Source organism: Ranitomeya imitator, chromosome 1 (assembly GCF_032444005.1).
Source record: "Ranitomeya imitator isolate aRanImi1 chromosome 1, aRanImi1.pri, whole genome shotgun sequence".
NCBI lineage: Eukaryota > Metazoa > Chordata > Amphibia > Anura > Dendrobatidae > Ranitomeya > Ranitomeya imitator.
The window spans coordinates 819,977,253-820,121,431 of record NC_091282.1 but is presented as its reverse complement, the minus strand read 5'-3'; the positions used below and the strand labels follow the sequence as shown (position 1 = coordinate 820,121,431).

The 144,179-nt window shown below is 46.2% G+C and overlaps 2 protein-coding genes across 3 annotated transcripts; one reads left to right on the top strand and one right to left on the bottom strand.

Moving 5' to 3' along the window:
- Positions 1-25,686: 25,686 nt before the first annotated feature.
- Positions 25,687-91,594, top strand: GNG7 (G protein subunit gamma 7). 2 transcript variants are annotated; one of them, XM_069740129.1, is made up of 3 exons: positions 25,687-25,797; positions 85,505-85,625; positions 89,605-91,594. In XM_069740129.1, the coding sequence occupies exons 2-3, from the start codon at positions 85,545-85,547 to the stop codon at positions 89,728-89,730; spliced, it is 207 nt and encodes a 68-aa protein (XP_069596230.1). In that variant the 5' UTR covers positions 25,687-25,797; positions 85,505-85,544; the 3' UTR covers positions 89,731-91,594. The 2 variants fall into 2 exon arrangements, with proteins under 2 accessions (XP_069596230.1, XP_069596239.1); XM_069740138.1 differs by having other exon boundaries at positions 25,713-25,870.
- A 14,309-nt stretch (positions 91,595-105,903) lies between these two features.
- GADD45B (growth arrest and DNA damage inducible beta) lies at positions 105,904-108,322 on the bottom strand. The gene is made up of 4 exons (XM_069740115.1): positions 108,191-108,322; positions 107,997-108,098; positions 107,510-107,726; positions 105,904-106,530 (listed from the first exon to the last, which is right to left on the bottom strand). The coding sequence occupies exons 1-4, from the start codon at positions 108,226-108,228 to the stop codon at positions 106,417-106,419; spliced, it is 471 nt and encodes a 156-aa protein (XP_069596216.1). The 5' UTR covers positions 108,229-108,322; the 3' UTR covers positions 105,904-106,416.
- Positions 108,323-144,179: the final 35,857 nt, after the last annotated feature.

Genomic DNA, 144,179 nt, shown 5'->3' with positions numbered 1-144,179 from the left:
ACGGGGTGGGATTTTGCGTGGAGCCCCAGATCGAGGGAGATTATCAGTGGTCTTGTATGTCTTCCATTTTCTAATTATTGCTCCCACTGTTGATTTCTTCACTCCAAGCTGGTTGGCTATTGCAGATTCAGTCTTCCCAGCCTGGTGCAGGGCTACAATTTTGTTTCTGGTGTCCTTTGACAGCTCTTTGGTCTTCACCATAGTGGAGTTTGGAGTCAGACTGTTTGAGGGTGTGCACAGGTGTCTTTTTATACTGATAACAAGTTTAAACAGGTGCCATTACTACAGGTAATGAGTGGAGGAAAGAGGAGACTCTTAAAGAAGAAGTTACAGGTCTGTGAGAGACAGAAATCTTGATTGTTTGTTTCTGACCAAATACTTATTTTCCACCATAATATGCAAATAAAATGTTAAAAAAACAGACAATGTGATTTTCTGGATTTTTTTTTCTCAGTTTGTCTCCCATAGTTGAGGTCTACCTATGAAGTAAATTACAGACGCCTCTCATCTTTTTAAGTGGTGGAACTTGCACTATTGCTGACTGACTAAATACTTTTTTGCCCCACTGTATATATATATACTAGCTGAAGAGCCCGGCGTTGCCCGGGCATAGTAAATATCCGTGCTTAGTTATAGCACCTCACTTCTCTTATTTTCCCATCACGCCTCTCATTTTCTCCCTTACACCTCTCATTTTCCCCCTCACTCCTCTCATTCCCCTCTCACTCCTCTCATTCCCCCCTAACACTTGTCATTTCGACCTCACATCTGTCATTTTCCGATCACTCCACTATTTTCCCTCACTCCTTTCATTTTGCACTCACTCCTTTTCATTTTCACCTCACACCCCTCATTTTCACCTCACACCCCTCATTTTCACATCACACCCCTCATTTTCATCTCACACGTCTCTTTTTCCCCTCAGTATATACATGTTTGTTATCTCCCTTATAGATAGTATACACCTGTATGTCATCTCCTGTGTATAGTATATACCTGAATGTCATCTCCCCTGTAAATAGTATATACCTGCTGTATGTCATCTCCTCCTGTATATTGTATATACCTATGTGTCATCTCCTCCTGTATATAGTATATATGTGTGTGTCATCTCCCCTGTATATAGTATATACCTGTGTGTCATCTCCTCCTGTATATAGTATATATCTGTGTGTCATCTCCTCCTGTATTAGACCTGTTCACACGTTATTTGCTCAGTATTTTTACCTCAGTATTTGTAAGCTAAATTGGCAGCCTGATAAATCCCCAGCCAACAGGAAGCCCTCCCCCTGGCAGTATATATTAGCTCACACATACACATAATAGACAGGTTATGTGACTGACAGCTGCCGTATTTCCTATATGGTACAGTTGTTGCTCTTGTAGTTTGTCTGCATATTAATCAGATTTTTATTTTTGAAGGATAATACCAGACTTGTGTGTGTTTTAGGGCGAGTTTCATGTGTCAAGTTGTGTGTGTTGAGTTGCGTGTGGCGACATACATGTAGCGACTTTTGTGAGATGAGTTTTGTGTGGCGACATGCGTGTAGCAACTTTTTGTGTGTCGAGTTGCATATGACAGGTTAGTGTAGCAAGTTGTGTGCAGCAAGTTTTGTACATGGCGAGATTTGCGTGTGGCGAGTTTTATGTGTGGTGTGTTTTGAGTATGTGCAAGTTTTGTGTGAGGCAACTTTTGCATGTGTTGCAACTTTTGTGCATGTTGCAATTTTTCCGCGTGTGCAAGTTTTGCGTTTGGCGAGTTTTCCATGAGGTGAGTTTTGCACGTGTGGCGAGTTTTGTGTGAGCCTAGTTTTGCATGTGGAGAGTTTTGCGCGTGGCGAGTTTTGAGCGGCGACTTTTGTGTTTCGACTTTTATGTGGCGAGGTTGGTGTATGTGTGGTGAAATGTGTGCTGAGGGTGATATGTGTTCAAGCACGTGGTAGTGTGTGGCGCATTTTGTGTGTGTGTTCATATCCCCTTATGTGGTGAGTATCCCATGTCCGGGCCCCACCTTAACAACTGTATGGTATATCCTCTTTGGCGCCATCACTCTCACTCTTTAAGTCCCCCTTGTTCACATCTGGCAGCTGTCAATTTGCCTCCAACACTTTTCCTTTCACTTTTTCCCCATTATGTAGATAGGGGCAAAATTGTTTGGTGAATTGGAACGCACGGGGTTAAAATTTTGCCTCACAACATAGCCTATGACGCTCTCAGGGTCCAGACGTGTGACTGTGCAAAATTTTGTGGCTGTAGCTGCGACGGTGCAGATGCCAATCCCGGACATAGACACACACATACACACACACATTCAGCTTTATATATTAGACTAGCTGAAGAGCCCGGCGTTGCCTGGGCATAGTAAATATCTGTGGTTAGTTATAGCACGTCACTTCTCTTATTTTCCCATCACTCCTCTCATTTTCCCAATCACATCTTTAATTTTCCCCCTCACATCTCTCATTTTCTCCCTCACTCCTCATTGCCGCCTAACACTTGTCATTTCGACCTCACATCTGTCGTTTTCCGATCACTACACTATTTTCCCTCACTCCTCTCATTTTGCACTCACACCTTTTCATTTTCACCTCACACCTCTCATTTTCACCTCAGTATATACATGTTTGTCATCTCCCTTATATATAGTATACACCTGTATGTCATCTCCTGTATATAGTATATACCTGTATGTCATCTCCCCTGTATATAGTATATACCTGCTGTGTGTCATCTCCCCTGTATATAGTATATACCTGTATGTCATCTCCTATATATAGTATATACCTGTATGTGATCTCCTCCTATATATAGTATATACCTGTATGTCATCTCCTTCTATATATAGTATATACCTGTATGTCATCTCCTCCTGTATATCGTATATACCTGTAGGTAATCTGCTCCTGTATATAGTATATACCTGTATGTCATCTCCTCCTGTATATAGTATGTACCTGTATGTCATCTCCTCCTTTATATAGTATATACCTGTGTGTCATCTCTCCTGTATATAGTATATATCTGTGTGTCATCTCCCCTGTATATAGTATATACCTGTGTGATCTCCTGTATTAGACCTCGTTAACACGTTATTTGCTCAGTATTTTTACCTCAGTATTTGTAAGATAAATTGGCAGCCTGATAAATCCCTAGCCAACAGGAAGCCCTCCCCCTGGCAGTATATATTAGCTCACACATACACATAATAGACAGGTCATGTGACTGACAGCTGCCGTATTTCCTATATGGTACATTTGTTGCTCTTGTAGTTTGTCTGCTTATTAATCAGATTTTTATTTTTGAAGGCTAATACCAGACTTGTGTGTGTTTTAGGGCGAGTTTCGTTTGTCAAGTTGTGTGTGTTGAGTTGTGTGTGGCGACATGCATGTAGCGACTTTTGTGAGATGAGTTTTTTGTGGCAACATGTGTGTAGCAACTTTTTGTGTGTCGAGTTGCATGTGACAGGTTAGTGTAGCAAGTTGTGTGCAGCAAGTTTTGCGCATTGCGAGTTTTGCGCGTGGTGAGTTTTATGTCTGGTGCCTTTTGAGTATGTGCAAGTTTTGTGTGAGGCAACTTTTGCATGTGTTGCAAATTTTGTGCATGTGGCAATTTTTCCGCATGTGCAAGTTTTGCGTGTGGCGAGTTTTCCATGAGGTGAGTTTTGCACTTGTGGCGAGTTTTGCGTGAGCCTATTTTTTGCATGTGGCGAGTTTTGCGCGTGGTGAGTTTTGAGCGGCAACTTTTGTGTTTCGACTTTTATGTGGCGAGGTTGGTGTATGTGTGGTGAAATGTGTGCTGAGGGTGGTATATGTGTTCAAGCATGTGGTAGTGTGTGGCGCATTTTGTGTGTGTGTTCATATCCCCGTGTGTGGTGAGTATCCCATGTCGGGGTCCCACCTTAGCAACTGTACGGTATATACTCTTTGGCGCCATCGCTCTCACTCTTTAAGTCCCCCTTGTTCACATCTGGCAGCTGTCAATTTGCCTCCAACACTTTTCCTTTCACTTTTCCCCAGTATGTAGATAGGGGAAAAATAGTTTGGTGAATTGGAAAGCGCGGAGTTAAAATTTCACCTCACAACATAGCCTATGACGCTCTCAGGGTCCAGACGTGTGACTGTGCAAAATTTTGTGGCTGTAGCTGCGACGCCTCCAACACTTTTCATTTCACTTTTTCCCCATTAAGTAGATAGGGGCAAAATTGTTTGGTGAATTGGAAAGCGCGGGGTTAAAATTTCACCTCACAACGTAGCCTATGACGCTCTCAGGGTCCAGTCATGTGACTGGACAAAATTTTGTTGCTGTAGCTGCGACGCTTCCAACACTTTTCCTTTTACTTTTTTCCCCATTATGTAGATAGGGGCAAAATTGTTTGGTGAATTGGAACGCGCGGGGTTAAAATTTCGCCTCACAACATAGCCTATGACGCTCTCGGGGTCCAGACGTGTGACTGTGCAAAATTTTGTGGCTGTAGCTGCGACGGTGCAGATGCCAATCCCGGACATATACACACACACACACACATACACACACACACACACATACACACATTCAGCTTTATATAGTAGATTATATATATATATATATATATATATATATATATATATATATATATATATACAGTGGGGCAAAAAAGTATTTAGTCAGTCAGCAATAGTGCAAGTTCCACCACTTAAAAAGATGAGAGGTGTCTGTAATTTACATCATAGGTAGACCTCAACTATGGGAGACAAACTGAGAAAACAAAATCCAGAAAATCACATTGTCTGTTTTTTTTAACAATTTATTTGCATATTATGGTGGAAAATAAGTATTTGGTCAGAAACAAAATTTCATCTCAATACTTTGTAATATATCCTTTGTTGGCAATGACAGAGGTCAAACGTTTTCTGTAAGTCTTCACAAGGTTGCCACACACTGTTGTTGGTATGTTGACCCATTCCTCCATGCAGATCTCCTCTAGAGCAGTGATGTTTTTGGCTTTTCGCTTGGCAACACGGACTTTCAACTCCCTCCAAAGGTTTTCTATAGGGTTGAGATCTGGAGACTGGCTAGGCCACTCCAGGACCTTGAAATGCTTCTTACGAAGCCACTCCTTCGTTGCCCTGGCGGTGTGCTTTGGATCATTGTCATGTTGAAAGACCCAGCCACGTTTCATCTTCAATGCCCTTGCTGATGGAAGGAGGTTTGCACTCAAAATCTCACGATACATGGCCCCATTCATTCTTTCATGTACCCGGATCAGTCGTCCTGGCCCCTTTGCAGAGAAACAGCCCCAAAGCATGATGTTTCCACCACCATGCTTTACAGTAGGTATGGTGTTTGATGGATGCAACTCAGTATTCTTTTTCCTCCAAACACGACAAGTTGTGTTTCTACCAAACAGTTCCAGTTTGGTTTCATCAGACCACAGGACATTCTCCCAAAACTCCTCTGGATCATCCAAATGCTCTCTAGCAAACTTCAGACGGGCCCGGACATGTACTGGCTTAAGCAGTGGGACACGTCTGGCACTGCAGGATCTGAGTCCATGGTGGCGTAGTGTGTTACTTATGGTAGGCCTTGTTACATTGGTCCCAGCTCTCTGCAGTTCATTCACTAGGTCCCCCCGCGTGGTTCTGGGATTTTTGCTCACCGTTCTTGTGATCATTCTGACCCCACGGGGTGGGATTTTGCGTGGAGCCCCAGATCGAGGGAGATTATCAGTGGTCTTGTATGTCTTCCATTTTCTAATTATTGCTCCCACTGTTGATTTCTTCACTCCAAGCTGGTTGGCTATTGCAGATTCAGTCTTCCCAGCCTGGTGCAGGGCTACAATTTTGTTTCTGGTGTCCTTTGACAGCTCTTTGGTCTTCACCATAGTGGAGTTTGGAGTCAGACTGTTTGAGGGTGTGCACAGGTGTCTTTTTATACTGATAACAAGTTTAAACAGGTGCCATTACTACAGGTAATGAGTGGAGGAAAGAGGAGACTCTTAAAGAAGAAGTTACAGGTCTGTGAGAGACAGAAATCTTGATTGTTTGTTTCTGACCAAATACTTATTTTCCACCATAATATGCAAATAAATTGTTAAAAAAAAACAGAATGTGATTTTCTGGATTTTTTTTTCTCAGTTTGTCTCCCATAGTTGAGGTCTACCTATGATGTAAATTACAGACGCCTCTCATCTTTTTAAGTGGTGGAACTTGCACTATTGCTGACTGACTAAATACTTTTTTGCCCCACTGTATATATATATATATATATATATATATATATATATATATACTCACCTAACACCAAATCCCGATGTGCTCGTCTCCTAGAAATAATGTAAATTAATAAAACAACATACTCACCTGTCAGCCTTAGTCCACGTAATCCTGAGTGTCCAACTGCAATCTCACGTGTAGAGCAGTCACATCAGAAGATGTGACTGCTCTATCCAGCCGATGACGATACACTGACAGGAAGTAATCGCTCCTGCAGTGTATCACTGAGCTGCCGTGAGAGTTCACTGGAGTTCATCAGCTGATCTGTTCCGATGCTCTCACAGCACCACTGCATGAAAACTTTCTCACAGCAGCTCAGTGCTATACCCTGCGGTAGCGATTACCACCTGTGTCACATCTGTGGACAGGTGTGGAATATTATGATTTAATATTTTATTTTTGTTCCAGGAGACGTTGGTGTCAGTGGATTAGGTGTTCGGTGAGTATAGTTTAATTAAGATTCATTAAAGGAGTCTATGTCATTATTTCAAATAAAGGACTTTATTCTGGGTGTGTGTGTTTTTATACAATATCACTATTTGGTTACTAATGGATAGGTGTCTTATAGATGCCTCTCCATTACTAACCTGTGGGCTTGATGTCACCTGACAAAAAAAGGTGACATCAACCCCACAAATATGAACCCCATTTGCCACCGCTGCAGGGCAATTGGGAAGAGCAAGGCTAAGCGCCAGATTTGGTGCATCTTATAGATGCGCTTTTTACTGGGGCGGATGAGAGCTGATGTTTTTAGTCTGGGAGGGGTCAATATCCATGGCTCCTTCCTAGGCTATTAATATCAGCCCGCAGCTGTCTGCCTAGCATTTGCTGGTTAGATTTTATAGTGGGACCTTATGTCAATTTTTCCCTGGGGTACCCCTGTAAACTAGCCAGTAAAGCCTAAACAAACAGCTGTGAGCTGATATTAATAGCCTGGGAACCTTTATGGCTATTGGATCCTTCCCAGAATATTAAGATCAGCCCTCAGCTGTAGGCTTTCCTATTGCTGGTTATTAAAATTACACAGGAACCCACGCAATTTTTTTTCCCATTTTTCTTTTTTAAAAATAACACTTGCTGTCTGGTTACAGCCTATGAACGTTCATTCTGTTAACGCTCCTACATAGGCTGATGACAATGTGTGTGTGTTTATGTTTACTTATCGGCTTAGTAATGAGGGTGTCGGGCTGACACCTTTTCATTACTAGGCCTAGGGCTAGGTGTCATTGACAATTGCTGACACCAAGCCTTAAGCTGGAGTCACACATAACGATATAGTTAACGATATCGTTGCAACGTCACGCTTTTGGTGACGTAGCAACGATCCCGCTAACAATCTCGTTATGTGTGACAGCGACCAACGATCAGGCCCCTGCTGGGAGATCGTTGGTCGCTGGGAATGATCAGGACCTTTTTTTGGTCGCTGATCACCCGCTGTCATCGCTGGATCGGCGTGTGTGACGCTGATCCAGCGATGTGTTCACTTGTAACCAGGGTAAATATCGAGTTACTAAGCACAGGGCCGCACTTAGTAGCCCGATATTTACCCTAGTTACCATTGTAAAAGTAAAAAAAAAAAAACAGTACATACTCACATTCTGATGTCTGTCGCGTCCCCTGGCGTCCACAGGGTTAAAACAGTTTTCGGCAGGAGCGCTGCTAATGCACGCGCTGCTGTCGAGATGCAATGACTGTGTCAGCGCCGGCCGTAAAGCAGAGCACAGCGGTGACGTCACTGCTGTTACTGCCGGCGCTGACACAGTCAGTGCATCTCGGCAGCAGCGCGTGCATTAGCAGCGCTCTTGCCGAAAGCAGTTTTAACCCTGTGGACGCCGGCGGGGGACGTGACAGACATCAGAATGTGAGTATGTAGTGTTTTGTTTTTTTTTTACTTTTACAATGCTAACCAGGGTAAATATCGGGTTACTAAACGCGGCCCTGCACTTAGTAACCCGATGCTTACCCTGGTTACCCGTGTGCTGCAGGGGGACTTTGGCATCGTTGAAGACAGTTTCAACGATGCCGAAGTCTTTCCCCTGATCGTTGGTCGCTGGAGAGAGCTGTCTGTGTGACAGCTCCCCAGCGACCACACAACGACTTACCAACGATCACGGCCAGGTCGTTTAGTGTAAAGGTACCTTTATTCCCATTACCCTGATGCCACTGCATCAGCATGAAAAAGGTGGTGTTGAACCGAGAAATTACATCACAAAACTTTTTTTTAAATATCTTTATTTAGTTCAAAAAAGCCTGCATTGCTGTACAAAATCGCATATAAAAAGGAGGCAAAAACGCAGCAAACGCACATTTTTTGCTGCAGCATTTTTCCTGCCAAGAGATGCAGAAACCTTGCAGAAATTTCTGCAAGCAAATACTCAACGTGTGCACATAGCCTTAGCCTTCTCTGCCCTAGATATTGATACAGCCCTGGTGGAGTGTGCTTTTAAACTTTCAGATCCCCCAATGTTTATGCCAGTGAAATCCCCGTTTTGACCCATCTGGCCAGAGACCTTTTGATGTAGCCTGGCTTCTCCTGAAGCCCTGAAAGAGAATAGAAAGGGAGGTAAATTTATGGAAACTCCTCATTGATTCTATGTATTGTATAAGGCACCTCCCAACATCTAGGGGGTGATATTCCCTTTCCTTCTGAATCAATACTATAGAGAAGAAGAATCCTGCACTGCTGCAACACCTGAGCCCAAATATCTACCGTGTGTCATTACCACGTCAAATACACCACCCTTTCGGATTCACGGGTGCCAAACCCTGTAAAGAATTGCATAAATCCATATACTGAAGAGAAAATAGGGTGGCACTCACCGTTTCTAAAATCCAATCTTTATTGTGACGATGTAAAACATCTTCAGCGGGGGGGTGTAGAACGGGAGTGCGAAACGGCTGTCGTCCAATTTTTTTCTTACCATTCTACACCCCCCACTGAAGATGTTTTAAATTGTCACAATAAAGATTGGATTTTAGAAACGGTGAGTGCCATCCTTTTTTCTCTTCAGTATATGGATTCCTTTTCCTTCTCATTCTTGGGGTTATTGCTGAATGACGTTAGTACTATTTCTTGGGACCTATGGAATACTGAGGCAACCTTTGGTAAAAAGGCTAGGTCAAGCCTAAGTATGACTATCTGCAAAGAACCTTATAAAAAGTTTGTTTACTGATAGAGCCTGCAATTCTCCTTTCCTGCCAGCTGATAATAGCTACTAAATGGGCAGTCTTAATGGTTAGTGTTCTAACTGAATATTCTGATAACTGTTCAAATGGGGTTTGTCGAGTAAGTATTTCAGGACTATGTTGAGATCCCTCGGGAGAAATTGTGGTTGAGGTAGTGCACTAGCCCGACTCACTCCTTTAACAAATCTGATTATGCTATTTTATGATTGAGGAGAACTCGCAGTGCAGAAATCTAGACTTTAACCCCTTCATGACCGGGGGATTTTTCGTTTTTCCGTGTTCGTTTTTTGCTCCCCTCCTTCCCAGAGCCATAACTTTTTTATTTTTCCGTCAATTTGGCCATGTGAGGGCTTATTTTTTGCGGGACGAGTTGTACTTTTGAACGACATCATTGGTTTTAGCATGTCGTGTACTAGAAAACGGGAAAAAAATTCCAAGTGCAATCCCACATTGGTTTTTTGTTTGGCTTTTTTGCTAGGTTCACTAAATGCTAAAAATGACCAGCCATTATGATTCTCCAGGTCATTACGAGTTCATAGACACCAAACATGACTAGGTTATTTTTTATCTAAGTGGTGAAAAAAAGTTCCAAACTTTGCTAAAAAAAAAAAAAAAAAAAAATTGCGCCATTTTCCGATACTCGTAGCGTCTCCATTTTTCATCATCTGGGGTCGGTTGAGGGCTTATTTTTTGCGTGCCGAGATGACGTTTTTAATGATAGCATTTCGGTGCAGATACGTTCTTTTGATCGCCCGTTATTGCATTTTAATGCAATGTCGCGGCGACCAAAAAAACGTAATTCTGGCGTTTCCAATTTTTTTCCCGCTACGCTGTTTAGCGATCAGGTTAATACTTTTTTTTTAATTGATAGATCGGGCGATTCTGAGCGCGGCGATACCAAATATGCGTAGATTTGATATTTTTTTTATTTATTTATTTTGATTGGGGCGAAAGGGGGGTGATTTAAACTTTTATGTTTTTTTTATTTTTTTCACATTTTTTTAAACTTTTTTTTTTTAACTTTTGCCATGCTTCAATAGCCTCCATGAGAGGCTAGAAGCAGGCACAACCCGATCGCCTCTGCTACATAGCAGCGATCTGCTGATCGCTGCTATGTAGCAGAATTGCACGTGTGCTGTGAGCGCCGACCACAGGGTGGCGCTCACAGCGACGGGCAATCAGTAACCATAGAGGTCTCAAGGACCTCTATGGTTACCATTCACAAGCATCGCCGACCCCCGATCATGTGACGGGGGTCGGCGATGACGTCATTTCCGGCCGCCCGGCCGGAAGCGGTAGTTAAATGCCGCTGTCTGCGTTTGACAGCGGCATTTAACTAGTTAATAGGTTGCGGGCAGATCGCGATTCTGCCCGCGCCTATTACGGGCACATGTCAGCTGTTCAAAACAGCTGACATGTCCCGGCTGTGGTGCGGGCTCACCGCGGAGCCCTGCATCAAAGCAGGGGAGCCGGCATCGGACGGTATAGTACGTCCGATGCCGGTAAGGGGTTAAGGGTATTTAACTTAAAACACATCTCTAGCCCCTTTTGTAGTAATTCCAGAATGACTGACCAAGAAACAGTGTTATTTTTTTAAAAGATCTTACTATGAGAAATATAGGAATTGCCTCCAATCTCTAGCATAAATATTAGTAGTGATCTTTTTCCTAGAGTTCATTAGAGTAGAAATTTGGTTTTCTGACAATCCCCTGGTCCTTAACAGTTGCCACTTAAACACTATGCCAGCCAGAGGTGTATCTAGGGTTTCTTGCACCCGGGGCAAGAATTCATTTCGGCGCCAGAATCCCCCCCCCCCCATCATTGCCCTCTCCTCCACCATCCCCATCATTGCTCTCTCCCTGTCAGCCCCATCATTGCCCTCTCCTCCTCCACCATCCGCATCATTGCTCTCTCCCCGTCAGCGCCATCATTGCCCTCTCCTCCTCCACCATCCCCATCATTGCTCTCTCCCCGTCAGCCACATCATTGCCCTCTCCTCCTCCACCATCCCCATCATTGCTCTCTCCCCATCATTGCCCTCTCCTCCCCCCCCCACACACACACACCATTCACTTCTCTGCACATTCCCCTGCAGCGTGATATACACACACACACACCCAATACTGAGCCACACACATACACATACACACATTCACATACACACACACATTCTCACACACACACACACACACACACATTCACATACACACACATTCACATACACACATTCACATACACACACATTCACACACATTCACACCTACCCACACACACATACACACATTCACACATTCACATTCACACACACATTCACATGAGGAACTCCTCATCTACAGAGCACAATCTGCGGAGACGTAGGAATTGCCCAGTGGGGACAGATTGGATCATATGTCCCGGATGGGACGAGGCCGCATGCAGCAGCATGTTCGTGGAGGTTGGTTTGGTTGGTTCCCTTTAAGGAACTTGTCTAGATGTGTGGTGAGCACTTTAAACCTCCAAGTGCTTCACAGAAGTTTATAACGTAGAGCCGTGAAAATAAAAAATCAAATTTTTTCTACAAAAATGATCTTTTTGCCCCCAAATTTTTATTTTCACAAGGGTAACAGGAGAAATTAAACCACGAAAGTTGTTGTGCAATTTGTCCTGAGTATGCCGATAATCCATATGTGGGAGTAAACCACTGTTTGGGCGCACGGCAGAGCTCGGAAGAGAAGGAGTTCCGTTTGACTTTTTCAATGCAGAATTGGCTGGAATTGAGATCGGATGCCATGTCGCATTTGGAGAGCCCCTGATGTGCCTAAACATTGGAAACCCCCCACAAGTGACACCATTTTGGAAACTAAACCCATTAAGGAACTTATCTAGATGTGTGGTGAGCACTTTGAACCTCCAAGTGCTTCACAGAAATTTATAACGTAGAGCCGTGAAAATAAAAAATCTTTAGTTTTTTATTTTCACAAGGGTAACAGGAGAAATTGGACACCAAAATTTGTTGTCCAGTTTGTCCTGAGTACACTAATACCCCAGATGTGGGGGGGGACCACTGTTTGGGTACACATCTGGGCTCAAAAGGGAAGTAGTGACATTTTAAAATGCAGACTTTGATGGGATGGTCTGAGGGCGTCATGTTGCATTTGCAGAGCCCCTGATGTACCCAAACAGTAGAAACCCCCCACAAGTGACCCAATTTTGGTAACTAGACCCTCCCAAAGAGCTTATTGAGATGTGTGGTGAGCACTAAGAACCCCCAAGTGCTTCACAGAAGTTTATAACTTAGAGCCATGAAAATAAAAAATAATTTTTTCCACAAAAATGATATTTTCACCCCCAAATTTTTACTTTCACAAGGGTAACAGAGAAATTGGACCCCAAAATGTATTGTGTAATTTATCCGGAGTACACTGATACCCCATATGTTGGGGAGGACCACTGTTTGGGCGCATGGCAGGGCGGAAGGGAAGGAGCGCCGTTTTGGAATGCAGACTTTGATAGAATGGTCTTTGGGTGTTATGTTGCATTTGCAGAGCCCCTGATGTGCCTAAACAGTAGAAACCCCCCACAAGTGACCCCATTTTGGAAACTAGACCCCCCCAAGGAACTTATCTAGATGTGTGGTGAGAACTTTGAATGCTGAAGTGTCCCTTTATGAGGTTATAACAACTGGAACGCTTCAACGGATCCAGGTGATTCTGACATTGTTTTCTCGAGACATATTGTACTTCATGATAGTGGTAAAATTTCTTTGATATTACCTTCATTTATACAAGTCCTTCTCAAAAAATTAGCATATAGTGTTAAATTTAATTATTTACCATAATGTAATGATTACAATTAAACTTTCATATATTATAGATTCATTATCCACCAACTGAAATTTGTCAGGTCTTTTATTGTTTTAATACTGATGATTTTGGCATACAACTCCTGATAACCCAAAAAACCTGTCTCAATAAATTAGCATATCAAGAAAAGGTTCTCTAAACGACCTATTACCCTAATCTTCTGAATCAACCAATTAACTCTAAACACATGCAAAAGATACCTCAGGCTTTTATAAACTCCCTGCCTGGTTCATTACTCAAAACCCCCATCATGGGTAAGACTAGCGACCTGACAGATGTCAAGAAGGCCATCATTGACACCCTCAAGCAAGAGGGTAAGACCCAGAAAGAAATTTCTCAACAAATAGGCTGTTCCCAGAGTGCTGTATCAAGGCACCTCAATGGTAAGTCTGTTGGAAGGAGACAATGTGGCAGAAAACGCTGTACAACGAGAAGAGGAGACCGGACCCTGAGGAAGATTGTGGAGAAGGACCGATTCCAGACCTTGGGGAACCTGAGGAAGCAGTGGACTGAGTCTGGTGTGGAAACATCCAGAGCCACCGTGCACAGGCGTGTGCCGGAAATGGGCTACAGGTGCCGCATTCCCCAGGTAAAGCCACTTTTGAACCATAAACAGCGGCAGAGGCGCCTGACCTGGGCTACAGAGAAGCAGCACTGGACTGTTGCTAAGTGGTCCCAAATACTTTTTTCTGATGAAAGCAAATTTTGCATGTCATTCGGAAATCAAGGTGCCAGAGTCTGGAGGAAGACTGGGGAGAAGGAAATGCCAAAATGCCTGAAGTCCAGTGTCAAGTACCCACAGTCAGTGATGGTGTGGGGTGCCATGTCAGCTGCTGGTGTTGGTCCACTGTGTTTCATCAAGGGCAGGGTCAATGCAGCTAGCTATCAGGAGATTTTGGAGCACTTCATGCTTCCATCGGCTGAAATGCTTTATGGAGATGAAGATTTCATTTTTCAGCACGACCTGGCACCTGCTCACAGTGCCAAAACCACTGGTAAATGGTTTACTGACCATGGTATTACTGTGCTCAATTGGCCTGCCAACTCTCCTGACCTGAACCCCATAGAGAATCTGTGGGATATTGTGAAGAGAAAGTTGAGAGACACAAGACCCAACACTCTGGATGAGCTTAAGGCCGCTATTGAAGCATCCTGGGCCTCCATAACATCTCAGCAGTGTCACAGGCTGATTGCCTCCATGCCACGCCGCATTGAAGCAGTCATTTCTGCCAAAGGATTCCCGACCAAGTATTGAGTGCATAACTGAACATTATTATTTGATGGTTTTTTTGTTTGTTATTAAAAAACACTTTTATTTGATTGGATGGGTGAAATATGCTAATTTATTGAGACAGGTTTTTTGGGTTATCAGGAGTTGTATGCCAAAATCATCAGTATTAAAACAATAAAAGACCTGACAAATTTCAGTTGGTGGATAATGAATCTATAATATATGAAAGTTTAATTGTAATCATTACATTATGGTAAATAATGAAATTTAACACTATATGCTAATTTTTTCAGAAGACCTGTATGTGAAAAAAATGGAAATTTGGAGAAAATTTTGAAAATTTCACAATTTTCCAAATTTGAATTTTTATGCCCTTAAATCACAGAAATGTGTCACACAAAATACTTAATAAGTAACATTTCCCACATGTCTACTTTACATCAGCACAATTTTGGAAACAAATTTTTTTTTGTTAGGGAGTTATAAGGGTTAAAAGTTGACCAGCAATTCCTCATTTTTACAACACCATTTTTTTTAGGGACCACATCACATTTGAAGTAATTTTGAGGGGTTTTTATGATAGAAAATAATCAAGTGTGACACTATTCTAAAAACTGCGTGCCTCAAGGTGCTCAAAACCACATTCAAAAAGTTTATTAACCCTTCTGGTGCTTCACAGGAATTTTTGGAATGTTTAAAAAAAATGAACATTTAATTTTTTTCACAAAAAATTTATTCAGCTCCAATTTGTTTTATTTTACCAAGGGTAACAGGAGAAAATGGACCCCAAAAGTTGTTGTACAATTTGTCCTGAGTACCGCGATACCCCATATGTGGAGGTAAACCACTGTTTGGGCGCATGGCAGAGCTCGGAAGGGAAGGAGCGCCATTTGACTTTTCAATGCAAAATTTGTTGGAATTGAGATGGGACGCCATGTTGATTTTGGAGAGCCACTAATGTGCCTAAACATTGAAACCCCCCACAAGTGACACTATTTTGGAAACTAGAACCCCAAGGAACTTATCTAGATGTGTGGTGAGCACTTTGACCCAAAAAATGCTTCACAGAAGTTTATAATGTAGAGGCGTAAAAATAAAAAATAATATTTTTTCACAAAAATGACATTTTCGCCCCCAAATTTTTTATTTCCCAAGGGTACTAGAAGAAATTGTACCCCAAAAGTTGTTGTGCAATTTGTCCTGAGTACGCTGATACCCAATATGTGGGGGTAAACCACTGTTTGGGCGCATGGCAGAGCTCGGAAGGGAAGGAGCGCCATTTGACTTTTCAATGCAAAATTGGTTGGAATTGAGATGGGACGCCATGTTGCTTTTGGGGAGCCACTAATGTGCCTAAAAATTGAAACCCCCACGAGTGGAAACTAGACCCCCAAGGAACTTATCTAGATGTGTAGTGAGCATTTTGAATGCCCAAGTGATTCACAGAAGTTTAATGCAGAGCTGTGAATATAAAAATGATTTTTTAGCCTCCATTTTTTTTACTTTCGCAAGAGTAACAGGAGAAACTGGACCCCAAAAGTTGTTGTCCAATTTGTCCTGAGTACGCTGATGCCCCATATGAGGGGGAAAAGCACTGTTTGGGCGCAAGGCAGAGCTCAGAAGGGAGGGAGCACCATTTGACTTTTTTAACGCAAAATTGGCTGGAATCAATGGTGGAGCCATGTCGCGTTTGGAGACCCCTTGATGTAGATAACCAGTGGAAACCCCCCAATTCTAACTCAAACCCTAACCCCAACACACCCCTAACCCTAATCCCAACCCGATCCATAATCCTAATCACAACCCTAACCACAACATACCCCTAATCCCAATCCTAACCATAGCCCTAATCACAACCCTAACCCCAACACACCCCTAACCCTAGTCTTAACCCTAACCTCAAACCTAACCCTATTCCCAACCCTAACCTCAAACCTAACCCTAATCCCAACCCTAACCTCAAACCTTACCCTAATCCCAAACCTAATCCCAATACACCCCAAACCCTAATCCCAGCCCTAACCATAACCCTAATCCCAAACTTAACCCTAATCCCAAACCTAATCCTAATGCCAGCCCTAACCCTAATCCCAACCCTAATCCCAACCCTAACCTCAACCCTAACCCTAATCTCAACCCTAACCCTAATCCAAACCCTAACCCTAATCCCAACTCTAACCCTACCTTTAGTCCCAACCCTAGCCCTAACCCTAACTTTAGCCCCAACCCTAACCCTAACTTTAGCCCCAACCCTAACCCTAGTCAAACTCACTTTAGCCCAACTGTAACCCTAATTGGAAAATCGAAATAATTTTTTTTTTTTAATTTTATTGTTTTTCCTAACTAAGGGGGTGATAAAGGGGGGATTATTTACTATTTTTTTTATTTTGATCACTGTGTTAGGGTCTATCACAGTGACCAAAATGAAACAAGAGGAAAAATCTCCCTCTAGCTGCCGGCCGGCAGAACACGGCGGGTGAGGCCTATGAGGGGAAGCAGGAGGACTCAGGGACACTGGGAGACACTGGCAAGTATCGAGGACCCTATTTCTCTGTCCTCTGATGTGCGATCACATCAAAGGACAGAGACATTGAATAGCACATTGCACTTTTTTTTTTGCAGTTGCCGGTAAACGGTTAATACCTGCGAACGCAAAACAGTGGTCGGTAAAAACCAACCTGGATCATGTTCTTAGGGGTCTCGGCTACCCCTGGCCTGCGGCCGCACTGCGCATGCACCTGCCATTTTCTTACCAGAAGATGGCGGCGCCCATGGGGGGAAATCACGAGGGTCCAGGAGCACTGGGAGGTACCAGGGGGATCGGGGACCCTATTTCTCTGTCCTCTGATGTGCGATCACATCGGAGGACAGAGAAATGAAATGGCAAATCGCGGGGTTTTTTTTGCAGTTGCCGGTAAATGGTTAATTGCCGACGATCGCAACTAATCATGTTCTCTGGGGTCTTGGCTACCCCTGGCAACCGAGACCACAGAGAAAATCCGATTCTGGGAGGCGCTATACACTTTTTCCACAGCACCGTTAATTAACGGCGCTGTGGTTTAAGCACCCTTAACTACCGCTGTATCGGCGGTCGTTAAGGTGTTAAGGTCTGAAACCTTGGACAAAGTTATCTGAGTGCGCAAGTCTTCAAGGGTGAAAATTTTGTTGCATTGGCCCATTTTCCATTTTGTAATTTTAAAATGTAAAAAATGACTATATAGACTACTCTATACACTACTATATACACTACTCAAAAAAATATAGGGAATACTCAAACAACACAATGTAACTCCAAGTCAAGTCAATCACACTTCTGTGATATCAACCTGTCCAGTTATGAAGCAACACTGATTGTGAATCAATTTCTCCTGCTGTTGTGCAAATAGAACAGACAACAGGTAGAAATTATAGGCAATTAGAAAGCCAACCCATTTAAAAGAGTAATTCTGCAGGGGGTGACCACAGACCATTTCTCTGTTTTCATCCTTTTTGCCTGTTGTTTTGGCCAATTTTGCATTTTGTACTTGCACTCACCCCTAGAGGAACTGTACAGTAGCATGAGGCGGTGTCCACAAACCACAGAAGTTGGTCAGGTAGTGCAGCTCATCCACGATGGCACATGAATGCGAGCTGTGGCAAGAAGGTTAGCTTTGTCAGGCTGCACAGTGTCCAGAGCATGGAGCAGATACCAGGAGACAGGGCAGTACACCAGGAGACATGGAGTTCAGTATAGAGAGTGGCAGGACTTTATGTCCCTCTATCTAGCACTTAGGCACTTTATCCCCCAATACAAGCAAGTCCCCTGATGATTTAGCTTGGAAGAAACGCGTTGGGACGATCCATAAGGGAGAGTGCAGGGCATGTTTAATGCAGGGGTAGATGTGGCCTGCCCTTGTAAGGGATAGTTTATCGTTAGCCTTATAGGGATTGACAGGGTATTGTCATCCCCACGCACTATCCTATGGAATATCCTCTGACCTAGGAGTATCCATTCCTCCCGCGCCTGCTTCTTGGAATTGGTGAGACTGTTACTTTTTCATGCTTTATATTAATTCTTATTGATTGCATATTTTGTGTCATGTGATTTTTTCTGACATTTATGTGATAATAATTATCTATTTATGCAACCAAGGGTACAGGAACTTTTCCTGCTACCTGTATGAGTGATCTGCATGTGCAGTTAATGCATCACATATCACACCCTGGTTTATAGTGATTTCGCTAGAGCCACTGCAAGGGAAATCTTTGAATCCTATAGGGATTTACAGTTAGGTCCATATATATTTGGACAGAGACAACATTTTTCTAATTTTGGTTATAGACATTACCACAATGAATTTTAAACAAAACAATTCAGATGCAGTTGAAGTTCAGACTTTCAGCTTTCATTTGAGGGTATCCACATTAAAATTGGATGAAGGGTTTAGGAGTTTCAGCTCCTCTCCAAAGGTGTTCAATGAGATATAGATTTAGACTCATTGCTGGCCACCTCAGAACTCATCAGTGCTTTGTTTCCATCCATTTCCGGGTGCTTCTTGAACAATGTTTGGGGTCATGACACTGGGCATTACATTGTGACCCAAAATCCTTTGGTAATCTTCAGATTTCATCATGCTTTGCACGCAGCAAGGCATCTGTCATGCTGTGACTGTTCATGATTCGAGAAAGGGGCCATGAACCATCCCTAGGACTGGGGCCCTAAATATCCCTGCTCCCAAAGGTGATTTTCATATTGCCCATACATGTAACTTGCATTCGTTTGCCACAGACAAGGATCTTGATGAAGAAAATCTTGGTTTATTTCCAGCACAACAAAAAGGTTTTTTGTGTTGGACAACATGAAGTGACGGCATGAAGTGATGAAGCTTCTTGTGTGACCCAAGGTCGTCAGCAAGCTTCACACGAGTTGAGCATACATGGTTGTCTTCTTTCTGCAGAGCCAGGATCATCTCAACCTTTTCTATGGCTGGAACCTCATTGTTAAAAAAAAAAGCCAGACCCACCATAATCTCACTGAGGTACCACAGGTGTCTGCTGAAAGTTTTTATTGCTGCCTCAACAACAGGCGCGTTGATTCCTTTGTATGCTAAGAGTTCTTGCAGTGTTGTCAAGTCATTTTGCAGAGTTTTAGCTGGGATCTGACAGAGGGATCAAGCCTTCAAGTATAAGCGGACAGTAAAAGTGAAAAATTGGCAAAGATTTTTTTTATCTCTGTCAAAGTTAAACAAAATTGGAGACAAAACATGAAAATCTTCATAGCGTATATCCCTTTGGCCATCCATCAGGCCTGACAGTAGGTGCATGGAGTATTGATGTGTACGTCTACACCATCAAACCAAGGAACAGGAGTGCCAATGTTAATGATTCCTTGTAATCAGCTCATGGATGGTATTGTGCAAGCTCATTGGTGTAAAATTCATCTAGACACTCCTTAAGTGGACTTACTGTAGCTCAGTTGAAACCAGCCCAAAATTTGGTTTTATCCAGTTGATTTCAGGCAGCTGAAAATCTCTTAAACAACTTTATATTTGGACCTGTTGGTGCCGGCCACAGTTTATCAAACACGCTTGTAATAATTAGCTTGTGAATGTGGTTCCTACACGGCAAACTGAGTAGTTTTTCTGCAGTTTCTGTTCCAAGAGGATTCACTCACCAGCCTTTGTACCAGTGTTAGGCCAGGTTCACACGGCGTTTTAGACGGACTATGTTACACCGCGGCATAACGCAGTCTGTTAACGCCGCCATTATGCCCTATGTCGGACGCATCGCTAGCGCACGCCCACAATGGGCGTGCGCTAATGATGTGCCGTCATTGAGTGACGGACCCTGGGACGCGGGCTGCAGCATTTCCGGGTCCGTCAATGCTAGCGCAGATAGAGCATCTGCTAGCTCTATCTGCGCTAGCGGTATGACAAGTCGGCACTTGCTTTAACAGCAGCCCGTTAACGCATGTGTTGAACGGGCTGCTATTAACGCATTGAGAACCTAGCTTTACTACTAGTTGTGCTGAATGACATAAACTTCACTTCAGCCAAGAGCTGGCAATCCTGTAGAAACCTCAAATACAGCCTTAGCTTGTGCTGCTTCTGTGCTGTTAGGTATCTCTGGGACCGACAACAACTTTTCAGTTCCTCCTCCTGACACTAAAGGTACCTTCACACATAACGATATTGTTAACGATATCGTTGCTTTTTGTGACGTAGCAACGATATCGTTAATGAAATCGTTATGTTTGACAGCGACCAACGATCAGGCCCCTGCTGGGAGATCGTTGGTCGCTGAATAAAGTCCAGAACTTTATTTCGTCGCTGGACTCCTGCTGACATCGCTGGATCGTCGTGTGTGACACCGATCCAGCGATGTCTTCACTGGTAACCAGGGTAAACATCGGGAAACTAAGCGCAGGGCCGCGCTTAGTAACCCGATGTTTACCCTGGTTACCATCCTAAAAGTAAAAAAAACAAACAGTACATACTTACCTACCGCTGTCTGTCCCCGGCGCTGTGCTCTGCACTCCTCCTGTACTGGCTGTGAGCGTCGGTCAGCCGGAAAGCAGAGCGGTGACGTCACCGCTCTGCTTTCCGGCCGCTGTGCTCACAGCTAGTACAGGAGGAGTGCAGAGCACAGCGCTGGAGGACAGACAGCGGTAGGTAAGTATGTACTGTTTGTTTTTTTTTACTTTTAGGATGGTAACCAGGGTAAACATCGGGTTACTAAGCGCGGCCCTGCGCTTAGTTACCCGATGTTTACCCTGGTTACCGGCATCGTTGGTCGCTGGAGAGCGGTCTGTGTGACAGCTCTCCAGCGACCAAACAGCGACGCTGCAGCGATCCGGATTGTTGTCGGTATCGCTGCAGCGTCGCTTAATGTGAAGCGTCGCTTAATGTGAAGGGGCCTTAAGGGTAAGTTCACACAGGGCATTTTTGCTGGGTTTTTATGCTAATTTTCAGCTGCTTTTTACAGTTCCAGCAAAGCCTATGAGATTTCAGAAATCTCATACACACACATTGTTTTTGTGTGATCAGTATTTGGTGCTTTGCCGTGTTTTGTGGACATAGAGCATGTCACTTCTTTCAGCGTTTTCCACCCACTGACTTGAATGAGTGGTGAAAAAATGCTGCAAATACGCAGGTTGACTTTTCTTGCAGCGTATTTGCTGCAGAAAAGTCCAGGAGAGCCGGATGTGACGTTACACTCGGCTCCGCTACATCTAGATGGCAGGCTGCATGATGGGTCCATGCAGCCTGTCATCCAGCAGAGCGGACCCAAACCAAGTGACTGGGGGGTCCGACATTACAGTGTTTGACATACTGTCATATGCATGACAGTGAAGCAAACACCACTTCTGATTGGCGGAGAAATCCTCCCCGCCAGTCAGAGTGCTGCGCTTCCCATGCTGTCTGAAGCGGGAGCGCTCAGCTGTGATCGGAGGTATAAACTTCACCTCCAATCATTGGTGTCAGCTGTTGGGACTACTAAACCCTTCATCCGACACCTGTTAACGCTAATTACAGTGAGAGCAGGAGCGGCGGATGGGAGTTTTCATCTGCCGCTCCTGCGCTATAAATAAATTGAATAAAAAAAAACGGCATGGGTTCCCCCCTATTTTTGTTAACCAGCCAGACAAAACTCACAGCTGGGGGCTGCAACCCACAGCTGTCAGCAAGGCTAGTTATCAAGAACAGAGGGGTCCTCACACTTTAAAAAAAAAATAGTTAAATAATTTAAAAAAACGGTGTGGAGTCCCCGCATTTTTGACAACCAGCCTTGCTAAAGCGCACAGCTGGGGGCTGGTATTCTCAGGCTGGTAAGGGGCCATTGACATAGGCCCCCCAGCCTAAAAATAGCAGCGCGCAGCTGCCCAGGAAAGGCGCATCAATTAGATGCACCTATTCTGGCACTTTGCCTGGCTCTTCCCACTTGCCCTGTAGCGGTGGCAAGCGGGGTAATGAGGGGTTAATGTCACCTTCCTATTGAAAGGTGACATTAAGTCGGCTTAGTAATGGAGAGGCATCAATAGGACACCTATCCATTACTAATCTTACAGTAATTAAAGGGTTAAATAAACACACACATGCAGAAAAAAGTCTTTTAATGAAATAAAACACCACACAGTTTTGCCATCTTTTTATTGTTCTGCCATTCCAAAGCAAAGACATCGATCATCTGTAATAAAAATAAAAAAGCAAAAGTATACTCCCTGATCATCGTAGTCCAATATATCGAGTGTCCCACGCAGTATCTGGGGCAGATAAAGCTTACAACCGGGAGTGCTGCTAATGCGACCGCTCCCAGCTGTAAGCGACTGGGGAATGAATGAGACGGAGCGGGCGCAGGCTAAGTAATGATCGGTGATGTCACCGAGCCTGCGCTCCCTCACAGTCTGACCAGAGGGAAAATGCCAGGTAAGAGGTTACCGCTAGTGATGAGTGAATATACTCGTTACTCGAGATTTCTCGAGCATGCTTGGGGGTCCTCTGAGTATTTATGTAGAAAAGCCACTGGGACACCATCACATGTTTCTCAACGCAAGCAATAAATAGCCAGGTCTTTCACCGGGAAGGAACAACCACGGGAAGGGCAGCATCCAAAAAGGAAAACCACCTATGCCAAAACATGGTATCCATCCACAGACAGCTGTTTCGGGGTATTTGCCTCTCATCAGTGTGGAGTAGGAGACTGGCTATTAGGAGCAGTGCCTAGTAAAAGGACTATAAACATAAGGATGAATGACCTCGGGGAGATCAAAACATCCAACACTGCGGAGACACCATCACGTGTTTCTCAACGCAGTGATCCAGAACACTGCTCCAATCCCTTATGGGAAATATGCAAATGCATGTAGAAAAGCCACGGAGACACCATCACATGTTTCTCAACCCAAGCAATAAATAGCCAGGTCTTTCACCAGGAAGGAACAACCACGGGAAGGGCAGCATCCAAAAAGGAAAACCACCTATGCCAAAACATGGTATCCATCCACAGACAGCTGTTTCGGGCTATTTGCCCCTCATCAGTGTGGAGTAAGAAACTGGCTATTAGGAGCAGTGCCTAGTAAAAGGACTATAAACTATATATAGTGTTCTGGATCACTGCGTTGAGAAACACGTGATGGTGTCTCCGCGGTGTTGGATCTTTTGATCTCCCCGAGGTCATTCATCCTTATGTTCATAGTCCTTTTACTAGGCACAGCTCCTAATAGCCAGTTTCCTACTCCACACTGATGAGGGGCAAATACCCCGAAACTGCTGTCTGTGGATGGATAGCATGTTTTGGCATAGGTGGTTTTCCTTTTTGGATGCTGCCCTTCCCGTGGTTGTTCCTTCCCGGTGAAAGACCTGGCTATTTATTGCTTGCGTTGAGAAACACGTGATGGTGTCTCCGCAGCTTTTCTACATGCAGTTGCATATTTCCCATAAGGGATGGGGGCAGTGTTCTTGATCACTGCGTTGAGAAACACGTGATGGTGTCTCTGCGGTGTTGGATGTTTTGATCTCCACGACGTCATTCATCATTATGTCTATACTCTGAATATTTATGACTGCTCTGAGATTTAGTTTTTTTTGCCGCAGCTGAATGATTTACATCTGTTAGCCAGGCTGAGTATATGTGGGGATTCCCTAGCAACCAGGCAACCCCCACATGTACTTATGCTGGCTAACAGATGTAAATCATTCAGCTGCGGCAAGAAAAATGAAATCTCCGAGCATTAAAAAATACTCGGAGGACCCCCGAGCATGCTCGGGAAATCTCGAGTAACAAGTATATTCGCTCATCACTAATTACTGCAGGTAATGTATCTATTCTATTCATTTTATCAATCTATCTATTCATTCTATCTATCCTATCAATCTATTTATCAATCTATTTCAAAATTTTCGAATTTTTTTTTTTTCACAAATAAACACAAGTCATATCAAAGCAATGTTATCACTATCATAAAGTACAATATGTCACGAGAAAATAATCTCAGAATCAGTGGGATCCGTTGAAGCGTTCCAGAGTTATGACCTCATAAAGTGACAGTGGTCAGAATTGTAAAAATTGGCTTGGTAAGGAAGGTGCAAACAGGCTTAGGCTTCGGGATGAAGGGGTTAAACAACAATCACAAGACGGATTTCATCAGCAAGGTATCATATTAATCAGTATAACAGCGCTGACCTCACACTGTGTGTAGATTACTGTGCACAATCCTGCGGACAGGTTCCCTTTAATAGCCTGTAAAGGCTGAGCTGATATTAATAGCCTGGGAAGCTCCATGGACATTACCCTTTCCCAGGCTATAAACACCAGCCCTCAGCTGTCAGCTTTCCCTCAGCTGGTTAAGAATACTATGGGGTTCTTTTATTCTATCTTTATTGTATGCTGACAGTTTGGGTGTGAAGTTACTGTACTCGGCTGATGAAATATCAGGTTTCCTATGAGATGGGCGAGTATAAATCCCTCAGCACTCGCATGTCCGTGTGATTTTTCTCGCACCCACTGACTTGCATTGGTGAGTCTCGGCTGTGTCACGCGCCCGTACCCAGAATGCTCCTCCCCCCAATCCCAGGTGAGGAAAAACTTGCGGATGAGCGCGGCCTCACTGACTGTGGCGAGTGCAGAGCGCGGTTTCCTCACATCGCACTTTAGACGCTGATGTGAGCGCAGTCTGATACAGATACTGTATTAGGCTAGGTTCACATTGCGTTAGGGCAATCCGTTAAGCGCATAGCGCTAGCGGATTGCGCTAACGCAATGCTTCTATAGGGTCGGCGTTCACCCTCCCCGCTAGCGCAGATCCCCGATCTGTGCTAGCGAGGAACGGGCCTCGGACGCTGAAAGCAGCGTCCGAAGTCCGTCACAAAAGAACGGCACATCACTAGCGCGTGCCGAAAATGGCATGCGCTAGCGATGCGCTTCAGCTAAAAATAACATTGCTGTCAATGGGTGTGCTAACGGACCCGTTGCACGGCGTTAATTGCGACATTTTCGCCGTGCAACGCAGTCCGTTAGCGTTAACCCATTAACGCAATGTGAACCTAGCCTTACACAGAGGATCAGTGCAGTCACCATGCAGGCCGAGCACTGGCAGAACCCTCTGTGCGCACACAGTGCATGCAGCTCTAACACCACAGCACTGTACTCTGCCACGTCCTCCTTAGGAACCCCCCTCGGTAGAACTGCCGCGCGCTCGCGCACGTATCCCCGGGCATGCGCAGTGCCCTCGCATCGCGCGTTCACGGCCCCGCCTCTTGCGCTCATCGCGGATAGAAGAGGCGGCTGATGCTGCGCCCGGAGCCCGCGGGTGAGAGGTCATGTGACTAGGAAGGAGGGTGGAGGGGACCCGGAATTGCTCACCCTGTGTCTAGCATTGCACGGTGAGCCCGGTGCCGCAGTTCGGTGTCCGTGTGCACGGGAGAGCTGTGGGGCCTTGCTGTGCCCGTGAGGTGCTGCTTCGCCCTCACCGGTGTGGCAGCAATATAGCCTTCTCGGTGTCTGTCAGAGCGGGGCCACCGTCAGGCCCCTGAGGGCTGTGTATGGCGCCACCCTACGGCAAGCAGGCACGTTACACAGCTGGCAGCGGGTCCTCCCCTGTATCTGCACCCTCGGCTCTGCTGAGCGTGCATGTGCCTAGAGGACCCGGGCCAGCAGGAGTGCTGGGCTCTGCCCAGAAATGCCACATGTGGATTAACCCCACTGAGGCTGGCTGATATTCACATCCATGGCTGACACCGCTGATCTATTCCCCCAGTTAGGTGTAATGTGGACTAGGAAGTGTGGAGATGATGTACCAAAATGACTGTCACACTCTTTAGCCCTCTAACAGGAGCACAGTGAATCCTGTGGCCTTTCCGTCAGATGTCCGTGTACTGTGATGCGGACTGGCTGCGGATCTCCTGACCTCTGTCACACATATGCTTAAATGAATATACAAGGCGGTCAGGAGACCCCCGGCCAAGTGAGTTTGTAAAATACATTACATATAGGGCTGTCATATCTGGGTCTGGAGACCTCTCCATCCATCACGGGCTGTATACACTTTAAACCCCAAACTGTTAATATGTGCATGTCGTTTTATGTAAATGAAGGAGTATATCGGAAGCCTCAGTCACTCCGGCTCTATTCCTTGCTCAGTGTTGCGCAGTAAGCTGGGTGTATGTGGCCTGGCGTCATTGGCGCACAGCTCGTACCCAGGGAAGCAGTACAGACATAAGACTCAGCCAGGCGTTACTGCTCCACAACCGAAGTGAAAAACTGCTTCAAATACGGAGTTTCCTGTTAAGTTTTCCTTGTATGAAGAACCTGAAAAAAAAAATGCATGTAGTTGTGTTTTCATGCACAATCTGTGCTGTTAGTGTTCTTTGCAGTGTGTGTATTATAGGCTACGTTCACACTAGCGTTCGGCTAGTGTGCGTCGCACTAGCGTCGGGCGACGCACGCGTCATGCGCCCCTATGTTTAACATGGGGGACGCATGCATTTTTGCTTGTTGCATTTTCCGACACGTGCGTCTTTTTTGACGCTAGCGTCGGACCAAGAAAACGCAACAAGTTGCATTTTTCTTGCGTCCGATTTTCGTCAAAAAACGACGCACGCGTCGAAAAACGCAGCGTTTTTGCGTGCGTTTGCATGCGTTTTTCGGTGCGTTGTGTGTCGCGTCGCCGACGCAGCGGCGCACAACGCTAGTGTGAACGTAGCCATACGTATAGCTTTATGGCATGTACACTTTCTGCAGCCCACATGTTAGTGCTGGCACAGTACATTCGCACTTCGTATGGTTTCACACTTACATTTGGCTGGTCTGCGTATGGCTGCGTACATCCTCCGTTAAGCAAAAAGTTGCGTTCCCGTGCGGTTGGCGGGCACGTCAAAACGCCGCATACGGACGCATCCGCATACAAGGCATGTCCGTGCGTGCCCAATGTTAAAGATAGGTACGCAGGGAAGCGCAGGACGTAGGCGGAGCTTAACAGAGGATGTACGCAGCCATACACAGACCAGCCAAACACAAGTGTGAAGCTAGCCAGTATATACATACACGGCCCTGCCCCACAACATTTCTTACATCTTGCTTCCAGCCTCAACTAGAAAATACATACATTAAAGGGAACCTGTCCCCCCCCCCCCCACCCAGGCGTTTGTAACTAAGGCTACTTTCACACTAGCGTCGTACGACGCAATGCGTCGTGGCGACGTACCGATGCATGCTGTGAAAGCGCAGCACAACGGGGGCAGCGGATGCAGTTTTACAACGCATCCGCTGCCCCATTGTGAGCTGCGGGGAGGAGGGGGCGGAGTTCCGGCCGCACATGCACGATCGGAAATGGCGGACACGACGCACAAAAAAACGTTACATGCAACGTTTTTTGGTGCCGATGGTCCGCCACAACACGACGCAACCGTCGCACAACGGTTTCGACGTGTGGCAATGCGTCGCTAATACAAGCCTATGGAGAAAAACGCATCCTGCAGACAACAGGATGCATTTTTTCTGCAAAGCTACGCATTGCGACATGCGTTGTACGACGCTAGTGTGAAAGTAGCCTAAAAGAGCCACCTTGTGCAGCACAAATGCTGCATTCTGACAAGGTGGCTCTTTTAGTTATGCTCCCTGCACACGCTGAAATAAACGCTTATAAAATGTGCCCCTCCAGCGACCACATAAGGACTTTCCAACGATCACGGCCAGGTCGTATCACTGGTCGTGATCGTTGGAAAGTTGCTGAGTGTGACGGTACCTTTACTCCTGGCTGTTCTATCATTCCATCCCCGGTAAAAAACGCAGCATGTTCATTACTTTTGTGGATTTCCCACTATATTATTGCATTGGGAACCTCCGGAGAAAAACGCATTCGGATTTCTTGCAGAAAATGTCTGGTTTTGTTCAGGAAATTTCTACAAGGAATCCTGACGTGTGCACATAGCCTTAGGGTATGTGCACATGTTGCGGATTCTCTGCGGATCCGCAGCGTTTTATGAGGTGCAGAAACGCTGCAGATTCGCAATTGATTTACAGTACAATGTAAATCAATGAGAAAAAAAAATGCTGTGCACATTTTGCGGAAAATCCGCTGCGGTTTAAAAGAAGTAGCATGTCACTTCTTTTTTGTGAATCTGCAGCGTTTTTGTACCCGTACCATTATAGAAAACCGCAGGGTTAAAAAACGCAGCAAATCCGCAAGAAAACTGCAGCAAAAACGCACAAAAAACGCTGCGGAACCGCCCAAAAAACACAACAAATCCGCAGGTGCGTTTTCTGCCAGGAGAGGCAGAATCCGCACCAGAAATTCCTAAGCCTAATCCGCAACGTGTGCACATAGCCTTAGGGTATGTGCACAGAAAATTCCACAGTCAAATCCGCAACGTGTGCATAGAGCCTTATGGAGAAACAGGAAGTCTCTTTTCCCTGCATGAGTCATGAGTTACTGCAAAAGTCAATTGCTGGGGGAGGGAGCAGCTGGGTCAGGAGTTGAAGAGAGGAATGATAAATACAGGGAAAATAAACTTCCTAATTCTACATAGAATAGAGAAGAATTAGCTGGGTAGAAAGGCAATATGCACAATTGTAAGCACACAGTGCTGTATAATATGATGGTTGCGATATATTAAAGGGAACCTGTCACCCCGTTTTTGAAAGATGAGATATAAATAGTGTGAAATAGGGGCAGAGCTGGGCTTTACATTAGTGTCCTTTTGGTGCCTTTATTCCCCCGGGATGCTGCTGAAATACCTTTGTGAAGTGTCCGTTTTGTCCTGTCAGTCAAGTTGGTCAGGTCGAATGGGCGTTGTAAAATAGCGGTTCCTCCCCCACCTCATGCAATTCCCTGCGAAGTTTAGTTCCGCCGTTGGCGTTATGTTTAGCGCTTGCGCAGTGAATTTGCCTCCGGCAATCTGTGGGCAAAGCATAATTGACATCATTGCGCATGCGCGGGCCTTCACTTTAGCCGGGGTGCCCCGGAAGTTGTCATATCGGCAAAGTGTTATTCTGGATGCCGTATCTCATCCCACACTGCGAGCGTAAGTTTTGTGCCAAGATCGCTCGCCTGCCTTACGCTCGCAGTGTGGGATGAGATACGGCATCCAGAATAACACTTTGCCGATATGACAACTTCCGGGGCACCCCGGCTAAAGTGAAGGCCCGCGCATGCGCAATGATGTCAATTATGCTTTGCCCACAGATGGGCAAAACATAATGCGCAGGCGCCGGAGGCAAATTCACTGCGCAGGCGCTAAGAAAAAGCGCGATCTGTGCTATTCACAGATCGCGTTTACGAAAGACAAGCCGAGAATCAGGGGGAGGAACCGCTATTTTACAACGCCCATTCGACCTGACCAACTTGACTGACAGGACAAAACGGACACTTCACAAAGGTATTTCAGCAGCATCCCGGGGGAATAAAGGCACCAAAAGGACACTAATGTAAAGCCCAGCTCTGCCCCTATTTCACACTATTTATATCTCATCTTTCAAAAACGGGGTGACAGGTTCCCTTTAAGATAAAAGCTTTGATTTGAGTCTTTCTTTCAGTGGTAAATAGTGGCATAAAAAATGTACTTGTGGAAACTTGCATTTTTACCCACATGCACATGTCTATATTCAGGGATCAGTACCAGTTCCCTGTGCAAATGTTAGATGTGCCATCTGTAAGTTCCTGGACAGGCCATGAAAATATGGCACATTTTTCCCACTATTTAACCCCTTTGTGACATGTGCTGTATATGTACAGTGTCATGTCCCTCCCTTTGATGTGGACTCCAGCGCTGAACCCACATCTTTCCTGGCACATGTCAGCTGTTTTGAACAGCTGACGTGTGCCCCTAACAGCTGCGGGTGGAATTGCGATTTCACTAGCAGCTGTTAACCTGTTAAATGCCGCTGTCAATCTCTGACAGCGGCATTTAATGTGATTGCGCCGGAAGCGCGTCACTAATATCGCCCATCAGTGACCCAGTCACATAGCTGGTCACCAATGTGTTGGCATGACAACCAGAGGTCTCCAGCAGACCTCTATGGTTGTCATAGCCAGATTGCTATATAGCAAGTGAGCATTTCTGCTACACACAGGCGATCTGATCATTGCCTGTGTGTACCAGAGGTGATCGGATTATCGCAGCTTCTAGTCTTCCATGGAAACTATTGAAGCAAGTGAAAAGTAAAAATGAAAAAAAAAAAAAGTTCAAATCACCCCCAATTCGCCCCATTCAAAATAAAACAAAAAATAAAAAATACATATTTGGTATTGCCGCATTCAGAATCGCCTGATCTATTAAGCTATAAAAAGAATTAATCGGATCGATAAACGACGTACCGAAAAAGTCAAAACGGCAGAATTAAGTTTTTTGGTCTCCGCAACATTGCATTAAAATGCAAAAATTGGCAAGCAAAAGATGATATCCACACCAAAATCATATAATTAAAAACATCAGCTTAGCATGCAAAAAATATGCCCCACCCAATCACTATGGGTCTCTGAAAATGACTTAATTTATTTAAGAATTTTTTTTTTCACCATTTTAATAAAAAATAACCTAGACATGTTTGGTGTCTATGAACTCGTAATGACCTGAAAAATCATAATGGCTGGTCAATTTTAGCATTTAGTGAACACTGTAAAAAACAAAAACTGGAATGAGTACATCACATGGTAAAACCACCAGTGGTGTTGTTCAAAAGTACAACTCATCCCGCAAAAAAACAAGCCCTCACATGGCCATATTGACGGAAAAATAAAATAGTTATTAGTGATGAGCGAATATACTCGTTACTTGAGATTTCCCGAGTATTTTTTAGTGCTCTGAGATTTAGTTTTCATTGCCGCAGCTGAATGATTTACATCTGTTAGCCAGCATAAGTACATGTGGGGGTTGCCTAGTTGCTAGGGAATCCCCACAGGTAATCAAGCTGGCTAAGAGATGTAAATCATTCAGCTGAGGTGAGGAAAACTAAATCTACGAGCACTAAAAATACTCGGAGGTCACCCGAGCGTGCTTGGGAAATCTCGAGTAACGAGTATCACTAATAGTTATGGATCTGGAAAGAAAGAGCGAAAAACATTGGTGATCCTCGATCACGTGACGGGGTCACCGATGGGCTGGATTTCCGGCGTGAGTTAAATGCCGCCGTCAAAGATTGACAGCGGCATTTAACAGCTTAACAGGTGCAGGTGGATTGCGATTCCACTCACGGCTGTTAGAGGCACATGTCAGCAGTTCAAAACAGCTGAAATGTGCCGGGAAAGATGTGGGCTCAGCGCCGGATCCCACATCAAAGGGAGGGAGTAATTTATTTTATATTTTGATTGGACTTTTATCAATGCAGCAATACCATGTATTTTTTAATAATATAGATGCCTCTCCATTACTAACTCGGAGGCTTGATGTCACCTGACAATACAAAGGTGACATCAACCCCACTAATATGACCCCCACTTGCCACTGCTACAGGGCAAGTGGGAAGAGCCGGACAAAGCGCCTTTTCTGGGCATCGGTGGGCTGACATTTTTCAGCTGGGGGGGCCTATATCAATGGACCCTTACCAGCCTGAGAATACCAGCGCTCAGCTGTGAGCTTTAGCAAGGCTGGTTGTCAAAAATAAGGGGGGGGACCCCATGCCCTTTTTTTATTGTTTATTTAAATTTAAAAAAACAGCATGGGGACCCCTCTATTGTTGGTTATAGAAAATAGGGGTAACCCACGCTGGGTTTTTCATTTATTTAGTTATATCTCAGGCGGCAGGTGAGGAATACCCCCATCCTCCGCTCCTGCTGTCACTGTTCTTAGCGGCAGCAAGTGTAGGTTGATGGGAGTAATAGTCCCAAAAGCCCCCACCTGCTGTCATCATTCTCCTCTGCTGGCGCTGATCGCCGACAGAGCAGGGGAGAATGATGAGAGCCGTCTTCAGCACCTGCCGCCAAGTAACATCGCTTACTGTAGCGCTTCTTCCCTCGGTGCCGACGTGTGTCACACAGATGACATCAATGTGTGTTCTCCGTGTGCGGGACGTTTTGCCGCCCGTGCTGACAATAAGAAGCAGACATGTCTACATGTGGGGAACACGGTCTGTGGAAACACACTGACATGCACAGACCCATTCAGTTGAATGGGTCTACGTGTATACGTGTCTCCAGTACGTGTAAAAGCTGTAACCGCACGTACCGGAAACACAGATGTGTGAAAAAGGCCTAAAAAAGTAAGTTTTGTAAATTTCCTTGAAAAAAGGAAAAATTGCTGCTACAGTTTTAAACCTTCTAGCATCCTAACAAAATATAAGGATATTTTAAAAATGATGCTGATGTAAAGCAATCATGAGCGAAATGTTATTTAATGACTATTTTATTCAGTGTGACTGTCTGGACTAAAGGGATAATCATTCAAAGTTTGAAAATTGCTAATTTTTAGAATTATTTTACACATTTCTGATATTTTTATAAATGCACTTTATTGACACATTTACTATTCACGTACAGTACAACGTGTCACGAAAAAACAGTCTCAAAATCAAAGACCACTGTTAAAGCGTTCTGGAGTTATTACCGTATAAAGTGACACTGACAGATTAAAAAAATTTGGCCCGGTCACTGAGTTAATTTAATGCCAGTCTATGGGGAAATTGTGCACAGAAAACTGACATGCTGCGGATTTGAGAAGCGCACCGCAGGTGACTTTACATAGCGTAAAAGCACAGTGGGCAGAAGGAGATTTCTGTATCTCCCATCCACTTTGTTGGTTCGTTAAAATGCTGTGTTTTAGTATCAGCAAAAATATGCATAGTCACAAACACGATAAAAGCTCAGAATTAGGGTTGAGCGAAACGGATCGTTCATTTTCAAAAGTCGCCGACTTTTGGCAAAGTCAGGTTTCATGAAACCCGACCCGATCCCTGTGTGGGGTCGGCCATGCGGTACGCGACTTTCGCGCCAAAGTCGCGTTTCGTATGACGCGCTTGGCGCCATTTTTTCAGCCAATGAAGGAGCGTGGGCAGAGTGATGACATAGGTCTTAGGGGCGTGGACGCCTATCGTCATCTTGTCGATTGTGCGCAGTAGCGATTTGCAATGTGTAACACCAGCTTTTCTGTTCAGGGACGGAGGGGAGAGAGAGAGAGAAAAAAAAAAAAAATTCCCATTGACTTTGCATTGGGTTTCGTGTTTCGGTCGATCCCCGACTTTTCGCCATAATCGGCCGATTTCACTCGACTCCACTTTAGAGATAGTCGGGTTTCGCGAAACCCGACTCGACCCTAAAAAAGTAAAAGTCGCTCAACCCTACTCAGAATCTGTCAGTGAAAAACAATTGTGTATCAGCAATTCACCATTGACTAATATTGTTAAGAGTGCTTTCCGATAAAAAAAAATCGGATGCATTCTTCTGATTTATATGCTGGTGTCAGCATTTAGAGGGTTATCAGTGAAATAAATTATCCCTACCTTATTGATTGGTGGGTGTCAGCCCCACAGGGGATAAATGGAGTGGTGTTTGAGCATGTGAAGTTCTCCATTCTGCTGAGGATAAAAGTTCCCCAATTTGCTGATTAGGGCGCAGGCAGATAACTGTTCAACACTGACAATCACATTGCAGTGCATGGACTGGGTGGCCGCTCTCCTGGTCTCTCCATTGAAATGCATGCAGTCATTCTCGAGGCAGGAGAGTCTGGCTGGTCTGAGCATTGCAATGTGATCGTTATCTGTATTATATGGTCTCTGACTTCCCTCACTATGGGTCTCTGTGATTAGACCCCCACCGATTGATAAGTTACTTGTGAATCACAACTGCAGGTGACTGTCTAGAGAGCTAGCCGTATACACTAAAGCTCGCCATTATTGGCACCCCTTAATTTTTTTTCATAGACTGCACAATATCTTTAGAAATACAGTATTTTTCAGACTATAAGATGCACCGGACCATAAGACGCACCCCAAATTTTGGGGTGGAAAATACCAGAAAAAAGATTTTTAGAAGATGAGGGTCCGTCTTATTGTCCGAATTTAAGGTATCTTACCTGAGAGCTGGCGGTGGTACAGCGGAGTCACAGAAGGCAGGGTCCCTTCCTTAGGAAGCCGGCGGCGGTTAGAAGTGGGGCAATGCTGTAGTCCCGGGGTGCGATGATTCGTGTCGGCGGTGAGGCAGAGCTAGAGCAGGATCCCATCCTCAGGATGCCAGCAGCGGTTAGAAGTGGGGCAATGCTGTAGTCCCGGGGTGCGATGATTCGTGTCGGCGGTGAGGCAGAGCTAGAGCAGGATCCCATCCTCAGGATGCCAGCAGCGGTTAGAAGTGGGGCAATGCTGTAGTCCCGGGGTGCGATGATTCGTGTCGGCGGTGAGGCAGAGCTAGAGCAGGATCCCATTCTCAGCATGCCGGCGGCAGCAGAAGTGGGGCAATGCTGCAGTCCCCGGGTGCGATGATTCGTGTCGGCGGTGAGGCAGAGCTAAAGCAGGATCCCATCCTCAGGATGCCGGCGGCGGCAGAAGTGGGGCAATGCTGCAGTCCCGGGGTGCGATAATTCGTGTCGGTGGTGAGGCAGAGCTAGAGCAGTATCCCATCCTCAGAATGGCGGTGGCGGCAGAAGTGGGGCAATGCTGCAGTCTCGGGGTGCGATCCTGTGGATCATGGAGCAAGGTCTCTTCTTCAGGATAGCAGTGGCAGAAATGTGACACTGCGGCCCGGTGTCCATGGTGTGCAGAGCCGAGTGTATCACCGGTGGTTTCCTTACGGCCATCTTCCTGAAGCCGTGGGCTGTCGGAGGCCGCGCCTGCACAGATTGAGATCTCGGTGGCCATTTTCCTGAAGCCGAGTGCTGCCGAGATTTCAATCTGTGCACGCGTGGTATCTGGTGGCCATTTTCCTGAAGCCTCTGGCGGCCCACGGCTTCAGGAAGATGGCCGCAGGGAAATCGGTGATGCACTCTGCTCACCGTGGACATCTGGCCGCAGCATTTCTGCCGCCGGCATCCTGAAGAAGCACCTGCTCAGGTGCACTCCGCAGCATCGCTAAACCTCTGCCGCAACCCCCCAGTAAGCCTGCGTTCGCACTAGAAGATGCACACCCCATTTTCCTCCCAAATTTTTTTTTGGGGAAGTGCGTCTTATAGTTCGAAATACACTGTGTGCAGAATTATTAGGCAAGTTGTATTTTGATCACATGATACTTTTTATACATGTTGTCCTACTGCAAGCTCTTCAGTCTTGAGAGCCAACTACCAATTAAGTAAATCAGGTGATGTGCATCTCTGTAATGAGGAGTGTTGTCTAATGACATCAAAACCCTATATAAGGTGTGCTTAATTATTAGGCAACTTCCTTTCCTTTGGAAAAATGGGTCAGAAGAGAGATTTGACGGGCTCTGAAAAGTCCAAAATTGCGAGATGTCTTGCAGAGGAATGCAGCAGTCTTGAAATTGCCAAACTTTTAAGCGTGACCACCGAACCATCAAGCGTTTCATGGCACATAGCCAACAGGGTCACAAGAAGCGTGTTGGGCAAAAAAGGCGCAAAATAACTGCCCATGAATTGAGGAAAATCAAGCGTGAAGCTGCCAAGATGCCATTTGCCACCAGTTTTGCCATATTTCAGAGCTGCAACGTTACTGGAGTAACAAAAAGCACAAGGTGTGGATACTCAGGGACATGGCCAAGGTAAGGAAGGCTGAAAAACGACCACCTTTGAACAAGAAACATAGGATAAAACGTCAAGACTGGGCCAAGAAATATCTTAAGGGTATGTGCACACGTCAGGATTTCTTGCAGAAATTTTCCTGACAAAAACCGGACATTTCTGCCAGAAATCCGCATGCGTTTTTACCGCGATTTTGACGCGTTTTTGATGCGTTTTTTGTGCGTTTTTTCCCAAATGCATAGAATTGCGGGAAAAATGCAGAAAATCCGCAAAAATAATGAACATGCTCATTTTTTTACCGCGATGTTTTTTTTCGCGGAAAAAAACGCATCCATGTGCACAAAAGATGCAGAATGCATTCTAAATAATAGAATGCATAATGTATGTGTTTTTAATGAGTTCTTATAGCGTTTTTAGCGCGAAAAAACGCGAAAAAACCTGAACGTGTGCACATGGCCTAATACTGACTTTTCAAAGGTTTTATGGACTGATGAAATGAGTGTGACTCTTGATGGGTCAGATAGATGGGCCAGAGGCTGGATCAGTAAAGGGCAGAGAGCTCCACTCCGACTCAGATGCCAGCAAGGTGGAGATGGGGTACTGTTATGGGCTGGTATCATCAAAGATGAACTTGTGGGACCTTTTCGGGTTGAGGATGGAGTGAAGCTCAACTCCCAGACCTACTGTCAGTTTCTGGAAGACAACTTCTTCAAGCAGTGGTACAGGAAGAAGTCGGTATCGTTCAAGAAAAACATGATTTTCATGCAGGACAATGCTCCATCACATGCCTCCAACTACTCCACAGCGTGGCTGGCCAGTAAAGGTCTCAAACAATAAAAATGACATGGGCCCCCTTGTTCACCTGATCTGAACCCCATAGAGAACCTGTGGTCCCTCATAAAATGTGAGATCTACAGGGAGGGAAACAGTCCACCTCTCGGAACAGTGTCTGGGAGGCTGTGGTGGCTGCTGCACGCAATGATGATCGTAAACAGATCAAGCAACTGACAATCTATGGATGGAAGGCTGTTGAGTGTCATCATAAAGAAAGGTGGCTATATTGGTCACTCATTTTTTGGGGTTTTGTTTTTGCATGTCAGAAATGTTTATTTCTAAATTTTGTGCAGTTATATTGGTTTACCTGGTGAAAATAAACAAGTGAGATGGGAATATATTTGGTTTTTATTAAGTTGTCTAATAATTCTGCACAGTAATAGTTACCTGCACAAACAGATATCCTCCTAAGATATATAAATCTAAAAAAAACAAAACACTCCAACTTCCAAAAATATTAAGCTTTGATATTTGTGAGTCTTTTGGGTTGATTGAGAACATAGTTGTTGATCAATAATAAAAATAATCCTCTAATATACAACTTGCCTAATAATTCTGCACACAGTGTATATGGTAAATAGAAATGTACCAAAGTTATATCCTCAGAATTTTTCAATTGGTAGTCCAAAGTTTGTTGCTCAAGTACTAAAAGCACAAAGTATTAGGGTATGTGCACACGTATTCCTGAGGTCTGCGGATTTTTCAAAACCGCAGGTAAAATGCACTGCTTTTTACCTGCGGATTTACCGTGGATTTTGTGTGGATTCCAGTGCGGTTTTACACTTGCGGTTTTCTATTATGGAGCAGGTGTAAAACTGCTGCGGATTCCGCACAAAGAATTGACATGCTGTGGAATGTAAACCGCTGCGTTTCTTTGCGTTTTTTTCCGCAGCATGTGCACTGCGGATTGCGTTTCCCATAGGTTTACATTGTACTGTAAACGCATGGGAAACTGCTGCGGATCCACAGCAAAATCCGCAGCGTGTGAACATAGCCTAAATAAGCTCCATGCAAAGATTAGCCTGTCTGCATGTACTTTTGTAAGGCAGAATTCTGGTGCACACACATGTGAATCTGATTTAAAGGGAACTTGTCATCTGATTTCTGGTTCCTGAACCATGGGCAGGCGGAGTCAGAGGCTGGCTACTAACGCACCTTAGTGTTCTGCCGTTACAATAGAGCACATGCACATAGAGCAATCCTATTGCTTATACCGTCAGGCTTTACTGTAACTTGGGGCTATTCACACAGCTCTCTTCTGATATTGTATTTAAACTGACTTGAAACGGTACAAATTCCAGAAATTAGCATAATTAACAAAAAAGGAATAAATGTTGTATGTACTCTACTACGCCATGGCATGTAACGGTGCCGCCGGCCCCATGTAGAGCCAGTGTCAGTCAGTGCCGGGGTCGCGGCTACAGCTGCTACACTGTATACTCGGAGCAATGACTGAACCAGCACCGCCCCTATTACAGAAGCTGAACGCTGGCGGGGAGAATAAGGATCATTTTCTCCCCACTGCATGCAGGCGCTGGGCACCATAATAACGCTGTTAACCTACAGGTTAACAGCATTGTCTCTGACAGGTTCCCTTTAACATGCCCATTGTGCTCAGTGTACACCTGCATGATCAGTGACAAATCCGTCTCTGGTTGATCACATCTTTGATGACACAAAGCATTATTTGTCATCAGCACTTCCCCTCTTATACAATTGTTATGGAAACTCGGGGAGGAATGTGCCCATGAATGATCATTTGTACAAAGCTGCCCAGGATTCTTGAAATCTGTAGATGCGAATACATGAACACACACTGACTTACTATATCGTCAATCTCTTTTGATTACAGGCAATTTATTTGCGTGTTTGTAATTTTTTGTGATTCATGCTCCCAAACCATTGGTAGAATGAAGCAGACGATGGTCGTGTGATTGCACCCGTGGATATTTTCCTCTGAAATTTCAGAAAAAAACAAATTTAGGGTATGTGCACACGTCAGGTTTTTTTCCTGACAAAATCTGGAGAATTCTGGCAGAAAATCGCGTTTTTTTCCGCGCGGATTTATCGCGGTTTTTGCGCGGTATTTTTGCGGATTTTTTGCGTTTTTTTTTTTCTTGAAAGTCATTTTGGCTTAGAAATCCGCAAAAAATCCGCAAAAAGAATGAGCATGTCCATTTTTTTTGCGGAATGCGTTTTTTTTTGCGGTAAAAAACGCATCCATCTGAACAAAAAATCCGGAATGCATTCTAAATGATAGGATGCATATTTTTAGCGTTTTTGATGCGGAATTACAGCGTTTTTATAGCGAAATTCCGCAAAAAAAAACGCTAAAAATCCGGACGTGTGCACTTACCCTTGAAGGGAACCTGTCATGTGAAAAAAAAAAAAAAGCGATTAACCTGCAGATACAGTGTTAATCTGCAGATTAATAGTGTTCTGAAGCTGCACTGAGATCCCCGCTGCTGGTAGGAAATTAACTCTATTTCTCCCGGCAGCCTTCGGCTTCCAGTCATAGGGGTGGTGCTGGTGTGGTATTAGTGACTGCTCAGTAAGCACAAGTCCTGGATGCAGGTCCTGGGCTGTTTCTCCACACCCAGATCCCTTTGACTTGTGCTCACAAATAGCGAGAGCCCTTAGGGTACCGTCACACAGTGCAATTTTGATCGCTACGACGGCACGATTCGTGACGTTCGAGCGATATAGTTACGATATCGCAGTGTCTGACACGCTCCTGCGATCAGGGACCCCGCTGAGAATCATACGTCGTAGCAGATCGTTTGAAACTTTCTTTCGTCGTCTAGTGTCCCGCTGTGGCGGCATGATTGCATGGTGTAACATATATCGTATACGATGTGCGCATAGTAACCAACGGCTCCTACATCGCACATACGTCATGAAATTATCGCTCCAGCGTCGTAGATTGCAAAGTGTGACAGCAGTCTACGACGCTGGAGCGTCACGGATCGTACCGTTGTAGCGATGAAAATTGCACTGTGTGACGGTACCCTTACACTGAAGGCGAGAATCTGCTGGGAATTGCCTCAGACTAGTCATCCAATACACATGGTCCCTGGCCGGCTTTTCAAGGGACGGTATGTTTTCTCTGAAATGCCAGCGTTTCAAAGTAAAATGTACACCGCCACAATTCCACAAGCAGTGTTTGATTTGTGCTGCCAGTGGTGGAGAATACATGAATCAGAGGACAGGTTTAGGTTACGTGCCCACCATCAGGAATAGCGACTTTTTTTTACTCTTCTTTTCACTGCGTCCAAAAAGCTGCTCTCTAATTGCCGCACTTGTTTGTCAGTAGATGCGGATTTACTGCATGTACTGACATTCTATTCTTCAGAATGCGCAGAAATTGACATGCTGCGGCTCGGAGACCCGCACCGCGGGTGAGTTTACACAGCGTTAAATAGAAGCACAGTGGATGGGATTTCTATAAATCCTATCCACTGTGCTTGTAATGTAGAAGGCAGCGTCCTGGACGCAGCAAAATTACACTGCGTCCAAAATGCTTCTATTCCTCAGCATGGGCACGCAGCTTAATGAATGTATTTCTAATTGTAATTGATAGAGATGGATTCGTACTGCATAAAACTAGCACATTCTGTGACTAATATTCCCTATATAGCTCAGTACCATACATGGTAATAAGGCTGGTGTGGCCACTAGGGGGCAACAGTAACTAAGGTTAGATGTGTTCTGCTGCAGCGCTTCCTGGAGATGTGTGAATGATGTGACGTTAGGAGCAGGGCACACTGATTTGCTATTTATATACTGAACATTTATCTTAGAGAAAATAGTTTTCAGTTGCTTATATGTAGTGTAAATTTCTAGAAGCTGCAAACAAATTGTGGTTCTCTTGTGTCCTTATTTTTATGCCAAGGATATTATATATAACTAGATGGTGGCCCGATTCTAACGTATCTGGTATTCTAGAATGTGTAGGTAGTATATAGCACAGGCTACGTACTATATTGCACAGTGACGTATATAACATAGCTACGTAGTATGTAACACAGCGTACGTAGTATATAGCAGATCTGCGTAGTATATAACACAGCCACATAGTATATAACATAGCCACGTAGTGTATTGCACAGCTACGTAGTGTATTGTACAGGTACGTAGTATATTGGCCAGCCACGTAGTATATAGCAGACCTACGTAGTATATTGTAGAGGCACGTAGTATATTGGACAGTCACGTTGTATATTGCACAGTCACGTTATACAGTGGGGCAAAAAAGTATTTAGTCAGTCAGCAATAGTGCAAGTTCCACCACTTAAAAAGATGAGAGGCGTCTGTAATTTACATCATAGGTAGACCTCAACTATGGGAGACAAACTGAGAAAAAAAAATACAGAAAATCACATTGTCTGTTTTTTTATCATTTGTTTTTGCATATTATGGTGGAAAATAAGTATTTGGTCAGAAACAAACAATCAAGATTTCTGGCTCTCACAGACCTGTAACTTCTTCTTTAAGAGTCTCCTCTTTCCTCCACTCATTACCTGTAGTAATGGCACCTGTTTAAACTTGTTATCACTATAAAAAGACACCTGTGCACACCCTCAAACAGTCTGACTCCAAACTCCACTATGGTGAAGACCAAACAGCTGTCAAAGGACACCAGAAACAAAATTGTAGCCCTGCACCAGGCTGGGAAGACTGAATCTGCAATAGCCAACCAGCTTGGAGTGAAGAAATCAACTGTGGGAGCAATAATTAGAAAATTGAAGACATACAAACCACTGATAATCTCCCTCGATCTGGGGCTCCACGCAAAATCCCACCCCGTGGGGTCAGAATGATCACAAGAACGGTGAGCAAAAATCCCAGAACCACGCGGGGGGACCTAGTGAATGAACTGCAGAGAGCTGGGACCAATGTAACAAGGCCTACCATAAGTAACACACTACGCCACCATGGACTCAGATCCTGCAGTGCCAGACGTGTCCCACTGCTTAAGCCAGTACATGTCCGGGCCCGTCTGAAGTTTGCTAGAGAGCATTTGGATGATCCAGAGGAGTTTTGGGAGAATGTCCTATGGTCTGATGAAACCAAACTGGAACTGTTTGGTAGAAACACAACTTGTCGTGTTTGGAGGAAAAAGAATACTGAGTTGCATCCATCAAACACCATACCTACTGTAAAGCATGGTGGTGGAAACATCATGCTTTGGGGCTGTTTCTCTGCAAAGGGGCCAGGACGACTGATCCGGGTACATGAAAGAATGAATGGGGCCATGTATTGTGAGATTTTGAGTGCAAACCTCCTTCCATCAGCAAGGGCATTGAAGATGAAACGTGGCTGGGTCTTTCAACATGACAATGATCCAAAGCACACCGCCAGGGCAACGAAGGAGTGGCTTCGTAAGAAGCATTTCAAGGTCCTGGAGTGGCCTAGCCAGTCTTCAGATCTCAACCCTATAGAAAACCTTTGGAGGGAGTTGAAAGTCCGTGTTGCCAAGCGAAAAGCCAAAAACATCACTACTCTAGAGGAGATCTGCATGGAGGAATGGGCCAACATACCAACAACAGTGTGTGGCAACCTTGTGAAGACTTACAGAAAACGTTTGACCTCTGTCATTGCCAACAAAGGATATATTACAAAGTATTGAGATGAAATTTTGTTTCTGACCAAATACTTATTTTCCACCATAATATGCAAATAAAATGTTAAAAAAACAGACAATGTGATTTTCTGGATTTTTTTTTCTCAGTTTGTCTCCCATAGTTGGAGTCTACCTATGATGTAAATTACAGACGCCTCTCATCTTTTTAAGTGGTGGAACTTGCACTATTGCTGACTGACTAAATACTTTTTTGCCCCACTGTATATTGCCCAGCTACATCGTATATAGCACAGAGATGTAGTATGTAACGAGCCCACGCAGTATGTAACGCAGACCACGTAGTATATAGCAGACCCACGTAGTATATTGTAGAGGCACGTAGTATATTGGACAGTCACGTTGTATATTGCCCAGCTACATCGTATATAGCACAGAGATGCAGTATGTAACACAGCCCACGTAGTATATAGCAATGTGGCCATTATATGCATGGTTAAAAAAGACTTAAAATAAAAAATAAACATATACTCACCTTCCGAAGGCCCGTTGAAGTCCTGGCGCCTGTGTGCCGTGCACGCGGCAGCTTCCGGTCCCAGGGTTGGTATGAGCGCAGGACCTGTAATGACATCACGGTCACATGACCGTGATGTCATGCCAGGTCCTTCTCGCATAGCATCCTTGGCATCGGAACCGGCCGCTTGCACTGCCGCGGACAGCGGGCAACATACGAGGATGAGAATAACCTTTTTTTTTATTATTATTATTTGTAACATTAGATCTTTTTACTATTTATGCTGTATACGCAGCATCAGTAGTAAAAAGTTGGTCACACAGGGTTAATGGCTGCATTACCGGAGTGCATTACACCACGCTCCGGTAACGCTGGCATTATCCATGTGTGAGGGCTGAATGGAGGGGAGTATGGAGCGGGCACTGACTGACTGCGGGGAGGAAAGAGCGGCCATTTTGCCACCGGACTGTGCCTGTCGCTGATTGGTCGTGGCAAAACGCCCATGACCAATCAGCGATTTGGATTTCCATGACACAGAGGCCGCGACCAATGAATATCCGTGACAGACAGAAAGACAGACAGACGGAAGTGACCCTTAGACAATTATATAGCAGATACCATAGCATGGCAATGAATAAGAGTGTAGAGCTTGAATTTGTGAAGAACGATCTAAAATTGGCCACACTTTAATTTTTACAGCAAAGTGCATGGGCCTGAGCTGCGGCACTACTAAAGGTAAGGTGCTGTGCCTGGCAGTGTATTGCCCGCTGAGCGGATCCCCTGCGGTGCCTGGCGTTATGGCCTGTCCGGAACATAGCAGTTCTTCCCTTTCAATTAGACTTCTGCCAAAAGCTCAGCAGCCATTCAGAGAGCTCAGCAACTCTGCCAGTGTTAACAGAACTCCTCAGAGCTGCCCAGCTCACTAGTTGGTTTAGCCACTTCAAGACCAGGCACACTTTGGGGGTTTTCATACATGTGGTTTAAAGAGCTGTAAAAAAGAAAAAAAAACTCATTCAGATATTCAAATCATTTTTGGATCTTTTTTGTGGGACCTAATTTTTTTTAATACTGTTTTGTTACCCATCCCCCCCCCCCCCTCTATCTGACAATAGCTATAGGAAATTAAAGGAAACTTTTGTCTTTTATTTAATATTTCTTCTTTATGACCCCAAAAGACAACTAAAATACATTATTTAAAATCTGTTTCCCCACTTTGTAACACAATTACCGTAATATATTGTACATGTTTTTGTAACAACAATTGAATTGGCAGCGTTTTCTTTTCTTTTTCTTTTTTTCATGCTTTGTGTCCCACATAATCTCATAGAACATCTTGTGGGAGCATTTCAATATATATATATATATATATATATATATATATATATATATATATATATATATATATATATATATATATATATATATATATATATATATATATATATACAATTAGTCTAATTTCCCATCTTACCACTTACTTGGAGTAGGTATATTGGTATCAGCTACAGGGGAAAATCAGCGAGCTGACTGGGTTTCCTAGACCCCTGCGGCGATCACATGACCATAGTTTCTTTAAAGTAACGAGTCTTCTGCCATTTCTATTGGGAGTGCAGCTATGTCTTACAGCTGATATACTAGGCAGTGATGTTTTACAATGTCACTGCAGTGTAGAACTCGGACTGTCCTGTCATTTACAGCCTGTGGGCACTCCAGAAGTAGGTAATGAACGTAACCGCAGTTCTTATGCCTTCCTCATTCTTGGGGAGGGAATCTACCACTCCAGAGCCCTTTTATAAGCAAGGCAAAATTGGCAGTTTGCAGGAGCGCAGAGGAGTAGCTGCAGCGGGTTATTTTATCAACTTCACTTGGCATGTTAGTTGGGTCAGCAGAGCCATTAATAATTATGATGAAGGGAACTGACGTATAAAATATGGACAGTTATTATGCACTGCTGTGGGATTGCCATCAATGAATGCCACAATTAAGATCAATTTCACACCCCCCAAAAATTATACACTGCTCAAAAAAATAAAGGGAACACTAAAATACCACATCCTAGATATCACTGAATGACTTATTTCAGTTGTAAATCTCTATTCATTACATAGTGGAATGTGTTCAGAACAATAAAACCTAAAAATGATCAATGTAAATTAAAATGAATATCCCATGGAGGTCTGGATTTGGAATGATACTCAAAATCAAAGTGGAAAATGAAGTTGCAGGCTTATCCAACTTCAGTGGAAATGCCTCAAGACAAGGAAATGATGCTCAGTTGTGTGTGTTGCCTCCATGTGGCTGTATGACCTCCCTACAAAGCCTGGGCATGCTCCTGATGAGGCGGCGGATGGTCTCCTGAGGGATCTCCTCCCAGACCTAGACTAAAGCATCACCACTTCCTGGACAGTCTGTGGTGCAACGTGATGTTGGTGGATGGTGCGAGACATGATATCCCAGATGTGTTCAATCGGATTCAGGTCTGGGGAACAGGCAGGCCAGTCCATAGCTTCAATGCCTTCATCTTGCAGGAACTGCTGACACACTCCAGCCACATGAGGTCTGGCATTGTCCTGCATTAGGAGGAACCCAGGGCCAACCGCACCAGCATATGGTCTCACAAGGGGTCTCATCTTGGTACCAAATGGTAGTCAGGCTACCTCTGGCCAGCACATGGAGGGCTGTGTGGCCCTCCAAAGAAATGCCACCCCACACCATTACTGACCCACTGCCAAACCGGTCATGCTGAAGGATGTTGCAGGCAGCAGATCGCTCTCCACGGCGTCTCCAGAATCTGTCACGTCTGTCACAAGTGCTCAGTGTGAACCTGCTTTTATCTGTGAAGAGCACTGGGTGCCAGTGGCAAATTTGCCAATCCTGGTGTTCTGTGGCAAATGCCAAGCGTCTTGCACGGTGTTGGGCTGTGAGCACAACCCCCATCTGTGGACGTCGGGCACTCAGACCATCCTCATGGAATCGGTTTCTAACCGTTTGTGCAGACACATGCACATTTGTGGCCTGCTGGAGGTCATTTTGCAGGGCTCTGGCAGTGCTCCTCCTGTTCCTCCATCCACAAAGGCTGAGGTAGCGGTCCTGCTGCTGGGTTGCTACCCTCCTACGGTCCCCTCCACATCTCCTGGTGTACTGGCCTGTCTCCTGGTAGCGCTTCCATCCTCTGGACACTACGCTGACATACACAGCTAACCTTCTTGCCACAGCTCACATTGATGTGTCATCCTGGATGAGCTGCACTACCTGAGCCACATGTGTGGGTTGTAGAGTCCGTCTCATGCTACCACGAGTGTGAAGAAAAAACAAAACACTGCACTCATCCAGTTCAAATGCGTTAAGGTGAAAAAGTTTATTGAAGACGTGAGGGCAAAAACAGTAAGGCAGCAAGTTTCAGCAAGTTTTAACGTTTCGGCCACTCAGTGGCCTTGTTCACAAATGGTGCCTTAGGAACTGTTTGTGATACGTCGTGTAAGTATAGGGACAAAGTAATATGTAGCCAGGTACGGGTAGTCCGGCTGTGTCCCTGATGACGGATTGAATTGTTCTATTATGCAATGGTCAGGAACTGTAGTATAGTCCAGTGATAAATTTGAGACATCTGTCCAAGGTCAGGTTGGCTGTAATCTGGATTGTTACGTTGGTTATTTATATGGCACAGCAGGCTCGAGGTTTCCAGCAGAGGAAATGGGGTGCGGCCGGGAATGTTAAAAGTTCCTTCATGCCGTGTCTGTCACCTTAGTAAGGACCTATGTGCAGTCATTGGTGATGCAATGGATGCGCGGTCCGGGGTTGCACAATCCGCAGCTGGAGGTGCCGTGGGATGCGCCGACACAGACAGTGTCTGTGTCGGCGCATCCCACGGCACCTCCAGCTGCGGATTGTGCAACCCCGGACCGCGCATCCATTGCATCACCAATGACTGCACATAGGTCCTTACTAAGGTGACAGACACGGCATGAAGGAACTTTTAACATTCCCGGCCGCACCCCATTTCCTCTGCTGGAAACCTCGAGCCTGCTGTGCCATATAAATAACCAACGTAACAATCCAGATTACAGCCAACCTGACCTTGGACAGATGTCTCAAATTTATCACTGGACTATACTACAGTTCCTGACCATTGCATAATAGAACAATTCAATCCGTCATCAGGGACACAGCCGGACTACCCGTACCTGGCTACATATTACTTTGTCCCTATACTTACACGACGTATCACAAACAGTTCCTAAGGCACCATTTGTGAACAAGGCCACTGAGTGGCCGAAACGTTAAAACTTGCTGAAACTTGCTGCCTTACTGTTTTTGCCCTCACGTCTTCAATAAACTTTTTCACCTTAACGCATTTGAACTGGATGAGTGCAGTGTTTTGTTTTTTCTTCAGTTACTGGGGGTCTTTGGATCCCGTTCACTAGCACCATCAAGAAACTTTATGTATTTGTCGAGTGCTAGCTCTTTATTTTTTCAACCACGAGTGTGAAAGCACAACCAACATTCAAAAGTGACCAAAACATCAGCCAGAAAGCATTGGTACTGAGATGTGGTCTGTGGTCCCCACCTGCAGAACCACTCCGTTATTGAGTGTGACTTGATAATTGCCAATAATTTTCATCTGTTGTCTATTCCATTTGCACAACAGCATGTGAAATTGATTGTCCAACAGTGTTGCTTTCTAAGTGGACAGCTTCACAGAAGTTTGATTTACTTGGAGTTATATTCTGTTTAAGTGTTCCCTTTATTTTTTTGAGCAGTGTACTTGCTTTGCACAATTGTGTAGGTCAGGGGTCTCAAACTCATCCAAGTAAATGGGTGACAGACAGAAAAGCATTGATTATGATGAGTAGCTCGTGAAGTGAACCATATACATGAATAAATATATTCCGACCTGCAACATACTTGGTTTAATTAATAATCTCTGTTCCAAATATAAGAAGAAAGGTTGGAAGTAGTGATGAGTGAATATACTCGTCACTCGAGATTTCCCGAGCACGCTCTGGGGTCCTCCGAGTATTTTTTAGTGCTCTGAGATTTAGTTTTCAGCGCCGCAGCTGAATGATTTACATCTGTTAGCCAGCATAAGTACATGTGGGGGTTGCCTGGTTGCTAGGGAATCACTAGTTGGAAGGATGCAATCCATATTTTACTGTATAAGGCTATGTGCCCATGTTGCGGATTCGTGTGCGGATTTTTCCTCACCGTTTTTGCAAAATCCGCATGTAAAACGCACTGCATTTTTTCTGCGGATTTCCTGTGGTTTTTGTGTGGATTCCACCTTCGGTTTTACACCTGCTTATTCCTAATGAGCAGGTGTAAAACGCTGCGGAATCCGCACAAAGTATTGACATGCTGCGAAAAATACAACAGAGAGATTCCGCGGGGTATTTTCTGCACCATGGGCACAGCGGATTTGGTTTTCCATAGGTTTACATGGTACTGTAAACTGCATGGAAAACTGCTGCGGATCTGCAGTGGCTAATCCGCTGCGGATCTGCAGACAAATCCGCAACGTGTGCACATAGCCTAAAGAGAAAATGAAAAATGCTTTTTTTTGTTTTTTATCTATTTTTTTTCATACTTTATTTCGATTTTTTTTTTTTTTTTTTTTTTTTAAATGCATGTGCCCCAACTGGCTTTGTGTAGTAATATTGTTTTACAATTGGTCCTATTTTGTAACTAAGTATAAATCCTTTAATAATGTCCCCCTTCCTAGAATAATGTCCCCCAAGGATGCCATCTGTGTGCTGTACTCGTTTTTCACGTCTCCATAGACATGTATTGGCCTTGTTATGTGTGCTGTTGGAAAAACGGACATGTGCATAGCAGCATTGGTTGCAACGGATACGTGTGTTCGTGTAGGAAAAAATACCACAGGTACTGGAAATACGGCCGTGTGAAGGACCATGTTCACACGCTCAGTATTTGGTCAGTATTTTCCCTCAGTATGTGGGTGATAAATCCAGAAGTGGGGACATGTTTCTATTATACTTTCCTCTGATTGGTCGGGTATGTGCCCACAATCCGGAACTGCTGCCCGTATTTATGCAGCGTCAAACCCACAGCGTCCAGCTGTGACAGCGTTGTAGATGGGATTTCTAGAAATCCCTTGTCCACTACCTGTGTGTGTGCGCCTGCGGGTCACCTGTGGACACTGACATGTGGCACGTCTCTCAGGGGCGCAGCATGCCAATCTCTTACAGAGATGCCAGTCTCCACAACAGAAATGTAATCATTAGCATATATTTTACTCGGTAAATCCACACAGTTCAGTGACCACATGCGGCTTTACCTGCGTTCAATAGACTGCAGAGTTTTAGATGCATAAAACAAGCTCTGCTACTTCCGGATCGTGGGCACGTACCCTTCCACTCCTGATTTTGACTTCCAAATACTGAACGTGGCCTTTGATACCGGAACACCTACTTCCCGGACAGTGTTCTCCACTTGGGTGGCTGTTGTGGAAGAGTTTTTCTTCGCCATGGAAAGGATTCTGCCATCATCCACCACTGTTGTCTTTCGTGCATGTCCAGGCCTTTTTGAGCACCCAGGACAGATTTATTGAAAAAGCCCACCATGAAAAGCTGATGTGGAAGAAGCCTGATATTGCAATCATAGTTTTTTCCTACTTCCTTCTGAGGTCCAGTGACCATAGTGCAACTTTATAACCAACACCTAATTGGAAACATTTAGCTTATGGCATTTATTTTGAGATTTAGAGAAATTCTTGCTTCAATGGGAATGAGTGTGTGCATAATTATCATTGACAAAACATACCTGACTGGCTTTTCTGCCAACTTGCGCATTAGACTTTAGCACACTTAGCGCAGTGTGAGGGCAGCATTCCTTTGTGATGTGACCTGTTTAATTTGCTTGTATTGGGCACGTGTATGGCTGGCAGGCTGGGTGTCATCAAGTACCGGCAGGTCATATAAACGAAGCCTCAAATTCCACTCTAAGTAATGGCAGGCCGCCTCTACTATGCCTCTGTTCTGTGTGTTCTTCAATAGAATGCACCAGGTCGCCATTGATATTAATGAATCTAATGCGCAATACATGATTACATCTGCTCGATAAAATGGACTGCAGAAAATGGCTAAAGTGTGTGTGGATATAGGGCTTGCATGATAATTCAGTTATATATAATTTAGTTATAGCTCATTAGGAGGCATGTTAAAAAATAATAATAATAATAAAAAAAAAAAAGACATTTTCTGCAATGGTAAAAAGAGCAAAATGTTTAAAAAATAACAGCCATTAGTCAATATTGCTATGGATACAGATTATAATTCTAGAAAATAACACTGAGGCTGATCTATCCATGTTTGATGTTTTCACACCAGTGGTTGGACTAAATGACAGCAGGTTAAATACTTCTGCTGAAAACAGTGATTTTATAAAAATTACATTAAGCAGCCCAGTAAGTAATACAGTGAGGTCCAGAAATATTTGGACAGTGACAAGTTTTGTCATTTTAGACATTTACCAAAACATATTGAAGATAGTTATATAATCAATTTGGGCCTACAGTGCAGACTCACAGCTTTAATTTCATAAAATCCTGGAATGGTAGAGTTGGAAGGGACCTCCTGGGTCACCTGGTCCAACCCCCTGCTCAAAGCAGGATTCACTAAATCATCCCGGACAGATGAATGTCCAGCCTCTGAAGACTTACATTGAAAGAGAACTCACCACCTCTCATGGCTGCCTGTTCCACTCATTACTACAGTAATAGAACACCAGATTCTGATTTTTAGCAAATCTTATCTGTATGCTGCAGAATAAAAATCTGCTCTGCAAATAGGCTGAAGCGTAGATTAATGCTGTGTGCACACATTCCGGATTTTTTGTGGGTTTTTTTTCCCGCTATAAAACCGTGAAAAACGCTCACATTAAGCATCCTATTAATAGAATGCAATCTGCATTTTTTTTATAAATATGCTGCGTTTTTTTTCCGGAGCGGAAACGCATTCCGGAAAAAAATGCAGCATGTTCATTAATTTGTGGAATTGCGGAGATTCCGCACGCATAGGAATGCATTGATCCACTTACTTCCCGCATGTGGCTATGCCCACCATGCGGGAAGTAAGCGGATCATGTGCGGATGGTACCCAGGGTGGAGGAGAGGAACCTCTCCTCCAGGCTCTGAGCACCATATCACTGTTTAAAAAAAATAAAAAATAAAATAAAAAATAGTGATATACTCACCTTCCGATGGCCCCCGGAGTCCTCCCGCCTCTCAGCGGTGCACGCGGTGGCTTCTGTTCCCAGGGATGCATTGCGAAAAGGATCTGGGATGACGTCACGTGACCGCGACATCATCCCAGGTCCTTCGCACAAAGCATCCCTGGGAACGGAAGCCGCTGCGTGCACCGCTGAGAAGATCGGGGGCCGTCGGAAGGTGAGAATAACCTTTATTATTTTTTGCATAGGCAGCATCAAATCAATAGTAAAAAGTTGGTCTCACTTGTCAAACACTTATGTTTGACAAGTGTGACCAACCTGTCAATCAGTTTTCCAAGCGATGCTACATATCGCTTGTAAAACGCTAGCATTCTGCAAGCTAATTACACTTGTAAAACGCTAGTGTTTAGCGGGAAAACACAAGCCAATTCCGCATGTGATATACCCGCGGCAGGAGGCGCAGAATTGCCGCGGAAATTCTGCAACGTGTGCACTTAGCCTTAAAGGGAATCTGTCAGCAAGTTTTCGCTACCTCATCTGAGAGCAGCGTAATATAGGTAGAAAAGTGGAATAATATGATGCATCACTTTGTATCAGTATGGCTGCTGATCACTTTAACAGTCAAAAAGTTTTTTCTAATATCTAATGTGTCATCCCATTCAGTTTCATCCCATTGCTTCTAGTCTTTCCTTACGCAAGTGAGAATAAAGATAATCCTTCTACAATGTGACAGCCCTTGAGATATTTGTAGACAGCTATCAAGTCTCCTCTGTCTTCTTTTTTGCAAGCTAAACATTCCCAGATCCTGTAACCGTTCCTCATAGGACATGGTTTGCAGACCGGTCACCATTCCGGTCGCTCTTCTCTGAACTTGCTCCAGTTTGTTGATGTCTTTTTTTTAAAATGTGGTGCCCAAAACTGGACACAGTATTCCAGATGAGGTCTGGCCAAAGAGGAGTAGAGGTTAATAATGACTTTGCGTGATCTAGACTGTATGCTTCTGTTAATACATTCCAGAATTGTATTTGCCTTTTTTTGCTGCTGCATCACACTGTTGACTCATGTTCAGTCTGTGATCTATTAGTATACACAAGTCTTTTTCACATGTGCTGTTGCTTAGCCCTATTCCTTCCATTCTGTATTTGAAGGTATTCACATCCTAATTGGACTAAGGGTTTAGGAATTGCAGCTCTTTAATGTGACAGCCTCTTTTTAACCCCTTAATGACCACCGATGCTTAATAAAATGTTGGCTATTAAGGGGCCTTATTTCCCCATTGCTGTTTTAAAATGGCGAGCGTCTCCAGAGTCTGAAAATCGCTGGGGACCCTGGAGAACATGATCATGCCCAGATTTTCCGGTCCCTGATCACGTGATTACCGTTAATTCAGTGAAAGAAAAACAAAACTGCCCACTGTTACAATGATTTCTTTTTCTTCTGACATGATATACATGTCAGAGGAGAGAGAAATGATGTCCCTCTACCCCCACCACCACCCCGGTCCCTAAGCCATCCCCTGGTCCCTCCTGCTCCGTCTCCCAGCCCTCTGTGTCATCTTCCTAGAAAAAAAAAATGGAGGTAGCCAGCAACAATAAGGAATTTTTCCTGTTTGTTCCTTTTAACCACTGTGATAGACATATCACAGTGACAAAAAGAAAAAAAAATCCACACTGTTCTAGAGGTATGGGCCTGTCTATTTGTGGCTAATGTTTTTGGGCTTTTTAGAGGGGGGGGGGGGGAGGGGAGGCATTGCTCACAGGGTAGTAATACAAACCCTCCCCCTTCCCCCCCCCCCCCCCCCCCCCCCGAGGCCTTTGATCTGCGCCCCTTTGTGAGGCTCTGCTATGTGCACACGTTGCAGATTTGACTAGGGAATTTTCTGCGCAGATTCTGAATTTCTTGGCAGAAAACGTAGGTCAGAATCTGCGCCTTTTTTTGGTATGTGCACACGTTGCAGATTTTTGTGCGGATTTCTTCCTTTTTTACCCCTGCAGATTTCTATAATGGAATGGGTGCAGAAACGCAGCAGATCTGCACAAAAGAAGTGACATGGTCCTTTTTTGAATCTGCTGTGTTTTCTGTGCAGATTTTTCTGCACCATCAGCACAGCATTTTTTTTTGGCCATTGATTTACATTGTACTGTAAATCACTTGCAGATCTGCAGCGTTTCTGCGCATAAAAAAAAAGCTGCAGATCTGCAGGAAATCTGCAACGTGCGCACATACCCTAAATATAAACACTGAAGAAAAGGGCCCATATTTCTGGAACTGTACGGTGGATTTTAAAAAAGAAAAAAGGATAATACTCAGGATTGCCAGGAATAAAAATTAAATGATACAAACTGGGCACTTTTGAATTTGTGAAAGGTCAGCTCTAACATTAGTATTAATATTTGAAATATTGAAAAGTACATACTCCTCCTTGGCTAAAAGAGGAGCATTGCTGTACAGTGCTGTAAAATATGTACTTCTCGCTGTATTTATATGCTGGGTCTCTTAGTTCAGAAAATTTGTGGATCTTGGTGTGATATTTATTTATTTTTAGATTTCAGCTTTTAGTTGTGTTTGTAAAAATGGGACCAAAAAATCCCTAGAAGCCACAAATGCTGCTGTACTGTGTGAGGCTCAGGTGTTGTGCATACTCTGCTCTTTATTCGGCCTGGCTTGCATCATTGCACTTGCTCTACTTATTGATTGTCTTTTGGCAAGCAAAACAATGTATTCCGAGGATGAACCTGTTTGGAATTTAGCACCTCGCCCACATAATAAATAGCTGGCACTGAAGTACTTGTATAACATTCCTTGCTCTAGATATACTAGCCCCTAGATGTCAGTAAATGGGATCAACCATGCACAACCATGGGCACAGGGTTTTATCATAAAAAAGTGTTTGATTTTTGCATGCTTTATCTTGCTAGCTTCTGAAATAGACTTGTAAGCTGCAAATTCCTCTGATAATGGCGATTTATCAGCTGCTGACTGGGCAAAAACTGCTTTCTAATCCTTTCTTCCATCTTTTGTCTACATTTCTGCCTTCATTGGAAGCAAATCCAGCAATGTCCTGCTGCCTTATTTGTCATTCCTAGGTTCTGTAGTCCAGCGACTTTCCATACATAACCTAAAACAGTTTATGGGACACACACAACGAAGATAACAGATAATCATTTTTGTTTCTGTGCAAAAATAATTAGCATTGTAGAAATGCCCAGTTTAATTTCCATATGCCTGCAATTTGGTGCTGGCTCCAAGTATTACTGCTTTTAAAACAAGTTACCTATAAAATCAGAATTTTAAGGTTTTAATTAGATGATATTCTCTTCATAAAAATAAATTTGTGAATGACCCACTGACCAAATAAAGTCAAAAAGATAACTACAGTAATAGAACACCAGATTCTGATTTTTAGCAAATCTTATCCGTATGCTGCAGAATAAAAATCTGCACTGCAAATAGGCTGAAGCGTAGATTAACGCTGTGTGCACACGCTATAAAACCACGAAAAACGCTCACATTAAGCATCCTATTAATAGAATGCAATCTGCATTTTGTATGAATATGCTGCGTTTTTTTCAGGAGCGGAAGCACATTCCGGAAAAAAACGCAGCATGTTCATTAATTTGCGGAATTGCAGAGATTCCGCACGCATAGGAATGCATTGATCCGCTTACTTCCCGCATGTGGCTATGCTCACCATGCGGGAAGTAAGCGGATCATGTGCGGATGGTACCCAGGGTGGAGGAGAGGAACCTCTCCTCCAGGCTCTGAGCACCATATCACTGTTAAAAAAAAAAAAAAAAAAAGTTATATACTCACCTTCCGATGGCCCCCGGAGTCCTCCCGCCTCTCAGCGGTGCACGCGGTGCCTTCCGTTCCCAGGGATGCATTGCGCAAAGGATCTGGGATGACGTCACGTGACCTCGACATCATCCCAGGTCCTTCGCACAAAGCATCCCTGGGAACGGAAGCCGCTGCGTGCACCGCTGAGGAGATCGGGGGCCGTCGGAAGGTGAGAATAACCTTTATTATTTTTTGCATAGGCAGCATCAAATCAATCAACACTTATGTTTGACAAGTGTGACCAACCTGTCAATCAGTTTTCCAAGCGATGCTACATATCGCTTGTAAAACGCTAGCATTCTGCAAGCTAATTACACTTGTAAAACGCTAGTGTTTAGCGGGAAAACACATGCCAATTCCGCATGTGATATACCCGCGGCAGGAGGCGCAGAATTGCCGCGGAAATTCTGCAACGTGTGCACTTAGCCTTAAAGGGAATCTGTCAGCAAGTTTTCGCTACCTCATCTGAGAACAGGGTAATATAGGCAGAAAAGTGGAATAATATGATGTATCACTTTGTATCAGTATGGCTGCACACAGCAAACAAAGTGATACATTGTTGGGATTCAGCTTTTTGCCTACATTTAGCTTTTTTGCCTACATTGCTCTCAGGATACATAGCTAATATGTTTAATGTGTAAGTGTGTATGTGTGTGTGTGTGTGTATATATATATATATATATATATATATATATATATATATATATATATATATATATATATATATATATATATATATACTGTATGTACTCTTCTTGCCAAGTTCACATGTTCAGTATTTTGTCAGTATATGTAAGCCAAAATATCTAGAGAGGAACAATCAGAGGGAAAGTATAATAGAAACACGTCACCAGTTCTGTATTTATCACCCACTCCTGGTTTTGGCTTACACATACTGACAAAATACTGAGCATGTGCACATGGCCTTAGGCTATGTGCACACGATGCGGATCCGGAGCGGATTTTTCCGCGCAGAAACGCTGCAGATCCACACTGTGATGTACAGTACAATATAAATCAATGGGCTAAAAAAAAAGCTGTGCAGAAAAATCAGTGCGGAATTGCTGCGGATTTCAAAGAAGTGCATGTCACTTCTTTTGTGCGGATCTGCAGCGTTTCTGCACCCCTCCATGTTAAAAATCCGCAGTGGCAAAAACCTCAGAAAATGCGCATCAATTCCGCATAAAAACCGCGGCAAATCCACAGCTGCGGATTCTGCCACATGTGGATTTTGTGCAGAAAATTCTGCACCTCTTTTCCTACGTGTGCACATAGCCTATGGCTATGTGCACATGCTGCGGATTTTGCTGCGGATCCGCAGCGTTTCCGCAGCTGCGGGTCCGCAGCGGTTTCCCATGCGTTTACAGTACAATGTAAACCTATAGGAAACGCAATCCGCAGTGCACATGCTACGGAAAAAAACATGCGGAAACGCAGCAGTTTACATTCCGCAGCATGTCAATTCTCTGTGCGGAATCCGCAGCGGTTTTACACTTTCTCCATAATAGAAAACAGCAGGTGTAAAACCGCAGTGGATTCCACACAAAAAATGCGGAAAATCCGCAGGAAAACTGTAGTGATTTTGGCCTGCGGATTTATCAAATCCGCGGTGGAAAAATCCGCAGTGGACCATTTCTACGTGTGCACATACCCTTAAGGGAATCAGTCAGCAGCTTTTTGCTGTGTAATCTGAAGACAGCTCTGCCACCTTCTGTAATAAGCACCTCACTTTCTATGGACTCTGTTTACTAGTACAGCTTCTGTTACAATCAGAGTTTTTAGATTTAGCAATGAAGCTGAGCTGAAGGTTAACCCCACCTTCACCAGGCTCTCCATGTACAAAGTCCATAGACAGTGAGCTGCTTATCACAGAAGGTGGCAGAGTCGGACCATCAGGCAAGTGCTTCTGAGTCCCAGCAATAAGCTCCTGGTGCTAAAACAATAATTGCAAGTAAACTAAGGCAGGCTTGATAAGAGGCATCACTGAAATCTGTGTTTTAACCCCTACAACATACTGTCTTCAGATTACAAGCAGAAAGCTGCTGACTGATTCCCTTTAAGCGTACATACAATTAGAAACATGACCTACAATATATGTGTAAAACCATATAAGCTGTGTCCTCTAAGAGCATGATGTATGGGTATAGACTCAGATTCCAGCGATATATCACTTTAGTGGTCTGCTTGGTGCAGTTTTGATTAAAAATCACTGTTTTCCCTACTGCAGTTCTGTGAAGGCTGAGCACTGAATAGCCCCACCCACAGCACGGATTGTCAGCTTTCTGTGTAACCAGATGGCCTGGGATGACAGCTAGCCCTATAGTGATAATCTCCTGCTGATGTAAAGGTACCTTCACACTAAGCGACGCTGCAGCGATACCGACAACGATGTCGATCGCTGCAACGTCGCTGGAGAGCTGTCACACAGACAGCTCTCCAGCGACCAACGATCCGAAGCCCCCGGGTAACCAGGGTAAACATCGGGTTACTAAGTGCAGGGCCGCGCTTAGTAACCCGATGTTTACCCTGGTTACCATCCTAAAAGTAAAAAAACCAAACGCTTCATACTTGCCTTCCGCTGTCTGTCCCCGGCGCTGTGCATCTCTGCACTGGCTGTGAGCACAGCGGCCGGAAAGCAGAGCGGTGACGTCACCACTCTGCTTTCTGGCCGCTGTGCTCACAGTGAGTGCAGGAAAGCACAGCGCCGGGGACAGACAGCGGAAGGTAAGTATGAAGCGTTTGTTTTTTGTACTTTTAGGATGGTAACCAGAGTAAACATCGGGTTACTAAGCGCGGCCCTGCGCTTAGTAACCCGATGTTTACCATGGTTACCAGCGAAGACATCGCTGAATCGGCGTCACACACGCCGATTCAGCGATGTCAGCGGGAGATCCAGCGACCAAATAAAGTTCTGGCCTTCTAGCCCCGACCAACGATGGCACAGCAGGATTCTGATCGCTGCTGCGTGTCAAACTGAACGATATCGCTATCCAGGACGCTGCAACGTCACGGATCGCTAGCGATATCGTTTAGTGTGAAGGTACCTTAACACTAATTTTATTTAACCCCTTCCCGACCTGTGACACAGCGTATGCGTCATGAAAGTCGGTGCCAATCCGACCTGTGACGCATATGCTGTGTCACAGAAAGATCGCGTCCCTGCAGGCCGGGTGAAAGGGTTAACTCCCATTTCACCCGGCCTGCAGGGACAGGGGGAGTGGTAGTTTAGCCCAGGGGGGGTGGCTTCACCCCCTCGTGGCTACGATCGCTCTGATTGGCTGTTGAAAGTGAAACTGCCAATCAGAGCGATTTGTAATATTTCACCTAAAAAAATGGTGAAATATTACAATCCAGCCATGGCCGATGCTGCAATATCATCGGCCATGGCTGGAAATACTAATGTGCCCCCACCCCACCCCACCGATCGCCCCCCCAGCCCCCCGATCTGTGGCCCGCTCCCCTCCGTCCTGTGCTCCGCTCCCCCGTCCTCCTGTCCGCTCCCCCCGTGCTCCAATCACACCCCCCCGTGCTCCAATCAAACCCCCCCGCACTCCGATCCCCCCCGTGCTCCGAACCACCCCCCCTGCACACCGATCCACCCCCCCGCACAGCGATCCACCCGCCCGCACACCGATCACTCTCCCCCATGCTCCGATCCCTCCCCCCCCGTGCTCCGACGCCCCCCCGTGCCCTGATCTCCCCCCCCTGTGCCCTGATCTCCCCCCCTTATACTTACCGATCCTGGCGGGGTCCGTCCGTCTTCTTCCCCGAGCGCCGCCATGTTCCAAAATGGCGGGCGCATGCGCAGTGCGCCCGCCGAATCTGCCTGCCGGCAGATTCGTTCCAATGTGAATTTTGATCACTGTGATATAATCTATCACAGTGGTCAAAATAAAAAAACAGTAAATGACCCCCCCCATTTGTCCCCCATAGATAGGGACAATAATAAAATAAAGAATTTTTTTTTTTTTCACTAAGGTTGGAGTTAGGGTTAGGGTTAGGGGTAGGGTTAGGGGTAGGGTTAGGGGTAGGGTTAGGGCTAGGGTTAGGGTTAGGGTTTCGGTATGTGCACACGTATTCTGGTCCTCTGCGGATTTTTCCGCAGCGGATTTGATAAATCCGCAGTGCTAAACCGCTGCGGATTTATGGCAGATTTACCGCGGTTTTTCTGCGCATTTCACTGCGGTTTTACAACTGCGATTTTCTATTGGAGCAGTTGTAAAACCGCTGTGGAATCCGCAGAAAGAAGTGACATGCTGCGGAATGTGAACCGCTGCGTTTCCGTGCAGTTTTTCCGCAGCATGTGTACAGCGATTTTTGTTTCCCATAGGTTTACATTGAAATGTAAACTCATGGGAAACTGCTGCGGATCCGCAGCGTTTTCCGAAGCGTGTGCACATACCTTTAGAATTAGGCTATGTGCACACGGTGCGGATTTGGCTGCGGATCCGCAGCGGATTGGCCGCTGCGGATCCGCAGCAGTGTTCCATCAGGTTTACAGTACCATGTAAACCTATGGAAAACCAAATCCGCTGTGCCCATGGTGCGGAAAATACCGCACGGAAACGCTGCGTTGTATTTTCCGCAGCATGTCAATTCTTTGTGCGGATTCCGCAGCGTTTTACACCTATTCCTCAATAGGAATCCGCAGGTGAAATCCGCAGTAAATCCGCAGGTAAAACGCAGTGCCTTTTACCCGCGGATTTTTCAAAAATGGTGCGGAAAAATCTCACACGAATCCGCAACGTGGGTACATAGCCTTAGGGTTAGGGTTGGGTTGGAATTAGGGTTGTGGTTAGGGTTAGGGGTGTGTTGGGGTTAGGGTTGTGGTTAGGGGTGTGATTAGGGTTACGGCTACAGTTGGGATAAGGGTTAGGGGTGTGTTGGCGTTAGAATTGAGGGGTTTCCACTGTTTAGGCACATCAGGGGGTCTCCAAACGCAACATGGCGCCACCATTGATTCCAGCCAATCTTTTATTCAAAAAGTCAAATGGTGCTCCTTCCCTTCCGAGCCCCGACGTGTGCCCAAACAGTGGTTTACCCCCACATATGGGGTATCAGTGTACTCAGGACAAACTGGGCAACAATTACTGGGGTCCAATTTCTCCTGTTACCCTTGAGAAAATAAAAAATTGCTTGCTAAAACATCATTTTTGAGGAAAGTAAAATGATTTTTTATTTTCACGGCTCTGCGTTGTAAACGTCTGTGAAGCACTTGGGGGTTCAAAGTGCTCACCACATATCTAGATAAGTTCCTTGGGGGGTCTAGTTTCCAAAATGGGGTCACTTGTGGGGGGTTTCTACTGTTTAGGCACACCAGGGGCTCTGCAAACGCAACGTGACGCCCGCAGACCATTCCATCAAAGTCTGCATTTCAAAACGTCACTACTTGACTTCCGAGCCCCGACATGTGCCCAAACAGTGGTTTACCCCCACATATGGGGTATCAGCGTACTCAGGACAAACTGGGCAACAATTACTGGGGTCCAATTTCTCCTGTTACCCTTGAGAAAATAAAAAATTGCTTGCTAAAACATCATTTTTGAGGAAAGAAAAATGATTTTTTATTTTCACGGCTCTGCGTTGTAAACGTCTGTGAAGCACTTGGGGGTTCAAAGTGCTCACCACATATCTAGATAAGTTCCTTGGGGGGTCTAGTTTCCAAAATGGGGTCACTTGTGGGGGGTTTCTACTGTTTAGGCACACCAGGGGCTCTGCAAACGCAACGTGACGCCCGCAGACCATTCCATCAAAGTCTGCATTTCAAAAGTCACTACTTCCCTTCTGAGCCCCGACGTGTGCCCAAACAGTGGTTTACCCCCACATATGGGGTATCAGCGTACTCAGGAGAAACTGGACAACAACTTTTGGGGTCCAATTTCTCCTGTAACCCTTGGGAAAATAAAAAATTCTGAGCTAAAAAATTATTTTTGAGGAAAGAAAACGTATTTATTATTTTCACTGCTCTGTGTTATAAACTTCTGTGAAGCACTTGGGGGTTCAAAGTGCTCACCTCACATCTAGATAAGTTCCTTTCGGGGTCTAGTTTCTAAAATGGGGTCACTTGTGGGGGGTTTCTACTGTTTAGCCACATCAGGGGCTCTGCAAACGCAACGTAACGCCCGCAGAGCATTCCATCAAAGTCTGCATTTCAAAATGTCACTACTTGACTTCCGAGCCCCGACATGTGCCCAAACTGTGGTTTACCCCCACATATGGGGTATCAGCGTACTCAGGAGAAACTGTACAACAACTTTTGGGGTCAAATTTCTCCTTTTACCCTTGGGAAAATAATAAATTGCAGGCTAAAAAATCATTTTAGAGAAAATAAAATTTTTATTTTATTTTCATGGCTCTGCGTTATAAACTTCTGTGAAGCACTTGGAAGTTCAAAGTCCTCACCACACATCTAGAATAGTTCCTTTGGGGGTCTAGTTTCCAAAATGGGGTCATATGTGGGGGATCTCCAATGTTTAGGCACACAGGGGCTCTCCAAACGTGACATGGTGTCCGCTAATGATTGGAGCTAATTTTCCATTTAAAAAGCCAATTGGCGTGCCTTCCCTTCCGAGCCCTGCCGTGCGCCCAAACAGTGGTTTACCCCCACATATGGGGTATCAGCGTACTCAGGACAAACTGGACAACAACATTTGCGGTCCAATTTCTCCTATTACCCTTGGCAAAATAGGAAATTCCAGGCTAAAAATCATTTTTGAGGAAAGAAAAATTATTTTTTATTTTCATGGCTCTGCATTATAAACTTCTGTGAAGCACCTGGGGGTTTAAAGTGCTCAATATGCATCTAGATAAGTTCCTTGGGGGGTCTAGTTTCCAAAATGGGGTCACTTGTGGGGGAGCTCCAATGCATAGGCACACAGGGGCTCTCTAAACGCGACATGGTGTCCGCTAACAATTGGAGCTAATTTTCCATTCAAAAAGTCAAATGGCGCGCCTTCCCTTCCGAGCCCTGCCGTGTGCCCAAACAGTGGTTTACCCCCACATATGAGGTATCGGCGTACTCGGGAGAAATTGCCCAACAAATTTTAGGATTCATTTTATCCTATTGCCCATGTGAAAATGAAAACTGAGGCGAAAAGAATTTTTTTGTGAAAAAAAAAGTACTTTTTCATTTTTACAGATCAATTTGTGAAGCACCTGAGGGTTTAAAGTGCTCAATATGCATCTAGATAAGTTCCTTGGGGGGTCTAGTTTCCAAAATGGGGTCATTTGTGGGGGAGCTCCAATGTTTAGGCACACGGGGGCTCTCCAAACGTGACATGGTGTCCGCTAAAGAGTGGAGCCAATTTTTCATTCAAAAAATCAAATGGCGCTCCTTCCCTTCCAAGCCCTGCCGTGCGCCCAAACAGTGGTTTACCCCCACATATGAGGTATCAGCGTACTCAGGACAAATTGCACAACAACTTTCGTGGTTCAGTTTCTCCTTGTACCATTGGGAAAATAAAAAAAATGTTGCTAAAAGATAATTTTTGTGACTAAAAAGTTAAATGTTCATTTTTTCCTTCCATGTTGCTTCTGCTGCTGTGAAGCACCTGAAGGGTTAAAAAACTTCTTGAATGTGGTTTTGAGCACCTTGAGGGGTGCATTTTTTAGAATGGTGTCACTTTTGGGTATTTTCAGCCATATAGACCCCTCAAACTGACTTCAAATGTGAGGTGGTCCCTAAAAAAAATGGTTTTGTAAATTTCGTTGTAAAAATGAGAAATCGCTGGTCAAATTTTAACTCTTATAACTTCCTAGCAAAAAAAAATTTTGTTTCCAAAATTGTGCTGGTGTAAAGTAGACATGTGGGAAATGTTATTTATTAACTATTTTGTGTCACATAACTCTCTGGTTTAACAGAATAAAAATTCAAAATGTGAAAATTGCGAAATTTTCAAAATTTTCGCCAAATTTCCGTTTTTATCACAAATAAACGCAGAATTTATTGACCTAAATTTACCACTAACATGAAGCCCAATATGTCACGAAAAAACAATCTCAGAACCGCTAGGATCCGTTGAAGCGTTCCTGAGTTATTACCTCATAAAGGGACACTGGTCAGAATTGCAAAAAACGGCCAGGTCATTAAGGTCAAAATAGGCTGGGTCATGAAGGGGTTAAACGTCAACAAAACAGCTTAGTATGTCACCCATTGCTGGAATCACAGTCTCTGACCAAACTTTGAGCTGCTATCAGAATAGGTGATAAAAACCTGCCTACAGGTTCACTTTAAAGACCTAAAATATATAGAACACAAGTTTCAAAGTCCACAACATGTAAACTTCGTTTGGCTGCAGTGCTCTAGTAGCATAATAATGCAATCAGCAGTTATTAATGTTCTGTGGTTCTGACACTTTCAGATGAACCTCAGATGATTGAACAAAGTGTGAAAACTGCAGCAAATTTGTAGGCACTGATTGGCTGATGTTCTCACCAGGCATATCCATAGCAAGCAAGTCTCCAGGGTAACAAAAAACTGTAAAGGGGTACTTGCATCAATACATCACCAGAACCACCATCAGCACATTAATACATCACCAGAACTTAGTTTTATATATTTAAAAAGGATTTTTTAGTTTCTGCTCCAAAAAAATCAATATCAATACAGGCTAACTTAATCTGAGTTTTTGGAGTAGAAAACTCACAAAATCCTCCTCATGAAAGTACTCAAAACTTAGATTTGAGATTAAGTTTTAACTTGGCCGTTTAGCATTATAGATTGCTACATGTGTAGAAGATCAGCACCACCATGAGGACAGGAATGCAGCACCAGAACCACTGTCAGTATATAAATGTAGCTTCAGTACCCCCTCCAGTACACAAATACAGTGCCAGAACCACCGTCCGTACACAAATGCAGCGTAAGAAACCGTCAATACATGAATGCAGCACCAGACCCACCATTTGTACATGTATACACCAAGCATAGTGCCACAATCAAATGTAATGTGGGGTCAGCCACGTACATAATTGTGTTGCTTGAATTTCTAATTCCCTGTTTGGCCTTAACTATGGTAACGAGATACTGGGAGTTACCAGTCATCAGACTGCGGAGCATACAGGAACCACAGCACTGATCAGACGTAGTCAGTATTACAAATACGGTAATCATTTACCTCAGGTGACATCTTCTTGGATTGTAGTTTTTTCCATCACTTTTGTCTTCATATAGTAATGACATGATGATAAGATTTCACGCCCAGAGCCCATCTCTGCAGACTTCCCAACATAGTGCACTAAAACATAAAAGTATCATTATACAGCCCCATAAATATCTGCTATGCTGCACCACTGAATAATTAATTGCCCCTCACTGTGTTTCCTGCACAAAATATCTCCCCACACTGCCCCTCTTTATAATATAACCCTCTCTATAATGTTTCTCCACAATATTCCCTCCATACTATCCCCCAGACTGCTCCTCTGTAATATCTCCACATACTGTTTCCCCCGACACTGAGCCTCTTCATAATATCCCACCCCACTGCCTCTCACCATACTGTGGCCTCTTTCACTATTGATTCCAGCAATGAATCACTTGGTTTACTGGGTGCAGCAGTTCTGATAGCATCACAGGCTGATCCCTGTGTACCCCCGCACACCACAGCTTTCTGTGACAGCTGCTGATCAGTGCTGCGGGGGCTAGACTAGAGGCACAAGGGCAGCTTGTCCTGTAGCCATAATCTGATGAACCACTGATTGTATTGAAACAACAAAACACAGCCTAGTAAGTGACACATCACTGAAATCGGGCTCTTTGCCCCCTACATTGTGCTACTCTCAGGTAACATAGCAAACATTTGCTGACAGATTCCTGTAAATTGTTATAGATTGGAAGCTTGAGAGCAGGTCCTCAGTCCTGTAACTGTTGGAACTATGTGCTACTTTGTAATTATTGCCTGTACATGTCCCCCTCAGTTGTAAAGTGCATTTTGATTTTACAATGATCACTTTGTTGACTACTAAATACTTTCGTGGTCGATTCATAGATTAGGTGATAAATGTAGTAACTCTGGTGTCCAGTCGCTGGACCAATATTGACCCTAAGGTTGCTTTCACACATCAGGTTTTTGCCGTCAAGCACAATCCGGCGAGTTTTGAAAAAAAACCCAAAAAAACGGATCCGTCTTTATTTCCTCCAGATCAGTTTTTTTCTCTTAGAGTTGTATTCGCGCCGGATTGTGCCTGATGGCCACACGTTTCATCCGTTTTTTGCCGGATCCGTCTAAAATTAGTTTTTTGGTGGCCAGAGAAAACGTTCATAGGAACTTTTTTTCTGTCCAATGAAAAAAACACCCAGCGACTGATCCGGTGAAAAACGGATGAAACTGCAAATCTATTTTTCCAAGCATTCTCCATACAATCATGCACAATTTCCGTTCCGGGGTCTCTCTCTCTCTCTCGCTCTCTCGAACAAGAAGTCCGGGTTCATAAAAAAAAAACGGAGAAAGCAAAAAAAAAAAAAAAACGATCAGTTTTTCACAATTTTACAACGGATCCGTTTTTTTTTTACAAATTTGCCGGTTCCTGCCTGACGGCAAAAACCTGATGTGTGAAAGTAGCCTAAGGGCTCTTTTCCATTTGCGAGAAACACGTCCGTGTCTCGCATGTGAAACCCAACCTCTGGCGCCGGCACTCCAGAGCGGAGCGTGCGGCCGCATAGCAACACATGGAGCTGCACGCTCCGTTCCCATGTGCCAGCGCCAGAGCTTGGTTTTCACATGCGAGACTCGGACGTGTTTCTCGCAAATGGAAAAGAGCCCTAAGACTAGTGGTCTCAAATAACCTCGTGGAGCTGTGGTGCACATGCTCAGCCATTCACTTATGTTGGATTAAAGAAGCTCTCATCAAAATTTTTATGTTAATATATTTCAATCATTTACATTTATATATATTTTTTGCTGCACACAAAAGGCCTTTTTTCTCTCAAATATTGTTCACAAATATATCTAAATCTGTGTTAGTGAGCCCTTCTCTTTTGCCGAGAGAATCCATCCACCCGACAGGTTTTGCATATCCAGATGGTGATTAGACAGCATGATTATTACAGTGTGCCTTCGAAGGGGAAACGAAGGCAGTATCTTGTGCGACCACCATTTGCCTCACGCACTGCAGCTCGTCTCCTTTGCGTAGAGTTAATCAGGTTGGTGACTGTGGCTTGTGGAATGTTGGTCCACTTCAACGGCTGTGCAAAGTTTCTGGATATTGGCAGGAACTTCAATATGCTGTCATATATGAGGGTCTGTAATGGAGATAGCAGCTTCATCAGTCCCATTAACTCCCTCCAAGCCTGAGCTCACATCTTTTCCGGCACGTGTCATCTGTTTTGAACAGCTGACATGTTCCTCTAACAGCCATGAGTGGAATCGCGATCCACCCACAGCCTTTAACTAGTTTTATGCCTCTGTCAAACTCTGACAGCGGCATTTAACACGGGCTTCCGGCAAGAGCAGAGGAAATCCCGTCCATCGGCGCCTGTGTCACATGACTGCGAGTCGCCGATGGGTTGGCATGACAACCAGAGGTCTTGAGCAGATTGCTATGAGCGCTGCCCGGTGGTCGACACTCATAGCAAGTGAGCAATTCTGCCACATACAGACGATCTGATCATCTCCTGTATGTACCAGAGCCGATCAGGTTATGGCAGCTTTTAGTCGCCATGGAGACTATTGAAGCATGTAAAAAAAAAAAAAAAAAAGTTTTTCAAAATATATACCGTATATAAAAAAAAAAGTAAAGTTCAAATCACCCCTTCTTCGTTATTCAAAATAAAACATTAAAAAAATCAACCAAACACATATTTGGTATCGCCGCATTCAGAATCGCCCGATCTATCGGCGTAACTAGAAAAAAAAGTAAAACCGCCAGAATTACGTTTTTTGGTCGCCACAACATTGCTTGGCACGCACAAAATTAGCCCTCACCCAACCCGAGATTACTAAAAGTGGAGACGCTACGGGTATCAGAAAATGCCACAATTTTTTATTTATTTTTAAACAAACTTGGAATTTTTTTTCACCACTTAGATAAAAAAAGACACTAGACATGTTTGGTGTCTATGAACTTGTAATGACCTGGAGAATCAAAAAGGCAGGTTAGTGAACCTAGCAAAACAGCAGAACAAAAAACAATTGTAGAATTACACTTTTTTTTGCAATTTCACCACACTTGGAATTTTTGTTCTTGTTTTCCAGTACACGACATGGTAAAACCAATGGTGTCGTTCAAAAGTACAACTCATCCTGCAAAAAGCAAGCTTTCACACGGCCATATTGACCGAAAAATAAAACAGTTATGGCTCTGGGAGGAAGGGGAGCGAAAAATGAAAATGCAAAACCAAAAATACTGCTTGTTAAGGGGTTAAAGAGAATGAAGTGGGGGCTCATGTATGCATACCTTCTCACCATTTATACAGGGAACTTTGATCCCCTTTTTCTCGGGATTGGTGGGGATCCTAACAGTTAAGCCCTGAGCAATCATAACTTTAGTTAAAAGTTCGAAGGGTTAAAAGTTGACCAGCGATTTTTTTTTTTTTTTTAATTATTATTTTTTTATAAAACCATTTTGTTTAGGGACCACATCACATTTGTAGTGACTTGGATGGGTTCATATGACAGAAAATACCCAAAAGTGACACCATTCTAAAAACTGCACCCCTCAAGGTGCTCAAAACCACATTCAAGAACTTTATTAACCCTTTAGGTGCTTCACGAGAACTAAAGCAACGTGGAAGGAAAAAATGAACACTCTTTTCACAAACATTTACTTTTGACCCAAATTTCTTTATTTTCGTAAGGGTAACAGGAGAAAATGGATCCCAACTTCTCCTGAGCATGCCTATACCCCATATTTTGGGGGAAAAGTACTGTTTGTGCACAAGGCAGGGCTTGGAAGGGAAGGAGCGCTATTTTACTTTTTGAATGCAAAACTTGTTTGAAACATTAGAATCATAGAATGTTAGAGTTGGAAGGGATCTCCAGGGTCATTGTGTCCAACCCCCTGCTCAATGCTCAGTTTGTCTGATTTTTCTCTTTATAGGTATATTTTTGAGTAAATTGTAAATTGTTCTTTTATTCTATAAACTACTGACAACATGTTTCCGACATTCCAAGCAATACATTTTGTATTTGTTTTCTGAAAATGAGAAATGGTCAAAATAACAAAAAAAAAATGCATTGCTTGCAGACCTCAAATAATGGGGAAAAAAAGTTCATAATCATTTAGAAATAACAATACTAATGTTTTAACTCAGGAAGAGTTCAGAAATCAATATTTTGTGGAATAACCATGATTTTTAATCACAGCTTTCATGCGTCTTGGCATGCTTTCCACCAGTCTTTCACACTGCTTATGGGTGACCTTATGCCACTCCTAGTACAAAAATGTAAGCAGTTCTACTTTGTTTGATGGCTTGTGACTATCCATCTTCCTCTTGATTACATTCCAGAGGTTTTCAATGGGGTTCAGGTCTGGAGATTAGGCTGCCCATGACAGGGTTTTGATGTGGTGATCCTTCATCCACACCTTGGCGGACCTACTGTGTGGCATGGTGCATTGTCCTGCTGGAAAAAACAGTCCCCAGAGTTGGGGAACATTGCCTGAGCAGAAGGAATCAACTGTTTTTCCAGGATAACCTTGTATGCGGCTTGATTCAGACGTCCTTCACAAAGAACAACCTGCCCAATTCCAGCCCTGCTGAAGCATCCCCAGATAAACACCTGGTCGTCTAATGGTTAGACAGAGACCTGGAGAGGCGTACAAGGCATAGTGTCTTGCACCCACTGTGAAATTTGGTGGAGGATTGGTGATGACCTGGGGATGCTTCAGCAAGGCTGCATTTATTTAGTGTGAGGTAGATGTCGCAGAGCTAAGTCATTTGGCCCGTGTATAACCCCACCCACACCCCTGACGGGCAGGTTCCTGTGTGCACCCTGCTTGTGAGCAAGCTATTTATCATTGGTGGGGGCAGTTCCACAGCTGGTCTGCTCTGCACATGAGATGTAGTCTGGCAGTGATAATCTCCTGCTGATAAAGTACATGATTGTATTGAAACTACAATGCACAGCCCAATAAGTGACCCGTTCCTCCAGTCAGGCTCTCATGCCCTGTATTATGATGCTCTCCGATTAAATAGCAAAAACCTGCTGACAGATTCCCTTTAAGAGTCAGAGAAAGCTAGTGTAGTGACCATATTCTCACTTCATAATGTATTTATATAAAAGCTTCATGGATGTGCCAGGAATTAAGGATGACCATTACTGTAAAGAGCTGAAGATCACTGATTCCCTCCACCCACTCATGTGTGACGCTCCGCGCTCCAGCCCAAGTCTCGGCTCACTAATTACCAGCAAACAAGTCCTGAACAATGGTGACTCTATTTGGCCGGACACTAGTCCACTAAGGGGTTCTCGCTCGCTACACAAACTCACATGACTATGATGTCACGAGAGCAGGCTCAAATCCGGGAAGCCAGTCTTCTCTACTGTTTGCTGCCTGTGGCTGAAACGTGGGCAAATGTGAGAGACAAACATGCTGTAACACAAGGTCAGTCCTTTGTCTCCTAATTTCTTCTGTGGGGTACAGCAGAGCCTAATATAGGGCTGTTTCAGCCTATTTATAGTTACCATATTAATAGTTTACATGAATGATTCATGGTGCAGTGACCATGACCGGAGGATGATTATTCCTGCCCTGGAGATAAAGGCCAGTGTATTCTGGAGTCACAACATGGGGCGTATGAGTGCTAGAGGTGTGCAGTCATGTCATTGCATCAATCACTTGTGCTTTCTGGAAAGCTGACTTTTCAGCTATTTAGCAACAAATAGAATTTGAGCTTCCATTCTGCAACTATGTAAAAGCCTATTTGTCCAAAATTCTTCTAAAGCAAGACTTATTTTACCCAACGAGTGACTGGAGCAGTGTTAATGGTGAACCCATGGATCATTGAACTACTTTTCTTCCAAAGAGTTCATATAAGGCCACAGTCCGTATTTGATCAGTATTTCACATCAGTATTTGTAACGTGTCACCACTTCTGTATTTATCACCTACACCTGGTTTTCACTTATAAATACCGATGTAATAAACTGACCATATACTCAATGTGTGCACACGGCCTTACTGCTTAAAGGGAACCTGTCACCCCCAAAATCGAAGGTAGGCTAAGCCCACCAGCATCAGGAGCTTATCTACAGCATTCTGTAATGCTGTAGATAAGCCCCAATGTATACTAAAAGATGAGAAAAAGAGGTTAGATTATACTCACCCAGGGGTGGTCCGATCTGATGGGCGTCGCGGTCCGGTCCGGGGTCTCCCATCTTTTTACGATGACATCGTCTTCTTGTCTTCACACTCCGGCGCAGGTGTACTGATTTGCCCTGTTGAGGGCAGAGCAAAGTACTGCAGTGAGCAGGCGCCGGGAAAGGTAAGAGAGGCCCAACGTTTGCGCACTGCAGTACTTTGCTCTGCCCACAACAGGGCAGACAAAGTACGCCTGCGCCGAAACCGCTGCTTGAAGATAAGAAGAGGACGTCATCGTAAGAAGATGGGAGGCCCCAGATTGTGACGCCAATCGGACTGGACTGCCCCTGGGTGAGTATAATCTAACCTCTTTTTCTCATCTTTCTGGATACATCGGGGGCTTATCTATGGCATTACAGAATGCTGTAGATAAGCCCTTGATGCTGGTGGGCTTAGCTCACCTTAGATTTTGGGGGTGACAGGTTCCCTTTAAAGAATAACAGTATGAGCCAGCCCAGCAATATGGATGAGCCGCTGGCCTAAACTGTGCGCTCTGTGATGCTACAAGCATTAGACCAATGCTGCAGAGGCAAGTCTGAGGAGTGCTGCGATGGCAAGCAACAGTGCAGCATTCAAGGCTGTATAGCAAACTGCTAGCAAGAGTGACGATAGATTGCACTAAATCACTAAGTACAAGTCTCTGTACGAAGGGCGTCGCGGTCCAGCGCCTCCCATCTTCATCAGATGACATCCTCTTCTTGTATTCACGCTGCGGCTCCAGCATAGGCATACTTTATCTCCCTGTTGAGGGCAGAGCAAAGTACTGCAGTGCGCAGGCGCTGGGCCTCTCTGACCTTTCCCAGCGCCTGCGCACTGCAGTAATTTGCCCTCAACAGGGAGATAAAGTACGCCTGCGCCGGAGCCGTGGCAGGAAGACAAGAAGAGGACGTCATCGTAAGAAGATGGGAGGCCCCGGACCGCGATGCCCTTCGTACCGGGACCGCCCCTGGGTGAGTATAATCTAACCTCTTTTTCTTTTAGGATACATCGGGGGTTTATCTACAGCATTCCAGAATGCTGTAGATAAACCCCTGATGCTGGTGGGTTTAGCTTACCTTCGATTTTGGGGGTGACAGGTTCCCTTTAACTACCAGCCAGGAAAAAGACTGCTGTGTCATTTTCATGACTTAATAGGCTAGTAAATGGCCTATTAACCCCTTTACCCCCAAGGGTGGTTTGCACGTTAATGACCAGGCCAATTTTTACAATTCTGACCACTGTCCCTTTATGAGGTTATAACTCCGAAACGCTTCAACGGATCCTGGTGATTCTGACATTGTTTTCTCGTGACATATTGTACTTCATGATAGTGGTAAAATTTCTTTGATAGTACCTGCGTTTATTTGTGAAAAAAACGGAAATTTGGCGAAAATTTTGAAAATTTCGCAATTTTCAAACTTTGAATTTTTATGCAATTAAATCACAGAGATATGTCACACAAAATACTTAATAAGTAACATTTCCCACATGTCTCCTTTACATCAGCATAATTTTGGAACCAATTTTTTTTTTTGTTAGGGAGTTATAAGGGTTAAAAGTTGACCAGCAATTTCTCATTTTTACAACACCATTTTTTTTTAGGGACCACGTCTCATTTGAAGTCATTTTGAGGGGTCTATATGATAGAAAATGCCCAAGTGTGACACCATTCTAAAAACTGCACCCCTCAAGGTGCTCAAAACCACATTCAAGAAGTTTATTAACCCTTCAGGTGTTTAATAGGAATTTTTGGAATGTTTAAATAAAAATGAACATTTAACTTTTTTACACAAAAAATTTACTTCAGCTCCAATTTGTTTTATTTTACCAAGGGTAACAGGAGAAATTGGACCCAAAAAGTTGTTGTCCAATTTGTCCTGAGTACGCTGATACCCCATATGTGGCAGTAAACCACTGTTTGGGCGCATGGGAGAGCTCGGAAGGGAAGGAGCGCTATTTGACTTTTCAATGCAAACTTGACAGGAATTGAGATGGGACGCCATGTTGCGTTTGGAGAGCCACTGATGTGCCTAAACATTGAAACCCCCCACAAGTGACACCATTTTGGAAAGTAGACCCCCTAAGGAACTTATCTGGATGTGTGGTGAGCACTTTGACCCACCAAGTGCTTCACAGAAGTTTATAATGCAGAACCGTAAAAATAAAAAATCATATTTTTTCACAAAAATTATATTTTTGCCCCCAATTTTTTATTTTTCCAAGGGTAAGAGAAGAAATTGGACCTCAAAAGTTGTTGTCCAATTTGTCCTGAGTACGCTGATACCCCATATGTGGCAGTAAACCACTGTTTGGGCGCATGGGAGAGCTCGGAAGGGAAGGAGCGCAGTTTGACTTTTCAATGCAAAATTGACAGAAATTGAGATGGGACGCCATGTTGCGTTTGGAGAGCCACTGATGTGCCTAAACATTGAAACCCCCCACAAGTGACACCATTTTGGAAAGTAGACCCCCTAAGGAACTTATCTAGAGGTGTGGTGAGCACTTTGACCCACCAAGTGCTTCACAGAAGTTTATAATGCAGAACCGTAAAAATAAAAAATCATATTTTTTCACAAAAATTATATTTTTGCCCCCAATTTTTTATTTTTCCAAGGGTAAGAGAAGAAATTGGACCTCAAAAGTTGTTGTCCAATTTGTCCCGAGTACGCTGATACCCCATATGTGGCAGTAAACCACTGTTTGGGCGCATGGGAGAGCTCGGAAGGGAAGGAGCGCCGTTTGACTTTTCAATGCAAAATTGACAGGAATTGAGATGGGACGCCATGTTGCGTTTGGAGAGCCACTGATGTGCCTAAACATTGAAACCCCCCACAAGTGACACCATTTTGGAAAGTAGACCCCCTAAGGAACTTATCTGGATGTGTGGTGAGCACTTTGACCCACCAAGGGCTTCACAGAAGTTTATAATGCAGAGCCATAAAAATAAAACAAAATTTTTTTCCCACAAAAATTATTTTTTAGCCCCCAGTTTTGTATTTTCCCTAGGGTAAGAGGAGAAATTGGACCACAAAAGTTGTTGTCCAATTTGTCCTGAGTACGCTGATACCCCATATGTGGGGGGGAACCACCGTTTGGGCGCATGGGAGGGTTCGGAAGGGAAGGAGCGCCATTTGGAATGCAGACTTAGATGGAATGGTCTGCAGGCGTCACATTGCGTTTGCAGAGCCCCTAATGTACCTAAACAGTAGAAACCCCCCACAAGTGACACCATTTTGGAAAGTAGACCCCCTAAGGAACTCATCTTGATGTGTTGTGAGAGCTTTGAACCCCCAAGTATTTCACTACAGTTTATAACGCAGAGCCATGCAAATAAAAAATATTTTTTTTTCCACAAAAATTATATTTTAGCCCCCAGTTTTGTATTTTTCCAAGGTTAGCAGGAGAAATTGGACCCTAAATGTTGTTGTCCAATTTGTCCTGAGTACGCTGATACCCGATATGTGGGGGGGAACCACCGTTTGGGCGCATGGGAGGGCTCGGAAGGGAAGGAGCATCATTTGGAATGCAGACTTAGATGGATTGGTCTGCAGGCGTCACATTGCGTTTGCAGAGCCCCTAATGTACCTAAACAGTAGAAACCCCCCACAAGTGACCCCATATTGGAAACTAGACCCCTCAATGAACTTATCTAGATGTGTTGTGAGAACTTTGAACCCCCAAGTGTTTCACTACAGTTTATAACGCAGAGCCGTGAAAATAAAAAATCTTTTTGTTTTCCCACAAAAATTATTTTTTAGCCCCCAGTTTTGTATTTTCCCAAGGGTAACAGGAGAAATTGGTCCACAAAAGTTGTTGTCCAATTTGTCCTGAGTACGCTGATACCCCATATGTTGGGGTAAACCCCTGTTTGGGCACACAGGAGAGCTCGGAAGGGAAGGAGCACTGTTTTACTTTTTCAACGCAGAATTGGCTGGAATTGAGATCGGACGCCATGTCGTGTTTGGAGAGCCCCTGATGTGCCGAAACAGTGGAAACCCCCCAATTATAACTGAAACCCTAATCTAAACACACCCCTAACCCTAATTCCAACGGTAACCCTAACCACACCTCTAACCCTGACACACCCCTAACCCTAATCCCAACCCTATTCCCAACTGTAAATGTAATCTAAACCCTAACCCTAACTTTAGCCCCAACCCTAACTGTAGCCCCAACCCTAACCCTAATCCTAGCCCTAACCCTAGCCCTAACCCTAGCCCTAACCCTAGCCCTAACCCTAGCCCTAACCCTAGCCCTAACCCTAGCCCTAGCCCTAACCCTAGCCCTAACCCTAGCCCTAACCCTAGCCCTAACCCTAGCCCTAACCCTAGCCCTAACCCTAGCCCTAACCCTAGCCCTAGCCCTAACCCTAGCCCTAACCCTAGCCCTAATGGGAAAATGGAAATAAATACATTTTTTTTTATTTTTCCCTAACTAAGGGGGTGATGAAGGGGGGTTTGATTTACTTTTATAGCGAGTTTTTTAGCGGATTTTTATGATTGGCAGCCGTCACACACTGAAAGACCCTTTTTATTGCAAAAAATATTTTTTGCAATACCACATTTTGAGAGCTATAATTTTTCCATATTTTGGTCCACAGAGTCATGTGAGGTCTTGTTTTTTGCGGGACGAGTTGACGTTTTTATTGAAAACATTTTTGGGCACGTGACATTTTTTTATCGCTTTTTATTCCGATTTTTGTGAGGAAGAATGACCAAAAGCCAGCTATTCATGAATTTCTATTGGGGGAGGCGTTTATACCGTTCCGCGTTTGGTAAAATTGATAAATCAGTTTTATTCTTCGGGTCAGTACGATTACAGCGATACCTCATTTATATCATTTTTTTATGGTTTGGTGCTTTTATACGATAAAAACTATTTTACAGAAAAAATAATTATTTTTGCATCGCTTTATTCTCAGGACTATAACTTTTTTATTTTTTTGCTGATGATGCTGTATGGCGGCTCTTTTTTTGCGGGACAATATGACGCTTTCAGCGGTACCATGGTTATTTATATCTGTCCTTTTGATCGCGTGTTATTCCACTTTTTGTTCGGCGGTATGATAATAAAGCGTTGTTTTTTGCCTCGTTTTTTTTTTTTTTTTCTTACGGTGTTTACTGAAGGGGTTAACTAGTGGGCCAGTTTTATAGGTCGGGCCGTTACGGACGCGGCGATACTAAATATGTGTACTTTTATTGGTTTTTTTTTTTTATTTAGATGAAGAAATGTATTTATGGGAATAATATTTTTTTTTTTTTTTCATTATTTTGGAATATTTTTTTTTATTTTTTTTACACATTTGGAAATTTTTTTTTTTACTTTTTTACTTTGTCCCGGGGGGGACATCACAGATCAGTGATCTGACAGTTTGCACAGCACTCTGTCAGATCACTGATCTGATAGGAGTGCAGGCTGCTTCACAGTGCCTGCTCTGAGCAGGCTCTGTGAAGCCACCTCCCTCCCTGCAGGACCCGGATCCGCGGCCATCTTGGATCCGGGGCTCGAGCAGGGAGGGAGGTGAGGAGACCCTCGCAGCAACGCGATCACATCGCGTTGCTGCGGGGGGCTCAGGGAAGCCCGCAGGGAGCCCCCTCCCTGCGCGGTGCTTCCCTGTACCGCCGGCACATCGCGATCATCTTTGATCGCGGTGTGCCAGGGGTTAATGTGCCGGGGGCGGTCCGTGACCGCTCCTGGCACATAGTGCCGGATGTCAGCTGCGATAAGCAGCTGACACCCGGCCGCGATCGGCCGCGCTCCCCCCGTGAGCGCGGCCGATCGGCTATGACGTACTATCCCGTCCAGGGTCAGATAAGCCCAGGGCACCTCGACGGGATAGTACGTCTAAGGTCACAGAGGGGTTAAAATTGGCTCCTTGAGCCAACACCAGTGATTTAATGTTATTTGTAATGCAAAAAAAAAAAATTAGAAGATAATGAGCAGGGTTTTAAAGGGGTATTCCAGTTATTACAAGTTATCACTAGGTGGTAATTGCTAGATCAATGGGAGTCCAAATGTTGAAACACCAATATTTCCAGAGCGGTCAACTTGTATCCCCCATATCACTGTTGCTGCAGTTGTGCGAGTGCAGCTGCTATATCTAAAGTCTCTGAGACTGATGGTGAAAACGAAGTCCAGCTCATTGCTACCTCCTGCAGTCCCTCAGAGATGGAATAGTTGCCTCAGGCGTATACAACTCCAGCATGTCTATTTGTGCTGGAGATTTTCACTGCAGTCCTCACCCTTTGCAGTGAATAATGTGAAATCCATGACAAATGCGCTATAAATTCCTTATAGGTTATGCTGACATTGCTGAGAACTTCTCATGGATTTTTCCCACTGAAAATACAATCTTTGTGGATGTATCCTTGTTGTGCAGTTCAGCTCAGATGCACCAGAACTTTGTGCATGAGCAGTCCCAAGATCTGGCTTTTTAATTTCTCAAAATCATATGACTCATTTTAAAAGCACTGCTGCAGTTTACAAAAGTACTATTTAAAGGTATATTCCCATCTCCAAGAAACTATTCCAATATGTAGTAGGTGCAATAATAGTATTATTAGCAAATACCTTCAATTAGAAATGTAGTATAGTTCTTCTGAATAGCTACAGTGAGGAAAATAAGTATTTGATACACTGCCATTTTTGCAAGTTTTCCGACTTGCATAGAATGGAGAGGTCTGTAATTTTTATCGTAGGTACACTTCACTTGTGAGAGACAGACCCAGCCATGACCCATCTTCAATGCGCTTTCTGAGGTAATTAGGTTGTTGGCCAAAATCTCGCAATACATAACTCCATCCATCCTCCCTTCAGTACGGTGCAGTTGTCCTGTCCCCTTGCAGAAAAGCACCCCAAATTATGATATTTCTCCCACCATGCCTCACCATTGGGATGGTGTTCTTTGGGTTGAAAAGAAAAAATAATTAACCAGCTCACCCACAACATCATATGGCTTGCTGAAGCACGGAACTCGTGCGGTCACACGTGTAGTACTGATGAGAAAAAGGAGATGTGTTCCAGCTTCTTTGAATCCCAAAAAAGTATTAGATAATGATTAGTGATGAGCGAATATACTCGTTACTCGAGATTTCAGGAGCACGCTCGGGTGACCTCCGAGTATTTTTAGTGCTCGGAGATTTAGTTTTCCTCACCTCAGCTGAATGATTTACATCTCTTAGCCAGCTTCATTACATGTAGGGATTCCCTAGCAACTGAGCAACCTCCACATGTAATCAGCCTGGCTAACAGATGTAAATCATTCAGCTGCAGCGATGAAAACTAAATCTCCGAGCACTAAAAAATACTCAGAGATCACCCAAGCGTACTCGGGAAATCTCGAGTAACGAGTATATTCGCTCATCACTAATAATGATTCTTAAAAAACCATGGCAAAGTGGCAGCATTTTCTAATAAATTTTTGGATTCAAAGAAGCTGGAACACATCTCCTTTTTTGGGGGGGGGGTTTGTACTCCTCCTTCTTCCTCCCAAACACGGCGAGTGGAGTTGGTACCAAAGTTTTATTTTGATCTCGTCTGATCACATGACTTCCCATGCTTCCTCTAAATCTTCCAGATGGTCATTGGCAAACATTAGACTGGCCTGGATATGTGTTGGGGTGAGTAGGGGGACCTTGCTTGTCAAGCAGGATTGTAATCCATGACGTCAGTGTGTTAGACTGTGATCCCAGCTGTCTTCAGGTCATTGACCAGGTCCTCCAGTGTAGTTCTAGGCTGATTCCTGCCCTTTCTCAGAATCATCCTTACCACACGAGGCGAGATCTTTCATGGAGACCCAGACTGAGGAAGGTTGACAGTCATCTTGTGTTTCTTCCATTTTCTAATAATTGTGCCACCAGTTGTTGCCTTCTCACCAAGCTGCTTGCCTATTGTCATGTAGCCCATCCCAGCCTTGTGCAAGTCTACAATTTTGTCCCTGGTGTCCTTAGAGAGCTGCCGACCATCAGGCAGTGCTCATAGCAATCTGGCAGTGACAACCATAGAGCTCTTCTGGAGACCTCTGGTTGTAATGGCAACCCATTGGTGACTCACGATCACGTGAGAGGGTCACCGATGGGTGGGATTTCCGGCGCCCTTTCGGTGAGCGTGTTTTAAATGCTGCTGTCAGAAATTGAGAGCACCATTTAACTAGTTAACAGCCGCTGGTGAATTGCAATTCCACCCACAGCTGTTGCTGGCACATGTCAGCTGTATATATCAGCTCAGCACCGGAACCTGCACCAAACATTGGGGAATCTAACCTAGGCGTACTATTGCGCCCAATGTCGGAAAGGGGTTAATTATATATAAATATCATACAATGTGATTTTCTGTTTTTTTATTGTTTGATTCTTTCACAGTTGATGTGTACCTACCTTTAAAAATTACAGACCTCTTCATTCTTTGTAGTTGGTAAAACTTGCAAAATCGGCAGTGTATCAAATACTTATTTTCCCCACTGTAAGGCTACTTTCACACTAGCGTTTTTTTTAATACGTCGCAATGCGTCGTTTAGGGGAAAAAACGCATCCTGCAAAGTTGTTTGCAGGATGCGTTTTTGCCCCATAGAGTTACATTACCGACGCATTGCGACGTATTGACACACATCGCCCCTTTAAATAAATGCTGTGTAATGTGCTTATTATTAGAGGTGAAATATATTTTATTACCCATTTAAAGGAATAGTGAATTCTTCCCATGGTAATATTTGGGTGTAATTATTGCTTCCAGGTGAAACTGCTGAGCGAGGCTGTACATACCGCTGACTTGACTCATCTATTGCAATGTGTTGGAATTAGAATACAGACATCAAGTGACTACTAATAACCTCTCCATGTGAATGTGGAACCTAGAGGTTGGGATACATGTGAGCATTCATTAAAGAGCGTATCCAGGAATGAATACACCACAGAAAAAACAGGCAAAAGGTGCTTACCTGTCCAGGCCTCAGATCAAATGCACTCTCATGGTGCAGCGGGCCCAGGTAAAGATGGGCAATTGTAGAATCAGCAATTGGCTGCTTGGCACACCAGTGCAAATAAATAATCTGCAGCAGTGTTCACACAGAGTATGCACAGCAACTGGATCCTAGCCTATTAGTAACGCCCTATGGCGGGCTGACCAGCGCTAACTGTAATGTGTCCTGTGTGAACAGAGGCCACAACTTATAAAGCCATCAGGGCCCAACTGCACCTCAAAAAGTAAAAAAGTGCACAAGAACATATCAAAATATGTAAGGTATTAGTTAATGTTATGGCCACAATACATAAGCTGGCAACCCACGTCACGGGTCCTCACGCTTGCCTGGGCTGGTAAGCACCTTTGCCTGTTTTTTTTTGTGATGTTTTCTCTAGAATAGTGGAGGTTTTTCCTCCTGTTGTGATACTTATACTGAATGTAGATTTTGAGCCCCAATGGGGACAGTGAGGATAATGTCTGTAAAGCGCTGTGGAATCAATGGTGCTATATGAGTAAGATAAATTCTTCAAATAGGCCGTTGGCATTAGATCTGTGGGGTCAGTCAGGCAGCTGTTTGAGGGCAGTGCTGCAGCCTCTTCATTTAGCTTGACTTGTGTGGCTATGCATGGTATTGCAGCCACTAAGTTTTTTTTTTTTCTGTGTATGTGTGAATGTAGTGTAGTGTGAATATATTAATGTACTCATCTACCGCCGCTTTCTCCTGGACCTAGCTACATTCTGCTTCTCTTCTCAGTGTTGTCACTGCACTTCCAACTATCTGGGCCTCTATGCTCTGTATGGGAGCCAGAAATCTTTTATAATGTAAGGTTATGCTGCTTTGTTCTGATGCTCCATAGACTTCCATTGTAAAAGCCACTTTTGGGTTATGCAGAACACTGTGTGACAGGAGAGTCTGCATAGCGGTTACGGGACTGAGAAAATGAAGATGGGAATACCCCTTTCCGACATCGGGTGTAATAATACACCAATGATGGACACCCTCCCTTTGATGTGGGCTCTGGCGCTGAGCCCACATCTTTTCTGGCACATGTCAGCTGTTTTGAAAAGCTGACATGTGCCGCTAACAGCCGCTGGTGGAATCGCGATCCTCCCGCTGCTGTTAACCTGTTAAATGCCGCTGTCAAACTTTGACAGCAGCATTTAACACGCGCTTCTGGAAAGTGCAAATGAAATACCGCCTATCGGCACCCGTGTCCCATGACTGCGGGTCGCCAATGGGTTGGCATGACAACCAGAGGTCTCCAGCAGACCTCTATGGTTGTCACTGCCCGGTGGTTGGCGCTCATAGCAATTCTGCTACATACAGGCGATCTGATCATCACTAAATGCTAAAACTGACCTGCCATTATGATTCTCCAGGTCATTACGAGTTTGTAGACACCAAACATGTCTAGGTTCTTTTTTTTATTTAAGTGGTAAAAAAAAATCCAAAGTTTGTAAAAAAAAAAAAAAAAAAAAAAAAAACATAAAAAGAATTGGCACCATCTTCCGAGTCCCTTATTGTCGTTTTTCAGGATTTGACTCTGCCTAAGGACTTATTTTTTGCGCGTCGAGCTGATGTTTTTATTGATACTATTTTAGCGTAGATGCAATGTTTTGATCTCTTGTTATTGCAATTTTGCGGCAACCAAAAATGGAATTCTGGCATTTTTATTTATTTATTTTTTTCCTGGTTACATGGTTTACCAATCGGATTAATTCTTTTTATATTTTGATCGATCGGGCATTTCTGAACCTGGCGATACCAAATATGTTTTGTTTTTTTTATTATTATTTTATTTTAAAAGGGGGACGATTTGACCCTTTATATTTTTTAATATTTAAAAAAAAAAACTTTGTCGCTTGTGCTACACATAGCAGGGCAAACGCTATTATCCTGTATATATGGAGTTAATCTGCAGGATATTAGCGTTCTAAAGCTGCCCAGCCGCCGCGCTGAAGGCCTGGCTACCGGGAGGAAATAAACTTCATTCTTGCGTCTCCAGTCACTGCTCAGTATACAGTGAGCGACTGCTGTAATCACTCCCCAGCACCCAGTGGCTCAGCACTCCTACACTGTTGTTGCGTCAGCTGTCAGTCAGTGCAGGGGCTGCTGAGAGGAATACATGTCATCTCCTGGGGCGAGTTTTGTGACCTCTTCATTATTTACATGGGGTTTAAATTAGCCCATGTTGCACATAGCAAGGATGTATGATTCTGCAGCTGTCTCCCATTCAAGTTAACGGGAACCTGTCATGTACCCAGCACTATTAACCTGCGGATATGGGGTTAATCTGCAGGTTGATGGTGTTCCAAAGCTGCCCGGCGCCCGCACTAAAATCCGTCTACCGGGATATGAATTAATTTCCGAAACACGTCGTGTTCATCTGTTTCAACGGTGTCTAAGCACATGGATTAAATAAAGAATTGTGTCCAGGAGGACAGACTGCAGACTGTTATAACTTTTAGGCCACGTTCACATGTAGCGTAAAGACTGTGTTTGTTTGTTTTCTGCTGCATCCTTTTGTGCAGAAAATTTGCTTTTAAAGGGGTTGTCCAGTCTAAAACAACAAAGTGACTGCAGACTTGTGAATCCTCACATTCCCGGCCACAGTCCGACTAGACTGTTTCCGGGGCACTCATGCATGTGTCTTACGCAAGGCCAGGAGTCCGCATATCACATACTTGTGGTCACACAACAGCCGTTCCCGGCGCTGACACCGGACAGTCCTCACTGAATCTCACCCTATAGCTCCAGCCAGTGTACGATGCAGATAAATTCCATAGCGTCTGCATGGGACGTCTTACTAACTACCGGACTATGCTGGCTGTGTAAGATACTGCACACTCTCAGCAAGGGAAAAATCTGCAGGAAACTTCGCCTTATGTTTGTATTCCTCACTTTTATTAACAACTTAGCTTCCTGATAGGCTACATCCCCATGATCAGGGTACAGGGTATAGCAGTGTTTTGGATGCTGCGTACTGTGGCTGCATGCAGAACGCCGCATTCTAATCACGCGGGTAAATCCACATTTGTTCATTGTACCATGCGGATTTACTGCATCTAATCTAAACCCGTGCCACGGGTGAGTCTACGCAGTGTCAAATAGAAGCACAGTGAGCATGGGAGTTCTAGGAATCCACTGTGCTTGTATCCTGGGACACAGCAAACCGATTCCTGTTCTCAGCCCAGAAGTGGTTGAATTGTATCCAGTCTGGACAATGGATCAGCTGCACAAATGTCTCAGGCTCGAGCCTAAAGGCCTTCATACTTGTCATCCTAATGTCGTTCCAACTCCGATATCGACTGGATCCACCGATGGTCTCTTGTGACCCACCCTATGCCAATAGCTGGACAACAAGAGATGTGCTCTATTACCATTACTGACCTTCACTGTCTGGTAAATAGAAGCCACAATATCCAGCAATGACCAACAACACGTTGGGATAGGCCATCGATATTTTAGGCACTAGATAACCCCTTTAAGATGACTGTGTTAATGTGTTATTCTGTTGTCCGTGCACATGTACAGTATAAATATCGCCTCACGTGTAGCTGCAAGACATTCATTTGTTTATCTGATAATTGAGGTGCATAGTTGGAGAACTATGAGTGGAATTCAGCCCGAGCGCGTCTTGAGAAAAGTTCCTTCCTGTCATTATTGGGAAAGAGAAAGCACACAAGGCGGCATTATACCATGCCATATGTGTGTGAGCGGCTTCATTATTTCTGGGTGGTGTTGTCGCCCCAGCATGTCTCGGGGAGTTCTTTCATCATTAAATAGGAATGTCAGTAGGAATGTCCCTCCTAAGCTGTCTCTATGGGCACGCAGGTAAAAGGCAGATCTGATGTCTTAATCCAGAGCGCCACATTTTCTTATATAAATGAGCTGTTCCAGGCTGGGGGCCGGACACCGATCTGCAGGAGACCCTGCCTCAGAGATTATTGGAAATGAATGTGTGACTGATACAAAACAGTACAACTCAACTTTCTCTCATAACAAACACATTTCATAAACTTTACAGAATTTTTCTGCTTTATAGAAAATAGACCACAACGCTTGATAAATTTGACAAATTCAAAGATGCAATTTATTTGCAATTTTACATTTTTTTTTAAATTACATTAAAATGTTGCATGATTTTTTCAATAAGCTTTAAGGGTATGTGCACACGTCAGGATTTCTTGCAGAAATTTTCCTGACAAAAACCGGACATTTCTGCCAGAAATCCGCATGCGTTTTTACCGCGATTTTGACGCGTTTTTGACGCGTTTTTTTCCAAAATGCATAGAATTGCGGGAAAAACGCAGAAAATCCGCAAAAATAATGAACATGCTCATTTTTTTTTTACCGCGATGCGTTTTTTTCGCAGAAAAAAACGCATCCATGTGCACATAACATGCAGAATGCATTCTAAATGATAGAATGCATAATGTATGCGTTTTTAATTAGTTTTTATAGCGTTTTTACCGTGAAAAACCGCGAAAAAACCTGAACGTGTGCATATAGCCTAAAATGTCACACTAGTTTTTCAACTAGGCAAAAAAATAAAAAAATAGACATCTTTGATATTCCACTAGGTTTTTGGGGTACCATTGAGATATTTCAAAAAATCACACACAGTTTAGCCAAAAACAATGATTCATTCTCATCTGAATTTTACAGAACTCAACCTTACCGGCACTATTGAATACCTTTCTTGCTGTGCAATCAAAATATTTGCATGTAATATACATAAAACATGTTCAATAGAAAAAACAGAACTAAAGGAAATGTTATTTTAAATAGTTTTCTAAATACATTTAATCAACAAATCACAAAACTTTTATGTAATATTAAAATGACTGCTGCATTAATACACTGCCACAAACCAGTCCAATAATGTTAGAATAGGTCCTGCGAGCTGTGCAGTAGGAAGCTCCATTACTCTGCCTTGGAGATATCTATATATACCATGTAATTCAGAAAGCCAGGCTGGACAACAGTATGGGCGGCTCCTTCTTCCCACAGAACTCAGTCTTTATATCTCTAGTATTAGATCAGACATACAGAGTGGACAGCAGTGTGAGAGGTCTTCTTTTTTTAATTCAGCACCCCTATATCTCCATTTTTAGATCAGAAAGACAGAGTGTACAGCTAGCGAGCAGTCTCTTACCATAATAATGCTGGTATCTCCAGTATTGGGTAAGAAATACAGGATGGACAGCAGTGTATGTGGTCTCTTATTATCTGATCCGCCCTGGTATCTCAAGTATTAGATGTGAGACCAACAGTGTGAGCAGCCTCTTACCTTAGTAACCCTGTTATTCCCAGTATTAAATTATAAAGACTATGGACAGCAGTGTGAGCAGTCTCTTCCTACCTCAGTACCTCTGATTTCTTCAGTATTAGGACGGAAAAACAGGATGGACAGCAGTGTGAGCAGCCTCTTACCTCAACACCACTGGTATCTCCAGTATTAGATAAGAAAGACAGGATGGACAGCAGTGTGAGCAGCCTCTTACCTCAACACCACTGGTATCTCCAGTATTAGATAAGAAAGACAGGATGGACAGCAGTGTGAGCAGCCTCTTACCTCAACACCACTGGTATCTCCAGTATTAGATAAGAAAGACAGGATGGACAGCAGTGTGAGCAGCCTCTTACCTCAACACCACTGGTATCTCCAGTATTAGATAAGAAAGACAGGATGGACAGCAGTGTGAGCAGCCTCTTATTATCTCATCAGCCCTGGTATCTCAAGTATTACACGAGAAAGACGGGCCGGACAGCAGTGTGAGCAGCCTCTTGCCACAGCACCCCTGGTATTTCTAGTATTACGGTACATCCGTAAAATAGTGGACAGCAGTGTGAGCAGTCTCTTCCTACCTGCAAATGAATATGTACCACCTTATCTTCAGTATGAGATCAGAATATCCTCCAGAAGCCCAGCTTCCTGCATGTGAAGGGGCTTAGCTTCCTGCTGCACATACTCACAGGTACCTTACCTACCGCCATTCTAGGACTGGTTTCTGGCAGTGTTACAGGACAGTGACCATTTTAATTCTGTGTTGTTTCCCTCAGTAAACAAAGCCAATTGTGATTTGCTATTTAAACATATTTAGGAATGAATAATGAAATTTACTTTAGTTTTTTTCTGTTTTGGAGAGCCCCTTTAATTTTCTTGACTCTGGTGTTTGAAGCATTATCAATATTTCATTAATTTTTCAGACATTTCTTCAAATTGTGGATAAAGATCTGATGGCAGATAATGTCAACCTCTAACAACATAGCGCAAGCTCGAAAGCTGGTGGAGCAACTCCGTATCGAGGCCGGTATCGAAAGAATTAAGGTATTACTTAACACGTTCATTATCTTTTTGTTCAGTCTGAATGTCATCTGAGCTGATTCCACTGGGATAAGCCTGATTACTGGAAGGTTAAGGGATTTTACTAGTTTTAATCATATTTGATCTGAACTGATTAGCTAGCCATCTGGGCAACGATACACTGCTCTTCTATACAGATCAGTAGTCCTTTGCACACAGTAACCTCTATTTTATTGTTATTCAACAAGAATTCCAGTGATTACACTAGGAGCAATGTTCCTTTTATCAAGCACTAGTACATTTCCTTGTGTAGCAACTGTACAGTGAGGTCTGTGTGTGTCACTGTGTGCTTCTGTATGTACACTATGGTAGATGAGTAATGGACAGACTGTACAGAAAAGGGACACTGGCTACTGGAAGACGATCTGAAGACTTGTGCCATTGTCATCCTCATAGCAGCGATGCCATGAAAGTACACATGTGGTGTACTGCATTGTGAACATATGTTGATGGCGCTGGACAAATGACAGCTTCAATATACACTCAAATTACCAACCTGTCCCCACAGCAGTTGCCAGCTTACTTATGTGTATAGGGATTCAGTAGAAACTTATTTCTAGTGCTCAAATTCGAAACAACTGGACATTTCCATTTATTTTCACCATATGTGAAAATAGCAGGTAACAAAATAAATAAAGCTATTGCCAATCCAATTGATTGCTACTATCATTGCCCCTGTTAAAAACCATGCATCTGATATCTAAAAATAATTGTTACAGAAAGGGTCCAGCGCCTCCCATCTTCTTACGATCCCCGTCCTCCTGCTTGCTTCATGCAGTGCGCAGGCGCTGGGCGTCTCTGACCTTTCCCGACGCCTGCGCAACAGGGCAGACAAAGTACGCCTGCGCAGGAGCGCAATTCCGGGGAGCCTGTGTGGATGATGCAGGGACGCGTCATCCACATGAAGGAAGCAGGGGGACGGAAATCATAAGAAGATGGGAGGCGCCGGATCAAGAAGAGCGACACCCATCGGACTGGACCGCCCACCAGGTGAGTATAATAAGTTATTTTTCTTCTCTTGCAGGTCAGGTTGGGGCACATATACAGCATTATAGAATGCAATATAAGCCCTGAAATGGGGTGGCCATAACTTGTATCTGCCAAAACTGGTGACAGGTTCCCTTTAAGGTCTTTAGGAAATTATTTATAATAGTAAACAAAAGTTAGCAAGGCCAAGAAAAGACATTTGTCCATCCAGTTCAGCCTATATTCCGTCAGAATAAATCCCCAGATCTACGTCCTTCTACAGAACCTAATAACTGTAAGATACAATACTGTTACGCTCCAGGAAGACATCCAGGCCTCTCTTGAACCCCTCCAGTGAGTTCACCATCACCACCTCCTCAGGCAAGCAATTCCAGATTCTCACTGCCCTAACAGTAAAGAATCCTCTTCTATGTTGGTGGAAAAACCTTCTCTCCTCCAGGTGCAGAGAATGCCCCCTTGTGACCGTCACATTCCTTGGTATAAACAGATCCTCGGAGAGATATTTGTAATGTCCCCTTATATTCTTATACATCGTTATTAGATCGCCCCTCAGTCGTCTTTTTTCTAGACTAAATAATCCTAATTTTGCTAATCTCTCTGGGTATTGTAGTTCCCCATCCCCTTTATTAATTTCGTTGCCCTCCTTGTACTCGCTCTAGTTCCATTAAATCCTTCCTGAGCAACGATGCCTAAAACTGGACACAGTACTCCATGTGCGGTCTAACCAGAGATTTGTACAGAGGCAGTATAATGCTCTCATCATGTGTATCCAGACCTCTTTTAATGCACCCCATGATCCTGTTTGCCTTGGCAGCTGCTGCCTGGCACTGGCTGCTCCAGGTAAGTTTTTCATTAACTAGGATCCCCAAGTCATTCTCCATGTTACCCAGTGGTTTCCCATTCAGTGTGTAATGGTGATATTGATTCCTTCTTCCCATGTGTATAACCTTACATTTATCATTGGTAAACCGCATCTCTCGGCCAAGTTTCTAACTTACCTAGATCCATCTGTAGCAGAATAATGTCTTGTATTGACTGCTTAACATAGATTTGTATCATCTGCAAATATTAATATTTTACTGTGTAAACCTTCTACCAGAAGGTTAATAAATATGCTGAAGAGAATGACGTTACTTTTAGTTCTTTTTTTTTTCTTATTCCTGAAGAATTCATTTAACCAGTTGATAGAGGTCAACATTTAGCCACATAAGGCATGTGTAATTGGTTGTATAATGGGCATCTGGTGAATTCATTGTGTATACCAGTTTAGCTTTAGTTGGGCATGTTACAGATGCTAAGAGCAAAATTAGCTAATACTCAGATTTTTTGGACTTTGGTAGATAGTTACAAACCATTATCATACTATTCATATAAAAAGAAAATAGCAATAGAAATTTACAGTACAGTACAAAACTTTAACCAAAGCCTTCTTTGGCACCAAAACGGGGGACACTAGCATCACAATGTTTGCTCTGGAAAACGTTATTTCTATACTCCTGTGGTTAATTCTCATCTCATGCCTTGACTGGGAGACTTCCTTGTTTAGCTTATTTATTGAGTGAATTACCATATTTTTCAGATTATAAGATGCACCCCCAATTTTGAGGAGAAAAATAGGAAAACATTTTTTTTTAAATAAAATGGTGGTGCTTCTTATAATCCATGCATCTTATTGCTTACTGGGGGTGGTGGCTGCGGTGAAGCGGGGTCCTAGGGTCGCTCCTGGAGGAGGCAGGAGCGGAGTGATGCTACAGGCTGGGATGAGGGGGTGTTCCAATGTGCTGCGCGTCGCTGCTGGTGTCCGGTGCTGCTTCAGGGGTCTCCGATGCTGCAGGGGCCCTACCGACATTTTGTAAAAGGCCAGAACCCCCCGCAGTTCCATGGTTTGCTATGCGGTGGACTCCGAGAAAATGGCAGCGCAGATGGAGATCTCGGCACCAAGATCTCGGGAGATGAGAACTCAGCGCTGAAATCTCATCTCCCGAGATCTCCACCTGTGCATGCGCCGCGCCCCGGTGGCAATTTTCCCGGAGTCCACTGCATAGGAAACCATGGAACGGCGGGGGCTCTGGCATTTCACAGCAGCAATGGAGACCCCCGCAGCACCGGACACCCCCTCATCCCAGCCTGCAGCAACGGTACTGGTAAGGTATATCCGCATTATAAGACGTACCCCCATTTTCCTCCTAAATTTTGGGGGAAAAAAGTATGTATTATAATCCGGAAAATATGGTACTTTATATGGTTTATCACCTTCTTGAATTTAGATATTGAATTTATTTTTTGATCATTGCAGTGTCATCCTGTTCCTCATTATACATATATATTTGTTATTGATTATGACCTCTTTGTAACAACTATATTTATTATTTCTCATCCTTTACCTTGGCTGTTTGTTGATGCCAGTCATTGGCTGTCTGTTTTTGTCATTTTTAATTATTTCTTCTTATTTTCAGTAAATTTGTGTACTATTCATTTCTATTGTAGTTCTTCTACATTCTTTTTTTTTTTTTCTATGAGGCTGTGTGCAGACGTTGCGGATTTTTTGCATTTTTTTCGCTATAAAAATGCATACATAAGCATCCCATCATTTAGAATGCATTCCGCAATTTTTGTGCACGTGATGCATTTTTTTCCGCGAAAAAACGCAGCATGTTCATTAATTTTGTGGATTTTTTGCGGATTTCCCACTATATTATTGCATTGGGAAATCTCCGGGAAAAAACGCAAAAAAATCCAAAAAAAAAAACGCATGCAGATTTCTTGCAGAAAATGTCCGGTTTTGCTCCGGAAAATCCTGACGTGTGCACATAGCCTGAATAGACTGTTACAGGTGCGGTAATGTGAAACGCATATCGCACGCTGCTTCAGGACAGATTTTCCTGCGTGTTTGATACATGTATCATTCTTCATCACATTATATAACATATGGTGTATTCTTTCTGTAACTGTTTAGGTCTCGAAAGCAGCGGCAGATCTTATGAACTACTGCGAGCAGCATGCCAAAAATGATCCGCTGCTGGTTGGAGTGCCGACGTCAGAGAATCCATTCAAGGACAAAAAGCCATGTTCTATCCTATAATTTTCCTCTTCCAAGCGTTACAGCAGTTTCTTGACCAGCTGATGGCATCTGAGCCGGATTCCAGATAACAATGGTCTGCAGATAACTCAGATAGCTCAACATTTTGCCAGCTGCAAAATTAAAGAACACCGTCTTGCATATTATATGAGAGACACTTAGAGTTCAAATGTAACGTTGACACATTCAGATGACTGCAATGGTAGGTTTTCTTATTTTTGTGTGTGTGTATTGGGGAGAAACATTTGTGCCAGTAGTACCTTCAGAGAGGATTTGCTGTACATATAAGTGTCAGGTCTTTGCTGTACAGCTGTAGTTTGTGTTCCAGATTGAGCCATCCTCAGACACCCTCCCTCCATCACTCGTCAGCTATCCACAATTTCTCTTTCAGTTGGCAGTAGACGGTTGCAGGTATGATCTATCCAAACGGTCATTATGGGTTTAGGCTGCAGCAACAAACAGTGCAATCTGAGCCCCTATTTACACCACATGATCAACTTATGGAGAAAGCCAGATATATTCTACAACCATCTATGAATGACGGTCTAATGGCTCATTTTCACTTCCATCCTCCATGTAGTTACATATCTCCATTCCATCTGGATGTCTGAAAATAGCATGAAAACCCTAGCTATCACGTTACATTTCAGGGTTGAATCCAAAATGCCCATTGTGAGCAGGTAAATGGGCTTTCTATGAAGGTACAGTATGCCATGGGGTAGATCACATTCCAGCATGTTACGGCAGCAACATGGGGTGAGGATGGTCTTTTGTAATGCAGTTTTAGAGCTCCATGACTTTTCCTTGCGTGTTTTGTATTGGTTATACATCATTCCTAATGGCTATTCCTGTTGCATGGTGCCATGATCGATATTAGCTTTAAGACACAAAATGTTTTGTGTTCTTATGACCCCTTTATAGACGCTGATTTGTTTTGTACAACGCCCGTTGGTATTTGAAGTGCCACAAACGTACGGATTGTGGCATCACAGATAAAAAATAATGTGCCATCATAAAAATGATCCTTCTAATGTACGGTAAGGATAAAACCAGCAGCTGCCATGTCTCCTGCTAGTAGGGCACTAGCAAATGATGTCTTTACTGACACACTATAACAGATACTCGCCAACAACATGTAACCAGCATCAGTAGCGGTCTAGTCCGGCACCGTCCTAACATAGATAAAGCAATGCAATATGTAGCGATAAAAGACAGCAGTTACCAGCTAAAGATCTCTCCAGGGAAGCAAATGGGCAGTCCTCATCCCAAATTATTAGGCACCCAGCTCATGTGCCGGTTCACTTCTGTACGTTCGGAAAATGCATAAATAGTAATTGCATAATGTATACTTTTTATTGGCGCTGGCATATTAGGAATACATCCTTCCATCAGCAGCTTGCCCATCTTATGTTACTTGCTATTAAGATCCAGCTGCAGTGCGGGAGACCTGACCCCCACATTAAGCCCCCGTAACATTGGAGACTTTTCTTTGTGTTTTGTGGTGTACCCTCTGTCGGCAGTATTGTTGCCCTTTGTAATGAATGGTATACATTGTAGGTGTGATCTTCTCCTCTATTCTGTATTCTACTAATCCGCAGTGACCTGCCCAGTGTTTTACAGTGTTTGACCCCCTTTCCTTTTCTTGATGTATACGATATTTTCCAAACCTTGGTGTTCTTTTGCCTGTTTGACTAACATGTTGACAACTCACTAAATATCTGTACAGTGTTTTATCTTCACATTAATCCTCGCAATTTTGCTGTCAACTTTTATCATGTGCCAAATAATTTTGCACTGTAACTATATATTTTGTGGTGTAGCTGTTCCAATGTTTACTGAAATAAAGATTCACTACACTTTACTTACAGCTTTTGTCATGTGTGTTTTATTAGTGATGCGTAGGTTGCATGGAACATGCAAAGAAAGAAAATCCAGCTCCACGAAGTCCAAACATTCTTCTTTATTGGTGTGAATAGAAAACACTGCAGCCGGTGAATTAAAATGCCACGGTAGTAGATAAAATAGTTTCAGGTAGTGAAATCCTTAATCGTGTTGGTAATATATCTGCAGCATAAACTGGCAGGAGCTATGGGGTGAGATTTTGCGAGGCCTGTCCGGTGTCAGCGCCGGGAACGGCGTTCTCGTGACCGCAAGCATGTGATAGGCGTACTCCCTGCCCAAATCTTGACTAGCCTGTTTCTGGCCTCGCACAGGACGCATCCATTGAGTGCAGCAGAAATAGTCTAGTCGGATTGTGGCCGGAAGTACGCATATCACGTTCACCGTTTGCGGCGCTGACACCGGAGAGTCCTCACAGCGAGGAATTACAAGTCTGCAGTCACATAGAGTGACTGCAGACTTGTCATTTTAGACTGGTTCAGACAACTGTATCTTATGTACATGTGACCCATGTTAAAATTGGATAGTACACGGATCAGTGTTATTGAATAGGCTGTTCAGATGACCTGTCATTTACACAGACCGAGAGTCTGTGAAAGAAATTGCAGAATACTCGTCTCTTCTGTTTTTTTGGTTGAGGCTCGCCCATTTACATCTATGAAAGTGCAAAAGATTCTATGAAGGAATCATCTGTATTTTATCTGTTATTTATAGATCAATTTTAATGTTCAACATAGAAAACTGCATTTGGTCTTAAATTATTTTTTTTAATGGATGTTATTTGAATGTAAAAAAAACGGACATACGGATGACAATATGAATGAAGAGAGTCCTTTTTTCTGCATGAAAAAGAGGATTTCCCATATGCACATCTGCTCAAGCCTTAGGCTGGTTTCACATTTGTGGTTGTGTCCGCAGCGTTTCTGACACATACATCCGTATGCGTCTTCATTTCATATCTTTTACATTGTAGACACAGGTGCATGCGTTCACCCGCGTTTACTTACGCATGCATCTTTTCGCGGTGTGCGGCGGGGTTCGGCTAACGCACCATGTTGCAATTTTTGAGGCGGAAAATTTCCGGCAAATATGCGCAGGCATGCGTGTGCAGATGAGTGCATTAAGACGCATTACTGTCTATGGGAACATTCGATGCGCTTGCGTACTTCGGACTGCGCATGTCCAGGAACTGATTGAGACACGCCCTCCTGGAGATATCAAACGCATGCGCATAAAAAGCGCAAAAGCATGTAAAAACGCATGCAAACGCTGCTGTTTTTTTTTGTTGCCGTCATGCGTAAGCTGATGCGGATAAAAATGCTGCGTTATTATGTGTTGGCATGCGTTGTTGCATGCTGTTGCGGACGATACGCTGCGGACTCAACTGCAAATGTGAACCTAGCCTTAAAGGGACTTTTCAACAATCAATATTTATCACTTACCAACAGTTTGTGATTCAGGTGAGGAGTCCTTCTTTCCAAAATTCCAGAAAAATAAGTTTCAATTCTCTGACCAGTCATGTCCTCAAATTGTAGATGTGACTTAGTGTGTATGCAGCTTCGTTTGCTTGCCTGCATTGCAAAATGTATGAGACTAGTGCATTCTGTAATTCTCTCCAAATTACTTGTCTGCTAGTACATTAATCAGGTTGTCCAGCCTTGGGAAGCAAAGCAAGTCTGTAGTTGCTCTACTGCAGACTTGTGAATCCTGACAGCGCGCAGTGTGCACACTTCCCATGATTCGCCGAAGCCAGGAGTGGGTGATCATGTGACCGCAAGTGTGAAATTTGCATTCCGACTAGACGTATCCTGCCTCAATTCACTCAAATCTCACTTCACTTGTATTGCATGATGCCATGCATATCTAGTCAGAATGTGTGCAGAAGATTTCAAATCACATCCTTGCGGTCACGCACCAGAGAATCCTCACAGCGAGCATACTGCGCCATGAGGCTTCACAAGTCTGCAGTCATATAGAGGAACTGTGGGCTTGCTCCCCAAGGCTGAACAACCCTTTAGCTTTCATGGATCAGTGTGCTCTCCGTGAGATATTTGTTGAACACCTCTACCTGAACACAATTTATATGGAGTGAGACCACTGAGATGTAATTTCACTACAGCCAGACTGGTGGTGCATGTGTTTCAGGATCATTCCATACAAACGCCTCGCTGTGGTCATGTTGGCAATGATGAACGTGAGATTGGGGACCCAAGTTTGTGATGTGGTGGTCACAATGGTGGAGCCCTCAGAGATGCTTAGTATTACAAATCTTTCCCTGTTATCATCTTATACATTATTGCTGAGGTCTTCTTTCTAAAATGAGTTCTAGGCACTTGTTGCTATATATAAAATGTGAAATGGCATCCTTCAGCCACTTATTTTAATGTTAAATGTAAGATGCACACTATCTTAAGGGAGTCTCCTCTCTGCAGAGAAATTCTCATTCCTTATATTGTTGTTATATTATCATCTGGTCATTAAGTAAATTCCTGAAGTCGCCTCCACCTTTCTAGTTATGTCAGGAATGCTGTGAGTTGTTTCACGTTTGTCGTGATGTTCAACCAATTGCTTAATATGTGTGTATCACCTGTAGGAGAAACCTAGTGTGGCCCTGCTGTGCCAAGCTATGAGTAATGAGATGCTGCACAGTCACACGTTGTGGGAAACCTGATTTGTAATATGCCACCCGGAGCCCCAGGGAAAATCTTTTATGCAAGGTTTTCAGGTTTGGTCTTACAGGTGAATGGAGCTGGTAATATTTATCGTGCTGGAAAATGCACTATTCGGTTTATGAGTAGCTTGTATAGCATGACCATATTTTGCAGCACTGGGCGCAGGTCTTCATCACTCACGTCGGACCCTTTAAAAGTGCTTCTCACAAAATTGGAATATCGTCAAAAAGTTAATTTGTCAGTTCTTCAATACAAAAAGTGAAACTCCTATATTATATAGAGTCATTACAGAGTGATCTATTTTAAGTGTTTTATTTCTGTTAATGTTGATGATTATGGCTTACAGCCAATGAAAACCCAAAAGTCATTATCTCAGTAAATTAGAATACTTTATAACTCCAGCTTGAAAAATTATTTTAAAATACAAAATGTTGACCTACTGAAATGTATGTTCAGTAAATGCACTCAATACTTGGTCGAGGTTCCATCAATTACTGCATCAGTGTGGCGTAGCATGGAGGTGATCAGTCTGTGGCACTGCTGAGGTGTTATGGAAGCCCAGGATGCTTTGATAGCAGCCTTCAGCTCGTCTGCATTGTGGGGTCTGGTGTCTCATCTTCCACTTGACAATACCCCATAGGTTCTCTATGAGGTTAAGGTCAGGCGAGTTTGCTGGCCAATCAAGCACAGTGATACTGTTGTTTTTAAATCAGGTATTGGTACTTTTGACAGTGTGGACAGGAGCCAAGTCCTGCTGGAGAATGAAATTTCCATCTCCAAAAAGCTTGTCAGCAGAGGGAAGCATGAAGTGCTCTAAAATTTCCTGGTAGATGGCTGCGCTGACTTTGGTCTTGATAAAACTCCAGACTCTGCAACCTTGATTTCCAAATGAAATGCAAAATTTACTTTCATCTCAAAACAACACCTTGGCCCCTGGATAAAACAGTCCAGTTCTTTTTCTCCTTGGCCCAGGTAAGACACTTCTGGCGTTGTCTATTCGTCATGAGTGGCTTGATACAAGGTATGCGACACTTGTTGCCCATGTCCTGGATACTTCTGTGAGTGGAGGCTCTTGAAGCAATGACTCCAGCAGCAGTCCACTCCTTCTAAATATCACCCAAATTTTTGAATGGCGTTTTCTTAATCCTTTCAAGGCTGCGGTTATCCCCATTGCTTGTGCACCTTTTTCTACCACACTATTTCCTTCCACTCAACTTTCCATTAATATGCTTGGCTACAGCACTCTGAACAGCCAGCTTCTTTAGCAATGACCTTTTGTGGCTTACCCTCCTTGTGGAATGTGTCAGTGACTGCCTTCTGGACATCTGTCCCTTCCCCATGATTGTGGAACCTACTGAAACAGACTAAGGGGCCTTTTTACACACTTAGGCTATGTGCACATGTCCGGAATTGCCGTGGAAATTTCTGGCGCAATTCCGCAACTGTGCAACGGGTAAAACGCATGTGGAAGTGGCATGCGTATTCCCACAAAACACTAGCGTTTTGCAAGTGTAATTAGCTTGCAGAACACTAGCATTTTCCAAGTGATCTGTAGCATCACTTGGAAAACTGATGGACAGGTTGGTCACACTTGTCAAACATAGTGTTTGACAAGTGTGACAAACTTTTTACTATTGATGCTGCCTATGCTAATTTTAAAAATAAATAATAAATCGTGATATTCTCACCTTCCGGCGTTCCCAGCAGCGTTTCCGCTCCTCGCGATGCTTCTGTTCCCAATAATGTCTAGCGTCAATCAATGACCTCAGATTACGTAATGGTCATCACACGTCATTGTCGCAAAGCATCACTGGGAACGGAAGCATTGCGAGGAGCGGGAACACTGTGAGGGACGCCGGAAGGTGAGAATGTCACGATTTATTATTTCAAATTTTTTTAAAACAATTACCGTATATACTCGAGTATAAGCCGACCCGAGTATAAGCCGACCCCCCCCCCCTAATTTTGCCACAAAAAACTGGGAAAACTTAATGACTCGAGTATAAGCCTAGGGTGGGAAATGCAACAGCTACCAGTAAATGTCAAAAGTAAAAATAGATACCAATAAAAGTAAAATGAATTGAGACATCAGTAGGTTAAGTGTTTTTGAATATCCATATTGAATCAGGAGCCCCATATAATGCTCCATAAAGTTTATGATGGCCCCATAAGATGCTCCATATTAAAATATGCCCCATATAATCCTGCATAAAGGTTAATAATGGCCCCATAAGATGCTCCATAGACACATTTGCCCCATATAGTGCTGCACAAATGTTAATTATGGCCCCATAAGATGCTCCATACAGACATTTGCCCCATACAATGCTGCAAAAATGTTAATTATAATTATAAGATGCTTCATAAAGATGTTTGCCCCATATAGTGCTGCACAAACGTTAATTATGGCCCCATAAGATGCTCCATACAGACACTTGCCCCATATAGTACTGCACAAACGTTGATTATGGCCCCATACAGACACATTTGCCCCATATAGTGCTGCACAAACGTTATGGCCCCATAGATGCTCCATACAGACATTTGCCCCATTTGCTGCTGCTGCGATAAAAAATAAAATCACATACTCACCTCTCCGTCGCTCAGGCCCCCGGCACTTTCAATATTCACCTGCTCCACCTTCCGGCGCCGCTCCATCTTCAGTGTCTTCTGCACTGACATTCAGGCAGAGGGCGCTCACTAACCACGTCACCGCGCCCTCTGACCTGAGCGTCACTGCAGAAGACACTGAAGACGGAGCAGCGCCCGGAACGGGGAGCAGGTGAATATCGCGCAGCGCTGCACTCCCCTCCCCGTTATACTCACCTGCTCCTGGCGCTGTGCAGTCCCTGCTTCCCGGCGCCGCAGCTTCTTCCTGTACTGAGCGGTCACCGTTACCGCTCATTACAGTAATGAATATGCGGCTCCACCCCTATGGGAGCAGCATATTCATTACTGTAATGAGCGGTACCATGTGACCACTCAGTACAGGAAGAAGCTGGGGAGCCAGGGACCTGCAGGGACCGCGCCAGGAGCAGGTGAGTATAATTAGACAGCCCCTCTCCCCCTCCCCTACCGACCCCTGGGCATGACTCGAGTATATGCCGAGAGGGGGACTTTCAGCCCCCAAAAATGGGCTGAAAATCTCGGCTTATACTCGAGTATATACGGTATGTGGATCCCAGGCCTGGAGGAGAGTCTCCTCTTCTCCACCCTGGGTACCAACCGCACATGATCCGCTTACTTCCTGCATGGTGGGCATAGCCACATGAGGAAAGTAAGCGGATCAATGTATTCCTATGTGTGCGGAATCCCCGCGATTCCGCACAAAGAATGAACATGCTACGTTTTCTTCCGGAATGCGATTCCATGGTAGAAAAAATCGCAACATGTGGACAAAAATTGCGGATTGCATTCTAATAATAGGATGCTTAATATATGCGTTTTTTCGCGGTTTTATTGTGTTTTCATAGCAAAAAAAGGCGAAAAATCCTGAACGTGTGCACAAAGCCTTAGGAAACCTTTGCAGATCTTTTTAAGTATTCTAATTACTGAGATAATGCATTTTGGATTTTCATTGGCTGTAAGCCATAATCATCAACATTAACAGAAATAAACACTTGATAGGGAATGTAGATTTTGAGCCCAAATGGGGACAGCAATGTCTGTAAAGCGCTGGGGAATATGATGGCGCTATATGAGTGAATGAAATAGCCCTCTGTATACAGTGTGAACCCCCCAGATAGCCCCATGTATACGGTGTGAGCAACCATAGCTTCTGTATATACATTGAGACCACGTAATCCCCTATATACAGTTTAAGATCCCATACAGCCCTCTGTATACAATGAGATCCCACATCGCCCCCCTGTATACAGTGTGAGCAACCATAGCCCCTGTATATACAATATGACACCATATAACCCCTATATACAGTATGAGATCCCACATAGCTCTCTGTATACAGTACCAGCCCTCACATAGGCTCCTATATACCTAACCTTAAAAAACAAGGACTACCTTTGAGCTACCACGTGGTTCCAATAGTTGCATGTAATATCTCCTTAATCTGTTCAAAGATTCGGCCAATCCTGCTCTTATTTTAACATTCGCATCCATGAATGATATGGCCTGCACACATAATCTGGAGCAATATGTTTACTAAGAAGATTTGTTGTTCCCTCAGAACAGATGCCCTTACTAATTGATTTAGCGTTTTATAAGGATGAATGAAATCCTCAATTTTGGGATTACAAATAATTCCAAATCCCTCATAAAAATACTGTCAGAAGCCAGAATGCCAAACAGCGTAGATGGCAAAAAAGAAAATGAATGTTTCCGGGGTTATCTGCAATATGATCGATCCCTAGGAACAGCTGGCATTGTAAGTTCTAGATAGGGGTCACACATGGTCTCCTCAGAAGATGACTAGCTTTAAAAGTCAGTCCTTTAAATGTAGACTTTTATTCTTATTTGAAATCCAGATGAGTTGTGTATAATTTCTGCTGAACTTCTATACCATAGTTGCTATTCTTGCTGTTTTAAATGAATGAGCAGACGGACCAGCTCTTACTGTATATCAGAGTTTCAGCAAACCGATAGAGACTCACTTGGAATCCAGAGATGACTAACTTATTTATGACATTTCCTTTATTATATAATTCTCATCAGAACAAATGACTCAAGAATATATTGGGCTATACATTGTGTTCTGCTGTTTTCTTGTCAGATTACTAGTGATGGCATAGGCTAAGAAGGCATTGGACTTTATATCCTGTATATATTTTCACTAATTATAGTGGGGAGCACAGTTTTTGTTGAGTTAGATCTGACACTTGTTTTTAACTAACTTTTGGCCTCAGAATTTGAATGAGACCCCAGTCTTTCTCTATCACAACAACTTTTTAATGTACAGGATACCCTCCCTTTGTCTCCAAAACCTTATAAAATATGCATACAATAGAAAATAATGCCAAAAATAACGTTTATTTAAATCTGTTTTGTTCCTGCAAAGGTTATATTGTTACAATTTGTAAATCAAATTGTTCGCAAGTAGTAAAGTTAGGTAGCAGTCAAGGTAAAAATGTATACTTATAACTTTCCCTGGAGTGTTCAATCTCACCTCATGCTCCAACAATAATCACCCATCATATGTCCATGCCATCTACCCGGATACCGGAGCCTCCATGACCTTCGAATCTTGGTGGAATCATTCATCTTTGCTTATCACTGACTCCACCCAGGTTTTCAGGGAAGTTAACAAGATGGCTCTGCAAAAAATGCACCTTGATGCTCATGTTGCAACGAAGCATTGTGTAGCTCTCCAAGAGTTTCTGGACAATTGCAGTGTAATTCTTTGCTCATGTATTTCCAAGAAAGTCCTCAACAAGGTCTAGGAAATGCCAAAATTAGGTAGTTGAAAGTCTGCTTCAGTTGGCAAAGCTTTAACGAATTGCTTCATGAGCCCAGTTTCTTGGGTGGAGGTGGGAATATAATGTTCTTTCTGTCAACAAGTGCCTCATGTAGAATATTTGGATCACCAGATTTGAGGTCAGATCTTGTGGGTCAATTCCTTTCCACCCAATGCTTCTCATGAACTCTGCTGTCCCACACGCACAGAAAACAAGGATACTTGGTGTATCAGTGTTGCGGACCAAGAAGTAAGCATATCATTTTAACCTTAACACAGATGGTCCAATTCTGATTCTGATACTGCAAATTAATGACTTTTTATGTGTCTGTATTCTTCACAAAGTGACCACCAAAATAGTCACTGCGGAGAAGGACGCACTTTAAGCTCCGCTTTGAGCTGTCAATGAACAGTCGCCATTCATTTAGGTTATAGATTGGAATTCCCAATACCTCAATTAAACCATGTATGATATGGCAATATACTAAGCCACTCTGACCTCTAACGTATTGCAGAAAAGCACTTTTTCTGGATTGAAAATAGTATACATTTGCTCCTTTTTCAAACAAGTTTGTTTCATGGAGTTTTGAAGCTAGCAGTTCTTAAGCCTTTTTTGATAGTCCCAGATATCTTGTCGAATTGTTCAACTCCTGCTGGTCAAATCCCTTATGTACTGAGATATCTTAAATTTCAAAATCTTTGTTATTTCTGTCACTTTGATAAATTCTACTAATAGTTACATGTTCTGAAAGTCTGTACATTTCATTATATAGGGTGGCACACAACCTCTCGACAAACGGTCTCACGTGTAACTGAATAGCTTAGACAAATAAGTTGATGCTGCTCACCAAGATCATCCTCCAATCCTTCCCACTCTGAGGGTATGTGCACACGTCAGGTTTTTTCCCTGACAAAATCCTGAGAATTCTGCCAGAAATTCACGTTTTTTTCCGCGCGGAATTTGCGCGGATTTTTTGCGAATTTTTTGCGTTTTTTTTTTCCGGAATGTCATGTTTGAGCATGTCCGTTCTTTTTGCGGAATGCGTTTTTTTGCGGAAAAAACGCTAACATATGCACAAAAAATGCGGAATGCATTCTAAAAGATAGGATGCATAATGTTAGCGTTTTTTACCGGATTTATAGCGTTTTTATAGCGAAATTCCGCAAAAAAAAAACGCTTAAAATCCGGACGTGTGCACATACCCTAAGGCCGGTGTCACACGCTTTGATATTCACGGTACTGGAGATATTATTCATGTGTGTAATACTTGCTGCAAGTGTGGCAACAGTGTGCCGCATCAATACCACACGTACCGGCGCCAGGGAAGCAGCAGTACAGTTAGCGCTGTTCCCCGGTGCCGGGTGCTGAAGACGGCTCTCATCATTCTCCCTTGCTCTGCCGGCGAACAGGGGAGATTGAGGAATTATATTCAACTGATAGCAGCGACAGCAGGTGGCGTCTGATGGGACTATTACTCCCATCAGCCTACACCTGCTGCCGCTAATAGCAGCGAGAGCAAGGGGCGGCTGATTAGAGTTAATAAAACGGTGTGGGTCCTCCAGTATTTTTGATAACCAGCAAGGCAAAACTCGCAGCTGGGGGCTTCAATCGGCAGCTATCAGCATTAGCAAGGCTGGTTATCAAGAATAGAGAGGTCCACATGCTTTTTTTTTTTTTTTTTTTTTTAATTTAAAAAACCAGCATCGGGTCCCCCACATTTGACAACCAGCCTTGCTAAAGCAGACAGCTGGGGGATGGTATTCTCATGCTGATAAGGGGCAGTTGATATCAACCTAAAAATAACAGACCGCAACCGCCTAGAAAAAGCGCATGTATTAGATGCACCAATTCTGATGCTTTGCCCAGCTATTCCCACTTGCCCTGTAGTGGTGGCAAGAGGGGTAATATTTGTGGGGTTGAAGCCACTTTTGTATTGTTTGGTGACATGAAGCCCAAGGGTACGTAATGGAGGGGCGTCTATAAAACATTTATCCATTACTAATCCTGTAGTTATATGGTAAAGACACAGCAAGTATGAAGTCCTTTATTTTAAATCAGAACACAGTTTTCCATTTTTATTTACAAATAACAAACACAGGTGAGTATAACGCCCATTCTATTGAAGCTAATGTCTCCTGTAATAAAAAAAACTATCCCTCACCTCAGCAAGGGGACCCCTCTATTCTTGATAATCAGCCATGATAACGCGGACAACTAAGGCTGCCGTCACACTAGCAGTATTTGGTCAGTATTTTACATCAGTATTTGTAGCCAAAACCAGGAGTGGAACAAATAGAGGAAAAGTATAATAGAAACATATGCACCACTTCTGCATTTATCACCCACTCCTGGTTTTGGCTGAGAAATACTGATGTAAAATACTTACCAAATACTGCTATTGTGACGGAAGCCTAAGGGTTGCAGGCAACAGCAGTCAGTTTTGTCTGGCTTTTTTTTAGCACAGGCTGATGAATACTCCCATCAGCTGCTGCTTGCTCTAACTTATTAGCAGGTGTAGGCTGATGGGTGTAGTGGTCCCATCAGTCACCGCCTGCTCTCGCTCATCATTCTACCCTGATTGCCGGCAGAGCAGGGAAGAATGATGAGAACGGTCTTCAGCACCCAGCGCTAGGGAACAGCGCTAACTATACCGCTGCTTCTCAGGCGCCGTGATGTGTCGCACAGATGACATCCCTTTGTCGTCCAAGTGCGGGACATTTTGCGGCCCATGCTGCTGTTAGATGTGTCAGCGTGTTTTGCCCACGGATACACGGTCTGTGGAAACACTGACATGTGCACAGACCCATTCACTTGAAACTGACAGCAGCATTTAACATGCACGTGCAGGAAGCGCGTCATTACCTCCTCCCATCTGCACCCATGCCACATGACCACGAGTCGCCAATGGGTTGGCATGACAACCCAGTGTCAGCAGGAGACCCTAGGTTGTCATAGCTATGAATGCTGCCCAGCAGTCGGCTCTCATAGCAAGTGAACATATCTGCTACATAGAGCAGGGCTGCAGTCCTGCTCTATGTAGCACAAGCGATCGGATGATCGCAGCATCTCGCTATATTGCTCAGTATGCTCCATTCTGACTATGCATAAGTGCTTTATTTTTCTGTAGTGCACTGAACTTCTCGTGTATGCTTTTTTTCTCTTCAAACCAATGATGCCTCATCCTCAATCAACTTAGTGTCTCCAAGGAGCTGTCTCAGAGTCACCATATGGATGCTGAGGACAGAACACCCCTCATCCACATAGCACAGAACGGACCAGAACTTCAAGCTCAAGTGATCCAACAGCCCAAGCCTCCCATAGTTGCTGGGATTACAGGTGCGTGCCACATGTCCTTTCATCTGCCCTGATTCACACACTGAGGTCAACTCTGACACATGGTAAGGCTTTTAATATTAGACAGCGTAGGACCATCCAGATCAGAGTCACCTTGTCGACAGTGGGATGGATTTTTGCTATTTTTGATCAAAATCAGTATTACTAAAAACCCAGAGTTATTTAAATGCACTTTTGCTTTTTACTTAGTTACAGCAGGGTTTTTGCTCATTTTGTTTCTTGTAGGTTAAAATGCTTATGGGGGTAGCAAATATCTGGGAAAATTGTTTGAATGGTCTTGTGTTTAAATGCTCCAATTTTACATACACCACTGACTTTGTAGACTGAAGTTTCATTATTAAAGGATTCAAATTCTCCATCTAAACCAGCGATGGAGAATTTGGGGTGTTATTTCATCCAGCCCCCAAGGTGATGCTTAGCGACAGCAGTCCTCGGTCTGCTGGCCTTTTCATTTGTTGTTAGGCTGCAATCACACGCATGCAGCTTTTACTACTGAATGATGCGGCGTGTGCACAGGAGGATTAAAGGGAACCTGTCACCTGAATTTGGCAGGACTGGTTTTCGGTCATGTGGGCGGAGTTTTCAGGTGTTTGATTCACCCTTTCCTTACCCGCTGGCTGCAATATTGGATTGAAGTTCATTCTCTGTCCTCCGTAGTACACGCCTGCGCAAGACAAGATTGCCTTGCGCAGGCGTGTACTACGGAGGACAGAGAATGAACTTCAATCCAATATTGCGGCTAGCATGCAGCCAGCGGGTAAGGAAAGGGTGAATCAAACACCATATGACCGAAAACCAGTCCCGCCAAATTCAGGTGACAGGTTCCCTTTAAGTTTTGATGGTGGCCAGTACCAGGCAGCTCTGTGGGCAGAATTAGGTCATTCTGCTATCCTATAAATGACGGCAGCAGCATCTTATGTGATGTTTATTCAGCAGCCCTAATGCACCCCATGTCCCAACATAAATGAGTACACCACCTTTAATAGAAAATATTTTAATAAGTCACAGAACAAGAACAATTTCCAGAGCTTTGCCTGATTAAGTTTCATAGAACATTAAGCCATAGCAAAATCTTAATACAATTTTGCAAAGTTTGTTTTTACTCGAATTTAATGCAAAAAAAAAAAAAATACCCAAAACAACCACATCTAGTATTTTATATGAACTCCATGATTTTTTTTTCTACTGACAATCAAATTTCTAGGTATGGGGTGAATTGGCGACAGCCATCTTTTTCCATTTTTCAAGAACGATTCTTTTCTGGAGCTTGGAAAATGGATGGAGAATGATGCAGGCTTCCGCTGTCCAAGCTCTCCACAGCAGCTACAAAAGATCCATATGTTTAACCCCTTGTTGATGGGAGTGCAGTAAGTAACCCCAGTCTGCATTGGTTTCTCAGCAAGTGTTGTCAGTGTTAGGCTATGTTCACACTTTGCGGATTTTGCTGCGGATCCGCAGCAGTTTCCCATGAGTTTACAGTACAATGTAAACCTATGGGAAACAAAAAACGCTGTGCACATGCTGCAGAAAAATCTGCGTGGAAACGCTGCGGATTACATTCCGCAGCATGTCACTTCTTTTGTGCGGATTTTCACCTGCTCCAATAGGAAACTGCAGATGAAAATCCGCAGAAGAAACCGCAGTAAAAACCGCGATGGGTTTTCACTGCGGATTTTGGAATTCTGCTGCGGAAAAATCCGCAGTGGAATCCGCAAAGTGTGACCATAGCCTTAGCGGTGAGTTCCTATCTTAATTCACACAGCTGCCTACCAAGGACATGGCAGCATCAAGAGAAACTAGGAGGGAACTGTTCCAACATATTCTTGATTTGATCAGAAAGTCCAGCATGGAACCCATGGCAAATTTCTGGTCAGTTCACTGCAAGCCTGGAGGGGAAAAAAAGAAAAAAAAAAAAAAAGCTGATCTGAGTTTCTCCATAGATTAATACTGGTCCATGCGATTTTTTTTTATCACATAGCACTCGTCTGTATTATACAGTAGTGTGACCCCGGCCTAATAGTGTAGTGTGCATGGAAGTCTGGCAGCTGGGCTTCCATGGACAGCTTACGCCACTCCACTTGGATCCCAAAGAATACCCTGCGGCCTTCACCCTTTAACCCCATATACTATAATGCCTTGCATGACAGCCAGTGGATGAAGCTGGAAGAGAGGGGTCATCAAGTACTTACCAGGAGGCCATTGCCTTTCAGTGAGGAGAGGATACTGGCATCCCCCTCATTCCAGATCAAATCTGGCCCATCAATGGAAAGGAAACGTTTTCTAAAGTCACATTGCAGGGTTCAGAATGCCGAGCTGCTCCCATGCAGTGCCAAGTACTGTGTCTACTTTAAAAACAATATTGTTATGATAAATTGTCCCAACGAAGGGATTGGCACGATGCAGAAACAAACATTAAGTACTGTTTAAAGTAAAAAACACAGTACTTACTTCATGGGAGCAGCGCAGCATTCTGAACCCTACGAGTTTACTGTACAAAAATCAGCTTACAAATACAGCAATACCCAGTGACAGAAGCATGGCCAGCTGGGGATGTGACAAACCATGAACATGTGTGATATGACCATGTAAAAGCAAAGAGCAGCTGAGCGAGCACAAGGGTGTGGGCAGAATAACGCTCAGTAGCCCAAGGCCATAGCTGCAGATCAGCCACTCCATTCACATTGGACGATCTAACCATATATCCAGTTACCCTGACCAAAAGGACTGTTTGCTGGTGCAACTTTTAGTAAATATTTCTCAAGAAAAATAAAATTAGCCCAGTGAAACTTTCCACAGTACCACGTTACCCATACAAGAAACAGATCAATATGGGACTAAAATTTGGAACTGCAAAGATTTATTAGAATTCTGAAAAGTTAGAACATGACAATTTTTTTCCAGAGTTAAATTTGTAGTTTTTTTCTTAGCATACTTTACATAAAAAAACCCTGTTGTAAACCACAATTTTGGACATAATGTGAGGATGAGGATTTGACCAGTCACATAAAGCTCGCCAAAGGGGCAGAGCTTAAAAACAGTATTCCAAGGTAAAATTCGGAGATCCTGAGGAACGTTTTCACGATCAAGGCACCACCGCTGGTAAAACACCATAACTTGCCAAAACAAGCCATTCAGATATATAAAAATGTCAACTATAAAATATAATCCTTCTTGGTCCAGAGAGTCTACAAAAGAGTACAAAGTGCCTTGCAGATCCAGCTGCGTGCATAGGTTACATTACAACCAGTACGATAGTCCATGTCCCCGACTGGCATAGAAGATTCTCCAACAGTCAATTTTCTGTAAACTCAACAGTGCAAAAAGGGAGTAGATTTCGGCAGGGTCCAGAGGCATCACCTGTCCATTAGTGACATGAAGGGTATCCATTGGTTTCTGGATTTACATTCGGCACAGTAATTGAAGACCTCATCCAAACTTGAACATTTCCAGGGATTGTTGTGCGGAGTCTGTAGAAGAAATATACATTTAGCAGTGGCAAATAGACAGTTGTAGACCAATACATCACTCATTTGTGCTAGAATCAAGTATTTTTCCTTGAGTACAGTGGGACCAGTATAATTTAGGCAGGAGTATTAATAAACCATGATGTGCTTTCCTTAAGGAGGTCATCACAAGTCGCATTTTTCACCCATCCATAGGTGATGTGGAGGCCCATGACAAATCAGGAGACCAGGGACCCCATTTTAATGGAGTGAATTTTAACGGCAACTGCTCAACTTTACCATCCTTGTCATTCATTTTGTAACATAGGACTCCTGTTCTGGTCATTGGTGGTGGAGTCACAGTGATCAGTTATCACTCAGACAGGCAAGACTTGTGACTTAACTAGGTGTCCCAAAAAAAAAAAAAAAAAAGTCACACTGCTCCAATTAGCGTGCCATCAAAATGCCACAAAGACAACTCAACACCTTCTTCCAAGAGTCCCTAATACTGCAGTACCACAATATTTAGGTATATAGCAGAAAAGACATCCCACAAAATCAACCCACAGGCTGGGCTTCCTAGAAGGACCAAGATGGGGGTCTTCAGCAGCCATGACTGTGCTCAGGGAAAGGCAATGGAAGCCAGCCAGTGACCTCATGGGCATGGACTTCATTTAAATACCACTGTCAGACTGACTGTCATTAACTAGAGCACACCAGCATCAGTCTACAGGCCGGTGCCAGCAATGCAGTAGAGCCAGCTCCTGCCCGTTATGGTGTGGACGCCGTTACATATACAAGGACCAGAGGACATGCCATCATCAATTGTCCAAGCCATTACGGAATATTAGATTGTGAGGCTCCGATCGCTCGCTGACTGAAATGCAGAGATCAGACTAAGCCAGTGCCCTAGAGCAATTCTGACAGACCCAACAAGTAGGCTAATCAGGCGGAAGGCTAAGCTGGAAGGCTGCAGTTGGTTCATGTTAGCATGGGAACGTACCGACACCAGGATGCAGTGCAGGTCCGCGGGCTCAGAGACGGGCGCCATTTCACAATGAATCATCTCCGACAGGCGCTGAAGGCCAGACACCCTCAAGATGTTGATGTCGTTGTCACAGCAGAAGGCTTGTATCAGTGTGAAGTGGATGCTCAGCGCCACATCAGCTTCATGCTCCGGATCCGCTGCCAGGAGACACAGCACCACGCTGTCAGGATCTCTGAGGGAAGACGGGACGTTAGATTAGAGGCGACAAGCATTGGACGTTTCAGCAATACATGCAATGGGCACAGGTCTGCAGCTGTGGGGGGTCACATTGGGGGGCATGATATGCCATCACACCCAGCAGGGGGTGGCCAAGTACAGGACTGTGGGGGGACACACCAAAGCCATGATATCACCAACCCTGCGGACCCCCATTGGCACTGTGAGCCCCCAGCACTGCCTGCACACACCGGGGTCCAGCAATGGCGGAGTCAGGGGAACATACCTGTCCATCAGCTGGGCCGATTCATAGACTCCGATAGTCAGCGAGTCTCGTCTGTGGGCGCCGACAAGCACGTCCTCTAGAGCCGAGGCCACAGGATGCATCCTGCAGGGACAGGCATGGGGCAGTCAGGCATATACACTTATGTATGGGGACACGCCGCGATACCGGACCGCTCCGCAGCCCGAGGCACTTACGTTTCGTTATCGCATATATCACTGTCCTCCAATGTCATAATGTAAGAATCCGCCTGAGTCGTGCTGAGAAAGAATCCCGTGCGGTAATAATCCCCAATGGCTCCGGCACGTCAGGTAGTCACAAGCGGCTCTGCTGCACGCTGCTGCCGGCGCTCCTTATATGTGCTCCCGGCAGGGGGCGGGGCCAGGCTCTGCCATTGGCTCTTCCCGGAGAGATGTAGGCGGAAGGACAGGACGCGACAGGCTGACGGCTCTGTGTAAGGAGCGTTCCCGGACTGTGCCAGTCTGCCAGAGCACGCTGTATGGTCACCGTGGTGGTACACATGCCACAGCATCCAGAGTATGCGCCATGAGTGGCAGCTGGTACAGGGAGACAACCGGCCCAGTCCGTACAGTGAAAGTTACACCCCAGGTCGCTATAACAAGGGGGCAGAAATACTGAGTGGCAGCAGTGGGGAGTGACAGGAGAACGGTGTGGCAGCAGTGCAGAGTGGCAGGAGAACGGTGTGGCAGCAGTGGGGAGTGACAGGAGTACGGAGTGACAGGAGTATGGTGTGGCAGGAGTACGGGGTCGCAGCAGTACGGCGTGACAGGAGTGCGGAGTGGCAGCAGTATGGAGTGGCAGCAATAGGGAGTGACAGGAGTATGGAGTGGCAGCAGTAGGGAGTGACAGGAGTATGGTGTGGCAGCAGTGGGGAGTGACAGGAGTGCGGAGTGACAGGAGTACGGTGTGGCAGGAGTACGGATCGTAGCAGTACGGCGTGACAGGAGTGCGGAGTGGCAGGAATATGGAGTGACAGGAGTATGGAGTGGCAGCAGTAAGGAGTGATATGAGTACGGTGTGGCAGCAGTGGGGAGTGACAGGAGTGCGGAGTGACAGGAGTACGGTGTGGCAGGAGTACGGGGTCGCATCAGTACGGCATGACAGGAGTGCGGAGTGGCAACAGTATGGAGTGGCAGCAATAGGGAGTGACAGGAGTACAGAGCGGCAGCAGTACGGAGTGGCAGCAGTAGGGAGTGACAGGAGTACGGAGCGGCAGCAGTATGGAGTGGCAGCAGTGGGGAGTGACAGGAGCACGGAGTGACAGGAGTACGGGGTGGCAGCAGTACGGGGTGGCAGCAGTACAGAGTGACAGGAGTACAGAGTGGCTTACTGAAATGTACAGCTCTGGAGTGGCAGTAGTACGGAGTGACAGGAGTACGGAGTGGCAGTAGTACAGAGTGGCAGCAGTGCAGAGTGGCAGCAGTGCAGAGTGGCAGCAGTGCAGAAGGGCAGCAGTACGGAGTGGCAGTAGTACGGAGTGACAGCAGTATGGAGTGACAAGAGCACGGGGTGACAGGAGCACGGAGTACGGAGTGGCAGCAGTGCAGAGTGGCAGCAGTAGGGAGTGACAGCAGTACGGTGTTGTTAGCAGTACGAAGTGGCAGCAGTATGGAGTGGCAGCAGTGGGGAGTGACAGTAGTACCGAGTGGCAGCAGTGCAGAGTGGCAGCAGTGGGGAGTGACAGGAGTACGGAGTGGCAGCAGTGGGGAGTGACAGGAGTACGGTGTGGCAGCAGTGGGGAGTGACAGGAGAACTGTGTGGCAGCAGTGCAGAGTGGCAGTAGTACAGGGTGGCAGCAGTGCAGAGTGGCAGTAGTACGAAGTGACAGGAGTACGGAGTGGCAGCTGTAGGGAGTGACAGCAGTACGGAGTGGCAGCAGTGGGGAGTGACAGGAGTATGGTGTGGCAGCAGTGCAGAGTGGCAGCAGTATGGATTGACAGGAGTACGGAGTGACAGGAGTAGGAAGTGGCAGCAGTACGGAGTGGCAGGAGTACGGAGTGACAGAAGTGCGGTGTGGCAGCAGTACAGAGTGGCAGCAGTAGGGAGTGACAGCAGTAAGGAGTGGCAGCAGTGGGGAGTGACAGGAGTACGGTGTGGCAGCAGTGCAGAGTGGCAGCAGTACGGAGTGGCAGTAGTACGGAGTGACAGGAGTACGGTGTGGCAGCAGTACGGAGTGACAGCAGTAGTGAGTGACAGGAGTACGGATTGGCAGCAGTACGGAGTGGAAGCAATGCAGAGGGGCAGTAGTATGGAGTGACAGGAGTACGGAGTGGCAGTAGTACAGAGTGGCAGCAATACGGAGTGGCAGCAGTGCAGAGTGGCAGTAGTGGGAGTGGGAATAGTACAGAGTGACAGCAGTACGGAGTGGCAGCAGTGGGGAGTGACAAGAGTATGGTGTGGCAGCAGTGTAGAGTGACAGCAGTACGGAGTGGCAGCAGTACGAAGTGGCAGTAGTACGGAGTGGCAGTAGTACGGATTGGCAGGAGCACGGAGTAAGGAATGGCAGCAGTGGGGAGTGACATGAGTACGGTGTGGCAGCAGTACAGAGTGGCAGTAGTATGGATTGGCAGGAGCATGGAGTGGCAGAAGTGAGAGTGACAGGAGTACAGAGTGGCAGCAGTGCAGAGCAGCAGCAGTACGAAGTGGCAGCAGTACGGAGTGACAGGAGTACGGAGTGGCAGCAGTGGGGAGTGACAGCAGTAGGGAGTGATAGCAGTACGGAGTGGAGGCAGTATGGAGTGGCAGAAGTGGGGAGTGACAGGAGTACGGTGTTGCAGCAGTACAGAGTGGCAGCAGTACGGAGTGGCAGGAGTACGGTGTTGTTAGCAGTATGGAGTGGCAGCAGTGCAGAGTGGCAGCAGTGGGGAGTGACAGGAGTACGGAGTGGCAGCAGTGGGGAGTGACAGGAGTACAGTGTGGCAGCAGTGGGGAGTGACAGGAGAACCGTGTGGCAGCAGTGCAGAGTGGCAGTAGTACGGAGTGACAGGAGTACGGTGTGGCAGCAGTATGGAGCGGCAGCAGTAGTGAGTGACAGGAGTACGGAGTGGCAGCAATGCATAGTGGCAGCAGTACGGAGTGGCAGCAGTATAGAGTGGCAGCAGCGCAGAGTGGCAGCAGCACGGAGTGGCAGTAGTACGGAGTGACAGCAGTACGGAGTGACAGGAGCACGGAGTGACAAGAGTGCGGAGTGGCAGCAGAGTAGAGTGGCAGCAGTAGGGAGTGACAGGAGTATGGGGTGGCAGCAGTACGGGGTGGCAGCAGTACAGAGTGACAGGAGTACAGAGTGGCTTACTGAAATGTACAGCTCTGGAGTGGCAGTAGTACGGAGTGACAGGAGTGGGGAGTGACAGGAGTACGGAGCGACAGGAGTACAGAGTGGCAGCAGTACGGAGTGGCAGTAGTACGGAGTGACAGCAGTATGGAGTGACAGGAGCATGGGGTGACAGGAGCACGGAGTACGGAGTGGCAGCAGTGCAGAGTGGCAGCAGTAGGGAGTGACAGCAGTACGGTGTGGTTAGCAGTACGAAGTGGCAGCAGTATGGAGTGGCAGCAGTGGGGAGTGACAGGAGTACCGAGTGGCAGCAGTGCAGAGTGGCAGCAGTGGGGAGTGACAGGAGTACGGAGTGGCAGCAGTGGGGAGTGACAGGAGTACGGTGTGGCAGCAGTGGGGAGTGACAGGAGAACCGTGTGGCAGCAGTGCAGAGTGGCAGTAGTACGGAGTGACAGGAGTACGGTGTGGCAGCAGTATGGAGTGGCAGCAGTAGTGAGTGACAGGAGTACTGAGTGGCAGCAGTGCAGAGTGGCAGCAGTACGGAGTGGCAGTAGTACAGAGTGGAAGCAGTACGGAATGGCAGCAGTATGGAATGGCAGTAGTACGAAGTGGCAGGAGTAAGGAGTGGCAGTAGTACGGAGTGACAGCAGTATGAAGTGGCATGAGCACGGAGTACGGAGTGGCAGCAGTGCAGAGTGGCAGCAGTAGGGAGTGGCAGAAGTGGGGAGTGACAGGAGTACGGAGTGGCAGCAGTATGGAGAGGCAGGAGTGGGGAGTGACAGGAGTACGGAGCGACAGGAGTACAGAGTGGCAGCAGTACGGAGTGGCAGCAGTAGAGAGTGACAGGAGTATGGAGCGGCATCAGTATGGAGTGGCAGCAGTGGGGAGTGACAGGAGTACGGAGTGGCAACAGTAGGGAGTGACAGGAGTACGGAGTGGCAGCAGTATGGAGAGGCAGGAGTGGGGAGTGACAGGAGTACGGAGTGACAGGAGTACAGAGTGGCAACAGTAGGGAGTGACAGGAGTATGGAGTGGCAGCAGTATGGAGAGGCAGGAGTGGGGAGTGACAGGAGTACGGAGCGACAGGAGTACAGAGTGGCAGCAGTACGGAGTGGCAGCAGTAGGGAGTGACAGGAGTACGAAGCGGCAGCAGTATGGAGTGGCAGCAGTGGGGAGTGACAGGAGTACGGAGTGACAGGAGTACGGAGTGGCAACAGTAGGGAGTGACAGGAGTACGGAGTGGCAGCAGTATGGAGAGGCAGCATTGGGGAATGACAGGAGTACGGAGTGACAGGAGTACAGAGTGGCAGCAGTACGGAGTGGCAGCAGTAGGGAGTGACAGGAGTACGGAGTGGCAGCAGCATGGAGTGGCAGCAGTGGCGAGTGACAGGAGTACGAAGTAACAGGAGTACGGAGTGGCAACAGTAGGGAGTGACAGGAGTACAGAGTGGCAGCAGTATGGAGAGGCAGCAGTGGGGAGTGACAGGAGTACGGAGTGACAGGAGTACAGAGTGGCAACAGTAGGGAGTGACAGGAGTACGGAGTGGCAGCTGTATGGAGAGGCAGGAGTGGGGAGTGACAGGAGTACGGAGCGACAGGAGTACAGAGTGGCAGCAGTACGGAGTGGCAGCAGTAGGGAGTGACAGGAGTACGGAGCGGCAGCAGTATGGAGTGGCAGCAGTGGGGAGTGACAGGAGTACGGAGTGACAGGAGTACGGAGTGGCAACAGTAGGGAGTGACAGGAGTACGGAGTGGCAGCAGTATGGAGAGGCAGCAGTGGGGAATGACAGGAGTACGGAGTGACAGGAGTACAGAGTGGCAGCAGTACGGAGTGGCAGCAGTAGGGAGTGACAGGAGTACGGAGTGGCAGCAGCATGGAGAGGCAGCAGTGGGGAGTGACAGGAGTACGGAGTGACAGGAGTACGGTGTGGCAGGAGTACGGGGTTGCAGCAGTACGGCGTGACAGGAGTGCGGAGTGGCAGCAGTATGGAGTGGCAGCAATAGGGAGTGACAGGAGTATGGAGTGGCAGCAGTAGGGAGTGACATGAGTATGGTGTGGCAGCAGTGGGGAGTGACAGGAGTGCGGAGTGACAGGAGTACGGTGTGGCAGGAGTACGGATCGTAGCAGTACGGCGTGACAGGAGTGCGAAGTGGCAGGAATATGGAGTGACAGGAGTATGGAGTGGCAGCAGTAGGGAGTGATATGAGTACGGTGTGGCAGCAGTGGGGAGTGACAGGAGTGCGGAGTGACAGGAGTACGGTGTGGCAGGAGTACGGGGTCGCATCAGTACGGCGTGACAGGAGTGCGGAGTGGCAACAGTATGGAGTGGCAGCAATAGGGAGTGACAGGAGTACAGAGCGGCAGCAGTACGGAGTGGCAGCAGTAGGGAGTGACGAGTACAGAGCGGCAGCAGTATGGAGTGGCAGCAGTGGGGAGTGACAGGAGAACGGAGTGACAGGAGTACGGGGTGGCAGCAGTACGGGGTGGCAGCAGTACGGGGTGGCAGCAGTACAGAGTGACAGGAGTACAGAGTGGCTTACTGAAATGTACAGCTCTGGAGTGGCAGTAGTACGGAGTGACAGGAGTACGGAGTGGCAGTAGTACAGAGTGGCAGCAGTGCAGAGTGGCAGCAGTGCAGAAGGGCAGCAGTATGGAGTGGCAGTAGTACGGAGTGACAGCAGTATGGAGTGACAGGAGCACGGGGTGACAGGAGCACGGAGTACGGAGTGGCAGCAGTGCAGAGTGGCAGCAGTAGGGAGTGACAGCAGTACGGTGTTGTTAGCAGTACGAAGTGGCAGCAGTATGGAGTGGCAGCAGTGGGGAGTGACAGTAGTACCGAGTGGCAGCAGTGCAGAGTGGCAGCAGTGGGGAGTGACAGGAGTACGGAGTGGCAGCAGTGGGGAGTGACAGGAGTACGGTGTGGCAGCAGTGGGGAGTGACAGGAGAACCGTGTGGCAGCAGTGCAGAGTGGCAGTAGTACAGGGTGGCAGCAGTGCAGAGTGGCAGTAGTACGAAGTGACAGGAGTACGGAGTGGCAGCTGTAGGGAGTGACAGCAGTACGGAATGGCAGCAGTGGGGAGTGACAGGAGTAAGGTGTGTCAGCAGTGCAGGGTGGCAGCAGTATGGATTGACAGGAGTACGGAGTGACAGGAGTAGGAAGTGGCAGCAGTACGGAGTGGCAGGAGTACGGAGTGACAGAAGTGCGGTGTGGCAGCAGTACGGAGTGGCAGCAGTAGGGAGTGACAGCAGTAAGGAGTGGCAGCAGTGGGGAGTGACAGGAGTACGGTGTGGCAGCAGTGCAGAGTGGCAGCAGTACGGAGTGGCAGTAGTACGGAGTGACAGGAGTACGGTGTGGCAGTACGGTGTGGCAGCAGTACGGAGTGACAGCAGTAGTGAGTGACAGGAGTACGGATTGGCAGCAGTACGGAGTGGAAGCAATGCAGAGGGGCAGTAGTATGGAGTGACAGGAGTACGGAGTGGCAGTAGTACAGAGTGGCAGCAATATGGAGTGGCAGCAGTGCAGAGTGGCAGTAGTGGGAGTGGGAATAGTACAGAGTGACATCAGTACGGAGTGGCAGCAGTGGGGAGTGACAAGAGTATGGTGTGGCAGCAGTGTAGAGTGACAGCAGTACGGAGTGGCAGCAGTACGAAGTGGCAGTAGTACGGAGTGGCAGTAGTACGGATTGGCAGGAGCACGGAGTAAGGAATGGCAGCAGTGGGGAGTGACATGAGTACGGTGTGGCAGCAGTACAGAGTGGCAGTAGTATGGATTGGCAGGAGCATGGAGTGGCAGAAGTGAGAGTGACAGGAGTACAGAGTGGCAGCAGTGCAGAGCAGCAGCAGTACGAAGTGGCAGCAGTACGGAGTGACAGGAGTACGGTGTGGCAGCAGTCCGGAGTGGCAGCAGTAGGGAATGACAGGAGTACGGAGTGGCAGCAGTGGGGAGTGACAGCAGTAGGGAGTGATAGCAGTACGGAGTGGAGGCAGTATGGAGTGGCAGAAGTGGGGAGTGACAGGAGTACGGTGTTGCAGCAGTACAGAGTGGCAGCAGTACGGAGTGGCAGGAGTACGGTGTTGTTAGCAGTATGGAGTGGCAGCAGTGCAGAGTGGCAGCAGTGGGGAGTGACAGGAGTACCGAGTGGCAGCAGTGAAGAGTGGCAGCAGTGGGGAGTGACAGGAGTACGGAGTGGCAGCAGTGGGGAGTGACAGGAGTACGGTGTGGCAGCAGTGGGGAGTGACAGAACCGTGTGGCAGCAGTGCAGAGTGGCAGTAGTACGGAGTGACAGGAGTACGGTGTGGCAGCAGTATGGAGTGGCAGCAGTAGTGAGTGACAGGAGTACGGAGTGGCAGCAATGCATAGTGGCAGCAGTACGGAGTGGCAGCAGTACAGAGTGGCAGCAGCGCAGAGTGGCAGCAGCACGGAGTGGCAGTAGTACGGAGTGACAGGAGCACGGAGTGACAGGAGTGCGGAGTGGCAGCAGAGTAGAGTGGCAGCAGTAGGGAGTGACAGGAGTTCGGGGTGGCAGCAGTACGGGGTGGCAGCTGTACGGGGTGGCAGCAGTACAGAGTGACAGGAGTACAGAGTGGCTTACTGAAATGTACAGCTCTGGAGTGGCAGTAGTACAGAGTGGCAGCAGTACGGAGTGGCAGTAGTACGGAGTGGAAGCAGTACGGAATGGCAGCAGTATGGAATGGCAGTAGTACGAAGTGGCAGGAGTAAGGAGTGGCAGTAGTACGGAGTGACAGCAGTATGAAGTGGCATGAGCACGGAGTACGGAGTGGCAGCAGTGCAGAGTGGCAGCAGTAGGGAGTGGCAGAAGTGGGGAGTGACAGGAGTACAGAGTGGCAGCAGTATGGAGAGGCAGGAGTGGGGAGTGACAGGAGTACGGAGCGACAGGAGTACAGAGTGGCAGCAGTACGGAGTGGCAGCAGTAGAGAGTGACAGGAGTATGGAGCGGCAACAGTAGGGAGTGACAGGAGTACGGAGTGGCAGCAGTATGGAGAGGCAGGAGTGGGGAGTGACAGGAGTACGGAGTGACAGGAGTACAGAGTGGCAACAGTAGGGAGTGACAGGAGTATGGAGTGGCAGCAGTATGGAGAGGCAGGAGTGGGGGACAGGAGAACCGTGTGGCAGCAGTGCAGAGTGGCAGTAGTACGGAGTGATAGGAGTACGGTGTGGCAGCAGTATGGAGTGGCAGCAGTAGTGAGTGACAGGAGTACTGAGTGGCAGCAGTGCAGAGTGGCAGCAGTACGGAGTGGCAGTAGTACAGAGTGGAAGCAGTACGGAATGGCAGCAGTATGGAATGGCAGTAGTACGAAGTGGCAGGAGTAAGGAGTGGCAGTAGTACGGAGTGACAGCAGTATGAAGTGGCATGAGCACGGAGTACGGAGTGGCAGCAGTGCAGAGTGGCAGCAGTAGGGAGTGGCAGAAGTGGGGAGTGACAGGAGTACGGAGTGGCAACAGTATGGAGAGGCAGGAGTGGGGAGTGACAGGAGTACGGAGCGACAGGAGTACAGAGTGGCAGCAGTACGGAGTGGCAGCAGTAGAGAGTGACAGGAGTATGGAGCGGCATCAGTATGGAGTGGCAGCAGTGGGGAGTGACAGGAGTACGGAGTGGCAACAGTAGGGAGTGACAGGAGTACGGAGTGGCAGCAGTATGGAGAGGCAGGAGTGGGGAGTGACAGGAGTACGGAGTGACAGGAGTACAGAGTGGCAACAGTAGGGAGTGACAGGAGTATGGAGTGGCAGCAGTATGGAGAGGCAGGAGTGGGGAGTGACAGGAGTACGGAGCGACAGGAGTACAGAGTGGCAGCAGTACGGAGTGGCAGCAGTAGGGAGTGACAGGAGTACGAAGCGGCAGCAGTATGGAGTGGCAGCAGTGGGGAGTGACAGGAGTACGGAGTGACAGGAGTACGGAGTGGCAACAGTAGGGAGTGACAGGAGTACGGAGTGGCAGCAGTATGGAGAGGCAGCATTGGGGAATGACAGGAGTACGGAGTGACAGGAGTACAGAGTGGCAGCAGTACGGAGTGGCAGCAGTAGGGAGTGACAGGAGTACGGAGTGGCAGCAGCATGGAGTGGCAGCAGTGGCGAGTGACAGGAGTACGAAGTAACAGGAGTACGGAGTGGCAACAGTAGGGAGTGACAGGAGTACAGAGTGGCAGCAGTATGGAGAGGCAGCAGTGGGGAGTGACAGGAGTACGGAGTGACAGGAGTACAGAGTGGCAACAGTAGGGAGTGACAGGAGTACGGAGTGGCAGCTGTATGGAGAGGCAGGAGTGGGGAGTGACAGGAGTACGGAGCGACAGGAGTACAGAGTGGCAGCAGTACGGAGTGGCAGCAGTAGGGAGTGACAGGAGTACGGAGCGGCAGCAGTATGGAGTGGCAGCAGTGGGGAGTGACAGGAGTACGGAGTGACAGGAGTACGGAGTGGCAACAGTAGGGAGTGACAGGAGTACGGAGTGGCAGCAGTATGGAGAGGCAGCAGTGGGGAATGACAGGAGTACGGAGTGACAGGAGTACAGAGTGGCAGCAGTACGGAGTGGCAGCAGTAGGGAGTGACAGGAGTACGGAGTGGCAGCAGCATGGAGAGGCAGCAGTGGGGAGTGACAGGAGTACGGAGTGACAGGAGTACGGTGTGGCAGGAGTACGGGGTCGCAGCAGTACGGCGTGACAGGAGTGCGGAGTGGCAGCAGTATGGAGTGGCAGCAATAGGGAGTGACAGGAGTATGGAGTGGCAGCAGTAGGGAGTGACATGAGTATGGTGTGGCAGCAGTGGGGAGTGACAGGAGTGCGGAGTGACAGGAGTACGGTGTGGCAGGAGTACGGATCGTAGCAGTACGGCGTGACAGGAGTGCGAAGTGGCAGGAATATGGAGTGACAGGAGTATGGAGTGGCAGCAGTAGGGAGTGATATGAGTACGGTGTGGCAGCAGTGGGGAGTGACAGGAGTGCGGAGTGACAGGAGTACGGTGTGGCAGGAGTACGGGGTCGCATCAGTACGGCGTGACAGGAGTGCGGAGTGGCAACAGTATGGAGTGGCAGCAATAGGGAGTGACAGGAGTACAGAGCGGCAGCAGTACGGAGTGGCAGCAGTAGGGAGTGACAGGAGTACGGAGTGGCAGCAGTATGGAGTGGCAGCAGTGGGGAGTGACAGGAGAACGGAGTGACAGGAGTACGGGGTGGCAGCAGTACGGGGTGGCAGCAGTACGGGGTGGCAGCAGTACAGAGTGACAGGAGTACAGAGTGGCTTACTGAAATGTACAGCTCTGGAGTGGCAGTAGTACGGAGTGACAGGAGTACGGAGTGGCAGTAGTACAGAGTGGCAGCAGTGCAGAGTGGCAGCAGTGCAGAAGGGCAGCAGTACGGAGTGGCAGTAGTACGGAGTGACAGCAGTATGGAGTGACAGGAGCACGGGGTGACAGGAGCACGGAGTACGGAGTGGCAGCAGTGCAGAGTGGCAGCAGTAGGGAGTGACAGCAGTACGGTGTTGTTAGCAGTACGAAGTGGCAGCAGTATGGAGTGGCAGCAGTGGGGAGTGACAGTAGTACCGAGTGGCAGCAGTGCAGAGTGGCAGCAGTGGGGAGTGACAGGAGTACGGAGTGGCAGCAGTGGGGAGTGACAGGAGTACGGTGTGGCAGCAGTGGGGAGTGACAGGAGAACCGTGTGGCAGCAGTGCAGAGTGGCAGTAGTACAGGGTGGCAGCAGTGCAGAGTGGCAGTAGTACGAAGTGACAGGAGTACGGAGTGGCAGCTGTAGGGAGTGACAGCAGTACGGAATGGCAGCAGTGGGGAGTGCCAGGAGTAAGGTGTGTCAGCAGTGCAGGGTGGCAGCAGTATGGATTGACAGGAGTACGGAGTGACAGGAGTAGGAAGTGGCAGCAGTACGGAGTGGCAGGAGTACGGAGTGACAGAAGTGCGGTGTGGCAGCAGTACGGAGTGGCAGCAGTAGGGAGTGACAGCAGTAAGGAGTGGCAGCAGTGGGGAGTGACAGGAGTACGGTGTGGCAGCAGTGCAGAGTGGCAGCAGCACGGAGTGGCAGTAGCACGGAGTGACAGGAGTACGGTGTGGCAGTACGGTGTGGCAGCAGTACGGAGTGACAGCAGTAGTGAGTGACAGGAGTACGGATTGGCAGCAGTACGGAGTGGAAGCAATGCAGAGGGGCAGTAGTATGGAGTGACAGGAGTACGGAGTGGCAGTAGTACAGAGTGGCAGCAATATGGAGTGGCAGCAGTGCAGAGTGGCAGTAGTGGGAGTGGGAATAGTACAGAGTGACATCAGTACGGAGTGGCAGCAGTGGGGAGTGACAAGAGTATGGTGTGGCAGCAGTGTAGAGTGACAGCAGTACGGAGTGGCAGCAGTACGAAGTGGCAGTAGTACGGAGTGGCAGTAGTACGGATTGGCAGGAGCACGGAGTAAGGAATGGCAGCAGTGGGGAGTGACATGAGTACGGTGTGGCAGCAGTACAGAGTGGCAGTAGTATGGATTGGCAGGAGCATGGAGTGGCAGAAGTGAGAGTGACAGGAGTACAGAGTGGCAGCAGTGCAGAGCAGCAGCAGTACGAAGTGGCAGCAGTACGGAGTGACAGGAGTACGGTGTGGCAGCAGTCCGGAGTGGCAGCAGTAGGGAATGACAGGAGTACGGAGTGGCAGCAGTGGGGAGTGACAGCAGTAGGGAGTGATAGCAGTACGGAGTGGAGGCAGTATGGAGTGGCAGAAGTGGGGAGTGACAGGAGTACGGTGTTGCAGCAGTACAGAGTGGCAGCAGTACGGAGTGGCAGGAGTACGGTGTTGTTAGCAGTATGGAGTGGCAGCAGTGCAGAGTGGCAGCAGTGGGGAGTGACAGGAGTACCGAGTGGCAGCAGTGAAGAGTGGCAGCAGTGGGGAGTGACAGGAGTACGGAGTGGCAGCAGTGGGGAGTGACAGGAGTACGGTGTGGCAGCAGTGGGGAGTGACAGGAGAACCGTGTGGCAGCAGTGCAGAGTGGCAGTAGTACGGAGTGACAGGAGTACGGTGTGGCAGCAGTATGGAGTGGCAGCAGTAGTGAGTGACAGGAGTACGGAGTGGCAGCAATGCATAGTGGCAGCAGTACGGAGTGGCAGCAGTACAGAGTGGCAGCAGCGCAGAGTGGCAGCAGCACGGAGTGGCAGTAGTACGGAGTGACAGCATTACGGAGTGACAGGAGCACGGAGTGACAGGAGTGCGGAGTGGCAGCAGAGTAGAGTGGCAGCAGTAGGGAGTGACAGGAGTTCGGGGTGGCAGCAGTACGGGGTGGCAGCTGTACGGGGTGGCAGCAGTACAGAGTGACAGGAGTACAGAGTGGCTTACTGAAATGTACAGCTCTGGAGTGGCAGTAGTACGGAGTGACAGGAGTGGGGAGTGACAGGAGTACGGAGCGACAGGAGTACAGAGTGGCAGCAGTACGGAGTGGCAGTAGTACGGAGTGGAAGCAGTACGGAATGGCAGCAGTATGGAATGGCAGTAGTACGAAGTGGCAGGAGTAAGGAGTGGCAGTAGTACGGAGTGACAGCAGTATGAAGTGGCATGAGCACGGAGTACGGAGTGGCAGCAGTGCAGAGTGGCAGCAGTAGGGAGTGGCAGAAGTGGGGAGTGACAGGAGTACAGAGTGGCAGCAGTATGGAGAGGCAGGAGTGGGGAGTGACAGGAGTACGGAGCGACAGGAGTACAGAGTGGCAGCAGTACGGAGTGGCAGCAGTAGAGAGTGACAGGAGTATGGAGCGGCATCAGTATGGAGTGGCAGCAGTGGGGAGTGACAGGAGTACGGAGTGGCAACAGTAGGGAGTGACAGGAGTACGGAGTGGCAGCAGTATGGAGAGGCAGGAGTGGGGAGTGACAGGAGTACGGAGTGACAGGAGTACAGAGTGGCAACAGTAGGGAGTGACAGGAGTATGGAGTGGCAGCAGTATGGAGAGGCAGGAGTGGGGGACAGGAGAACCGTGTGGCAGCAGTGCAGAGTGGCAGTAGTACGGAGTGACAGGAGTACGGTGTGGCAGCAGTATGGAGTGGCAGCAGTAGTGAGTGACAGGAGTACTGAGTGGCAGCAGTGCAGAGTGGCAGCAGTACGGAGTGGCAGTAGTACAGAGTGGAAGCAGTACGGAATGGCAGCAGTATGGAATGGCAGTAGTACGAAGTGGCAGGAGTAAGGAGTGGCAGTAGTACGGAGTGACAGCAGTATGAAGTGGCATGAGCACGGAGTACGGAGTGGCAGCAGTGCAGAGTGGCAGCAGTAGGGAGTGGCAGAAGTGGGGAGTGACAGGAGTACGGAGTGGCAGCAGTATGGAGAGGCAGGAGTGGGGAGTGACAGGAGTACGGAGCGACAGGAGTACAGAGTGGCAGCAGTACGGAGTGGCAGCAGTAGAGAGTGACAGGAGTATGGAGCGGCATCAGTATGGAGTGGCAGCAGTGGGGAGTGACAGGAGTACGGAGTGGCAACAGTAGGGAGTGACAGGAGTACGGAGTGGCAGCAGTATGGAGAGGCAGGAGTGGGGAGTGACAGGAGTACGGAGTGACAGGAGTACAGAGTGGCAACAGTAGGGAGTGACAGGAGTATGGAGTGGCAGCAGTATGGAGAGGCAGGAGTGGGGAGAGACAGGAGTACGGAGCGACAGGAGTACAGAGTGGCAGCAGTACGGAGTGGCAGCAGTAGGGAGTGACAGGAGTACGAAGCGGCAGCAGTATGGAGTGGCAGCAGTGGGGAGTGACAGGAGTACGGAGTGACAGGAGTACGGAGTGGCAACAGTAGGGAGTGACAGGAGTACGGAGTGGCAGCAGTATGGAGAGGCAGCATTGGGGAATGACAGGAGTACGGAGTGACAGGAGTACAGAGTGGCAGCAGTACGGAGTGGCAGCAGTAGGGAGTGACAGGAGTACGGAGTGGCAGCAGCATGGAGTGGCAGCAGTGGCGAGTGACAGGAGTACGAAGTAACAGGAGTACGGAGTGGCAACAGTAGGGAGTGACAGGAGTACAGAGTGGCAGCAGTATGGAGAGGCAGCAGTGGGGAGTGACAGGAGTACGGAGTGACAGGAGTACAGAGTGGCAACAGTAGGGAGTGACAGGAGTACGGAGTGGCAGCTGTATGGAGAGGCAGGAGTGGGGAGTGACAGGAGTACGGAGCGACAGGAGTACAGAGTGGCAGCAGTACGGAGTGGCAGCAGTAGGGAGTGACAGGAGTACGGTGCGGCAGCAGTATGGAGTGGCAGCAGTGGGGAGTGACAGGAGTACGGAGTGACAGGAGTACGGAGTGGCAACAGTAGGGAGTGACAGGAGTACGGAGTGGCAGCAGTATGGAGAGGCAGCAGTGGGGAATGACAGGAGTACGGAGTGACAGGAGTACAGAGTGGCAGCAGTACGGAGTGGCAGCAGTAGGGAGTGACAGGAGTACGGAGTGGCAGCAGCATGGAGAGGCAGCAGTGGGGAGTGACAGGAGTACGGAGTGACAGGAGTACGGTGTGGCAGGAGTACGGGGTCGCAGCAGTACGGCGTGACAGGAGTGCGGAGTGGCAGCAGTATGGAGTGGCAGCAATAGGGAGTGACATGAGTATGGTGTGGCAGCAGTGGGGAGTGACAGGAGTGCGGAGTGACAGGAGTACGGTGTGGCAGGAGTACGGATCGTAGCAGTACGGCGTGACAGGAGTGCGAAGTGGCAGGAATATGGAGTGACAGGAGTATGGAGTGGCAGCAGTAGGGAGTGATATGAGTACGGTGTGGCAGCAGTGGGGAGTGACAGGAGTGCGGAGTGACAGGAGTACGGTGTGGCAGGAGTACGGGGTCGCATCAGTACGGCGTGACAGGAGTGCGGAGTGGCAACAGTATGGAGTGGCAGCAATAGGGAGTGACAGGAGTACAGAGCGGCAGCAGTACGGAGTGGCAGCAGTAGGGAGTGACAGGAGTACGGAGCGGCAGCAGTATGGAGTGGCAGCAGTGGGGAGTGACAGGAGAACGGAGTGACAGGAGTACGGGGTGGCAGCAGTACGGGGTGGCAGCAGTACGGGGTGGCAGCAGTACAGAGTGACAGGAGTACAGAGTGGCTTACTGAAATGTACAGCTCTGGAGTGGCAGTAGTACGGAGTGACAGGAGTACGGAGTGGCAGTAGTACAGAGTGGCAGCAGTGCAGAGTGGCAGCAGTGCAGAAGGGCAGCAGTACGGAGTGGCAGTAGTACGGAGTGACAGCAGTATGGAGTGACAGGAGCACGGGGTGACAGGAGCACGGAGTACGGAGTGGCAGCAGTGCAGAGTGGCAGCAGTAGGGAGTGACAGCAGTACGGTGTTGTTAGCAGTACGAAGTGGCAGCAGTATGGAGTGGCAGCAGTGGGGAGTGACAGTAGTACCGAGTGGCAGCAGTGCAGAGTGGCAGCAGTGGGGAGTGACAGGAGTACGGAGTGGCAGCAGTGGGGAGTGACAGGAGTACGGTGTGGCAGCAGTGGGGAGTGACAGGAGAACCGTGTGGCAGCAGTGCAGAGTGGCAGTAGTACAGGGTGGCAGCAGTGCAGAGTGGCAGTAGTACGAAGTGACAGGAGTACGGAGTGGCAGCTGTAGGGAGTGACAGCAGTACGGAATGGCAGCAGTGGGGAGTGACAGGAGTAAGGTGTGTCAGCAGTGCAGGGTGGCAGCAGTATGGATTGACAGGAGTACGGAGTGACAGGAGTAGGAAGTGGCAGCAGTACGGAGTGGCAGGAGTACGGAGTGACAGAAGTGCGGTGTGGCAGCAGTACGGAGTGGCAGCAGTAGGGAGTGACAGCAGTAAGGAGTGGCAGCAGTGGGGAGTGACAGGAGTACGGTGTGGCAGCAGTGCAGAGTGGCAGCAGTACGGAGTGGCAGTAGTACGGAGTGACAGGAGTACGGTGTGGCAGCAGTACGGAGTGACAGCAGTAGTGAGTGACAGGAGTACGGATTGGCAGCAGTACGGAGTGGAAGCAATGCAGAGGGGCAGTAGTATGGAGTGACAGGAGTACGGAGTGGCAGTAGTACAGAGTGGCAGCAATATGGAGTGGCAGCAGTGCAGAGTGGCAGTAGTGGGAGTGGGAATAGTACAGAGTGACATCAGTACGGAGTGGCAGCAGTGGGGAGTGACAAGAGTATGGTGTGGCAGCAGTGTAGAGTGACAGCAGTACGGAGTGGCAGCAGTACGAAGTGGCAGTAGTACGGAGTGGCAGTAGTACGGATTGGCAGGAGCACGGAGTAAGGAATGGCAGCAGTGGGGAGTGACATGAGTACGGTGTGGCAGCAGTACAGAGTGGCAGTAGTATGGATTGGCAGGAGCATGGAGTGGCAGAAGTGAGAGTGACAGGAGTACAGAGTGGCAGCAGTGCAGAGCAGCAGCAGTACGAAGTGGCAGCAGTACGGAGTGACAGGAGTACGGTGTGGCAGCAGTCCGGAGTGGCAGCAGTAGGGAATGACAGGAGTACGGAGTGGCAGCAGTGGGGAGTGACAGCAGTAGGGAGTGATAGCAGTACGGAGTGGAGGCAGTATGGAGTGGCAGAAGTGGGGAGTGACAGGAGTACGGTGTTGCAGCAGTACAGAGTGGCAGCAGTACGGAGTGGCAGGAGTACGGTGTTGTTAGCAGTATGGAGTGGCAGCAGTGCAGAGTGGCAGCAGTGGGGAGTGACAGGAGTACCGAGTGGTAGCAGTGGGGAGTGACAGGAGTACGGAGTGGCAGCAGTGGGGAGTGACAGGAGTACGGTGTGGCAGCAGTGGGGAGTGACAGGAGAACCGTGTGGCAGCAGTGCAGAGTGGCAGTAGTACGGAGTGACAGGAGTACAGTGTGGCAGCAGTATGGAGTGGCAGCAGTAGTGAGTGACAGGAGTACGGAGTGGCAGCAATGCATAGTGGCAGCAGTACGGAGTGGCAGCAGTACAGAGTGGCAGCAGCGCAGAGTGGCAGCAGCACGGAGTGGCAGTAGTACGGAGTGACAGCATTACGGAGTGACAGGAGCACGGAGTGACAGGAGTGCGGAGTGGCAGCAGAGTAGAGTGGCAGCAGTAGGGAGTGACAGGAGTTCGGGGTGGCAGCAGTACGGGGTGGCAGCTGTACGGGGTGGCAGCAGTACAGAGTGACAGGAGTACAGAGTGGCTTACTGAAATGTACAGCTCTGGAGTGGCAGTAGTACGGAGTGACAGGAGTGGGGAGTGACAGGAGTACGGAGCGACAGGAGTACAGAGTGGCAGCAGTACGGAGTGGCAGTAGTACGGAGTGACAGCAGTATGGAGTGACAGGAGCATGGGGTGACAGGAGCATGGAGTACGGAGTGGCAGCAGTGCAGAGTGGCAGCAGTAGGGAGTGACAGCAGTACGGTGTTGTTAGCAGTACGAAGTGGCAGCGGTATGGAGTGGCAGCAGTGGGGAGTGACAGGGGTACCGAGTGGCAGCAGTGCAGAGTGGCAGCAGTGGGGAGTGACAGGAGTACAGAGTGGCAGCAGTGGGGAGTGACAGGAGTACGGTGTGGCAGCAGTGGGGAGTGACAGGAGAACCGTGTGGCAGCAGTGCAGAGTGGCAGTAGTACGGAGTGACAGGAGTACGGTATGGCAGCAGTATGGAGTGGCAGCAGTGGTGAGTGACAGGAGTACTGAGTGGCAGCAGTGCAGAGTGGCAGCAGTACGGAGTGGCAGTAGTACAGAGTGGAAGCAGTACGGAGTGGCAGCAGTATGGAATGGCAGTAGTACGAAGTGGCAGGAGTAAGGAGTGGCAGTAGTACGGAGTGGCAGTAGTACGGAGTGACAGCAGTATGAAGTGGCATGAGCACGGAGTACGGAGTGGCAGCAGTGCAGAGTGGCAGCAGTGCAGAGTGGCAGTAGTACGGAGTGGCAGTAGTACGGAGTGACAGCAGTATGAAGTGGCATGAGCACGGAGTACGGAGTGGCAGCAGTGCAGAGTGGCAGCAGTAGGGAGTGGCAGAAGTGGGGAGTGACAGGAGTACGGAGTGGCAGCAGTATGGAGAGGCAGGAGTGGGGAGTGACAGGAGTACGGAGCGACAGGAGTACAGAGTGGCAGCAGTACGGAGTGGCAGCAGTAGGGAGTGACAGGAGTATGGAGCGGCAGCAGTATGGAGTGGCAGCAGTGGGGAGTGACAGGAGTACGGAGCGGCAGCAGTATGGAGTGGCAGCAGTGGGGAGTGACAGGAGTACGGAGTGGCAACAGTAGGGAGTGACAGGAGTACGGAGTGGCAGCAGTATGGAGAGGCAGCAGTGGGGAATGACAGGAGTACGGAGTGACAGGAGTACAGAGTGGCAGCAGTACGGAGTGGCAGCAGTAGGGAGTGACAGGAGTACGGAGTGGCAGCAGCATGGAGAGGCAGCAGTGGGGAGTGACAGGAGTACGGTGTGGCAGGAGTACGGGGTCGCAGCAGTACGGCGTGACAGGAGTGCAGAGTGGCAGCAGTATGGAGTGGCAGCAATAGGGAGTGACAGGAGTATGGAGTGGCAGCCGTAGGGAGTGACAGGAGTATGGTGTGGCAGCAGTGGGGAGTGACAGGAGTGCGGAGTGACAGGAGTACGGTGTGGCAGGAGTACGGATCGTAGCAGTACGGCATGACAGGAGTGCGGAGTGGCAGGAATAGGGAGTGACAGGAGTATGGAGTGGCAGCAGTAGGGAGTGATATGAGTACGGTGTGGCAGCAGTGGGGAGTAACAGGAGTGCGGAGTGACAGGAGTACGGTGTGGCAGGAGTACGGGGTCGCAGCAGTACGGCATGACAGGAGTGCGGAGTGGCAACAGTATGGAGTGGCAGCAATAGGGAGTGACAGGAGTATGGAGCGGCAGCAGTACGGAGTGGCAGCAGTAGGGAGTGACAGGAGCACTGGGTGACAGGAGCACGGAGTACGGAGTGGCAGCAGTGCAGAGTGGCAGCAGTAGGGAGTGACAGCAGTACGGTGTTGTTAGCTGTACGAAGTGGCAGCAGTATGGAGTGGCAGCAGTGGGGAGTGACAGGAGTACCGAGTGGCAGCAGTGGGGAGTGACAGCAGTGGGGAGTGACAGGAGTACGGAGTGGCAGCAGTGGGGAGTGACAGGAGTACGGTGTGGCAGCAGTGGGGAGTGACAGGAGAACCGTGTGGCAGCAGTGCAGAGTGGCAGTAGTACAGGGTGGCAGCAGTGCAGAGTGGCAGTAGTACGAAGTGACAGCAGTACGGAGTGGCAGCTGTAGGGAGTGACAGCAGTACGGAGTGGCAGCAGTGGGGAGTGACAGGAGTATGGTGTGGCAGCAGTGCAGAGTGGCAGCAGTATGGATTGACAGGAGTACGGAGTGACAGGAGTACGAAGTGGCAGCAGTACGGAGTGGCAGGAGTACGGAGTGACAGAAGTGCGGTGTGGCAGCAGTACGGTGTGGCAGCAGTGGGGAGTGACAGGAGAACCGTGTGGCAGCAGTGCAGAGTGGCAGTAGTACAGGGTGGCAGCAGTGCAGAATGGCAGTAGTACGAAGTGACAGGAGCACAGAGTGGCATGAGCACGGAGTGCGGAGTGGCAGCAGTGCAGAGTGGCAGCAGTAGGGAGTGGCAGAAGTGGGGAGTGACAGGAGTACGGAGTGGCAGCAGTATGGAGAGGCAGGAGTGGGGAGTGACAGGAGTACGGAGCGACAGGAGTACAGAGTGGCAGCTGTCATGATCCCAATGGCAGGGGATCACTAAAGGACAAGCACAGATACAAACAAGCTCTAGGGCGATGGAACCTGAGCTGACCGCGACCCTGAACCTAACACACAAATAAAAGTAGCCGGGGAACGTGCCTACGATGATCCTAGATGTCTCGCTCCAGCCGAAGATCTAACTTCCCCTATTAGAAGAAACACAGACCTCTCTTGCCTCCAGAGAAATCCCCCACAGAAATAGCAGCCCCCCACATATAATGACGGTGAAATGAGAGGAAAGCACATACGCAGTATGAAAACAGTTTCAGCAAAATGAGGCCCGCTAAAGCTAGATAGCAGAGGATACAAAAGTGAACTGCGCGGTCAGCGAAAAACCCTTCAAAAAACCATCCTGAAATTACTTGAACTCATGTGCCAACTCATGGTACATGAGGAGCAATTTCAGCCCACTAGAGCAACCAGCAGCAAGAATCAAATATCTGCAGGCTGGACTAAAAACCAAATAAAGCAAAACACCAAAACAGGAAAATCCAAACTTAGCTTGACCAGAAGGTTCTAGGAGCAGGGAGCAGAGGTAACAAGACACACTGGATACATTGATAACCGGCGAGGAAATGCCAGCAAAGCCAGGTTAAATAGGAAACTCCCATATGCTGATGGAACAGGCGGAACCCAGAAACCCAGGAAAGACAAGTCACCCAGTACCATCAGTAACCACCAGAGGGAGCCCAAAAACAGAACTCACAACAGTACCCCCCCCTTGAGGAGGGGTCACCGAACCCTCACGAGAACCACCAGGGCGACCAGGATGAGCCCTATGAAAAGCGCGAACCAAATCATCAGCATGAACATCCGAGGCAACCACCCAAGAATTATCCTCCTGACCATAACCCTTCCACTTGACCAAATACTGGAGTTTCCGTCTGGAAACACGAGAATCCAAGATCTTCTCCACAACATACTCCAATTCTCCCTCCACCAGCACTGGAGCAGGAGGCTCAAGCGAAGGAACAACAGGTACCTCATACTTCCGCAACAACGACCGATGAAACACATTATGAATAGCAAACGATGCCGGGAGATCCAAACGAAACGACACAGGGTTAAGAATTTCCAAGATCCTATAGGGACCGATGAACCGAGGCTTGAACTTAGGAGAAGAGACCTTCATAGGAACAAAACGAGAAGACAACCACACCAAGTCACCAACAAGAAGTCGAGGACCCACGCGGCGACGGCGATTAGCAAACTGCTGAGCCTTCTCCTGGGACAACTTCAAATTGTCCACCACATGACTCCAAATCCGATGCAACCTATCCACCACCATGTCCACTCCAGGACAATCAGAAGGTTCCACCTGACCAGAGGAAAAACGAGGATGAAACCCCGAATTACAAAAGAAAGGAGAAACCAAGGTAGCAGAACTAGCCCGATTATTAAGGGCAAACTCGGCCAGTGGCAAAAAGGTAACCCAGTCATCCTGATCAGCAGAAACAAAACACCTTAAATAAGTTTCCAAGGTCTGATTAGTTCGTTCAGTCTGGCCATTCATCTGAGGATGGAATGCAGACGAAAAGGACAAATCAATGCCCATCTTAGCACAGAACGTCCGCCAAAATCTAGACACAAACTGGGATCCCCTGTCAGAAACGATGTTCTCAGGAATCCCATGCAAACGAACCACATTCTGAAAAAACAGAGGGACCAACTCAGAGGAGGAAGGCAACTTAGGCAAGGGTACCAGATGAACCATTTTAGAAAAGCGATCACACACAACCCAGATGACGGACATTTTTTGAGAGACAGGGAGATCCGAAATAAAGTCCATGGAAATGTGCGTCCAAGGCCTCTTCGGGATAGGCAAAGGTGACAACAATCCACTGGCCCGAGAACAGCAAGGCTTAGCCCGAGCACAAACCTCACAAGACTGCACAAAAGAACGCACATCCCTCGACAAGGAAGGCCACCAAAAAGACCTGGCCACCAAGTCTCTAGTACCAAATATTCCAGGATGACCTGCCAACGCAGAAGAATGGACCTCGGAGATGACTCTACTGGTCCAATTATCCGGAACAAATAGTCTCTCAGGCGGACAACGATCAGGTTTACCCGCCTGAAACTCCTGCAAAGCACGTCGCAAGTCTGGGGAAACAGCAGACAAAATCACCCCATCCCTAAGGATACCAGAGGGCTCAGAATTTCCAAGGGAGTCAGGCACAAAACTCCTAGAAAGAGCATCCGCCTTCACATTCTTTGAACCTGGCAGGTATGAAACCACAAAATTGAAACGAGAGAAAAACAGTGACCAACGAGCCTGTCTAGGATTCAGACGCCTGGCAGACTCAAGGTAAATCAAATTTTTGTGATCAGTCAAGACCACCACACGATGTCTAGCACCCTCTAGCCAATGACGCCACTCCTCAAATGCCCACTTCATGGCCAAAAGTTCCCGATTACCAACATCATAATTCCGCTCAGCCGGCGAAAACTTTCTAGAAAAAAACGCGCATGGCTTCATCACTGAGCCATCGGAGCTTCTCTGTGACAAAACCGCCCCCGCTCCAATCTCGGAAGCATCAACCTCAACCTGAAAAGGGAGCGAAACATCTGGCTGACGCAACACAGGAGCAGAAGAAAACCGGCGCTTAAGTTCCTGAAAGGCCTCCACAGCCGCAGGAGACCAATTAGCAACATCAGCACCCTTCTTAAGGTACTGTCACACTAGACGATATCGCTAGCGATCCGTGACGTTGCAGCGTCCTCGCTAGCGATATCGTCCAGTGTGACAGGCAGCAGCGATCAGGATCCTGCTGGGAGATCGCTGGTCGGGGAAGAAAGTCCAGAACTTTATTTGGTCGCTGGACTCCCCGTAGACATCGCTGAATTGGCGTGTGTGACACCGATTCAGCGATGTCTTTGCTGGTAACCAGGGTAAACATCGGGTAACTAAGCGCAGGGCCGCGCTTAGTAACCCGATGTTTACCCTGGTTACCATCCTAAAAGTAAAAAAACAAACAGTACATACTTACCTACAGCCGTCTGTCCTCCAGCGCTGTGCTCTGCTCTCCTCCTGCTCTGGCTGTGAGCGTCGGTCAGCCGGAAAGCAGAGCGGTGACGTCACTTCTCTGCTTTCTGGCTGCCCGGCGCTCACAGCCAGACCAGAGAAGCAGAGCGCCGAGGACAGACAGCGGTAGGTAAGTATGTAGCGTTTGTTTTTTTACTTTTTAGGATGTTAACCAGGGTAAACATCGGGTTACTAAGCGCGGCCCTGCGCTTAGTTACCCGATGTTTACCCTGGTTACCGGGGACCTCGGGATCGTTGGTCGCTGGAGAGCTGTCTGTGTGACGGCTCTCCAGCGACCAAACAGCGACGCTGCAGCGATCCGGATCGTTGTCGGTATCGCTGCAGCGTCGCTATGTGTGACGGTACCTTTAGTCAAATCCGTCAAAGGCTTAACAACACTAGAAAAATTAGTTATAAAACGACGATAGAAATTAGCAAAGCCCAAGAACTTCTGTAGACTCTTAAGAGATGTAGGCTGCGTCCAGTCACAAATAGCCTGAACCTTGACGGGATCCATCTCAATAGTAGAAGGGGAAAAAATATACCCCAAGAAAGAAATCTTCTGGACTCCAAAGAGACACTTTGAGCCTTTTACAAACAAGGAATTGGCCCGCAGGACCTGAAACACCTTCCTGACCTGCTGAACATGAGACTCCCAGTCATCAGAAAAAACCAAAATATCATCCAAATACACAATCATAAATTTATCCAGATATTCACGGAAAATATCGTGCATAAAGGACTGGAAGACTGAAGGAGCATTAGAAAGTCCAAAAGGCATTACCAAATACTCAAAATGGCCCTCAGGCGTATTAAATGCGGTTTTCCACTCATCACCTTGCTTTATTCGTATAAGATTATACGCACCCCGAAGATCAATCTTAGTGAACCATTTAGCCCCCTTAATGCGAGCAAACAAATCAGTCAACAATGGCAAAGGATACTGATATTTTACGGTAATCTTATTCAAAAGACGATAATCTATACAAGGCCTCAAGGAACCATCTTTTTTGGCCACAAAAAAAAAACCTGCTCCCAAAGGGGACAAAGATGGACGGATATGTCCCTTTTCCAAGGACTCCTTAACATAATCCCGCATAGCAGTATGCTCTGGCACTGACAGATTGAACAAACGACCTTTAGGAAATTTACTGCCTGGAATTAAATTTATAGCACAATCGCAATCCCTGTGAGGAGGAAGCGAACTGAGCTTAGGCTCCTCAAAAACATCCCGATAGTCAGACAAAAACACAGGAATCTCAGAAGGAGTAGATGAAGCGATAGAAATCGGAGGTGAATCATCATGAACCCCCTGACAACCCCAGTTTAACACAGACATTGATTTCCAGTCAAGGACTGGATTATGAGTTTGTAACCATGGCAGACCAAGTACTAGAACATCATGCAAATTATACAGTACCAGGAAGCGAATCACCTCCTGATGAACGGGAGTCATACGCATGGTCACTTGTGTCCAGTACTGAGGTTTATTCATAGCCAAAGGTGTAGAGTCAATTCCCTTCAAAGGAATAGGGTCTTCCAGAGGCTCCAGACTAAACCCACAGCGATTGGCAAATGACCAATCCATAAGACTCAGGGCAGCGCCTGAATCCACATAGGCATCGACGGAAATGGATGATAATGAACAAATCAGAGTCACAGACAGAATGAACTTAGACTGTAAAGTACTAATGGCAACAGACTTATCAACCTTTTTTGTGCGTTTAGAGCATGCTGATATAACATGAGCTGAATCACCACAATAAAAGCACAACCCTCTTTTCCGCCTATACTTTTGCCGTTCACTTCTGGACTGAATTCTATCACATTGCATTATCTCAGGTGACGGTTCAGACGACACCGCCAAATGATGCACAGGTTTGCGCTCCCGTAAACGCCGATCAATCTGAACAGCCATAGTCATAGACTCATTCAGACCAGCAGGCGCAGGGAACCCCACCATAACATCTTTAATGGCCTCAGAAAGGCCATCTCTGAACTTTGCAGCCAGAGCGCACTCATTCCACTGAGTAAGCAGCGACCACTTCCGAAATTTTTGACAATAAATTTCTGCTTCATCTTGCCCCTGAGAGAGGGCCAACAAAGCTTTTTCAGCCTGAATCTCTTGGTTAGGTTCCTCATAGAGCAAACCCAATGCCAGAAAAAACGCATCCGCATTAAGCAACGCAGGGTCCCCTGGTGCCAATGCAAATGCCCAATCCTGAGGGTCACCCCGCAGGAAAGATATAATTATCTTGACTTGCTGAGCAGGGTCTCCAGAGGAGCGAGATTTCAAAGAAAGAAACAACTTGCAATTGTTCCTAAAATTCAGAAAACGAGATCTATCTCCAGAAAAAAACTCTGGGACAGGAATTCTAGGTTCAGACATAGGAGCATGTACAACAAAATCCTGTATATTTTGAACCTTAGTGGCAAGATTATTCAGGTTGGAAGCCAAACTCTGGACGTCCATGATAAACAGCTGGGATCAGAGCCATTCAAAGATTAAGAGGAGGAGGAAGTAGCCAGGCTGCAATAAGGCTAGGCAGCAAACTCTGAGGGAAAGAGAAAGAAAAAAAAAAAAAAAAACTTCCTCAGACTACTTATCCTCCTACTTCAGCCAATACAATTAACACTTTGTGGGCCGGTTATACTGTCATGATCCCAATGGCAGGGGATCACTAAAGGACAAGCACAGATACAAACAAGCTCTAGGGCGATGGAACCTGAGCTGACCGCGACCCTGAACCTAACACACAAATAAAAGTAGCCGGTGAACGTGCCTACGATGATCCTAGACGTCTCGCTCCAGCCGAAGATCTAACTTCCCCTATTAGAAGAAACACAGACCTCTCTTGCCTCCAGAGAAATCCCCCACAGAAATAGCAGCCCCCCACATATAATGACGGTGAAATGAGAGGAAAGCACATACGCAGTATGAAAACAGTTTCAGCAAAATGAGGCCCGCTAAAGCTAGATAGCAGAGGATACAAAAGTGAACTGCGCGGTCAGCGAAAAACCCTTAAAAAAACCATCCTGAAATTACTTGAACTCATGTGCCAACTCATGGTACATGAGGAGCAATTTCAGCCCACTAGAGCAACCAGCAGCAAGAATCAAATATCTGCAGGCTGGACTAAAAACCAAATAAAGCAAAACACCAAAACAGGAAAATCCAAACTTAGCTTGACCAGGAGGTTCTAGGAGCAGGGAGCAGAGGTAACAAGACACACTGGATACATTGATAACCGGCGAGGAAATGCCAGCAAAACCAGGTTAAATAGGAAACTCCCATATGCTGATGGAACAGGTGGAACCCAGAAACCCAGGAAAGACAAGTCACCCAGTACCATCAGTAACCACCAGAGGGAGCCCAAAAACAGAACTCACAACAGGCAGCAGTACGGAGTGGCAGCAGTAGGGAGTGACAGGAGTACGGAGCGGCAGCAGTATGGAGTGGCAGCAGTTGGGAGTGACAGGAGTATGGAGTGACAGGAGTACGGAGTGGCAACAGTAGGGAGTGACAGGAGTACGGAGTGGCAGCAGTATGGAGAGGCAGCATTGGGGAGTGACAGGAGTACGGAGTGACAGGAGTACAGAGTGGCAACAGTAGGGAGTGACAGGAGTACGGAGTGGCAGCAGTACGGAGTGGCAGCAGTAGGGAGTGACAGGAGTACGGAGCGGCAGCAGTATGGAGTGGTAACAGTGGGGAGTGACAGGAGTACGGAGTGACAGGAGTACGGAGTGGCAACAGTAGGGAGTGACAGGAGTACGGAGTGGCAGCAGTATGGAGAGGCAGCAGTGGGGAGTGACAGGAGTACGGAGTGACAGGAGTACAGAGTGGCAGCAGTACGGAGTGGCAGCAGTAGGGAGTGACAGGAGTACGGAGTGGCAGCAGTATGGAGTGGCAGCAGTGGGGAGTGACAGGAGTACGGAGTGACAGGAGTACGGTGTGGCAGGAGTACGGGGTTGCAGCAGTACGGCGTGACAGGGGTGCGGAGTGGCAGCAGTATGGAGTGGCAGCAATAGGGAGTGACAGGAGTATGGAGTGGCAGCAGTAGGGAGTGACAGGAGTATGGTGTGGCAGCAGTGGGGAGTGACAGGAGTGCGGAGTGACAGGAGTACGGTGTGGCAGGAGTACGGATCGCAGCAGTACGGCGTGACAGGAGTGCGGAGTGGCAGCAATAGGGAGTGACAGGAGTATGGAGTGGCAGCAGTAGGGAGTGACATGAGTACGGTGTGGCAGCAGTGGGGAGTGACAGGAGTGCGGAGTGACAGGAGTACGGTGTGGCAGGAGTACGGGGTCGCAGCAGTACGGCGTGACAGGAGTGCGGAGTGGCAACAGTATGGAGTGGCAGCAATAGGGAGTGACAGGAGTACGGAGCGGCAGCAGTACGGAGTGGTAGCAGTAGGGAGTGACAGGAGTACGGAGTGGCAGCAGTATGGAGTGGCAGCAGTGGGGAGTGACAGGAGTACGGAGTGACAGGAGTACTGCGCTTGTCAGACGCTCCCCCAGGTTCCCCGCCTTCCAGCGTCGGTCTGTGCAGGAATCTGCCCAGGAATCCCAGCCCCGCACTGTGCATAATGCGGATTCAGTAACAGGGTGGCCGCACTGCCCGCACAGGCGCAGTCAGGAACCCGGCATCTGAGATCTATGACGGCCAATTCACACTGCGCCTGCCCCAGGCAGGCACGCACAGCGCAGGCGCCGGATTTCAGAAGAAAACAGCGCGCAGAGGGCGGCGACCATCGTCCCAGAAGAGATGAGTGACGGCAGTTGGGGGCTTCACAGAGGAGGCTTCAGACCCGCCTCCATGGACAAAGACAGGTATTTTTGAAAAGTTTCAAAACGCTTTATTTTAGTAATACATGAACACAAAACTAAAAGAGCCACCTTGTTTGAATGCAGCATTACTGCTGCACAAGGTGGCTCTTTTAGTTTATAACGGCTGGAGGGGGGTGACAGTGGCCCTTTAATACTTGGTCGGGGCTCCTTTTGCATTTTAATTACTGCATCAATGCGGTGTGGCATGGAGGTGATCAGCCTGTGGCACTGCTGAGGTGTTATGGAAGCCCAGGTTGCTTTGATAGCAGCCTTCAGCTCGTCTGCATTGTTGGGTCTGGTGTCTTTCATCTTCCTCTTGACAATACCCTATAGATTGTCTATGGTGTTAGACTATGTGCATGCGTCAGGATTCTTTGCAGAAATTTTTCTGAACAAAACCGGACTTTTTCTGCAAGAAATCCGCATGAGTTTTTTTTTTGCGTTTTTCTCGCACTTTTTGTGCGGATTTTTCAGTTTTTTACCAAAGCTTTCAAATGCATTAAATAGCGGGAAATACATGAAAAATCCACAAAATTCATGAACATGCTGCGTTTTTTTTACCTCGATGTGTTTTATTCGTGGAAAAAAACTCAACATGTGCACAAAAATTGCGGATTGCATTCTATTAATAGGATAATTAATGGATGTGTTTTTTTAGCGGTTTTATCGCGTTTTTATAGCGAAAAAAAGCGAAAAATCCAGAACGTGTGCACACAGCCTTAGGCTACTTTCACACTAGCGTTTTTTGCAATACGTCGCAATGCGTCGTTTATGGCAAAAAACGCATCCTGCAAAGTTGTTTGCAGGATGCGTTTTTGCCCCATAGATTAACATTAGCAACGTATTGTGACGCATTGCCACATGTAGCAACCGTCGTGCGACGGTTGCGCCGTGTTGTGGCAGACCGCCGGGAGCAAAAAACGTTAAATGTAACGTTTTTTGCTGCCGATGGACCGCTTTTTCCGACCGCGCATGCGCGGCCGGAACTCCGCCCCCACCTCCCCACATCTCACAATGGGGCAGCGGATGCGCCGGAGAAATGCATCCGCTGCACCCATTGTGCAGCGCATCAAACGCTAGCGTCGGAATCTCGGCCCGACACATTGCGACGGGGAGATTCCGACGCTAGTGTGAAAGTAGCCTTAAGGTCAGGCAAGTTTGCTGGCCAATCAAGCGCAGTGATACTGTTGTTTTTAAACTAGGTATTGGTACTTTTGGCAGTGTGGACAAGTGCCAAGTCCTGCTGGAGAATGAAATTTCCATCTCCAAAAAGCTTGTCGGCAGAGGGAAGCATGAAGTGATCTAAAATTTCCTGGTAGACGGCTGTGCTGACTTTGGTCTTGATAAAACACAGTGGACCTACACCAGCAGATGACATGGCTCCCCAAACCATCACTGATTGTGGAAACTTCACACTAGACCTCAAGCAGCTTGGATTGTGTGCCTCTCCACTCTTCCTCCAGACTCTGGGACCTTGATTTCCATATGAAATACAAAATTTACTTTCATCTGAAAACACCTTGGACCACTGAGCAACAGTCCAGTTCTTTTTTCCTTGGCCCAGGTAATATGCTTGGATACAGCACTCTGGGAACAGCCATCTTCTTTTGCAATGACCTTTTGTGGATTTCCCTCCTTGTGGAATGTGACTGCCTTCTGGATATCTGTAAATTCAGCAGTCTCCCCATGATTGTGGAGCCTACTGAAACATACTAAGGGACCGTTTTAAACGCTTAGGAAGCCTTTGCAGGTGTTTTTTGTTAATTATTCTAATTTACTGAGATAATGACTTTTATGTTTTTATTGGCAATAACTTCCATAATCATCAACATTAACAGAAATAAACGCTTGAAATAGATCACTATGTTTGTAATGACTCTGTATATGAGTTTCACTTTTTGTATTGAAGAACTGAAATAAATTAACTTTTTGGTGATATTCAAATTTTGTCAGAAGCACCTGTATCTGGGAGGGGGTAAGGGCAAACAAGGCCAACAAATTGATAATTTGCACAACAAATTTGTTTTGGAAATGTACTCTAGTACATAGCAGCCTAAAGCCCCTGACTTGTGAACATCTCTTGGGGTGGTACATAGCAGCTGAAAGCCCCTGACTTGGGAACATCTCTTGTAGTGGTACATAGCAGCTGAAGGCCCCTGACTGGGGAACATCTTTTGGGGAGATACATAGCAGCTGAGAGACCCTGACTGGGGAACATCTCTTGTGGTGGTACATAGCAGCCGAAAGCCACTGACTGGAGAACATCTCTTGTGGTGGTACATAGCTGCTGAAAGCCCCTGAGTGGAGAACATCTCTTGTGGTGGTACATAGCTGCTGAAAGCCCCTGAGTGGAGAACATCTCTTGTGGTGGTACATAGCAGCTGAAAGCCCCTGACTGGGGAACATCTCTTGTAGTGGAACATGACAACTGAAGGCCCCTCACTGGGGAACATCTCTTGGGGTGATACATAGCAGCCGAGAGACCCTGACTGGGGAACATCTCTTGTGGTGGTACATAGCAGCTGACGGCCCCTGACTGGGGAACATCTCTTGGGGTGATACATAGCAGCCGAGAGACCTTGGCTGGGGAACATCTCTTGTGGTGGTACATAGTAGCTGAAGACCCCTGACGGGGGAACATCTCTTGGGGTGATACATAGCAGCCGAGAGACCCTGACTGGGGAACATCTCTTGTGGTGGTACATAGCAGCTGAAAGTCCCTGACTGGAGAACATCTCTTGTGGTGGTACATAGCAGCTGAAAGCCCCTGACTAGAGAACATCTCTTGTAGTGGTGCATAGCAACTGCAGGCCCCTGACTGGAGAACATCTCTCCTGGTGGTACATAGCAGCTGAAAGTCCCTGACTGGGGAACATCTCTTGTGGTGGAACATGGCAGCTGAAAGCCACTGACTGGGGAACATCTCTTGGGGTGATATATAGCAGCCGAGAGACCCTGACTGGGGAACATCTCTTGTGGTGGTACATAGCAGCTAAAAGACCCTGGCTGGAGAACATCTCTTGTGGTGGTACATAGCAGCTGAAAGCCCCTGACTGGAGAACATCTTGTGGTGGTACATAGCAGCCAAAAGCCCCTGACTGGGGAACATCTCTTGTGGTGGTACATGGCAGCCGAAAGCCTCTAACAGGGTTTCCCAGGAGAATATTGCCCAGATCATCACACAAGTGGCTTACTTTTTTCTTATATAGGGCATTTTCCTCCCCATGTACTTGACACCCACACCCCCAGCTATCCGCACAATGAAGAAGAAAACATGATTCGTGAGGCTAGGCCATTTCTTCTTCCATTGCTCTGTGGTCAACCTCTAATGCTCACATGACCACTCTAAGTAGTTTAGGTGATGGGCAGGGGGTCAGCAACGGCCCCCTGACAGGCTGTGTGTGTTCTGGTACCTTCTATTACTGCCAGTAAAACGTATAAATTGTACTAAAGCAACTCTCCTGTGGGATCAGATCAGATGAGCATCTGATTCCATGCACCTTAATGAGCCTTGTGTGCACATGAACCTCCTTTGCCAGTTCTCCAGTTGTCCATCGTTAAAGGAGTTTCCCCCTTTTGGAAAACCTTAGTCCCCAACTGCAGTTTGCTACAAAAAAAAAATGAAAAAGCGCTTTACTCACCATCCCTAGGTCCAGCGCCGAGTCTCTGGCCAATACCATTCTGGTGTCTGGTATTGGTTGTGGCGTTAATGTCATGTTGACAGTGCTGCAGCCAATCAGTTAGCTGAGTGGCTCTGAAAGGTGCTTTCTGTCTGAGAGCTGCTGAGGAGCTCACTGATTGGATTTTGCGCTGTGAACATGAGGTTAGCACGGCAACCAATACACTGAGAGCAGCGCCATATACACAGCACTGGACCTGAGGATAGTGAGTAAATAGAAAACTGCAGCCAGAGACCAAGATTTCCCGATGGGGGCTACCCCTTTAACCATTTTTGGTGTGTACTAAACACTGTACCCTGGGAACGCCTTACACGTGCCATAACCACTTACCGCCTAATACAGTCCAGACGCAATTGTAACGGGATAATCAATGTTGTACAGATAATTTTCATACATTTAGACCTGCTAGGCCATACCTGTAACAATAACCGACTATTTGCTGGTCCTTTCCACCTGTTTTGGATTTGTCTTCCTAGATTTTCCAATAATGCTTTTATTAAACTTTTTTGACAATACAGATATAAAATTTAGATAAAACACACACAAAAAAAAAAAAAAAAAAAAAAAAAGGGGAATACAATTTGCACATTCTTGTATCAATCAGTAAGTAAATAAAATAATTTGCCTAAACATAACAAAGAAATAAAAAAAAAAAAAAAAAAAAAAAAAAAAAGGGGGGGGGGGGAGGGGGAGAAGAACACATGAGGGAAATGAAGGAAGGGGGAAGGGGGAAGAGCACACGGCTTCCACTCCTACATCCTCAGGTTTATATGTCTCAATCCGCGAATCATCCTCACAGAGGCGGACGACCTGCTATTGTTTGTTCCAAGAACCAAGTAGTCATCTTAAAACAATCTCTGATTCCTTGCTTAGAGTGTGAGCCGGAAGAATCGCTATAAATGGTTCCCATATGTCAAAGAATGTCTGAGTCCTTCTCTCTTTCTGGAGGGAAGCCTCTATCCAGTCCATTCTAAACAAAAAAGCAAGTTTCTCTAGGAAAAGTCGCAATGTGGGCACTTTAGGCGCCAACCAGTTTTGCAGAACTGTTTTACGAGCTGCAGCTGAGATAATAAAAAGGAATTTTTTACCATGATATGGTATATGGACATCACTATCTGTAATATGACCAAAGAGAGCCCAGGCTGAAGTAAGTGTGATGTTATATGAGGTGTGCGTCAACACGAAGGTATGTATACGCTGCCAGAACAATTGAATTTGTGGACAAGCCCAAAAGCAGTGATAGTGGTCCGCTTCAAATTCCCCACATCTAGAACAGGCCGGGCTCGCCAGATTCCCCATCAGATAACTACGTTTTGGTGAAACATAGGTTTTGTGCAGGATCTGTAACGCCATTTCCCAATAAGAGACAGAAGGTATATATTTGAGTGCTTTCTGTAATGCCCGCAAGATAAAAGATGGTGTAAAGGAGACATCATCCACCTGCCATTTTGTAATTCCCACCCCTACGGCATCATACTGCATCAGAGGACGAAGGAATGTATAGTACCCCGAGACCAGACCCTTGTTCTGAGTGCATGTATTTAACTTGCTCAGTAACTCGTCCTGCCAGTCATTGTCGTTGAAAGCATGTATGACACTATGTGCGTAGCTTTGCAGCTGCATGTAGTGAAAAGGGTGTGCGCGTATATAGTCGAACAAAGTGCATGCCTGAGCAAATGAAATGACGGTTCTTGTCTGTGTGTCAACTATGTCCCTAATGGACTGTAAACCCCCTCTCTGCCATCTAGAGAAGATGGGGTGTGCCTTTCCATCCTGAAAACTAGGATTATTGGAAAATGATTGTGCAAGCGAAACACCACTGGACAAGTGTAGCCTCCTACGCACCACCACCCACGTCCTCCACATTGACATGAATAAGGGGTTATTTTCGTGGTCTGATGATAATGAGGGATAAGGGGAATGTAATAAGCTTACCAGGGACCCATTACCTATCAGAGATGATTCTACGGTAGTGGATGAATACGTGGATGTACCGTTCAGCCAGTCCCTAAGGATCCGCATAATGGCTGCCAGATTATATAATTTAACATCTGGGAAATTGATTCCCCCATTAGTCTTAGGCTGCTGGAGGATGTACAGTCCAATTCTAGGTCTCCTTCCCTGCCATATGAAATTGCGGAATAGTCTATTGATGTTGCGTTCATCTACAGGTCTTAAATAGAACGGCAGGACATTAAACAGGTATAACAACCGCGGGAAAGAGATCATTTTTATTAGGTTTGCCCGACCTATAAAAGATAGGGTGAACCTGCTCCATGCATTCAAGTCATCTTGCAATGACCTGATAAATGCCTGCAGGTTGGTCCGCTGTAGTTCTACTGGAGATCTAGTAATTTGAACACCCAGATATGTAATAGATTGGGTTTTCCACTGAATAGGGTACTTTTGAGCCCACGTAGGTTTTGCGGGTCCCGAGAGCATCAAAGCTTCAGATTTTGTCACATTTATTGAGAAACCCACTAGTGCTCCCTTTTGCTCTACTATTGAAAGCAAAGGGCCCAGATTGACCCGAGGTCTTGACATAAAGATTAAAATATCATCTGCGAAAGCCATCATTTTAATTTCTGTGTTCCCAAATTGTAATCGTCTTCCTAGATTTTGACTAACATACAATCAGTATGTTTTTTATTACTAGCCAATAAACATCAAACCCCTACTTTATTATAAGGCACGATAAGCAGTTGATATCAAAAGTTCCAAAAATTCTGCCAAAATGTTTGCCCTTAATGGTGGATCACATTTATATTGTTGGCAATATGCCTATCTGGGTGAAAGAACTTGATGTCGCGACTGGCAGATGGAAAAATTGCTTTATTTCGAGAGGCCGGTCCCTGGCAATGTTCATGACATGTTCTGCCGCTGATGTTCGTGGGGTGACGTATCTCACACAAGCAACATCTGTTTACACGGACTGACTGGCGGGATGATACGACCGTCCATCTGTAGGCTTTTACTGATCGCCAGTCGTTTAAGTGCCTGTTTACACGGGTGGACCATAGAGGTCTCTACACTAGTTTACATAGGACGACGCACCACTCAGAGCGATAATTAGAAGATAATTTCACCCAATTAATGAGCGTTTTGCTCATTCATCAGGTGATTATCTTGCGGTGTAAACAGGCTGACAATCGGGAAAAGAGACGTCTTATCATCACTTGTTCACAATTAATACCCCTTAAATATGTCTGCCGATTCAATGTATTCGAGGAGCATCACAGCCGCCTCGTATCACCATTATCCATCTCACAATTGTATTTCCAGGTCCATAGACATGGCTGGAGACAGAGAAACAGGATGTGACCACCCATACATGTTAATGACCTGAGGAGGAATAAAAGGAGAACTGGATGGTGTTCCCTAATGTGGATCTTTTGCTACCATTTGTTTTGGGAATGGATGAGCAATGTGCTAAGTGGATTAGTTGTACATTCCATGCCTGTGTTCACATTCATTACATGGTGTGCAGCTTGTGGGACAGAAGGTTACCGGCACTACATGACAATTCCCATACCTGAAATGACTGGACTATACTCCTTACTCACTGCTCGGTCACTGTACTTTTATATAACAGGGCACAATTTGTACATAGGAAGCCATGTTCCATAAGGTACAGTGACGATCCACCATTGTAGCCTCTGTGATGGTTATATCTGATAGTTACATAACTAGTCCCCAATATAACCTTATTGCCAAACTATTAGTGATTCAGATACTAAACCTGCAAGGCATTTCATGTTCTCCACATCTGACACTGCTGGAAAAATACAGATACCTTCTACTACGTCATAATATTATTTCTAATGAATTTCCTCCTAAGCTTCAGTTTCACGAGCTTTCAGCAATCCTGATGCATGGAGCTCGTGTCAGCAGGAACCTCTGATCTATGTGCTCAGCCCAGCACAACGATGTCCAAACTCACTAACATCTGCAGTCCAAGCTTCCAAGTCTCAATGACATTTCAGAATAAGTTTGTAGTATATTTTTCCTTTAATGTGAAGATATGAAGAGGTTATCCAGGTCCATTTCATTATTTTACTATGGGCCTATGAAGTAAAAGGCAGGTGGTTGCCAACTACTCGCCTGTTGTGCCCGACCCTGATCTCTGCCGACACAGAGCGGTCATAGACCTCTCCTGCCGGCGGTTTAGTGGCTTCCGCTGACATCATATCAATGGAGCAGTGTTTTTTCCTCCTCTCTGCTCTGTTGACGGAGCATGACTGCCAACATCATGCTGATTGAATGCCAGCTCCCTGCTACCTAACTGCGGGCAGACAACTGTCATTCAGCATGATGTCAGTAGTCATGCCCCTTCAACAGAGCACCCTGGAAGAGGAAAAACTGCTCTATTGACATGGAGAAGCTGAATCGTCGGCAGGAGCGGCGCCGAGTAGAACAGGCAGGTGGTTACCCCTGTTAGCAACTACCTGCCTGTTTATTTTTAGACACATAGTATAAAATAAAATAGTTCTGGACAACCCCTTTAATGACAACCCCCAAATTACAGGCAGCATGCAAGAATCAGAGCCTCTCTTTCTCTGAAACGCTTCGGCATTTCTGTAAACTCATAGTTTAAAGATCCGACCGGGGACCATAGGGTGGACCTGATAAGTCATTCGCTGACCCCATCTGACTTGCTCCTACATTATTGTAGTTGAATGACAGGATTCTCCATTTGTACACACATAGGACACATCTGTTAATCAACTAG

Bases quoted from the DNA above. Each gene is read 5' to 3' on its own strand.
- GNG7 (XM_069740129.1), top strand. From the start codon at position 85,545: ATGTCAACCTCTAACAACATAGCGCAAGCTCGAAAGCTGGTGGAGCAA. The intron at 85,626-89,604 runs GTATTACTTAAC...GTAACTGTTTAG, and splicing joins CCGGTATCGAAAGAATTAAG to GTCTCGAAAGCAGCGGCAGA.
- GADD45B (XM_069740115.1), bottom strand. From the start codon at position 108,228: ATGACATTGGAGGACAGTGATATATGCGATAACGAAAC. The intron at 108,099-108,190 runs GTAAGTGCCTCG...CTGTCCCTGCAG, and splicing joins GATATATGCGATAACGAAAC to GATGCATCCTGTGGCCTCGG. The intron at 106,531-107,509 runs GTACGTTCCCAT...TTTCTTCTACAG, and splicing joins TGCACTGCATCCTGGTGTCG to ACTCCGCACAACAATCCCTG.